Source organism: Ruditapes philippinarum, unplaced genomic scaffold, assembly GCF_026571515.1.
Source record: "Ruditapes philippinarum isolate M1 unplaced genomic scaffold, ASM2657151v2 ctg3600_1_1_1_1, whole genome shotgun sequence".
NCBI classification, from domain to species: domain Eukaryota; kingdom Metazoa; phylum Mollusca; class Bivalvia; order Venerida; family Veneridae; genus Ruditapes; species Ruditapes philippinarum.
In genome coordinates this window covers 71,020-189,183 of record NW_026860277.1, presented here as the reverse complement: position 1 = coordinate 189,183, position 118,164 = coordinate 71,020, and the positions used below count along the sequence as shown (strand labels likewise).

At 32.7% G+C, this 118,164-nt stretch overlaps 3 protein-coding genes and 1 long non-coding RNA gene across 8 annotated transcripts; 3 read left to right on the top strand and 1 right to left on the bottom strand.

Annotated features, from left to right (window-relative positions):
- Positions 1–49,355: 49,355 nt before the first annotated feature.
- LOC132759497 (uncharacterized) lies at positions 49,356–50,974 on the bottom strand. The gene is made up of 3 exons (XR_009629724.1): positions 50,930–50,974; positions 50,123–50,221; positions 49,356–49,446 (listed from the first exon to the last, which is right to left on the bottom strand). It is a non-coding gene; the product is annotated as an uncharacterized LOC132759497 (long non-coding RNA).
- Positions 50,975–56,117: 5,143 nt separating this feature from the next.
- On the top strand, positions 56,118–61,014 carry LOC132759496 (tomoregulin-2-like). The gene is made up of 4 exons (XM_060751279.1): positions 56,118–57,042; positions 57,719–57,845; positions 59,599–59,856; positions 60,302–61,014. Exons 1-4 carry the CDS (start codon positions 56,994–56,996, stop codon positions 60,414–60,416), a joined length of 549 nt encoding a protein of 182 aa, XP_060607262.1. The 5' UTR covers positions 56,118–56,993; the 3' UTR covers positions 60,417–61,014.
- Positions 61,015–66,476: 5,462 nt separating this feature from the next.
- LOC132759495 (uncharacterized) lies at positions 66,477–87,550 on the top strand. 4 transcript variants are annotated; one of them, XM_060751275.1, is made up of 8 exons: positions 66,477–66,693; positions 75,924–75,971; positions 78,180–78,239; positions 81,927–82,127; positions 82,468–82,647; positions 84,062–84,287; positions 85,865–85,891; positions 87,184–87,550. In XM_060751275.1, exons 1-8 carry the CDS (start codon positions 66,648–66,650, stop codon positions 87,218–87,220), a joined length of 825 nt encoding a protein of 274 aa, XP_060607258.1. In that variant the 5' UTR covers positions 66,477–66,647; the 3' UTR covers positions 87,221–87,550. The 4 variants fall into 4 exon arrangements, with proteins under 4 accessions (XP_060607258.1, XP_060607260.1, XP_060607259.1 ...); XM_060751276.1 differs by having other exon boundaries at positions 66,482–66,693; positions 78,180–78,215; XM_060751277.1 differs by lacking the exon at positions 75,924–75,971 and having other exon boundaries at positions 66,480–66,693.
- A 5,552-nt stretch (positions 87,551–93,102) lies between these two features.
- On the top strand, positions 93,103–113,027 carry LOC132759494 (upstream stimulatory factor 2-like). 2 transcript variants are annotated; one of them, XM_060751272.1, is made up of 9 exons: positions 93,103–93,263; positions 103,716–103,768; positions 104,376–104,465; positions 104,835–104,932; positions 105,416–105,569; positions 107,971–108,009; positions 109,588–109,725; positions 110,118–110,218; positions 110,846–113,027. In XM_060751272.1, exons 1-9 carry the CDS (start codon positions 93,232–93,234, stop codon positions 111,065–111,067), a joined length of 927 nt encoding a protein of 308 aa, XP_060607255.1. In that variant the 5' UTR covers positions 93,103–93,231; the 3' UTR covers positions 111,068–113,027. The 2 variants fall into 2 exon arrangements, with proteins under 2 accessions (XP_060607255.1, XP_060607256.1); XM_060751273.1 differs by lacking the exon at positions 107,971–108,009.
- The last annotated feature ends 5,137 nt before the right edge of the window (positions 113,028–118,164 follow it).

Below are 118,164 nucleotides of genomic sequence, written 5' to 3'. Positions count from 1 at the left end.
AATCAGTCTTCTTCTTTTAGAAATCACTTCCTGTGGAATTGTTCATACATTTGAAAATCTGTTCCTTGCAAATTTCTCCATTGCCTGCGTACCTGCTCCCGGTCTTTAAAATATGTAAACTTGGCCACAACTGTCCGTTTTTTTTTCCTGGTAATACATGACCGGGTGATCGTGAACACGTTCAAACGGAGTTCGTTTGACTACCTCCTTCGAAATCTTTAAGGCCTCATGAAGATGATTTCTCAACTTTTGCTCCGTAACTTCCTGAGATTCATTACCACTTGAATTATCTTCCGGTATGTTTGTAAATATTAGATTATGCGCATAGATTGCGACTTAAGATAAGTTACTTCATCACGGGCAGCGTCACGTGATTTCTCTAATTCGTCCACTTTGTTAGCAAAGCAAAGCTGCACTTTATGTCTGTATTTTCCATTTTATCTTCTAAATGTAACACACGTTCTTCAACTTTCTTCGCTCTTTCATCTATAGCTAACCAAATACTTTTTAGCTCTTTTTCAAATCCTGATACTTGTTTTTCGAGATGATCTAATGTACAAAGTTTTTTCTCCACTGAATCAAGTCTTTTGCAAATACCGTTTAAACACACCATGATATCACTGTTAGTAGGTTGCTTATCTGTTTTTTTCGCCATCGTGTCGATTACTTCCGGGCAATTTGTTTTCAATTCAAAAAACAGATATATCAAAAGTAGAAGTGTCACTAGGAATGTCATCATTAGTAGCATTTTCATCATATAGTACAGCATTTGTCTTGATTTAGAACATCACTAACTGAAACATTTAATTCTCCGGAAGGGCCTCTCTGTTTGAATATTTTTTCTATTGTTTACATTACTACTATCATTACCACTGCTGTTTCTGTCTTTTCTCTTCTTATTTTTCTTATCACCCATACTACGATTTTAACTCACATGTTTGTTATCCAATTAATCCATTTATATCCAAAATATTCTACTTATAAAACTTTTATTCACGATAAATCTTAAAAATATTTTCCCTCAGAAATTTCAAACCACCATTTTTCACGCATGCGCATTACCAAGAGACAGACATCAATCCATCCATTCCTATTCCTTTAAAACGCACAATTTGGTCTTGAGGTCATAAAGTTTATTTCTAACCCCTAATGCGCTTTTAAACAATGAAGATTACAAGTAAAAAATTGCTGGGAAATGCAGCAATATGATTGTCACGGCGAAAAAATAAATAAAAAAATTTAAAAAAACAACCCCCACACACAAAAGAAAAAAAAACAAAAAAAAAAACAGTTAAATATATTGATAAGGTATCTCCAAATAGCATTGTTTTGAATTGACATGTTAACTTGTCTATAGCACTCTTTTCATAAATAATAAATGTTCAAGAGTGCTTTACATAAATCCGATAAAACATAATCATATATATATAAGACATAATGAACAACATTAATTAAGTAATAATGATAATCTAAAACCAGTAAAGGATGGTAAGAAATACAGACACATTTAGTTTAAAATCAAGGCTCAATTAATAATAATTGAGATAAGCTCCGGACAAAAAGTATGAAAAATAACAAATGGCAATAACTATCAAAATATAAAGGGTATTATTCTTGCGCACAACATTCCTCCCCAATAAGATCTATCCACCTATAAAGTTTCATGTTGACATTTCAAAGACTTTTTCAGAGATATGCTCCACTCAGGTGAAAAATTTAGTATGGAAAATAACAAAGGGCAATAACTCAAAAATTATGAAGGGTAGAGTTATCACTCTTTTGCACTGTATACCTCCTGAGTAAGATCTATTCACCTATGAAGTTTCATGTTGAAATCTCAAATGCTTTTGTAGTTATACCCTGGACAAAAATAAAGTATGAAAAATAACAAAGTGCAATAACTGAAAAAACAATGCACGGTATGTTATCATTCTAGTGTGCTGCAATGCTCCCCAATAAGATCTATCCACCTATGAAGTTTCAAGTTGTTACCTCTAACATTTTTTTTTAGATAAGCTCCGGACAAAAAGTTTGAAAAATAACAAATGGCAATAACTCAAACATTATAAAGGATAGAGTTATCATTCTTGCTCACAACATTCCTCCTCAAAAAGATCTATCCACCTATGAAGTTTCATGTTGACATTTCAAAGACTTTTTCAGAGATATGCTCCACTGAGGTGAAAAAATTAGTTTGAAAAATAACAAAGGGCAATAACTAAAAATTATGAAGGGTAGAGTTATCACTCTTTTGCACTGCATATCTCCTGAGTGAGATCTGTCCACCTTTGAAGGTTCATGTAGATATCTCAAAGGCTTTTGTAGTTATACCCTGGACAAAATTAAGTATGAAAAATAACAAAGGGCAATAACTGAAAAATAATGCACGGTTAGTTATCATTCTAGTGTGCTGCACTTCTCATCAAAAAGAGCTATCCACCTATGAAGTTTCAAGTTGTTACCTCTACCACTTTTTTAGATATTCTCCGGACAAAAAGTAAAAAAATAACAAATGTCAATAACTCAAAAATTATAAAGGTTAGAGTTATCATTCTTTCGCACAACATTCATCCTCAAAAAGATCTATCTACCTATGAAGATTACATTGACATCTCAAAGTTTGTTTTTTTAGTTAATTTATGCTCCACTCAGGTGAAAAATTAAGTATGAAAAATAACAAAGAGCAATAACTCAAAATTTAGAAATGGTACAGTTATCACTCTTGCATTGCACACCTCCTGAGTGAGATCTATCCACATGAAGTTTCATGTTGATATCTCAAAGGCTTTTTGAGTTATGCTGTGGACAAAAATTGAGTTTGAAGAATAACAAAGGGCAACAATGAAATAAATATGCAGCGTAGAGTTGCACTGCACTTTTCCTAAATATGATTTATCCACAAATGAAGTTTCAAGTTGATACCTCCACCTATGAAGTTTCAAATTGATACTTTTTGAGATATGCTCCGGACAAAAATGTAGAGTGACGGACGGAAGGACAGACGGACGGATGGAGACTAATTCTATATCCGTCTTTTCGGCGGGGGGGGGGGAATAAACATTTTTTGCTCATATCTAAAGGAAACTCAGAATTTTGCTCACAATAACGTGACATGAATTCTGAATGAAGTTTGATGTTGTGGTAAAAACTGATTTAAGGACCAAATTAAGTTATTTTACAACCTGGTGTGGTGAATGTTAATTGTGAAACGCATATAGAAAAACCAAGTCTCATTTTAGAGAATTGCGCAAGAAAAATGAAATTATTAAACAAGAGGGCCATGATGGCCCTGAGTCGCTCATCAGAAACAACTGCTTTTCAGTGTTAGAAATTATTTTTCAAAAGAACTTGCTGAAAGGCAAGTCCAGCTCTTTCGGCAGTTCAGCTCGATCAACTTTAACTTGCCCCTTTAGTAATATACTTTCACAACACTGATTGTTTTAGCTTTTTTTCTTCATAATAAACAATAGGACCACTAAGATGGCCCTAGATGACTCATCTAACCCATCATTTCATTATACACTATAAAAATTGTAATATTTTGCCCTAATATTTTGGAAAGGATTTGTTAAAATATGTATGTTGCAAGTGTGTTCCTATGAGACTATGTAGAATAAATGCAGAACATCTGACCACTAGAGCAGGATTAATTTTGATTGGACAATTTTTTTAAAAACTTTTTTTGAATGAAAACACAAAATGTCACATGCAAAACATGTAAGGTGTAGATGTTTGAAGTTCACAGTTTGGGACAAAAGATTTTATGGTAACATAACTGTACCTCAAAAAAAGACAATAGGTCAAACATTGTAAAAAATATGAAAAGTAGGCCAGTTAATATCAAAATTCAATTCAGCATCAGAAATTACACCCCTAGTCCAAATTTCAAGTCTGTATGTCAAGAACACAAGAATGAAAGTCAAATTATATCAAAAATATCAAAAGTAGGTCAGTTGATATCAAAATTCATTTCGGCATCAGAATTTACAAACCTGGTCAACATTTAAAATCTGAATGTCAAAATACAAGACAGTAGGTCAAATGATGTCAGTAATACCTAAAGTAGCTCAGCTGGTATCAAAATTGAATTCAGCATCAAAAATTACACAAATTACACCCATAGTCCAAATTTCAAGTCTGTACATAAAAGACAAAAAAAGTAGGTAAAGCGATATCAAATATATCAAAAGTAAGCCAGTTCATATCAAAATTCAATTCAGGAACAGAAATTAAACCCCTTGTCCCTTGTTAATTCAACAAAAAAAAAATGAAAAAATTACAATTTTTTTTTTCAAAATTCAATAAGAGAATTGAGCAGATAAACTCATCTTTGATAGTAAAGTACAGGAGAAACAAATTTTATGTTTCTTTAGGCCTATTTTTTCCTGGTTAATGACCTACAACTGACCTTACAATGATGCAATAGTCCGAATTCCAGAGCTGAAATATATTTACACATCATAAACAGGTCATGACCCAAGCCAATGAAATTTATGAAATTCTTGCTGAAAATGTCTTATTTGGATAAAAGAATGAATATACTATGTACAGGAAACTGCATATGCTATTACAGGCAATGTAAAGATGGTCGTTTCTATAAAAAAAAAAAAAAGGTTTTTGTAATGACACTATCATTATATTTAATCTGTGACCACGAATAGTGTTAAGAGTTTAAAACATAACATATCTACTTTGTGTGAAGTCAAAACACGTATATTTCATATTTATATTTATAAGGAGACTGTGTATCCATTGTCAATATTTTTTTTATATTAAAATTAGAGCTTAGAATATCTTTAAACTTTAATTTAAAGAAATGCTAGTGCATTTAAGCTTTAGCTTTAACAGGACCAATCAAATTAATATGAGCAAACTTGATTAAAGACTACCTAAGAATGCTACTGACAAAGTTTAATGATCATCTATCAATTAGCTCTGCAGATGAAGATGTCTAAAGGTTTTTATTTTTTTAGCCCTAGAGACCCCTAAAAGTGGCCAATCAAGTTGAGATGAGCAAACTTGATAAAAGACTACCAAAGAAGGCTACAGACAAAGTTTGATGATCATTCATCTATTAGTTCTGTAGAAGCAGATGATTAAAGATATTTCTATTTTTAGCTTTAGCGGCCCCTACAAGGGGCCAATCAAATTAATATGAGCAAACTTGATAAAAGACTACTTAAGAATGCTACAGACAAAGTTTGGTGATCATCCATCAATTGGTTCTGTAGAAGAAACTGTCTGAAGGTTTTCTATTTTAAGCCCTAGTGACCCCTAAAAGGAGCCAATCAAATTAATATGAGCAAACTTGATAAAAGACTACCTAAGGATGCTACATACAAAGTTTGGTGATCATCCATCAATTAGTTCTGTAGAAGAAGACGTTTAAAGGTATTTCTATTTTTAGCTATAGCAGCCCCTACAAAGGGCCAATCAAATTAATATGAGCAAACTTGATAAAAGACTACCCAAGAATGCTACAGACAAAGTTTGGTGATCGTCCATCAATTGGTTCTGTAGAAGAAGATGTCTAAAGGTTTTTCTATTTTTAGCCCTAGTGACTCCTAAAAGGGGCCAATCAAATTAATATGAGCAAACTTGATAAAAGACTACCTAAGGATGCTACAGACAAAGTTTGGTGATCATCCGTCCATTAGTTCTGTAGTAGAAGATGTTTAAAGGTTTTTCTAGTTTTAGCTCTGCTGAACCCTAAAAGGGCCAATTGAAATGACATGAGCAAATTTAAGTGTGACTATCACAAGGATGCTACAGACCAAATTTTAGTTAAATCTGCCCAGCAGTTTCAGAGAAGAAGATGATTGTTGACGCATGACGACGGACGACGGACGCCGGAGTATCCCCCTTTGTTACTAATAGCTCACCCTGAGCCTTCGGCTCTGGTAGACAATTTAAGTTCTTAATTGCAAATATAGAAACTTAGGAATGTAATGTTCAAAGACATTTTACACGTGAAAAGATTCACTCCGAGAGAGCCATAGATCCGACATGAGAACACATTAGTCAAAATATGTCGTCCCTTCGTGTTTTCGCATTTTCGCATTTTGAGGCAAAGACGCAAAAATATTTGGATGGCGTTAATCAGCCACCATACATAATCCATTCAAGGCGAATTTCTCAAGCATGTCGAAAGGATGTCCGGAAATGTGTTAATATTAAACGCTGATATTTCGTGTGTTGATAAAAATACTGTTTAGATTCTATATGGTTTTGAAAAAAAAACTGTTTCTATGTAACTTTTCACGGAAATGGGCTGTACAATGATTACGTAAAAACAATAAAATGTCGGCTGTAGAAATCGAAAGGCATTTTGTCACGTGACTTTTGCCCATGCTACCGAAAACTACCCATCACAATATCACGGCGTTGAGACGCCGTGAAATAAGTGTGCTGGCAACCTTTCGGGAACGTCATTCTTCCTGATTCATCATCTTCTTGGAATATTTCTGTAGAGCACGTATATGTTATTTAAAGATAATTTCACTTTACATAAGTTTCAAACTAACATTTTTTTTTTAAAGTGATTTGATCAACAATGTGTACATTCTCAAGAAATATTTCAAATATTGAAGAAAAAAACAATAGAAACGTGTCGTTTGGATATTCTTAAAAAATATTTCTTAAACAAAAATGTTTGTCTAGTTCTACATGATTTAATATGACATATACATGTATATATGATGAACTACTAATATTTTGTTCAAAAACATTTTATTGTCAACATCCACATATAATGGACACAGTAATGTAAATGTCCTTTTTGTTTTCAATTCAAATATAACAAGAGCCACCGCCGGGCGGGGGCAACGCTCGACTTTTTACTTTCTCTAAAAGCAAACAAAGAAATGTTTTAACAAAATCTTTAAAGTTACGTTAAATAAATATGTAAAAAAATATTTTGCAGTCGGCCTAAAAACCAAGTATAATACAGTTTCATTAACCTTTTTAACAGAATTGTTGTAAATCTCATCAAACATTGTTCATAAATTAGGATTATAAACGGAAAACACCACGGTAACACTAAAGTTGGTATACGAATTTTAACATGCAAATGAAGACTATAATCAGTTCGTGTATGTGCTACGTCACGGTGTTATAGTTGCTTAACAGAACACAGCAAATATGAGATTTTCACGTGCAAACACACTTTAACCGTTTTAGTTTCACGGTGCACTTGTAATCATCTGATAAAAATATTAAATTTCTATGAAAACATTCGTTACAATGCGGAAATATACCGTTATATTAGGACTGCTACTTATCGCCTTGTTTGTTGATTTAATATTGATGTACGGATAATCCGAAGGCGGAGTTTCTTATGCAAACAGAAATTGTACTTCCGATTTTGCCACAATGAGGTCGCATATATGTATGCTTATAAAACTCATTTTGGTTGTCTTGACACCACAATAAGATCTGGAGTCGATATGAAACCCAATGTACTAATGAAATGTCGCTATTTCTGTTTTTATGAAATTTATTTAATGTGGCTTTAACGTTTCCTTTTTATAAAATTAATCAGTCTGTCTTGTCACATTAGTTTTGTCTATATATTTTAAATAGAAACACGCAATTCTATAAATAGAAAATTCTATAAATAGAAACACGCAATTCTATAAATAGAAACACACAATTCTATAAATCGAAAATTCTATAAATAGATACACGTGGTGGGGACACGTGGTGGAGTCACGTGGTGGTGTCATGTGGTGGTGTCACGTGGCGGTGTCACGTGATGGTAGAGTCACGTGGTGAAATCATGTGGTGAAATCACGTGGTGGAGTCACGTGGGGGTCACGTGTTAGAGTCATGTGGTGAAGTCACGTGGTAGACTCACGTGGAAGAGTCACGTGTGTGTAGAGTCACGTGGTGAAATCACGTGGTGAAATCACGTGGTAGAGTCACGTGGTGGAGTCACGTGGTGGAGTAATGTGGTGGTGGTGGTGACACGTGTTTGTTGTTGATGATGATGATATATATATAATTATATATATATATATATATATATATATATATATATATACACACACACACACCAATAAATATATATGGTCATTTAGTGCACAAATCTGAGAAAATTCAGTAATTTAACCTTCAAGGTCAAGGTTATTAAAGAGCCCAAGTGTTTGATAAACCACAACGGCTTGTCCTTAAGTATGTTCTGTTATAATATGAAGTTGATCCCTTCAATAATAGCAAAGTTACAGCCAGTTACAGCCAAAACAATGAACATTTCGATAATTTGAACTTCAAAGTCAAGGTCATTAATGAGTGAAGGTCAAGGTCTGTCTGGTTATTTTCAAGGGTTATCCTTGAACATTATTATGTTCAAGTTTGAAGACAATCCATTCAAAAATAACAAAGTTAAAGCCAATAACAGCATGAACAAGCAAAATTTGGACTTTTAACCTTGAAGGTCAAGGTCATTTATGGATGAAAGTCAATGTTAGTGGGGTCTACTGAAAGGTCTTGTCCCAAGGGTTGTTGTGCCAAGTTTGAAGACAATACACCAAGAAATAAAAAAGTTATGATCCAGGTACAAGTTTGCGGACGGCAACGGCAACGGCGCCGCGACTATAACAATACATATATTACTCTTTTTTTTTCAAAAAAAAAGTCGAGCTAAAAACCATTGATTTAAGTATAGTACGCAACTACACTATCATTTAATACTCATGTATATTGTTTTGCATACATTTGCAAATTGATACTGCCCATCTAATTATCCCTAGAATTCCGCCAGAGACTAGTAACAAAGCGTCTTCTACATAGGAAAATCAGAGTCCTACATAAGCTCTTTATTTAAAACGAAAAAGTTATTATCAGGCTTTTAAATCATGGTTCATGTATTTCGTGTTTAACAGATTTTAAAGAACATTAAGGTTTTGCACCAGACTACGTCATGGTCATGGTTCCATTTCATAATGTTCTATTAAAATTAAATCCTAATTAGGAGTGTATAGCTGCTATGTAGGAGATAGAAAGCCTAATTAGGAATTTAAAACTCTAAGTAGGACTTTAACTCCTTCGTAGGATAAAAAAGCCAAATTGGGACTTTTAAACCCCTACGTAAGAGATAAAAAAAACAAATAAGGACTTTTTAAAGTGCTATATAGGAAATTTAAAAGCCTAATTAGGAGTTAGTTTCGTACACCTAATTACGGTTATTTATCTCCTACGTAGGAGTTTAAAACTTCCTAATTGGGCTTTTTATCTCCTACCAAGGAGATAAAAACTTAATTAGGCTTTTGTTTATTTTACATAAGAGTGATCAACTCCTAATTAGGATTTAAATTTCGTTACAGAACATTATGAAAAGGCATTAGTATGCTTCCATTAAAACAAATTTTGGAAACGTTATCATTTTATTAGATATTTTCGATCATGCGACCACATACATGCATCGAGGACATTTTGTTAGGATAGTGACCGTGCGACCACATACACGCATCACTGGATTTCCCTTCTCTTACGAGAAAGGAACAAATAGTTGTCTGCCCTTGTATTGAAGGGCAGACTTTAAAAATATGCCTTTCCCTTATTGTTAATGATAAGGTGGCTAACATTCTCACGAATACATTTTGAATTGGTTTATATACAACAATAGTAACGCAAACAAAGCGGGTTATCAATTTACGTCCTTTTAAGTTCGCTTTGAAGTTTTAAAAAGATAATATATAATTTCATGGAAAATTTTGAGTTTACAGTTTTTTCTACTCATTATAACAGAATTATTTCAATTTTACATAACATTATCATTTCATTTTATATGCATTAAATATATGGGAGATAATTCACACTTTGTTTGCAAATATTAACCTTGGGGCATTTTAGTCAAAGCATGCAGTTAATTTCAATATCCGACTTATTCTACTCGTAACATAGAAAAGGTGTTGTGATGACCTGCAAGAAAAAATTGATTAAACTTATGCGGCTGACAATTCTGACACTAGTAAGACTGTTAATATTTGCAAGCTGCGAAATTTGTAAACTGATTTTTGTTATTTTCTTTTTTTTAGAATTGTCTATCAATCTGGGAATATCAAGTTAGTCAGTCGGAAGCACACATAGGTTCTGTCTGTAATTACATGTACGTACATGTATCTCTAAACTGGTATAATCATTTCGGTTCCAGCACTATAAAATACAACAGTGGTCATAATTACACAATTGCTTTTTATCATAGTTCATTCCAATTCTATTATACAGTTTTCAGTCTGTCTTATTTATGTTGAAATGTAGCATACCCCTTTAAATTTTTCTGTCTGGGTGCATCGACGAAACAAAAAAAAAAGAATTTCAAAATCAGACGGGCTAAATTCTTATTTCCTAAAAATGTCCCCTAGTCTATGTATAAAAATGCTGCTTAAAGTTTTCTTACAAAAACAGAAAAGGGCGTGGGGAAATTTGTTTTGTCCAAAATGGTGTCAAAAAAAACCCTTTTAAATTTAAAAATGCCCCTTTCGTTTTAAACTTTTTTCTGTACAAAAATTTTAAAAATATGTAATTGTTTGCCAAAATGGGTAAATATACAATAGAAAAAAAAAGCTTGATTTTCAGTTAAAATTTTTTGAAATTTTAGGGTTTTCCCCGTTTCTTTGGCGCCTCAAAAAAATGCTTTCTGTCTCGTTTTTTCAAGCATTTTCATTTTGGGCGCCTGTAACATTCTCAAGAAAAGACACACTTTGTATATGTGTGTTCTGGCCATATAATATATTATATAGTATAATACTTTTTATACAGGTAAAACCAAAGATAAACATGCTTAATCAAAGGCATAATGCCACCTAGTCTACATACAAATCATATACAAATACAATAGTAATTGGTAAAATTTAAAAGTGTTCATGTCCTGTATCTATTTCATTTGAACTGACCTTTGTCAAAATTAAAACATGACTTTATCATCTATTATACACACTTGTCTATAACATATATTTGAAGCCGTGTCACGACAAAACCAACATAAATGGGTTTGCGACCAGATGGATCCAGACCAGCCTGCGCATACCGCGCAGTCTGATCAGGATCCATGCTGTTCGCTATCAGGTTTCTTTCTACTTGTAATAGAGGTTGATGAGCGAACAGCATGGATCCTGATCAGACTGCACGGATGCGTAGGCTGGTCTGGACCCATGCTGGTCGCAAACCCATTATGTTGGTTTTGTCATGACACGGCTCATTTGTAATTTATTGTTCTACTTTGTCAACATCGCCAATATTAATTAAAACATTTCAAGCTTCGTTATAATAACCAACTTGAAACTGTTTGGTCTAAACAGCTGTCGATTCAAATATGATTGAGAATGGAATATCTTAAATTTAAAATACATAGAGGTGGCAAGCCACAAAGCCATATACGAAAACCCATTACCAGGGAAACAGGTAAATGAAAATCATCTGTCCTGATAGTGTAGTGGTTATGGTACTTGTTTTGCATGCTGAAGGTCGTAAGTTCAAATCCCATAAGGGGATTATATCTTTTGTATTTTATTATTTATTTTTTTACTTTCTATTTTATTTACTCTTTCTATTTTATTTACATGAATGCATGAATGAATGACTGAATGAATGAATGGATGAATGAATGGCGAGGTTTTCATCACATTGCTTAATCAAAAGCTAATTCCTAATCTTCCAGCACACACTGTCGTGGAAATGGACAATGCACCTAATAACACTTTTGCAATGACAAGTTTCTAACTAAATCAAGTACAAAAAGTGCGATGACTTTCCTTTGACAGCCCAATAACTTATACACCCCAACCAAACAGCACAGGAATCGTGTGTTGGCAATGAATAGATGATCTTCGTTGTAAGCCATTATGTCACTTGTAGCTGAATTCTGTTTAAACATGAAATTTCATAATCACGTATTTGGATTAAATGATTGATTCTTATTATAACGTTTACTTATAAGATACCTGTTATTTTCGTCTTTCGAGACAGTAATGGTTTCCGTAAAATGTCGAATGAATGTTTGTTTATCGTGTTATTTATATGCATGACACTCATTTAAACAAAATGGAAATGTTGGGACAAGTATAATTGATAGGCCAGCGTGCTACCACTACACTTCAATGACTGACTATAAATAGTATACAATACTATGCTTACCTTTTCTAAAGTGCACTGACCCATCTTATGTTTACAACGGTTCCGTCAATAGTATATCGTACCATCGATCAGCAGTGTTTTGATAAGGACATGGGCTACCGGAATGTTTATAAGTATTCAAGGTTACTGTAAAAGTACAACAGCTTAATAGTATCTGGTTAAATAAAATATTAACGAGGAAAAAGCGTTGTAAAGGCGTTAAAACCGCGAAAAAGGCCGTAACATAATTCAAAAGAAAGGTTACAACACGCAAGAAACAATTGACCTTGTAACGAAAGTCAAAGGCGTTTTAACGCAAATAAAGGTGGCATTACGATAAACAAAAGGTATTGTAACGCGAAAAAATGCATTATTACGCGAACAAATCGATGTAACGTTAAACCAAAGGCGTTTAATGCATTTTCACATTATTTATCTATTTGTGCTCCTCATTTACATGTATGTGGCGTAACTACACTTTTTCACGTTAAAACGCTTATAAATGTATATGTATTCGCGCTATGACGCCTTTTGTTTCGAGTTACTTTTCCTTTTTACTTTTCCTTCTTTGCTTATTAACGCTTTTTTTCGTGTAACTACGCTTTGTTTTATACGGTGGCACAAAGGTGACATGTGTGCGTTTTTATTTATCTCGTGGCTACGAGATACTATGTCATGGCCACGAGTTACTAAGTCGTGGGAACGAGATAGCTAAGTCGTGGCCACGAGATAGCTAAGTCGTGGCCACGAGATAGCTAAGTCGTGGCTACGAGATAAATAACTAATCAGATTACGCCATTTATATGAATTTCTTAGACATGTGCAGATGACAGATAAATAAAAACACACACATGTCACATTTGTGCCACCGTAGTTTTATACACAAATGGCGTTATGGCGCATTATTTCGTATTATTACCGCTTTCAAATATTGTATTCATTTAAACTGATACCATTAGTCTTTCATTCAAAGATAATTTTTTTTTTCAAATTACGGTTTGCAGTGAAAAAAAGGCCGACGTAGGGCATGTTATGTTAGGTCTCTTTATCTAGTTCGCTGACTTAAATAATGGTGTCAGTTTCCGTTATTTCATGTAACAAGATTCGTATGTATGATATGACCATGCCAGGTACGTGTATCATTATATGTCGACCTATTGACCTGGTTGCTGTACACCTGCCTGTCTATATGTATTTTCAGACAGACTTGCGGAATGCCAAGTATCTGACACATTTCTTACACAATATTCCGTATCATCACGCCAGCAATAAGAATGACAAAGGTAAGAAAATAACGTGGACCAGTAAAGCTATATAAAATTGGTGGGTTTTTGATACAGTATACAGTAGATTAATACTTAAATAATAAGTCACAAATACGACAAATACGATGATGACGTCATACACAAAAGTCCAACAAAAATGACTGTTTCATATACAAGGAGTCAAAGTTATCATAATATTTTTGGAAAGATAACTCAGTACTTGTGTCCATTATCTGGAACACGAATATGAAAATGTCCGCTGGATGTTCGATAAAAGCATCTTCGTCTTTTTTTCCGCCGGAACAGAACGACAAATATACAAACTTTCACTCTGAATTCTGACTTGGCGGCGCCGTACACCGGTGCTTATACGCTGACATTACACAGAGCGACTTTAATAAAAACCATCTTAATGTCGTTTTGGCGACCCTAATTTATCGTTCTGTCGTGGTACCTTGGTATCAAAAAGAAATAATATCGTGAAAAAAATGTCTTCCATATTAACGCGTAACTCATGTGGAGCTTAAATTTGTTAGTTTTTAAATTAATATACTTAAAGGTTACAAATAAGTTAGTGCAATTTTTGAAAGGGGCTTTAAAAGGCTTATAAAGTAGGATTGAAATGTAAAATAAATCTCCTTACGGTTTAATTTACCAAATATCGTTATGCCATGTATACAATACTACGTCCCGCGCTCTTCACCGCAAGGATTTAAGCCCACAAAGCATTTACAATTTTAATATCTCCTAATGCCGGAAAATGGGTGGCTTTCGGTTAAGGTCATATAATAATTGTGTCATACTTGGCAAAATAGCATATATAAAATTAATAGATTTTCATTCAAAGATTTGGTACGATTAAATAAGGTAAAAAAATAGTCTCCGCACATTTATAACCCAAAAATACGAGATACGCTATTTTAAACCATTCGGCGACTGATTTACCAAAACACAAAACAAGCAGTTATGCTAGCGCCACATACGATGCGGTACAATTGTACCATCTTCACTTCTCCAGTTTACCTCGAAAATTACCTGTATAAAGTAATTATAGCCCAGAAATGTGAAATTGGTTGTCATTCAATAACTTGATTCAGTACTAAGCCAGACAAATATACATTAGAGTTGATAATTTGATATTTTTGGTTGGTGCGACAGGGGGGTATGGGAAGGGGTTAAAAAGTTAAGAGACTTTCATAACCTCTCGCATTAACAGATCAAACCGAAAATAGGTATTTTCACGTATTTCACGTATTTATGTTATTTATTCATCTCCCCTCTTTCAGCTCTTGAGAAAAAAAACCACACACACAAAAAACAACAACAACATATTCCCAATAGTGATTATAATTACCTAATGGAAACTTGACTTTTTAAAGGCACATTATGCCGTCCCTCTGACCTCAGAAACAAATTATTTTTTCTTTAGAAAGGACGAACATGAAATGTTACATGTGTGTTACCTGAAGAAAGTAGCGTAATGTTAAATAATTTGTCCTAAAAGTAACAAAATGTAAACAAAGTAGTATTTTGACTTCCGTACAAAATACAAATTAACTATATATGTACACGTATTAATTGCAAAAAACAACAGTTGAAAAAAGATGGTTCAGGTAATTAGCCCATGGGTAACTTTTTGGAGACTATAAAAGTACACCAAATAAAAAGGTTTTTGAGAAATAAAAATAAAAGCATTTCTTGGGCATATTGGGCCTTTAAAGCTTCCTAACATTATATTTTATAAGTACATGTACATGTAACTTAAAATAAGCTTTTTAATGATTATTTTCAATAAAGAATTTGAAAATGAATTAAAAGTAAAATATTATAACTTTAGCCATATATCTGTTGCTGTATGATCGTCACATTACTTTCATTATGGTAAATCCGGTTATTGAAATTGACAATCCGGTCTAGTAAAATATAACAGATGATGTAATTAATATTTCTGTCTTTTTTCTTTCTTTCATTTATCTCTTTTTTCTTCAGATTTGATCCTCTTGTTTTCAAAGTTCTGTTATTTACATTTTAACACTCAATGAATAAAAAGAGAAATGCAAGACCGATATAAATTAATATTTCTGTCTTTTTTTATATTTATTTATTTATTCATTTATTTTATTTATTTATTTATTTATTTATTTATTTATTTATTTATTTATTTATTTATTTATTTATTTATTCAAAGTTTTCAACGAATCAGATCCGGTCATCGTTCTATTATTTACATTCAATGAGATTTTAGAAAATACACGACATATGGATCAGTTGGTCTATTGAATTCAAATTATAGAAGATGCTTTGATAATCGCTACAGTACAGAATTTATATATCACCTTTACCTGACAGTCAATCATTTATTATTAAAGCAAGGCCATCAACCTTTTGCGGTAATGGGAATTGAAACTGATTGTAAACATGAGGATATTAACCTTTGACCTTGACAATATGAGATGTATGACAATTATATCAAGTCTCTCAGTAAACTTAGGTATAAATTCATAGAGGAAGATGAATATGATCCTCTATAGTTATTTTCACCGTAGTTTATCGATTCAACACAAATAACATCTTCTTGTCTTCAGGATATAATTGAAATAATAATAGAGAAATAGGACATCGGGTTTTTAAATAAAGCTTGACGATATTTAACTGAAAAGAGAGAAATTGAGATATTTTTAGCAGAACCTATGCAACCATGGCCCTACCCCGGGAAAGGGTTGAAGATTTGGTATATTTTTACCTTTTGTCTGTTTCAACAGTCTTCGTTTGCGCCAATATAGCCCAAATCTTTCAGCGATGAATTTTACCATATGACTGTTTTTGTTGTTGTTTTTTGTAGGACGAGGCTATAAATAGAGGCTTGAAAGAACAAAAATAAAATTCCTGCCATTACCTTGGAGTTGGGGCGTGGTTTCAAATGGCTGGTGTATTTGCGAAACAAATGTCAAGAAACTGTTGTTGTTGGCTTTTTTTTTGCCTAATTTTATCATGACCGTACAAAAGTTTAGGACATTACCCCGTTTGTATTAAAATGTAAGAAAATATCTCTTCTCCAAAAAATGTCCTTTTCATTTTTTTTTTAAATCATCGCTGTAATTGTTTGGTTACCCTATAACATTATCTTCATAGTTTATACCTAAGTAAATATTTCTAAAGATATCCACGGACGTGAAAATTAAATGTTAAATTGTATAAATTAAATTTTTATTTCCATTCCCGTGTGTGAATTTAAAATTAATACTGAACAAATTTGAACATCTTGTAGATAAATGTCGCAAAACAATGACCCAAAATTACTATCTAGTGTAAAGACCTCGACCTATCTAATATTTTGTGGAACCTAATAAGATGTTTTATTGCAAAGTGGAAGTAAATCTATGAGTTTTAAAAAGACAAAATAAACCTATTTTTACTTCCCTTGATCTGAATATTTTAAAACGCAAAATGTTTTGCTTTTTCTTTCTTTTTTCTTTTCTTTTTCGTTCTGTATTTCGGTGGTGGCTCTAGAAATTTGGTGGTTTGTTCAAAAAATCTTTTCCAATTTTTAGTTAAAGTAAATAAGACAACATTAAAAGAATGAGATAAAACATTATCTATCCATTATCTATGAAATCGGTCAATTATCTATATATGTATGGTGTATATATGAAACAGATTGCTGTCAGAAGATTGACCCGCTATCAGTCAAACTAGTATATAGGAGACCGAGCTAGTCGGAACCAGAAAGAACCTGAGGTAATGAAGGGACCTTGACATGTCGCACTATCAAAGAAGGCATCACGGAGGGAGGTCAAAGAAGACATCTTTGAAGACGGAGACGGGGAATAAACCCCCTCCCCCAAGATCCACCAGATGACGTAACCGGTAAGTGTTCGCATGGCTGAGTCTGAAAACCGGAAGAAGTGAACTTGTCTGACCGAAACGCAGTTCCGAGGCGCAGATTCGAAGCACCCTTGCTTCTCCGTGAGTCTGTTCGCATGGCTAGTGTCTAGGTGAAGCTAGTGACTTGTAGGATGACGTTATTGGGATTTATACTGTAGTAATGACGCGGCTTTAGCTGACGTGACTTTAATAAGGATGACGTGACTTACATATCTTACTAATACTTAAAGTAGAAAATGATTTACGGTTTATACTTTAGCAGGCATTACGTAAATTTCCGTCTAAATGTGAGAATGACATGATATGACTTTTAAATTAGTGAGGATAACATTACTAACTGTCTAATTTAGCGAGGATGACATGCTTTTAATTTATTGAGGATGACATGAATAACTGCATACCCTATACTGTACTGAGGATGATGTGAATTACTGCATACTCTATTCTGTACTGAGGATGACATGAATTATTGCATACTCTATACTGTACTGAGGATGACATGATTTTACTTTATTGAGGATGACATGAATTACTGCATACTCTATACTGTACTGAGGATGACATGAATTACTGCATACTCTATACTGTACTGAGGATGACGTGAATTACTGCATACTCTATACTGTACTGAGGATGACTTGAATTACTGCATACTCTATATTGTACTGAGGATGACGTGAATTACTGCATAGTTTATACTGTACTGAGGATGACATGAATTAATGCATACTCTATACTGTATTGAGGATGGCGTGAATTAATGCATACTCTATACTGTACTGAGGATGATGTGAATTACTGCACACTGTACTGAGATGACGTGAATTACTGCATACTCTATACTGTACTGAGGATGATGTGAATTACTGCATACTCTATACTGTACTGAGGATGACATGAATTACTGCATACTCTATATTGTACTGAGGATGACGTGAATTACTGCATAGTTTATACTGTACTGAGGATGACATGAATTAATGCATACTCTATACTGTACTGAGAATGACTTGAATTACTGCATACTCTATATTGTACTGAGGATGACGTGAATTACTACATACTTTAAACTGTACTGAGGATGACATGAATTAATGCATACTCTATACTGTATTGAGGATGACGTGAATTACTGCATACTCTAAACTGTACTGAGGATGACATGAATTACTGCATACTCTATACTGTACTGAGGATGACATGAATTACTGCATACTCTATACTGTACTGAAGATGACTTGAATTACTGCATACTCTATATTGTACTGAGGATTATGTGAATTACTGCATAGTTTATACTGTACTGAGGATGACATGAATTAATGCATACTCTATACTGTATTGAGGATGGCGTGAATTAATGCATACTCTATACTGTACTGAGGATGATGTGAATTACTGCATACTCTATACTGTACTGAGGATGACGTGAATTACTGCATACTCTATACTGTACTGAGGATGACGTGAATTACTGCATACTCTATACTGTACTGAGTATGATGTGAATTACTGCATTCTCTATACTGTACTGAGGATGACGTGAATTACTGCATACTCTATACTGTACTGAGGATGATGTGAATTACTGCATACTTTATACTGTACTGAGGATGACTTGAATTACTGCATACTCTATACTGTACTGAGGATGACGTGAATTACACATGATACTTGGGTGAGAATTGCGTGACTTCCATTCCATACTTGAGACTGATGTAATCCCTTGATCCGGACACGACCACTTACGATTTTTTATAATTCAGTCCTACGCACAAGCCCAAGATTTCCAGTTTTCCCCAAAATTTCCTATCTCTGGCCAGTGATGAGCATTTAATTATAATTACACGGATTGTCACTGTATTACTGATAGCAGCACCATTGAATGTTTTATGATCCTATCATGTTTCAAGAATGTATAGTTTAAGCTGGAAGTCTAGAAAACATTTTAGATGTAACGAAAAACTAATATTTAACTTTTTAGTGTAAAGAAGACAAATACAAATTGGATTACAGTAAAAAAAAAAGGTTTTTAATCACTTACAACTCACAATGAAAATGATTTTGTAAATTACTTTCATATTAAAGGCATATCATACCTGCAGTGATTTACATTCTTTTTCTTTTTTTTTCAGAAGGAGCAAAATAATGTTTAATAATGATAATAATGGATTCAAAGCATTATTGAAGCTTATCATTCAATTTAGTAGGGAAAGAGATGAATAGATTTTTTTTTAAAAAAAAGGTACCAAAATGATACAAGCAAAAAGTAAATAAAGTTTTTAAAGTAAAATTCTAAGTTCAAAGAGGAAATGATGTGAGTAATGACAAAGGAAAATTATCTTAAGTCTAGAGTTGATGTCATTTATAATAACAAAGATAATTGTTAGAAATATATTAGTTTTCAATAAATCCCTAATTCAAAAATGAAATGGATATAATTCTAGAAATACAGGACTAATGAATAATTATAAATCTAATCCCATATAAGTGTTGATAAAAAAACATTTTTATGCCGCCGAAGGGAGGCATTTTAAAATCGCACCGTCCCTCTGTCTGTCTGGACGTCCGTCTGTCTGTGCGTCCCCACTTCATTCCTGTCCGGACTATAACTTTGTCATGCATGGAATGATATTTAAATAACTAGGCATTAATGTCTTCCACATCAAGACGATGTGTCGCATCCAAGAATTACGTCCCTACCTCAGAGGTCAAGGTCACACAAACATTTTGAAGTTTCACTTTATCACAATAAAAGTTTATAGGTTCACACATTTGTGTCCGGAATGTAACTTTGTCATGCATGGAAGAATTTTAAAATAACTTGGGATAAATGTCTTCCACATCAAGACGATGTGTTACGCGTCAACTTATCACGCCCCTACCTCAAAGGTCAAGGTCACACTACCATTTTGAAGTTCACTATATCAAAATTAGAGTTTATAGTTACACACATTCGTGTCCGGACTGTCATGCATCAAAGTATTACAAAATAACTAGGCATAAATATCTTCCACATCAAGACGACATGTCGCGACTAAGACCCCTATCCCTACCTTCAAGGTCAAGGTCATACTTATAGTTTGAAGGTATTCATTCATTCGAGAAGAGTTTGAAGATACACATTCATGCCCGGCATGCATGGAAAACTTTTATAATAACTTTTGCACAAATGCCTACCACATCAGGACAATGTATCGCAGCAAAGGGTTATGTCCGTCTGTCCGTTTGTGTGTCCCCACTTACACAACAATCATGTCCAGTATGTAACTTTATCATGCATTGAGGGATTTTGAAATAACTTGGCACAAATGTCTATCTCATGACAACATTCTGTCGTATCCAGGAACCATGTTCCTTCTTCAAAGGTCAGGGTTACACTGATACGCTATCACAATAAGAGATTATAGGTACAATAATACAAAGAAAAATATTAAGCAATTAGTTACGTTCATCCTCTTTTCTTTTCATACTACCAGTCCTGCATGCTTAAGAAACTTTTTCGGGGGCATTCGTCACTAATCTTGTGTGACAGCTCTTGTTGAAGTCCGAATTTAATAAGGAAAATTCTAAGTATAAAGGGATAATGATTCTGAAAATATTGATGCTAGAGTTATGAAGCTTGCCATGTTATTGTTTAAAGTTATAAAATATCAATTTTTATTTTAAAAGAAAGTTTAATGGGGGGAAAAATCCTGGAAATATTCATGCTACAGTTATGAATCTTGTCACACATGATAAGGAAATATATTTGAAGTTAGAAGTTGATACCTTAAGAAATAAAAAAGATTTTTTGAGAGGAAAAAAATTCATGGGGAGATAATCCTGGAAAAATTGGTGTTAGAGTAAAAAAAACATTGTCACATATGATGTAGTTGATGATAAGGAACACATGTTTGAAGTTTAAAAGTCAATACTTAATATGAAATGAAGATGTTAAAGTAAAATATAACATTATTTTAAGTTCAATGGGATATAGTTCTGGAAATGCTGGTTTTAGAGTTTTGCACCTTATCAAATGATGTGGATGATGATTAGGAATATACATGTATATTTGAAATTGATACCTTAAGAAATAAAGAAGTTATAGGCGCATAAACATTAATTTAAAGTATGGACTTGCAAACCGAGGTGAGTAGGACAACTCACCACATTCTAGTATAGTCGAGTCGAGCTTATACTTACCTGGTCATTTTAGTTAAGAGTCTTGCACTTTGCAGTAAAAGTTACATCTAAGAACAGTTTTTTTGTTTTTGTTTTTTAGCGAGCCGGGAGGGGGGTTCAGTCAGTAACATGAGTAACAGTGACACTTAACTATTGAACTTTATTTATTATTAATTTAAAAAATAATTATCATAATTTATGTTATAAAGTATATTTACAAATAATTGCTAAGTTTCACAATTCAATTGGGCCACAGACCCATTTACAAAAGAAAGGAGAAAAAAACATTGATAAATTAGTGAGTGTATCTTCTATAGAAATTTGATCCTTCAAAGTTGGGGCCATTAGATAAGAATACAGAGGGGCAATAAATAATGACAAAACTCTCAACTCAGTGGACGTGTTAATGGGAGATATACAGTTAATAGTGATTTACTAGCTGATAAGCCCTTACTGAGATTCAGCAGGCTGGAAGGGTTTATGCGTAGGACTGAATTCAGGAGAGGTGTTGAAGCGATTTCAGTATCTCCACAAGAATCACATTGATTCACGTTAAGGTCAATTCTACCGTAGTAACAGTAACTGTTAACAACGTCTGTAGATACCACTGGCTATTGTAAGTATAATAAGTTACAAGTTTTAAGTATTAAGTTTTGTCTACTTGAAGTAGACTTCAAAATTTCAACTGAGTTTAACTCAGGTGAGCGAATAAAATATTTAGGATCGTTAACTGTCCGTGCCATCAGCAGTTCCAAATTAGTTTATAAATTATTGTATATTGTGAAAAAGATATAATTAATAATTTAAATTGTTGTAAAGGATGCCATTGTATACCAGTCATTTCAATATATTTAATATTAATTTAACATAACTTTGCAAAAGATTATATCAACAGTTGACATTTGTCATAAATTTTAAAACTTTGTAAAGATAATGAATTATAAAGGGATGCAATTCGTTCGTCATGTTTTAATTACTTCCCTTTCTAATTATGTTAATGGAAAAGAGGGAAAATAAAAATATTTGAAACTACAGTTAGAAAGATTGAATAATCGTATATATGCAAACTTGTGTGAACGGGGGGGGGGGGGTAATATATATGTATATATTAAGTATAAGTTGTTGATATATTTTATGTATTGCGTTGTTTATTACCTTCACAGGTGGGAAAAAAAATTTTTTTTAGGTACCTAACCACTTAAGCCGTAGAGTGTGGAATTATTTTTTATGGTTTTGCAGGGGTCCAGGGGCAGATAGGGGTGGCAGTACCAGTGTTTGGACACCCACCACCAGCTGCACGCGATGGTATTATAGATATATCATACCTATAATTGTTTAATAAACTCTTACGACTACGATCACGACATTGGCCATGACTTAGACTAGTACGACTTAACTACGACCACGACGATCATCGACTGCGACCAAGATTATGATTTTTTACAACTTTTATGAGTAGTGTACTATTACGGCTACGACTTTTATGACATCGAGTACGGCTACGACTATTGTGACAATGAACACGAAAACAACTTCAACGACGACGACTTCTATGACTTCGACTTCGGCCACGACTTCGTCCATGACCCAAACTGCAAATTGTAACTACGAATACGACTTTTATGTCCACAAGTACAGCTATAACCACGACCATGACCTCGAGCACTTATAAGTAGGCCTATTCTACGACTAATTATACGACTTCGACGACGACAGCTAGAACGGCGACTTCTATGACTTCCATGGACATGTCGGTTGCCATCAAGTCTCAGAGTACTTTATTGAAACTTGATATGTAAAAATTGTTTGAAACCCTGTTTTATTGTTGTTTCCTGTTAAACATCTAAATATTTTTGATAGAGTGTTTACAAGGGCGTATCATGCTGGGGGGTGGGGGTGGGGACAGGATGAACATAATATTATGTAATCTGCAAATATTAGCTAATTACGTAATCACTCAGTCACGCTTACGGAGTTATCGGAGAAAGCCGAGTTATGACGATTGTATGCTCGCAAAGGGAGAAAATACAGTAAGTTTTACTTCCCTTTATAATTAATTTTTCATTAATTTGTTCAATTAGTATGTCTAAATTGCAAAATCTAATTCTTTAAGCCTTATAAAAACTATATTCATTATTTTACTAATAAGTACACAGTCATTTATTAACCAAAAATCCTAAATTTAAAATGTGTCTATTGTTTAATAAAAATATTTTATAAACAAAAGTTGGACCGAGTTACGTCACGGACATCATGCGATCACAAATATTATAATTCGCTCACCTGAGATCATCTCAGTGAAAATTTTGTAGTCTACGAATTACTGTAGACAAAATAATGAACAGGTCTACACACTAAGCTCAAATTAGATATTAGCAAATATTGATAATTGCTAGACAGTCTGCACAGTCTTTTTTTATAAATATAAGAAAAACATGTTTCGACTTCACACAGAATAGATATGGTTGTTTAAAATTCTACTCACAATATGTATGTGTACATTAAAAAATCTGGCATTTTTTAATACCAACTTCAGTTGACCTGTAACAGGGAACGCAGCTACCTATACAAAGTTTATTCGTTCTTTTTTCAAATTAGAAATATTTAATTAGAATTTCATAGATTTCAATCATTTTTTGTGATTACAGATGAGCAACGAATGAATGTTTAACTTCTTTAACTTCTTTAGAAAGGGCAAACATTAGTGTTATAGCTTTTAAGCATGTTAGATGTTTGTAACGTAAAGAATGTAGCGATGAATGTGAAATAATTTGGCATAAAAAGTGGCAAATTGTACAAAATACTAAATCACTATAACTCTTCAAATTGCCAAGTTGTAACAGGTGAAAAAAAAGTGGTTCAGGTAACTGGCCAATAATTTACTTTTTGAGAACCAAAATAATTACTTCAAAAATAAGAAATTAGAAAATAAAAGCATTACTGAGGCATAATGGGCCATTAATAACGAGTAAAATTACAATCGGAACAACTCTGGCGACATCTAGAAGGTATCTAAATATATGAAACGCTGAAATACATGTTCAGCAATGAAACATAGCACTTGATCGTGTAATAGGATTACATGGCCGAGAAGTGAAGATTGCGGTCAATCACTTGTCCAACATCTCTGTGCGTTCGAATCCCGGCAGGGACTTTTGGGTGCCCGATCGTGCATGAAATTCTGCACGAAGGGGCACATGTGGTCTTTCTTCACAAATCAAGCTGGATAGTCGCATGTGACCTTAATAGTGTCGGCGTAAAATTCATTCATTCATTCATTCATTCATTCATTCATTCAATCAAGTGTGTTATATAACAGACCGCACCGTACTAAAAGAAAATGAAAACAAACATGATGTTACATTGAAAGTTTGCAGCATATATATATATGCCTCCAGGTAAACAAAATAGTTACAAACAGGTGAACTCAAAGGAAGTTACTGATATTTTCTCAATCGATATCTATTTAAAACAGAAAAATCACCTTGATTGCTCAAGTTCTCGGTACTAAAGGGAAATTATTAGAATTGTTTTACGATAACCTCCCTTTCCATTTTGTTTTGTCTGAAAAAACCTATATTGTTGATTTGGTATTTCAGCTTTTAATGTGAGTATGCATCGAATGTATTATTTTGTATCTAGTTTTAATGACAAATTCATTTATATTGTAATACTTTATTTTCGAAAAATAAATCATTCGCTAAATAACAAAACATATATAAACAAATATCATACGTGTTGTAATCACGACGACCCAGCGATCATAATTATTTTAACGCTCGTCTGAGTTAAAGGGCTCAGTAAAACTTATTTTGTAGTCTGCTTTAAGTAGACAAAGCACAAACTAAAAACATGAGTTAAAGGGCTCAGTTAAACTTATTTTGTAGTCTAATTTAAGTAGACAAAACACAAACGAACAAAATGTGATAGCAAATGTTTAGGGAGGGCAGATTTAGAACTTAACCAGTTTTATCTTTTCTAAACAAAATACTTGTATTTACTATTACTAATTTTGGTCCCCTCTCTCTTTCCTTATTAGTAACATTTATATAAATGGTTTGAGTCTGATACAAAGATCTGAATAGGAAATGAAATCTAAAAAAAAATTCTCCTCAGAAACTACCATGCCCAGTGCTAAGATATTGGCATGTAGCATCTTCATGTGTTCTTTACAACATAAAATTAGAGCTGTCATTGATTCAGTGCAAAGCATATCAACGATATATCGATATCAAGTGACTAAAATCAACGATACACCGATATATATCGATAATATCCTATACTCACTTGTCTGTCATTCACTTTCATACCTGTTTCAATGATTTCAGTCAAAAACATGTTCTGTACAGTGTCTTGTCCACTGCATGATTTTTTCTAGAAAATATTTTTTGTCACCATTGCTATGAAATAATTCAACTATATAACAAAAGCATAACATTAGATATAAATAACTGCTTCTGTATATATTTTGGGTGAATTTTAGAATTTCTAGACATTTAATTTATTAGTCAAAAGTATCGATTTTTTAGAATGTGTATCGATTATTGATCGGCAAAAAAATATCAATGATACATCGATATTGTCGATATCGATGACAGCTCTACATAAAATACATGTATAAACCATGTCGCTGTGGTAAAAATTGGCCACGCCCAGGAGAGGGGGCTTGAGCTTAAGGGTTTATTAATTTAAAAAGACTTATATGGTAAAATACACATCTGTCTTCTTGTGAGCCAAAGCTAAGATATAGGCCTCTGGCATAATATTCGCCAAGTGTAGCTCTACTTATAGATCATGTCAGCACTGCTCATGTCCCTAGGCCTTTAATTTACACAATACTCTTTAGCTATTAGAAATAGTGCGCGTGCCGTCCGTAAAAATTACGATATATCTAGATGCAACAACATCCATCGCTGAGTGGTGAAAACCGTTGACTTCGAATCCCGCCAATGACTTTAGATCCCTTCATGTAAGGAGACTATCCAGCTATAGCTTAAGGAATGTTGGTTGTTCTACTCAGGTGCGAGCTCGTACCGTCGGATTTAGCCATTTCTGAAAACTTTTAGATAAATCCCTGTCTTTTAAATGATGCTATCAGCATACTTGCTGTACCACTTTCTTTTTCAGTTAACAAACTTCTTTCATTTTTATATTTTCGGACTGATGGAAAAAGGCACATGCAACCCCTGTCTACCCTTCTACTACCGCGAATTATACACCTTTATCACTTTCAAGCTGCCTAGCTCATCGGACGCAATTTTGTGACGTCAAACAATATTCTTTCTGAATTTCAACGTGCGCACGCGATTCTTTCTATATGCGCACGCGATTCTTACTATAAGCACACGCGATACTTACTATATGCGCACGCGATACTTACTATATGCGCACGCGATAGCTACTTCGTGCGCACAGGATAGCTACTATGTGCGCACGCGATAGCCCCTACGTTGGTCGATCATTACGTGCGAACATAATAGCTATCGCGTGCGCACGTGTAACCACCGTACAAACCTCTACACACTGACTTAATAATAAACGACGACACAATTAAAAATTTCGACGATGAGCGAAGGAAAATGGCACTCTTATATCTCGTCAGTTGTCACGTATTGGAATTTTAAAAGCATTCAAATTTACTTTAAAGATTTTGTATGTTGTTATGAAGGTTGTTACCACACATAAGTGAAATTTTATATATGTATAGAATTATGCTTATAAAACAATATGTACTGCAAATATTTGTCCACCTTATATGTAATCATTAAAATACATGCATTCATCTCTTATTGAAAAATTTGACTTTTTATAGGCAATGAATTTCTAATTTCCTCCTAGCTAAAGCGAACAGGTTTTACACTACTGCTAGACCTGTCGCAAAACGTCAAAATAAAAGCGACATATAAAGTTATGGAGGCCAGAACTAATTACCTCCCTTTGCTACCTCGGTGATATATTTACAAATACTGCTTTTTTGGAACAGATATAAAACCATAACAAATTATTTACATGATCTTTAAATAGAAACTGTCTTACAAAACTTTATTTCACTTTTATCCGGCTTCTTTTTGGATGTAGTGATGTCATGGATGTTGTCTGGGATATAACTGCAACAAAAGAGCTAAGTTACGGGTGCGACTAAAGTCTGTAATATTGAAAAACCTTAGCAAATCGCAGGAAAAATCAAAGCACTGAAAGTACTGAAGTATACATTGCTTGATAATATAATCCATTTTTGACATCAAAGCCATGTTGACTTTAATCTACTGACCTCGAAAACAATAGGGATCATCTTCTGATCAAGATCAATGTCCCTAACAAGTGATTCACATGCACCAAGGCTTTTTTCTTCAAAAGTTATTTATGAGTCAAGGAAGATGTAATGTTCCATCTGTGTATTGCTAGGACAAGCTGATAGATGAGCAATAAAGAAATCATTTTTTGAAACACCCGTTAAATGGACTGCAGTATAGAATATTGAAACAGTCATATTGAGTTTCCAGTGATGCTATCTGATAAAATACATGATCTGGCTTGAACTCTATACAAAGTCAATTAATTGAATCATCCTACAAGACCTAATTACCAAATTACAGTACATCTATGTACTGTACTTTGATGCATTAATAAATATATTCTGGTGTGTTGTATTAATCTCTACACATTAATTTTCAAATGCATTACTTTATCGTTAATTAATAAAAATGAAATCTATAATCACAACAATTCAAATGTACAGTAATATTTTCATTATTCAATAATTGTTACATATAGTCTTCATGAACAACCTTTCCAAGAAATCCATTTATATTGGACAGCAAGTTAACAAGGGTTTTTCCATAATCAGGTTGTGTTACCAACTTCTTAACTTTAGATGAACCATTGAGCTAAAACATTTTTTTTCTATTTTTTGACTACTGTGACATACTTCTGATTTTCAAACAAGGTGATCCATGTTCAAACTCGAGCAACACCTGTATCACACATTCTTACGATGTTGTTTGACATTTGGGACAAAGGGTGACCAGTAATGTGTTAACAAACTAAATGTCCAGCAGATTGTTAACAACTGTAATGTCAGCATCGGATACACGTGGTTGATACCTAACTGATAAATGTAAATGGTTCGGCCGTGGGTATCCGACGATGCTAAATGTGGACAGACCAGAGTTGACATAAGATGGATGGCCGACATTCAACAATCTAAAACCTCACCTAGCCTGGGATTCAGGCGTTGATAGCTTTTGCTTATTCATAACATTTTTTTGTTCATAACATTTGCGCTTAATATTCCGTATTCGTTCGTCGTTTTGATAGTGTCGATTTTGCCAAACAGAAACATAACAAAAAATCGACAGACTGGAAACCAGGCTAACCTCACCCTGAGCTAGCCAACCTATAAGTTTCACCACTGACTTTTTCATACTGTACTTATTACAAAAAATAACTGACATTTTACAAAGGTAATAAATTCTATGTCATAGTTATTCATTTAAACGATTGAAAATATATTTAGCAGCATTTTTTAAAAAATATATCTAGTATTTTATTGCAAGTAAAATGTGTTGTTTGTTTATTTATTTTTTCTATGTTTTTGACGCTAGGCAGTATCATAGCCGATAAACAATTTCATACAATGTTTATTACAAAAATATTACTGATATTTTACATTTCTTACACATAAATTATAATGTTATAATCATTCATTTAGACGGTTAAAATTTTATTTAATAGTTCTATTTTTGAAATGCCCATTTCATCGCAAGTAAAATGTGTTGTTTTTTTTTGTTTTGGGCTTTTCCATTTTTTTGACGCTAGACCGATACGTAGCCGAAAAACACTTTCATGCTGTATTTATAAAAATTTATTACATGTTTTGCAGTAGATTACTGAATTATAACGGTTAATTATATTCTGATAATTTCACAGTAATGATTACCAAATATAATTTCACAGTAGCCGAACTATATTTGGCGTAAAAATAAAATATTTATCATTAATGTTCAATGTTTTTTTTTCAGCGGAAATGTAGTCAATCATAATAACAAATGTACGTGATAACTGTAGTTCGTAAATATTTACGAACGTTGTGCTGAAAAACATCTAAAATCTATAAATAATCATGGAATTATATTTTGCATCAACATTGTGACGTCATTATTTGATGAAGTCATGAAGATAAGAGCATGACGTTACGCGGCAAAAATCAGTAAAATGGTGTAAAAATCGTTAATACACTTGTTACTATATATAGTAACAAAATCGCTATGATTTCATCTGATTATGAGTGTCACGTGACCTATTATGAGTTTGCGGCCCGGGGCCGAGAACTAGTTATCAGCCCGCAGAACATGTGCACGTGCACAAACTGAAACAATGACGTCATATTTTACGTCATCAAACAGTTAACTGTAAAAGTGAAAGTAGGTTGTCAGCACGAATCGCTTTATTTTTATTATGAGAGCTTCAGCGTATTTAGTACGAACACATTTTTGTTACTATTGAAATTTGAAGAAATAATACGACAAATTCATTCCGAAAAAAATGAAAATAAAACCTGCTTCTAGATTCTACTGCTTTGAACACACAAACAGTGAACATCTCTGTACAGAACAGTAGAAGAGTAGACAAGAATTTCAACGAAAGAACTTTGTTGTTTTTTTAATTGCTACTATTAGATCTACCAAGTGTATTAAAGACATTAATACACGTCAGAGTAGGGCCGGAAGGTGATAATCGGTCCTGAATGAATAATGGCCCTCGGGCTAAAGCCCTCGGGTCCATTATTCATTTTGCGGGCCGATTATCACCTTCCGGCCCTCTCCTGCCGTGTATTAACCTCTTATTAAAAAATCATGAAATAAACAGAAAATTTGTTTGTTTTACATGTAAGATCAAATAATATTTCACTCGTGAACCCCAGCTATTATATTTTCACTCGTGGCTACGCCACTCGTGGAAAATATTGCATCTGGTGTTCACTCGGTGAAATATTTTTCGATCTTACACTGAAATAAACAAATATCCTCTATATAAACATCACTGACATTTTACATTGGTAACAAAAGAAAGTAATAGTTATTCATTTAAAAGGTTGGAAAAAAATAGCGGCTCTTGTTTTAACAACGACTATTTTAATGCCCGTAAAAATGTGTTTTCCGGCTTTTCCATGTTTTTTTGACGCTAGACTGTAACTTTGCCGAAAAACACTTTCATATCGCATTTAATACAGAATAGAATCATTCTCTAATTTACACTGGTTGCAAAAGAAAGTAAATTTTAATCATTTAAAGGGTAGAAAAAAGTAGATAAAACTTATTTTGTTGGAATTATACCAATTGTATATATCATCGATTTAAAAACTGATATTATTGAACCCATTTCATCAAATAACCGACAAAAAACCAATTTCATCAAATAACCATCAAAAATGGTTTATATTGCTGAATTAATATTTCTTTGTATTTTAAGTGTTTTTCGGTATTTTTTTGGTGTTTTTCGGCAATTAATATAAGCAGATAAAAATAACATAATGTATTTATTTCTTAATGCTTACACTGATTTACAGTTTCAAATGATTATTTCTTCTCGTCTAATCTTGCCACATATGCCTATATTTAGCTCCATACATCAATATCCCAAGTTCGACGAATTGTAATGGGTCGAACGGTCGAGCGGCCGAATCTTTATTTTTACCCGTACTGAATCAGGCAATCTTCGCTGAATTTCGAAACATATTTCTTTTCAAAAATCTAAGGCATACAAAAGTGAAAGGAAAATCATGTGTAAAAAAGGTATTCAAAAGAATAGCTTACGTAATTTTTATTTTTCGAAGTCACGATAATTGCCAGTTTTAAAAAAAAAAAAAAAAACAAACATTTTCCGGTATACGCTGGTAAATTTTGTGACGGTGTTCCATACTTATTTTGTAAAACATTTTAACGCAATTTTATTGCATAAATGTAAATCGGGAATTTTATTTGATTTAATATCTATCTGAGATGTTTCGTCCCATTTATATAATACACCGATATACACTTTTAGAACTAGCAGACGACAGGCTATTCTTATAATTGCGTATCTCACTGTATAAATCGCATGTAAAATGGTCTGACATATGGTAGGTTTAACAGTTAATTTAAATACTTTGGAGTCAAAAGATGTATTGAAGTTTACATTGTGATGAAGCTAAGATCCAAAGCTTTCTATTGGTGTAATACATTTTAAAATCGGACATTTAATCACAACACACTAGCGGTTTAAAAAAAGCTTATTTTGTATTGTTTTAGCATAAGCGCTGACGACTTTACTATATTTACGATGTATTCATTCATGCTAGCAAGCGCATGCGTATATGCGAAGTTTAACGCGTAGGTATAAACTACGATTTTATCAATGAACTGTTATTTTTTGTTTTCTTTAAAGGAATGTAGAGTCTATTATTTCATGAAAATGAACGATTTGGAAATTTCAAAGCATTTAAACAACTTTGCAAAACACTATTATAATGATGTGTAGTCGGAATGTAACGCTACTGCAGAATGAAGAACTAGTTTCTATAGCGGTTTTTATCCGGGAGTGGATGTTGTTCGGTAATGCATTAAACCTGTATCTTTTCTGAGATATAGCTTATAACTCTGTATACATTGCAAGCAATGTATACAAACATAAACTGATAACATTAAAAATCTTTACAAACTTATCAACTACTTCCTCTCTTCGTACATTTACTTATATTACTTCCCTTTACAATCAGTTTTTTCACTTAAACCGCGATTTTTCATTTAATACTTTTTCATTTATACTGTTTTAATTAATTACCAATATAATACTTTATGATATTCTTCTACTAAAGACTAAAATAATTTATATCGTAATTATTCTTGTTTTAAAATAAATCTTTTGTTTACAACAAATTCAATATAAACAAATTGTTTGTCTGTTGCAGTACGGACGAATTGCGATCACAAATATTAAATTCGCTCACCTGAGTATATATTCTCAGTTGGAATTTTGAAGTCTACCGCTGGTAGATAAAACAATAATCATAGTGTGTAGCAATAACGTTTTCTCACAAAAACTAAACTATATAAGTTTTCAACGCAAAAAGAAGTGCCTGTAATTCGTGTCATCTAAAAAATCAAGTTCTCATTGAATACTTACCTATGAGTTTTAAAGGTCCATCCATTATTTATTAAGCATATCGGTAAAGTTATTTCTGGTAACACGGGTCTTCTACAATATACTTTATAACAAATATCACATATGTACCGCGTCACGACAACACCAACATAACGGGTTTGCGACCAGGATACATCCAGACCAGCCTTATTGCAGATCAGGCAAAACAATGCTAACATTCAATATCTGCAAAAGTGCGTCCTGTAATGCGTCCACTTTGTGATGTTTTCGCACCGTAGTTTGCCATGTAAAAACATGAAAATACGACAAAGTAACCATTTAATCGTACTTTCTCTCTGCTGGGCGCCAGTCTTTGTTGTGTTTTCGTCTGGTGCGCCCCAGAGAGAAAAGACGAAATGGTACAAATCAGTCACCATACTTAAATATATTATTCAAAATTACTTCCCTTTATAATCATTTTTTTACCAAAGTCTCAATAGTTCATTTAATACGTTTTAATATAATTTTTTGCTCATTACTACTCGTAAAGTAATTTATTTCATGCTTGTTAGTAAAGATAAAATTATTTATATTTTTTTATTCCTATTTTAAAGTATTTTCTAAGTCGATATTATACCAAATTGTGTGCTCATAATATTACGGACACATTGCGATCACAAATATATAATACGCTCACCGGAGATATTCTCAGTGAAAATCTTGAAATCTACTACTGGTAGATAGATCATTAAAATAAAATAATTACAACGTGATATATTGTAGAATCAATCAGAAAATTCGTAATAAAAATTAAACAAGTTAAAAACGAGCATCCAACTGCGAGATAAAGATTTTTAATTGGTAAGCCAACAGTATTTACAGCGTTTGGCCAAACTGCACGGATGTGGGAACTGGCCGGGCTCTAAAACTTGTAGCAATGGCTAATCACTTTTGGTCCTAGCAGGTACAGTGTCAAAATAGGTAAATATTGTTTGTACTTGCTATTAATTAGTATTTTAGTATCATTCTTTTGCCATTATAAATCAAGCATTTCTGGAAACATTTACATTATAAATGAGCCGCGTCACGACAAAACCAACTTAAAGGGTTTGCGACCAGCATGGATCCAGACCAGCCTACGCATCTGCGCAGTCTGATCAGGATCCATGCTGTTCGCTTACCAACCCTATTGCAAGTAGAGAAACTGATAGCTAACAGCATTGATCCTGATCAGACTGCGCGGATGCGCAGACTGTTCTGGATCCATGCTGGTCGCAAACTGTTCTGTCGTGACGCGGCTCAATTTTATAGTTTAAACGTCAACATGAGGGATGCCAGATGAGTCGCGTGTACGGATATTCCAATCTGAACCGCAACATATGACATATATCATTAATCCTTTCGCTGCTTGTTGTCAAGTATTATAATATTTTAATAATATATAATATAATATTGACTTCGAATCCCGCCAATGACTTTAGATCCCTTCATGTAAGGAGACTAACTGGCTATAGCTTAAGGAATATTGGTTGTTCTACTCAGGTGCGAGCTCGTACCGTCAGATCTAGCCAATTCTGAAAACTTTTAGATAAATCCCAGTCTTTTAAATGAAGCTATCAGCATACTTGCTGTACCACTTTCTTTTTCAGTTAACAAACTTCTTTCATCTTTATATTTTCGAACTGACTGGAAAAAGGCACATGCAACCCCTGTCTACCCTTCTACTACCGCGAATTATACACATTTATCACTTTCAAGCTGACTAGCTCATCGGACGCAATTTTGTGACGTTAAACAATATTCTTTCTGAATTTCAACGTGCGCACGCGATTCTTACTGTATGCACACGCGATACTTACTATATGCGCACGCGATACTTACTTTATGCGCACGCCATACTTGCTATATGCGCACGCGATACTTACTATATGTGTACGCGATACCTTCTTTATGCGCACGCGATTCTTGCTACATGCGCACACGATACTTACTATATGCGCACGCGATACTTACTATATGCGCACACGATACTTTCTATATGCGCACGCGATACTTACTATATGCGCACGCGATACTTACTATATGCGCACGCGATACTTACTATATGCGCACGCGATACTTACTATATGCGCACGCGATACTTACTATATGCGCACGCGATAGCTACTTCGTGCGTACACGATAGCTACTATGTGCGCGCGCGATAGCCCCTACGGCCGTTGGTCGATCATTACGTGCGAACAGTAAAGCTATCGCGTGCGCACGTGGTAGATTAAATAGTTCTAATGAACCCTTACTGCCACCGTGCAAACCTCTTCACTTGAACGCCGTCACAATAAAACATTTCGACGATGGCGTAACTTTTTCATGTTTTCAAAGCGAAGGAAAATGGCACTCTCATATCTCGTCAGTTGTCACGTATTGGAATTTTAAAAGCATTCAAGTAAAGATCCTGTATGTTGTAATGATGGTTGTTACCACACATATTATAAAGTGACATTTTATATATGTATAGAATTATGCTTCTAAAACAATATGTACTGCAAATATTTGTCCACCTTATACGTAATCATTAAAAAACATGCATTCATCTCTTATTGAAAATTTTGACTTAGACTTTATAGACAATAAATTTCTTATTTCCTCCTAGCTAAAGCACTACTGCTAGACCTGTCGCACAACGTCATATAAAGTTATGAAGGCCAGAGCTAATTACCTCCCTTTGTAAACTCGGTAATATATTTACAAATAATGCTTTTTGGAACTTACAATATGGATAAATCTTCATTTCAGATATAAGACCATGACAAATGAGTTACATGATCTTTAAATAGAAACTGTCTTACAAAACTTTATTTCACTTTTATCTGGCTTCTTTTTGAATGTAGTGATGTCATGGATGTTGTCTGGGATATAACTGCAACAAAAGAGCTCTGTTACGGGTGCGACTAAAGTCTGTAATATTGAAAAACCTTAGCAAATTGCAGTGAAAAACATAAACTGATAACATTAAAAATCTTTACAAACTTATCAATTACTTCCTCTCTTCGGGGCGTAATGGGGAGCTGATAAGCGGAAGTAGTAAATAAGAGGTATACAAACTACGGCCACTTGATCTAAACACAGAGATTAATAGAAAGTTTCAGAGTATTTTGACTGGTCTGTTGTTAAATTAAAGAAATAATTAATTACCAAAGGGGCTCCGGCAGCAGGTTATCATTCAATATAAAGCAATTATATTTAACAAATTGAATACATTACATTAAATCTTAAACATATAAACTGCTTTATTTTTCAATTTTACAATGTAGACAATGTAGATTGAACAACAGTATGAAAATGATCTTGGAGAAATAATCAACACTTTCCTGTTAAAAGTTCTTAAATATAATGCCTTTATATACATTTCATTTACGTAGAACTAATTAAAGTGAATTATACATATGTTTGATATAATCTATTTTGGTAAATTTGTAAATTTATGATAGAGTTTATTGCTTCAAATTTGTTATTTAGTAAACAATATGCATCTACATGTAGTTATATAATTTTTATAGATTGGAGAAGTATGACAGAAATTTAGACTTTAAGGGAGAACCCATTCTGCTACCGGGCCATTAGCTCAGTTTTACATACAAGGCAACATGTACTTGTATGTGCATTAAAACGTGACATAATGTGTGTCTGAAATAATAAAATCTTCACATTTATATATCTGTCTTTATTGTTAATGAATATCAGAACTACGTTTTGTATGATTCATGATATTCCTTTGTAGTATGTCAAACCACTTAAATATTTTCTACGATCAAGCTAGTTTATCAACAATATAGAATCGTGAAACAGACGTATAAAATATGTGACCCCGTTTTAATTATAGCTGCAGGAAGTTCTGATTTCAGAATTTTCAATTGCTTTGCAAATCCTATTACCCATTCCACATGTATCAGTTTTGATGCTATATAATGCACCTGTCTCTGACTACAGGCAACTACTATATAAAATATATTGTATATAGTAAATGGGTGCTGGATAGTAATTTTGTTCTTGATGATCAAGGGGTGATTATTTTTATCGATTATTATGACAATGTGGTCATTATTGGCATGGCAAATGTGATCATTTTCTTTACTGCTACTCTCCATTTATTCTATTCTGTCTTGTAGAAAAACCCATTACAAAGAGGAAAACAACATTAATTCACCATTTCTAAGACTGCAGTGTTAATCATTTTACTTTGAAATATAAACTTTAGCTTATTAATTAGATCAGCTGATTACATACTCTGCTAAACCTACAAAATACCCTCTTATTTGTCAGGGGCGCTGCAGAGATAACTCTGCTGGATTATCTAGAAACACTCCCATTTTTTACATACTTAAATTACTTCCCTTTACAATCATTTTTTTCACTTAAACCGCAATTTTTCATTAAATACATTTACATTTATACTTTAATAATTAATTATTGATATAATACTGTATGATATTCTTCTACTAAAGACTAAAACAATATATATTGTAATTATTTTTATTTTAAAATAAATCTTTTGTTTACAACAAATTATATATAAACAAATTGTTTGTCGGTTGCATTACGGACGAATTGCGATCACAAATATAAAATTCGCTCACCTGAGTATATAATCTCAGTTGTAATTTTGAAGTCTACCACTGGTAGATAAAACAATACAATAATAATCAATGTGTGTAGTGATAATGTTTTCTTGTAAAAACTATATAAGTTTTAGTTTTAAACGAGCACCTAACTGCTAGTAATTAGTGAAAATAGAAGTGCCTGTTATGGTGGCTGAATTGTGCCATTCGTGTCATCGGGCTATACGGAACTAAAAAATCGAGTTCTCATGGAATACTTACCTATGAGTTTTTAAGGTCCATCCATTATTTATTCAGCATGTCGGAAAAGTTATTTCTGGTACCACGGGTCTTGTACAATATACTTTATAACAAATATCACTTATATACCGCGTCACGACAACACCAACATAATGGGTTTGCGACCAGCATAGATCCAGGCCAGCCTGGCGCGCCTTCGGGGAGAAAATACGAAATGGTACAAATCAGCCACCATACTTATATATATTATTTAAAATTACTTCCCTTTATAATCATTTTTTTAACCAAAACCTCAATTGTTCATTTTATACGTTTTTATATAATTGTTTACTCATTACTACTCGTAAGATAATTTATTTCATGCTTGTTTATAAAGATAAAATGATTTATATTTTTTTTTGGATTCCTTTTTAAAAATATTTTCTTTTGTTTATAACAAAGTCTATATAATCAAATAGTGTGCACTATTAACTACGGACACATTGCGATCACAAATATTTTAATTCGCTCACCTGAGATATTCTCAGTGAAAATTTTGAAGTCTACTACTGGTAGATATAACATTAAAATAAAATAATTTAATCGTGATATATTGTAGAATCGATCAGAACAGTTCGTGATAAAAACTAAACAAGTTTCAAACGAGCATCCAACTGCGAGATTAGTTAGCCACAGTATTTACAGAGCTTGCCCACACTGCCCAGATGTGCGAACTGGCCGGGCTCTAAAACTAGTAACAATGGCTAATCACTTGGTTCTAGCAGGTGGAGTGTTAAATAGGTAAATATTGTTTGTACTTGCTATTAATCAGTATTTTAGTATCATTCTTTGCTATTATTGATCAAGCATTTCTGGAAACATTAACTTTATTTGTAGTTCAAACGGTAACATTAGGGGTGCCATAGGAGTCGCGTGTACGGATATTCCGATCCGAATTGCAACATGACAGATATCTGTGCATGATTAATCCGTCCGTTGTTTGTTTTCAAATATTATAATAAATACGTACTACCTTGCAATACAGAGTTTTCACGATATACTGTACATAGTCAGACATGAAAAAAATAATGATAATATAAAATAAAAAAATTAAACCAGTATCAAAACTTTCCACGTAAACTTTCTGCTAAAATGTATGAAGCAAAAGAAAAAAAAAGAAATATAATTATCTAAATAATGAATAAAACAATATCCCCCACATTTGCAACCTATGGCTTAATCTTGAGCGGGTATATTATAATTATTCTGGTCTGTACCGGCAGCCGGATAAGATCATTGTTTTTGTATACATTGCTTGCAATGTATACAGAGTTATAGCTGTATTTCAGATTTAGTACACCTAACCTGTTTTGCTGAACAACATCCACCTTTGGATGAAACCTCGATAAAAGTAGATCCTCATTTTGCAGGATTGTCACATTAAGATCACTTTTTATTAATATACTGTTTGCATAGTGGTCAATAAGCTTTGAAAGTTCAAAACTATGCACTTTCAGTTCAAATAAACATTTTCTAAACATGAAAGCAAAAAATATGAAAATTTCTATTTCATTCATAAAAGCATTGTGTAAACCTACGCTTCAAATTTCGTATCTACGCATGCGCGTGTAAGAATGAATGAAGGAGGAGGAGGAGTATGCAATTATTTGTTTCACACCTGCAGTGTGAAGTATTTCTGCCACTTTAGTGAAATATATCGTCCAAAAGCCATTTTCGGGAAAGGGAAGATTCGTACTCAATATTATTCGAACTAAGGATTTGTACTCAATATTATTCGAATTTAGCCTTCGTAATCGGTATTATTCGAACTGACAATCATGGCAGATATGTTTAGACCCCCTGGACATTTAGATGTTGAAAATGGTAACATATCACATAACTTTATCAAATGGAAGCGCCAATGGAAATTTACTTTACCAGTGTTGACTGCCAGTGGAAATGCTGAGAAAGATGAAAAGATACAAGAAAATATCCTATTACACTGTGCTGGACCTAAAGTTATCAATTTACACGGGCAAATGCAGAACATAAACTGAAAGTGAAAAAATTATTTGACAAAATCGAAAGCTATTGCAATCCTAGAAAAAATGAAGTGCTAGAATCACACAGATTTTCAGTAACAAATCCAGATGAATATTCATCATTTGACAGTTTTCTTAAAGAGTTTTGAAAGCATGTTGAGTCTAGAAATATATATTGAAATATGTAATTTACAATCAAATCACTCAGTCAGACTGAGCCACCCTTAACATTTTTTCCATAACTCCTTAGACTATTGATATATATAAGGTAAAATTATTAGCCATATATGAGCTTATGATTGCATGGGCAGTTAAATTAAAGCCATTAGTAAAAAAAAGGGTTGACCTGGGATAACCAAAGTGAAGAGTGAAATATGACACTCAACACAGGTACATTCTAAAGATTTAGATTGATGTTTATGATCAGATTTAGCACAAATAGTAATTTAATTTCCCCTGATACCACAAATATGAATTTATTTAGAGTCCTGAAGATCTTTTTATGATGAAATCTTAACTGAAAAACCAGGTTTAACTGAATAATTATAAAATGCCTTGCTACAATAGCTAGAAGGTTCATAAAGCCAGTCAAAAAAAAATATTTCTCTCCATATTCATCATTCCTGGACCTCCATCCATTTGATGAATTTCTCCAACTGGTAAATTTTTCATCTTATTATGTTCTGTTTGTTAATATAAAAGAATTTTATGTTTATATACAGCTAGAATAGTCTGTAATGGCTAAGATAGACAGATAAGAACAAACTATTTAGTAAACATGAGTTACATCCCTTCAAATGGAAATAAGGATGAAACCTATAAGAAATTGCCATGTCTGACAGACAGCAAAATTATAAAATTCTGCAGGCTCAGTTTAATTAGGCCCATTAGGAGGTAGTGGTAATAACTGTGGGTCAAAAATGAAATGATATCATTTTCAAGGGATGTTTCTGATATGATTTACTTTAAATAATGGGTCATTATCAATGAATGTTTCTTTGACTTCTATGCCCATGTGTAATAGATTATTGACATTGCCAGCTAGATAGCTCAGCTGAGTGAGTCAGTACAGCCCACATACATGTATAATATTCTGATTCAGGTTTGATTCCGGTCAAACTGCACATTTTTCTCACCCTGTGATATTTTCACCCTGTTACTTTTAGGGTCCAATATATGTTTATGATGGTACATAACTGAATCATAAGTCAATTCACTTTTTTACTTAAGTGTGCCAATGAAAAAGGAAAAATTTCAATATGCTGTGGTTTATGTCAATGCATAGAACTATGAGACTGAAAATATTCAAGCTGTAGAGCTGCTGTATGGTATTCCAAGGGTTCTGGGTTTTTTGGCTGGACTGCATATATTAATGATTTATTTGTATTAAATCAATATTGTTAAATATTTAGTTATTGTCTATATATGTGACTTTATTTTTGATAAGGCATTGTAACAGTAATACTTCTTAATTTGACCTGTTTTGTATTAGGGGGAGAAACCCTTAATTAACTCCTTACCAGTAAGTTTTATGGTACACGATGATGATAGCTTGAAAGGATTTAGCTAAAAAAGATACTACATGAATCTTTTTTTTTTCCTATTGGATTGTAAAATATTTATTGATTGTCAAAAAACTATATGGAGTTCTCCTCGGTGACATTAAACAGTCCCAGCTGGCCATACATGTAGGAACTTGCAGACCATGAGACAGGGTGGTCTGTACCAAGACAGACCCGATATCGAGACAGGGTGAACAGGACAGGTCCTGGTCTTCAATTACTTCATTTGCTTACTTGGAGTAAAGGTGCCGGAAACAATAGTATGTTATCACAAAAAGCACAGACTGTGATAAAAGTCAAACCAAAAAGATACTATAAACTGAATTCATAGATTATATAAAAGAAATTTATTAATTAGTTAACATAAAAAAAGATACTGAGTATTTAATTTTGATATATAGCATATTAACACACATAAAGTGCATTATGCCGTATAAATTTCAACTTAGTGCTTAAATACTTTCTGATGCACTCAGTAAGCAAACATGATTTACTAATCTTTGGATTCCCCACTCCTCTCCACCTAGCTCCAATGAGATCCACTTGGTTGACCATAACATGTACCATACCTCATATTGTTTGTTTACAGTTTGGAATGAAAAAATAAAAGTTTATTCTAGATATTATAAAGCTTTTATTAAATTTCACAAGGCTTTCAACACATCAACAATGTAATTGTCATTTTATTTTTTTAAAATGTGTTGGACTGCTGGTCTGATGCATGTAGATGCTGTGTTGGCATATAGCGATTCCCCTCTTTTGTGTGTGTGTGTGTGTGTGTGTGTGTGTGTGTGTGTGTGTGTGTGTGTGTGTGCATGCATGCGTGCATGTGTGTGTGTTTTATACATTATATACTGTAGTTAAAATCTTTTGAAAACATCTTGTCCAATTTCAACCAAACTTGACAGGGTTGTTCCATGAGTAAAGGGCTTCCAAAGTTGTTCAAAGACTTAAATGAGGCCTAGAGCATAGATATTTTGCAAAAGGCATTGTCTGGTAGACATTCACGAGATTTTCACATTATACCCTGGGGGTCAAATTAGCCCTGCACTAGGGTTCATAGATTTTCATGATATGTATGTAGTTAAAACCTAAAATCTTCTCCTCTGAATTGACAAAGACTAGAGGTTAGATATTTGTCATGAAACATTTGGCAGTTAACCTCTACCAAGATTATTCACGTTACAGCCCAAGGGTCAAAATTAGCCTCACCCCTGGGGTCATATATTAAGGTTTTCCTTATATGTATATAGCAAAAACTTTTTTAAAAATCTTTTTATCAGAAGGTTTAAGGCTTAGAGCTTAGATACTTGGTAAATAATATCATCAGTACGTCCTTTACCAAAGTTGTTCAAATGTTGCCCCTAGTGAAATAGCACCAGGGTGTCATAGGTTTTCCTTAAATGTATAAACATGTATAGAAAAAAAAACATAAAAAATATTCTCCTCTGGATTGACAAAGGCTAGATGTTTGATATTTGGCATGAAACCTTTACCTGTGTAGTAAACCTCTATCACTATTGTTCAAATTATAGCCCTGGGGTCAAAATGGCTCTGCCAAGGAGTCTTTTTAGGTTTTCATTATATGGTATGTATAAAGTAAAAAACTTTAAAAAAAATCTTGTCTGAAGGTACAAGGTTTACCAGGCACCATGGTGTCTTAGGATTTCCTTAAATGTATATACATGTATAGAAAAAAAACTTAAACAGTATTCTCCTCTGAATTGACAAAGACTAGAGGTAAGATATTTGGCATGAAACATTGTGTAGTCGACCTCTACCAAGATTGTTTTAATTTTAGCCCTGGGATAAAATTTGCCTTGTGGGAGGGTTGGGGGAGTCATTAATTTTCGTAATGTACTTGTAGTAAAAATTTAAGAATGTACAAGGCTAGAGCTTAGGGCTTTGATGCCTAAATTTTGTCAAGTACAAATGCTTTTATTTTGAATCAATAATTGCACTATGGAGTGCATTTTTTCCAGTGAATGCGTTTTGCATGTAAACAAAAATGTTCACCTAACTTTTAAGTCTTGCTGAATGATTCAATACCACATTTTTGTAGACTACAAACCCGCATGTTGTCTTGTTTTTAAAGTAATAGATAAAAGCACTGAAGACTCTATTTTACTATTTCAGCATTGTATACTGCAGATAAAAAACCGGTCTTTGCAAACTGATTTCTGTATTGCTCTTCAGTTTCGCAAACCATATAGTCTTGCCTGGAAAAACACAGCACTAGTCTGTAGGAACAACACCTCTTTCTTGTCCTATTAATAACTTGAGAAGAAATAAGCCTAGATTTGTGTTCGAAATTGACTGTAACCAGAAGATGACTTCTATTGAGTTCAGTAGATTAAAATCACATGGTCTTGATGTCAAGCAATGTATACCTCAGTGCTTGCAGTGCTTTGATTTTGTATACGAATGTATAGAAGAAAACACGCATCAACGGTTAAATCGCAAGAGCACGTTGTTGCAGGTTTTTGTTATGCGTCCTTAAACACTTCATCGCGTTTTCGCAACGTAGGGTACCAGGTAAAAACGCGACGAAAATACGACAAAGTAACCATTTTATCGTTCTTTCTCTCTGCGGGGCGCCAGTCGAAAAAAAAACGGTGAATTTGTCGTGTTTTCGTCTGGCGCTCCTCGGAGAGAAAATGCGGCATGGTACAAATCAGCCACCATACTTAAATATACTACAGTCCTGCGTATACATTAAGATTACTTCCCTTTATAATCTGTTTTTATGATAAAACCTTTTATTGTTCATTGAATACTTTTATATTTATTTTTACTCATTTATTACTCATAAAATACTTTATTTCATACTTGAAGTAAAGATTAAAATAATTTATATTTTTATGATTCCTATTTTTAAAATAAACCTTTTGTTTATGACAAAATGTATATAAACAGAATAGTGTGCTCATTACATCACGGACATAGTCCCATCACTATTAATTTAGATCGCTCACCTGAGTTCATCTCGGTGGAAATTTTGAAGTCTACCATTGGTAGATATATTATATATCTGATGTAGAAAATAAACACTTAAAATATCATAAAATCGGCCAGAACAGTTCGTAATATAAACTTAATAAGTTTTAAACGAGCGTCTAACTTCTAATAATTGTGAAAAAAGAAGTGTCTGTCCATTTCTAACTTCTTATTTGATAATAATACCTTTAGACCGATTTGCACTTTTACAGGTATTTTCTTTAAGCCCTCACCTCTGTTGTTAATCAGTCCAAAAGGGCACCAAATGGGAGTAACCAAAAAGTCACATAAATTATTATGTAAATTAGAAAATGAAAATAATTCATTTTTATTAATTGATATTTTAATGAAAATCATTCACTTATAACAAAAGAGATGTAAACACATTACCCAGTTTAATTTACGGACATCAGGCTATCACAAATATTTTAATTCGCTCACCTGAGTACATATCAGAGAAAATTTTATAGTCTACGATTTACTGTAGTCAGACGCGAAAACATATTTATATAAAATATTTAAATTAAACCAGTATCAAAACTTTCCACGTAAACTTTCTGCTTATATATATCTATCAATCAAAAAATATAATATTACCCACATTTGCAACCCACGACTTAATCTCGAGCGAGATACAATTATTCTGGTCTGTACCGGCAGCCGGATATAAGATCATTGTTTTTTACGGATAAATGAGCCGCGTCATGAAAAAATGAACATAATGGGTTTGCGACCAGCATGGATCTAGATCAGCCTGCGCATCCGCGCAGTCTGATCAGGATCCATGCTGTTCGCTATCAGTTTCTCTACTTGTTACAGGGTTTGCAAGCGAAAGCATGGATCCTGATCAGACTGCGCGGATGCGCAGGCTGGTCTGGATCCATGCTGGTCGAAAATCCATTATGTTGGTTTTGTCATGGCGCGGCTCAAATATATTCTTGCATACGAATGTATAAAGTAGCGGAGAAAGGAAACAAACATCAACGGTTAAATCGCGAGAGCTTGCGCCGATGTTGCAGGTTTTTGTAATGCGTCCTTAAACACTTTGCATTTTTGCACCGTAGGGTGCCAGGTAAAAACACAACAAAATTACGGAAAAGTAACCATTTTGTCGTTCTTTCTCTCTGCGGGGCGCCAATTGAAAAAAACCGGTGAATTTGTCGTGTTTTCATCTGGCGCCCCTCGGAGAGAAAATACGACATAGTATAAATCAGCCACCATACTTAAATAACATCGTGTAATAAGATTACTTCCCTTTATTATCTGTTCTTTCGATAAAACCTCTATTGTTCATTAAATACGTTTATATATACTTTTTTACTTATTTGTTAGTCATAAAGTTATTCATTTTATGCTTAAAGGTAAGATTAAAATAGTTTATATTTCCATGATTTATATATTAAAATAAATCTTTTGTTTATGACAAAGTCAATATAACCAAAATGGTACATTCATAGTTCGCATTTGGTTAGCCATCCTAGATATTAAATATCGCTCACCCTGAGTAAATCTCAGAGGAAATTTTGTAGTCTACCATCGGTAGATGTTATCACAAGTAGAAGACTAAATCGTGAATCTTCGAAGAATTTGCCGTAACAGTTCATAATATATACTAAATAAGTTTCAAGCGAGCGTCTGACTGCAAAATAAATAGTTCCTTCCCATTTCTAACTTCTTATTAGCTTTATAATAATACCTTTAGACCGATTTACACGTTTGCAGGTATTTTTTAACCCTTAACTTCATATTTACGCGAAACAACTCACTTTCGACCCCCCCTCGTTTAGGTCTCAAATAGTGAAAGAATAGTGAAAAAAATTCTATTCAAGCTAACAAAAACTTTGTTTTCGTTAGAAAAAGTGATCACCTTTTTTCGGCGCCGCCCCTATCAGAAAAATACATCAGGGAAAGTGCTTCCTTCTGTCTCGGAGTTTGAAGGGGGGCATTAGCACACCCCCTCCCCCACTCATCGCCAGGAATATTTTTAACTTGTAAGAGGCTAAAATTGGCCTCAGGTCTATCGGAAGGTAAGATGAAACCAATGCTGAAAAGCCTTTGACTCTTTCTCAATCCATTGAGAAGTTACAGCACTTTGAAATCGGTTTGGATGGAAAACATCTACGCAAAATAGTGTATTTCAGTAATTTTGAGTTGTCCCCTAGTTGTCATGGTAACAGTATATTTAAGATTATGCATGCCGTTACAAGGGCTATGGTCCAGTCAATATTTATGCCGAGTTTGATGAATATTGAAACATGTTTTATAGTTTAATAGCAATCTGAACTTGTAACAGGAGGATTTTCAATGACAACAGCCATTTTTCATAAAATGCTCGTGCAGTAATGGGTTAAAGCTAAAAAAATTAACCAACCAAAAACTAAACTAGAATGAAGAACGTGTACTTGATTTTGAGTTATGAGTTCCCGAAAGTATACTTAAAGAATAGAAAGGAAAATAAAATTTTAATGAGTAATCAAAACCGCTCAATTTCAGGGGCATTCTACCTTAGTATGTAATCTATATGGAATCTTAGGATGCCACCTTCGCGAATACGCCTTTACACCGTTGCCGTTAAAAGGATATCACTTAGCTACATGATATTTCATAATATCATTATTTTGTAAATAAACAAGAATCAACCTTATAAACATTTGTGGACATTGATGACAAGGTGATCAGAAGTAACATGTTGTTTTCTGTTGATTATGAACGATCAGCAGAAAATAGAATATTAACCTTTTATCTCATATAGACGTGTTTGATGACCCCCCGCCCTCCTCTTTTGAGGCCTCAAACAGTGAAAAAATGACCTATTTAGGCCCCAAATACTGTTTATCGATTGAGAAATGTTGTTAAAAAAGTAACCACATTTTTCGGCGTCGCCCCCATCAAATTCGCCAAGAAAATGTTGGACATGTGACAGGCTAAAATGGCCTCAGGTCGATCTAAAGGGTAACTAGTAACCGGCGCTGAAAAGCTTTTTACTTTACCTTTATTCATTGATAATTTGCAGCACTTTGAAATCAGTTTTGATGGAAAAAAACAATGCAAAATAGTGATTTTTCGCAATTTTGAGTCGCCCCCCGTTGCCATGGTAACTGGAAATTTACAATTGAGCATGCTGCCCCTGAGGATATGTTCCAGTCAACATTTTTGCCAAGTTTCATCAGTAATGAAGTATTTTTCATATCAGTTTGAACTTGTAACAGGAGGCATTTCGATGAAAATGGCCCTTTTTTACATGCTCATGGGGTAAAAGGTTAAAGTGACATCATGCCCATCCAAGGGTGTATAGTAAGTGAACGTGTGAAAGTCAAAATATGTTTTCATTTTGCCACAATTCCTTTTCATTTAATAATTAAGTTCACATACACAATAAATAACTCACAGATCCAAAAATATCCATAAGAATTTACCTATAACGGTTAGTTTATAAAAAGAGGGGGGCAGTCTTTTTAGATTTTTGACATATTTATAATTTTACCCTAAACATTTTCCAATAACAACTGTTGATCAATCACCATTTTGACAGTCAATCTTTTGAAATATAAAGTTAACTAAGCTCAGTTTGACCATGAAAATATGAGCATAATGTCACTTTAAAGGCGCATTATGCCACAGGCACGAGTATCGGACCTGGGATGAAAATATATGACCAGATTGATAATAAAACCTGTGTTCATCTTAAAAGTGTCAAAAACCAAAAACAAATTGTAAAAAATGACCCCCTTTAAAATATACTATAAGTAAAGAGAAGGCCGGAAACTCCAGATTCGAGCCTACGAGCAAGGGATTCATTTCCCGAGCCGTTGTTTTTTACATTTTTTTTTTGTTGGGTTTTTGACATTTTTAAGATGAACACAGGTTTGATTATCAATCTGGTCATATATTTTCATCCCAGGTCCGATACTCGTGCCTGTGCATTATGCCTCAGAAATGTTTTTCTCTCTCTCTCTCTCTCTCTCTCTCTCTCTCTCTCTCTCCCTCTCTCTCTCTCTCTCTCTCTCTCTCTCCATTTTTCAGATAGGGTAACCATGAGTTTTGTAATAGATATATCATTGGTGCGTTGACGATTTCTGGGTTTGCGTAAATTATACTTCGTCTCGTGAGGTTAAGGCATAAGAAAGGTCACGTGATTATGGTATAATTTACGCAAACCCTGAAATCGTCAGCGCACCAATGGTGTATCTGTTTTAACCTATAGCTCCGCCCAGAAACACTTACTCCTTCGATCTTCATAGTCTGGGTATGGTATAATTTACGGTTATTGGAAATTATACTTGGAAGAATTTTACCGCCTCCGTGGTCGAGGGGTTAGAGTCGATGACTTCTAATCCAGTTACCTCTCTGGCGTGGGTTCGATCCCCGGGAGATGCTTTGGTAGTTTAGCGCGGAGGAAGGTAGTCTAGTACTGGTTTAACTCTCCAGGAACGATGGTTAGGAAACTACCCGCCTATATGACTGAAATACTGTTGGATAAAGGCGTAAAATGAAACAAACAAACAAACAAACATAAGAAGCGCTGAAGAGCTATAGGTTAAATAACGTTTTGAACCGAGCGACAATGTGACATCACGACAACACGCCGCACAACAACGCGCCGTTTGGCGTGCATCGTTAGCGACAGGACGACAAGACAAAGTCCGACAACGTGCCGTAGTCTTCTTAGTTCGTAATTTAGGAGAATCGTGTTCGAATCCCGGCCAGGCCATAGCAAAGATCACAATAGACATATTACTATTATAGGACCTAAATACGCTGTTTTATTCGCACAGAGGCGTACCAAATCAGCCACCATAAGAAACAAACAACATTAAAATATGTACAAACCTAGACCAGATGGCTTATTGTGATCTGAGTGGGGGAGAAAATCAATGCTTGTTATGATCCATCTGCAACCTTTTAATATTTCATTTTGTTTTTCGTGGGATGAAGTGTAAAGCCCACTTTTGGGTGAAGAGTAAACCCCGCTAAAATACTATCTAGAACGTTTGTGCATTCAAGCCCCCATGCTGATCACAAAAAGTCACGTGGTTAAGACACCGTGCTAGAGACTAAAATGATTTCAACTGTTGTCGTCTTTCATTGTTAGAGAAGAATACTATTATAGCAGAATGTTTCAATTGCGAAAGACAAATAAGGTGTAAGGGTCCTGTCTAATTTTAACACGTAATTTTTAGTGGTGGCAGGTAATCCAGTCTGGCAAAGTTGGAGCAGGAAACCGCTGCAAATATTGACCATCCGACTACCATACTATTTATCATGTAATTTTGATGATGTCAAAACAAAACGATCATTGATGTAAATATTTTATTTGTAAAAATTTAATTGCAGAAGGTAAAAAGTACAATCTTTTGTAAAATGAGAAACGTAATTTCAGATGTGATACACGTTTGGCTTAGAACGGCTGGCATCATCTAGTTATAGATTCTACCTCTGAATGAACGCCGTACATGGGTTCCTGCAAAAGAAATTGAACAATTTGTGACATTCTATAAATAATTTTCACGTCCGAGGTAAAAAGGTAAAACGATTTTAATTATCTAATCAAAAACATTATTCAACTAGATGCTGGCATGCAGTGGTCTGGTGGCGATAAGATTGATCTCGCATACCGGGCGACGAAGGATCGATTCCCGACTCTAGCTATATCAAAACAATAATAAGTATAATATTTGTAGCAACTCGTCTTAAGACGTTCACCAGGCGTATCTTGTTCGAATCCCGGTCAGGCTATAGCAGAGACCATAATAGAGAAATATAACTAGTAGGACCTTGCTTGGCAATCTAAAACACGCTGTAATAAAGTTGGTTTAGGTACCGTCTTCCCTTTTTGTATTGCGGCCCTTGCTTTGCTTTGATTGCTATTGCCAATTCGCTGGCGACAAGACGCCGCACAATAACACGACACCACGCCACACGATAACCTGCCACACGATTAACTGACTGAGAATTTTAGAAGTATAGCAGTAGATCACCGTGGCTACTGTCGATGTTTAAGTCCCAGATACCTAGCTATATTATACCATGTAAGACAAATTGTATCTCCCTCTATCAGTTACAAGTAAGCTAAAGGGTAACATAGGAACCAAAACTGTGACATGTCTTTAAATATTTACATGAAAAGCAGTACACACCTATTGCTATATTGTATGAAGAAATGTTGTCAGGATTAAAGCTGATACCAGAAGCGGAATGCATAAAGAGGAATAACAGCCACTTGACACAATTGGACCCTGAAACAAATAATGTGTATGTTTGGTTACAATACAAGCTTTATTATTGCAATTGAAATTGAACCGAAATGTGCACATTAAAACCAAACTGATTTGTGACAGATACCAACAGCATTCTTCAGTAATATAAGATATGGTTTATAATACCAAACAATTAAAGTGCTCCATACTAAATATGCAAAACACTTCGTCCTAAACAACTAAGCAAAGCGCACAAAAACTAAGCAACTTAACATGGCGGCGCACTATACTAAACAACCAGACAAAGCACTCCATACTAAACAACTAAACAAAGTGCTCGATACTAAGCAATGTACTTCATACTAAACAACTAAATACAGTGCTGCATACTAAACAGCTTAGCAATGCGCTCCATACTTAATAGCTAGCTAAACAAAGTTCTCCATACTACATAACTAAGCAAAGCGTTCAATACTTAGCAAAACGTTCCATACTAAACAAAGCGTTCCAAACTAAGCAAAGTGCACCAAACTAAACAGCTGAACAAAGCGTTTCATACGAAACTACTTAACAAAGCGCGCCATACTAAACAATATAACTAAGTGCTGCATTCTAAACAGCAGCTTTTGAGTGAAGAAATTAACCCTCATATGTCAAGACAAAAAATCATATCTAACATACAAACATTGATTTAAATGGCATTGTCATATTAATTATATTCCATTATTAATTAACATGTATACATACCCAAGTTGTCCAGGTCTGGTGCGTAGTCCATGCAAAACATTGTACTGTGAAATAGAAAATAATTGAGATTGTCACGATGCATTCATTTTTTAAAAAAATATTTCAGCTCAATTGTATTAACCAAATTCAAGTCCACTTCATGAAGCAAACGTCGTGACCCGGGTAGGGCTCGAACCTGTGATCTTTTGGTTGCATGGCAGACATTTTAACCGCAATTCCATTGGTTGAACCACTTTGACTCAGCATCAATTATTGTGTTATATTATTCATAAAAAGTTTGAAAAATGACTGGAATTGTTCATTTTGTTGTTTTAGGGATTTCAATAATGAAATTCAAATACATATCTAAGCAGGTAAAAACATTTATGCCGCTGATGTTGGAAACCCAGGCTATTTACCGTATAGTATAATTATATACGTAACATGTACCGTGGGTTAGGATGTTTTTAATTTTATCGAAACGAATTTAACTACGATTAAAAGTGTTTAGATTTTTATTACAGTTGAAATAAAGTGACAAATACTGATACCATTGATAAACTTCAGAGGTATGTATTTTTGCAACTATGTCTGTTAATTTCTAATAGTTATCATATAGTATTCAAATACATGTATAATTCAACGTTTTGTTCGAGTAGCTAATTAAAAATATATGTGATAAAATAATTTATACGTCATTTTCAATCATAGTTATACTTACCAGACATATGTAGAATGACGAGCACCATACATAAAAATGACGTCATTTTCTCCTATGGTATGTTTCTTCTACTTTCAATAGAAATGATATTTGTTGCCTGGAATATGAAATAAATTGTATAATTATGTTGTCTGCAATTATAGTGATATATGCAGCCTTCAATGATAATGAAATACGCAGCCTTCAATGATAATGCTATATGCAGCCTTCAATAATAATGATATTTGCAGCCTGCAATAATAATGATATTTGCAACCTGCAATAATAATGATATATGCAGCCTTCAATAATAATGATATATGCAGCCTGCAACAATAATGATATATGCAGCCTGCAGCAATAATGATATATGCAGCCTTCAATAATAATGATATACGCAGCCTTCAATGATAATGCTATATGCAGCCTGCAACAATAATGATATATGCAGCCTGCAATAATAATGATATTTGCAGCCTGCAATAATAATGATATTTGCAGCCTGCAATAATAATGCTATATGCAGCCTGCAACAATAATGATATATGCAGCCTGCAATAATAATGATATTTGCAGCCTGCAATAATAATGATATATGCAGCCTGCAACAATAATGATATTTGCAGCCTGCAGCAATAATGATATATGCAGCCTGCAATAATAATGATATATGCAGCCTTCAATAATAATGATATATGCAGCCTTCAATAATAATGATATACGCAGCCTTCAATGATAATGCAGTATGCAGCCTTCAATAATAATGATATACGCAGCCTGCAATAATAATGATATATGCAGCCTTCAATAATAATGATATACGCAGCCTTCAATAATAATGATATATGCAGCCTGCAACAATAATGACGATATATGCATCCTGCAATAATAATGATATTTGCAGCCTGCAATAATAATGATATTTGCAGTCTGCAATAATAATGATATATGCAGCCTGCAACAATAATGATATTTGCAGCCTGCAGCAATAATGATATATGCAGCCTTCAATAATAATGATATACGCAGCCTTCAATGATAATGCAGTATGCAGCCTTCAATAATAATGATATACGCAGCCTGCAATAATAATGATATATGCAGCCTTCAATAATAATGATATACGCAGCCTTCAATAATAATGATATATGCAGCCTGCAACAATAATGACGATATATGCATCCTGCAATAATAATGATATTTGCAGCCTGCAATAATAATGATATTTGCAGTCTGCAATAATAATGCTATATGCAGCCTGCAACAATAATGATATTTGCAGCCTGCAGCAATAATGATATTTTCAGCCTGCAATAATAATGATATTTGCAGCCTGCAATAATAATGATATTTGCAGCCTGCAACAATAATGATATACGCAGCCTGCAATAATAATGATATTTGCAGCCTGCAATAATAATGATATATGCAGCCTGCAAAAATAATGATATATGCAGCCTGCAACAATAATAATATACGCAGCGTGCAATAATAATGATATATGCAGCCTGCAATAAAAATGATATACGCAGCCTTCAATAATAATGAATATATGCAGCCTGCAATAAAAATGATATATGCAGCCTTCAATAATAATGATATTTACAGCCTGCAATAATAATGATATACGCAGCCTGCAATAATAATGATATATGCAGCCTTCAATAATAATGATATATGCAGCCTGCAATAATAATGATATATGCAGCCTGCAATAATAATGATATATGCAGCCTGCAATAATAATGATATATGCAGCCTTCAATAAAAATGATATACGCAGCCTGCAATAATAATGATATACGCAGCCTGCAATAGTAATGATATACGCAGCCTGCAATAATAATGATATTTGCAGTCTGCAATAATAATGATATACGCAGCCTGCATAATAATGATATACGCAGCCTGCAATAATTATGATATTTGTAGCGTGCAATAATAATGATATTTGCAATCTGCAATAATAATGATATTTGCAGCGTGCAATAATAATGATATATGCAGCCTGCAACAATAATGATATATGCAGCCTGCAATAATAATGATATATGCAGCCTTCAATAATAATGATATATGCAGCCTGCAATAATAATGATATATGCAGCCTTCAATAATAATGATATATGCAGCCTGCAATAATAATGATATATCAAGCCTGCAATAATAATGATATTTGCAGCCTGCAACAATAATGATATATGCAGGCTGCAATAATAATGATATTTGCAGCCTGCAATAATAATGCTTTATGGGAGTATAGTAATATTATATAATTTCAATCACAAATCTAATGCAACCTGTATATCATTTATGTTATAAGCAGCATATAACATTTTATTATGCAAATATTCCTGAGTTTAAGTGTATTTAACCTATAGCTCTTCAGCGCTTCTTATGTAAAATTCTTCCAAGTATAATTTCCAATAACCGTAAATTATACCATACCCAGACTATGGTATAATTTTCAGTTTTGAAGATCGAAGGAGTAAGTGTTTCTGGGCGGAGCTATAGGTTAAAACAGATACACCATTGGTGCGTTGACGATTTCTGGGTTTGCGTAAATTATACCATAATCACGTGACCTTTCTTATGCAACCTCACTCGACTTCGTCTCGTGCGGTTAAGGCATAAGAAAGGTCACGTGATTATGGTATAATTTACGCAAACCCAGAAATCGTCAACGCAGCAATGGTATATCTATTACATATCTAGTAAAGTTCCAATGGTATGCATTTGTCCTATTCATCAACGCATGAAGTATTGTGTTTAACATAATTTATGACTTCTTTATGGATGAATCTAATTTCATATAAGAATGTTTTTTCAATAGATCTAGCTTAAAATTAGAAAAATAATACTTAAAACACTGACCTTTCAACACACCTTGTACAGTTCTAGTCCAATAGATGAATGTTTGAATGTACATACTTTTTCCAAATTTTGTACCTTATTTACGCGGATGCATATCATTTTGCCGTAGGGTCAACCTTCTTACAATCTAATAGTTCATCTTTGTTGTAGACTGATAATTTACCGTAAATCAAAATCGAACTTTGTAAGTTTCGGGTGACCAGAGATGGTAACGAACACCTGCAGCAAGTGTTATTATGTCAGTATCTATGGTGTCCCGTTAGGCCATTGTCGTATATTAAGATCTCCTAACTATCAAACAAAATGTAAGATGGTATAAGTCAAAATTACAACTATCGCGATGATATACAGTAATGTAAAAAGTGCGATAGTGAGAATCGACAATTAGACTATGGAAGAATAAGACAACGAAAGGTCGATAGTAAACTGTAAGTTGTGTATTTTCGCTCCGCGGGGCGCTTGGCGAAAAAAAAGTGGTTACGTTGTCGTGTTTTCGTGTTTTCGCCTTGCACCCCATGGAGAAAAGTACGACACAGTAGTCACTTTTTTATGAATACTAAATAGTACGACACAAATCAGCCACCATACTCAAGAGAAAAGCACCTTGGGGTGATACTGTTAAATTTGAAGCAAAGAAAAAGGTGCGTGGTGCAAATTTGCAGAAAAATGTCCACATTTCTATGATTATACAAACCTTTGGTCTGAGACCGGTGTCGTGTAATCATCATACGGGCGTAACCAGATCCAATGTTTATACATGCATTTTTAGAACTTGTCTATGACTTTGTTTACCGTCCAAGAGCTTTGGTAATAAGTACATATCTTCAACATAGGTGTATGTATTTGAATATTCTGAAAATATTTGTTTTCTTCTGAATATATGCGTATATTGAGCAAAATTGCCCAAATTTTGCATCTTTCGTAGGTCATTTTGAAGCATGTAGCATTCATACAAAAGTTCAATCTGATTAGAATAAGAGCCAATCAAAGCGAGCTTTCAATAATTTTGGAAACGATGTGGTTTCTAAGTTTAACCCTGGAAAAACTAATGTTATAAAGGTAATTTTCACGATTTCGAGAACAAACATGTAGTCCATTAAGCCGACAGATTAACTGGCAAAACAATCTTGCCCATTAAAAATTGACTCTTTTATTTCAAGTTCATTTGTTAAAAATTTCTTCAAACATTTTTTTTTCTTACAAAAAACAACAATTTGTTTAACTTCCACGGATAACGGTAATAAATACTTCTAATGCTTCGGTCGTCATCAGATCTACATGAAAGAAATAGGTAGATCTTTAGTCATATTATATAAAAGTTACACCATAAGATGCGTAATTCATTTGGGAAAAAAGGTAAATGATCCAAGTTTTTTGGAGTGCATTTAAGACCGCACGTGTGATTATCACGGCTTAACTCCCAACCGTGTGATTTTTACGCCACCGCGTGTGATAATTACGCGACAGGGGATTTCTTGTACCTACATATGAATTGTCACCGGATTTCTTGTACTTATATGAATTGTTACATTATGTTTTGTATTCGAAATGAGGCACTTCTTTTAGTTTGAATTACTATTTTCTTCCAATAATAAAATCTATATAATCTATCCTAAATAATGAGCTCACTAAAAATAAATTGCAAATTCGTACGCACTTTGTTTCAATGGTTAATACTGATAAGCCTGATAAATTGTCATCAACAGGGCGGATAAGATTCAACGTGTTAATATAACAGACTTTATCAATTTATCAAAAATGTAAATAACCCACCCACCCTTTAAGTACTCCGAGGATTAAGCTGTGAGCTTCCAGTAAACAGTTATAAACACAAAAAAACGTCAAACATTTCAACCCACAATCGACTGCATCGAAAAATGAAGAAGAAAAACTGTTGTACCTTTCGATACATTTTAATTTGATATCAAAGCACTTTTCGAACCCTCAAGCCATATGGTTTGCGTCCTGCATTTGGATTTTTATTTGAATAAACGCTTTGACTCTGGTACACACTTTTTAACTGGGCAAGATAAATCTGTTTAAGTGCATTGGTATTAGCCACTGACTTCTGTAAATAGCAAAGTTCCAGATAACTGAGAAAACTTGTTCGTAGCTTTAAGGTATTCAATCCACGTATTTATCTAATGTTCAATATTTATAGAGCGTTCAAATGACAATATATTCTAAATGCTCATATTGTGAATGGAAATGCTTATTTGCTCTTAAAATAGCATGGACATTTTGTGCAATAACATACTATAATGGACAAAGAACCTTAAAGATAACGTACAGCAAGTTTTAAAAATATCACTACGATTATGGTTTGTTTATTTTTTCTCTACTTCCATCGTTTATACGTAACTTGTACGTGACGTTTAAAGGTCTGTGATTATCGGTAAGTGGGTCGCAGATGACTTTCGGTGACCGCTTCGATAAAGTTCATTTCGAACTGGAATGTTTTAAAATAAATACGCTACCAAATTCATTCATTTACTGTGGGGAACATAGAAAATGGAATATAAACTCTTTGTTTTGCAGCTTATCATATTTATGCAAAGTAGTAAGTATATAGTTTTGCATTTCGTACAAAGGTGAAACTTATGTTATCGTACTGCCTTGGGTAAATTTTTGTAAGGTCAAACGTTACTTTGGTTTATCAAGTGAATTAGAAAAAAATAATTATAAAATTGTTTCGACAAAATGTATGTTTATCACAAACCAATTGTTGATTTGCATAGCACTGAAAAACAAAATTAATGTTTGTTTACATAATGATATGGTAAGCAGAACAGAGCAGCATAGTAATAATAGTAACTCTGCAGTAACTTAAGTTTTTTTCCCGAATTAAACTAACATAATGATCATAAATTTTCTGCAGAAAGAACTTTAATCAGGAATTTCCTTGCAAAATGATTTACTCCATTTCTTATTACTGTTTCATACTGTTTTCTTTCCATTTACAAACAAACAAAACAGAATATGAGCCGCGTCATGAAAAAACCAACATAATGGGTTTGCGACCAGCATGGATCCAGACCAGCCTGCGCTTCCGCGCAGTCTGATCAGGATCCATGCTGTTCGCTATCAGTTTCTCTACTTGTAATAGAGTTGGTAAGCGAACAGCATGGATCCTGATCAGACTGCGCGGATGCGCAGGCTGGTCTGGATCCATGCTGGTCGCAAACCCATTATTTTGGTTTTGTCATGACGCGGCTCATATCATTATTATCTTTCAGATGTTGATGGGACAGCTATTAGGAGTGACCAGTGCAAGCAAGTTGCGGCCATTGACTGTGAAAATAGTTACAAACCAGAAGGAAACGAAACCGTGTGTTGCTCAGATTTAAAAGTATACAACAATTTGTAAGTTCAATGCTTACTAAACTATCAAAATAATACTTCTTCTAACCAATTTGGCAATTTTTATCGTAATGTTTTTCTTTGTGAATATCACGATTTATTTTTACACGCATTGCAGAATTGTAGTCATCTTAAACGATATTAAATGTAGGTTAGTATTTGTAAGTCAACATTAATGAAATTAAATTTGTCAAAAGCGTTATTTAAAGAATAAATGATAACTTAACAGACTTCAAACCACTTGCCCCTAAACGCTGTGGGTTCGAATCCCGACAAGGTCTTTGGATTAGTTTATGTGCTAGCTTAGCTTAGGGAACCTTGGTGGTTCTACTCAGGTGCACTTTCGTTCAGGGCACTTAATGTTTTCTCCATCAGTAATGCTTGAAAGTCGCCAAATCACCTATACTGCGTTGGTGCGACGTGAAACTCAACAAAAAATACCAAACTCTAACCTGAGTGGTTGAAATTGTATTTTGAATCGTATGATTCGCTGATTTAACTGTATGGTGTTAAATGATAAGTAAGTACCGATCAAATGAATTTGATGTAGCACAGAATTTAAACATGGAACTATCTCATTGAAAACGTAAACACCAGTTAAGACCACACGTTAAGAATTATACCAGTTCACGTGCGACGTGTTGTGTTGTACTTTACATGTACATGTAATTTATTTCATTTCTATGCTTAATTAACAGCTACAATTAACACAACGGTAACATTTTGACATGTGAATTTGTTATTTTGCTCTAATAATTGGTTATATAATATTATATGACACCCTGTCATATATCCTCTTATCTTTATTAATTGACGTATACAAATAGTAGTAAGTGCGTCATGAAGTATACAAGTTTGGCAAATGCCTTACTTTCATTGACAAAGAATTGACCTTTTATCTGAAACTAGTATAATCTAAGATATATTTAAATACAAATAATTTATACAGGTTTCAACGCACTTATAATTCCCTTTAGCAATCATTATTTATGATGTTTTGATATATCAGTAACGAGTTTTTGATTACATTCAAAGTCAACGAAATCTTTCAAGTACATTGGTTTGACAGTTATATTGGAACAGGCCTAAAGATTGACGGTTTTTTGTGTGTATTTTCTATAATATGGTAGTCATGTTTTGTTTTAATCAAGTGAACTTAAGTACAAAATTGTTGATAAATATGTATATGCCATTTGATAAACATAAAAGGCATTATCTTACGCTTGGCTTAGCATTCTTTACTTTTAAGAGAAGTGCAGGAAAACAAAAAGCAATAGCATCGGGGGAGCCTAAGTGTTGTCTTACTAACTTTATTGATGGGGGAGTGGGGGAGCCTTAAATTCCTCTTCCTTTATCAAACGGGTGCCCGTGTAGAGCCATTAATCTTCCATAAGTTTGATGGACAGAGCACTAAAATGAAAAAATAAAATGTGAATAGGTACATTTACTAGAAACTTAATTAGCCCATTCATATATAACTTTTAAAAGCAGTTATGATTTAGAATTTGGAAAATGACAGAATAGAGAGAAACGGAATCCATATAGAATGCCCAAAACGTCAGATTTAAAAGTGTTTGATTAAGACTGTTTATGGACGGTAGCGGCAAATGCATGCTACGGTATACGCCCCCTAGCACCGGCTGATGCAGAATTCAACATTATCATGAAATAGCAAGATTTTGAACTTATAAACATCCGGGTATGACAGACGTTTTTTTTATCATCACCTTAATGTAAATGTTTTGTTTGCTTTCAGATGTTATTTCGCGCAGCAGAAATGCAAAGACCCGTCATTGACAGTGTTATACCCTGGTCACTGTGTCCAGTCGTCCCCAGCTCCTGGGTTAAACAATACTAGTACCTCGGACAATGCTTTTAACGATACTAAAGACATAGTAACGAATGTTACACCTGACCCAATCCTTGTGGCGTTCTGTGCAAATAAGGATGAAATTGTATGCCATGATGACCTTGACCCTGTGTGTGGTACGGACAACAAATTTTACAGAAACGGGTAAGTAGCAATTAAAAGAAGTTACCGTCTGCTCTAAAGATTTAACGTATAAAATCATCCTCACATATTTATTTTATGTCAGTCTTTTAGTATATGCCTATTTTACATACGAAATTTGATTTATACTATGCTCAGTTGGTGTATTGGCGAACCCGCATATCTATATACAAAAATGCTTCGGGCGCTTTCGGCAATAAAATGACAAATGGAACGCGTGAGCGTTTATGGTCGGACCAAATTGAACATCTGTGCAGCTAAACCAGCCGCTATACCGTTCTTGTTCAGAATATATATTTTGATATTGAAATATCTCATATTCTAAAGACTGTTCTGAATTCAAAAAGGGCAAATCTCTTATAAGACAAAGTCAGCAAAGTTTATAAATAATCTTTTTGAAAACAGAAGTTGTTATCTTATATTGAAAATATCTTTTATTCTGTTTCAGTTGCGAGTTTGCTCTTGCACGTTGTGATGATATGGCCCTTGGAACACAAAGTTTAGACGTATGTAAAACTGCAATACATAGGAGAATGCTTCATTTCTCAAAGAGCAAGAGATAATGACGTCATTGGTTGTTATAGGGTGGGCTATACGGAACATTACAATAGTCGAGAAACGGGGACACACACAAGGAATACCAACCAATGGGTTTTTAAAATCCGTCCATTATTTATTCAGCATGTCGTTTTGTTTATTCAGTGACAGGTGTAACATCACGACAGTCGACCGCATGAGATTATTTACAGTTTTGGACTCATTCCTTTGCAATTCTTGAGGTGTACTTTACCAGCTAAATTTCCGAATAAGTCTTCTCCTGCTTCCATTATTGGAACAGACAATTATCAATATTTGAGATATCAAGATAAAGATTTATTATAGAGTCTGGTCGGACCACAAGTCACCACATAGATATGTGGGCTGGCCTATCTCCTCTAAACATTTGCAAAAGCTTATCCATTTTGGTAAGCAAGTTGAGGGCTAAAATAAAATAACATTGTTTGTACTGGCTTTTTATCGGTGTTTTTAACTAAGCAAAAGCAATTCTGGAAACATTTACTTCATTTGTAGTTTAAACGTATACATAAAAAACATTTTGTGCGAATTATTAATGGGTGTTTTTTCGTAAAGTGGACAGGTCTTCAATGGACACATTTTGCAAAAGTTCGAATACTGGTATAAGCAAAAGCAATGTATTATTTGGATATTTTCATGAAATATCTGTAGAAAAAACAAAAGTTCATAAATGTCTAAAATGATTTAATTCACATTTTGATTCACATTTTATGATGAATAATAATATTTTGTTCTATACCACTATATTATCTGCTATATATTTATGTCATATCGGATCATGTATTTGACACTTACCAACAACATCCATATATATGCTTGCATATCAAACTGGTGTTCTCTTGGTTTTACCCATGCCGGAAATTTCATATGAAATGGGTGCGTACGAATATTCCGATCCGAACCGCAACATTTGACAGATATCATTGCATGTCATTTCTGGCAATACAGATCTTCCATTATAGACCAATTAAATTTAAAGAGCTTGTGAAATAATTATAGTTGTATCATAGTTTGGGGACGTTTCTCAGAGTTAATCAGTTTTATTGCGAAGCCTTATTCTGGGAATGTTGTAAATTGGTAATTGCACTACAGAGGGCAGTTTTGAAGAGGTTGCGCTGCTCATCATATTTATACGTTACAATAGTCTATTGCGTTAAACGTTAAATTTCAGAATAGCTGCGTGTGTTATAATTGAGAAATGCTTGTACAATAAATATAAGACACGAATTACGTGTGAAATTATTGAATTTTCTCCGCGTATATGTTTGATTACTGTTAAAAAATAATATGTATTTAAGAGATGTCTGCCTTATAAAATTAGAATTGGAATGCGTTTTGCTTGCAGCCAACTATTAGGAACAAACATCATGGGTTGTTTGTTTAAAATTTGTTATTTTTGGAAACTAATTAATTTGGACTTAAGATATGTCCTTAATTACACATCAAACGTGAATAGGTTTAAATAAACAGGTTTAATCCGGCGCAGGATGACAAGAAACTATTTATAAATGGATGACGAATGAACATGAACATAGCACGTTACACCATCCAATCGCAACTTTTCGGTCCTTTCCGTCAGTCTTCGGATAAGGATATTATAGATAATAGCCGAGGATGTTCCGATTGGCAGAACATTAGGCTAAAGGTATTGACCATACATAATGCAACATTAACTAACATGGTTTGACAGTAAGTGAGTCATTTAGTCGTGAATGTTATATGTGCATGATGGTTTTATCTTTCATTTCATGATAAAAGTATTTTAATAAAAATGCTAGGTATGATATTTTGTCATGGATTTGACAAAGAAGGTTAATGTGAATTGGCGGTGCAAACCCGTTTGTTCATTTTATATAAAAACGATCTTTTTGTATTGTTTAATTCAATGAGCACTTCAAATTGAACTGTATTTACATAAATATAACAAGACATATGGTATGCATAGGGAAAACGTAGATTATTTCGGTGATAAAAATCATAGAATTGAATTATCATTTTGTGCCATTTTGTGTGATATTTTCAACGGATATAGAGTCACGTTTTCAACGTCGTTAAAGTATCAAGTAAAAGGTCATGACTGCATTATTCAATTGAGTTTAGAATTATAGCACTAATATTTTTTTCCTTCAAGTGAAAAAGAAGAGAAAAGAAAGAATATGAGATACATGTATCTAGCTTAATTTACTTTAATTAAAATAGGACACAATCATTATAATGACGTTGTCTATATGTATAGGGAATCGTTAATGTAGATCTAATTAAGTTACATCTCTTTGTGAGTGATAAAATATGAAAGAAAAAAAGAAAGTCCGCGTTCTTTGTTGTTTTTTAATGTGATTAGTTCATACTTTTTCATTCAGACGCTTTTATCGTCTTCATGATTTGAAATACATCCACATCCTTATCATGACTTTTTTAAAAAGAAGTTATTGAGATACGGTTAATGATTTAAATCGATTTAACACCTTATTGACTTTTGTCTTGAATGAACATTGACTGCACTTTGAAGAAATTAGAAACTGGTATACTCGTATTTGGCATTGTTTGTGAAATATATTATATTCTGCTAATATATGCTGTTTCTTTTGCTCTTAATTGTGCTGTTTTGTTGTTATTGTTGATTGTTTGTTGTTATTTGCTTTTGTTGTTGTTGTTGTTTTCATTTGACATGAACGAGAGAGCCAATATTCCGGGGGGAATCTGCAAAAAGAATAAAAAAAAGAAGCTAGGAACTAGTTAGAATGAAGAAATTTTAGGTACATGTACTCATTTGTGAGTATACAGAAATAGGCATAAATCACCGCTTGTTCCTTTTGTTGTCCGGTACAAACAAGTATGAGACCAGTTTTAAGCAGTTATTCATTTAATTCATTACATTATGCTAATATTTTCGTTGTCAGGTTGAATTGAATCAACTTTATATTTCAAAAGATTGACTGTTAAACTGGTGATTGACCAACAGTTGATATTGAAAAATGCTTAGGCTAAAATATAAATCTATCTAAGCTATAATAAAAAGACTACCCAACTCTTTTTATAAAATTGAACGTTACATGTAGATTCCGATGGCTATTTATGGAAATTTCCTTTGGCCATATGAGTTATTTATCGTTATTAGAAATTAAATTATAAAATTGAAAGGAATTCTGGCAAAATGAAAACTTATTTTGACTGTCACCTCTTCTCTCACTTATATACCCTTGGATGGGAATATTGTTACTTTAACCATTGCAGGCGACAGACAAAGCGTGGAGTTATTGTTCTACTGAGGTCAATAAGCCACAATCATAAAATTAAAAGTTTTTAAACAGATCGAGTGAAGCACATAAAATTGAAAAGTCTGTGAAAAATGATAAAGGAATATACTGAGAATGAGACTTTTACAATTCATAGCTCGAGTTTAGTAAAAAGGGTTTTGTTCAATGAAAATGATTGAAGAAACGGAGTGAGGGAGTGATCTGAATTTTTTGCACACTATTATTAGTCCAAACTTGTAACATCAAATGTTACACACGTTTTGAAAATAAAAATTCCAGTCCCTTCATATCAATTAACCTCAGAAGAGTCCCTTTAACATAAAAAAACAAGATACAATGTATTATAAACGGTCATCTAATTAGCTGATTGGTCCACAGAGATCGAAGTTCATGTAATATATATTTTACGTGAGGACTTTTATAGAAAACTGTATCATCCCGAATCAAATATGATCGGCATGGTCGCTATGGAAACAATATCATTATAAGTACTATCTGAAAACTGTGTCATGTCGTCAATTTTCATCGTGAATTTGTTATTTGTCAACAGAATGCTAGTAAGCAACAAGGACAGTATTTTAAGATAAGAAATGTTGAAATACCTTTGTACAAAAAGTAGACTAGTTTGATGAAAACAGTAAAAATAGAGATATATTACCGTTCTGACATTATTCTCAATAATTTTTTTTTCTGAATGTAAAACAAGGTACATTGTATTTTACAACATCAAATCTATGTTTGAGAAGCAAATAGTGTACACCCAACCTGGTAGCCTTAGTCATAATTATGTGGGGTATCATAGGTCCGTATCATGCTCAAACCAGTTAGATTGCTTTATTTTCTTCTCTCTTTTTTGTCATCATCAAATTGCACGATTATTGTTGAGTAATTTAAATAATCTAATCAAGTTTCAAATATTTAAAGATCTTTAAAAGGAAACTGATAAATGAAATTTACAATAACATTCATAAGTGAAAGATCAGTTTAATCAACTTGATCTTTTCCTGCATCGAGGAGACTGACCTTTTACTTTATGCATATGAAATAAAGCTGTTCCAACCACTAGACCAATATGCCTTATATGACATGGAATCTGTTGAAAATCATGCAAGCATTAAAACAAATATAAATTGTAACAATTCATGGAAGATTCTCCGAGGCACGAAAAACTTCCCGAAGAATTCCCGAAGCACGGAAACGTTTCTGAAGAATTTCCGATGCACAGAAATGTTTCTGAAGAATTTCCGAAGCACAAAAATGTTTCTAAAGAATCCCCGAAGCACGGAAACGTTTCTGAAGAATTCCCGAAGCACGAAAACCTTCCCGAAAAATTCCCGAAGACGTCAAACTTCCCGAAGATACAGATACATCAGACACTGGTCAGTATTGTGAAACACTTCAATAGTTATATCTTAACAAAATGTCTAATTTGCTAGTACATACAATATACTGTCAATATCTCTTTATTTGTCGTTATGTTAATTGTATCGGTACGACCGAATATTGCATGAGGACATTTTTCAGATATATGCAAAAGAAATCGTAAGGTACACTTTATTTAAGCTGCGAAGGAAAACTTGTTTCGACATTTAGAACAGTCAGACAAACCCTATAACGAGCGGGAAATGAAACGATTATAAGAAATCATTACAGTGTTTGTAGAGTTGAAATTTTATCACATATAATGTTAAAAGCACACATTTATTGTACTCTTTGTATCAAGATGTTCTTTTGACCAGGATTGATTCAAAGCAAACCTGATTCAATTTACGTAAAGAGGCCCTAAGTCACATATTCAGTATTAAATTAATATTCTTTAGAATTTTTTTTCCAATGGAACGTTTAAAATGTGTCATTTTCTGTGCAAAGAATTTTTCCTGTTGTCAGATTGAATTTATTTACCGAGCAGTAAGTGTATGCGTGTTTCGTGTAGTAAAATGCGTGTATATATGTTCAGCAGTATAAATTAAAATGACGTTTTGTTAAAATGACTTTAGCTCATCTAATAGAACTTTATTTTCTCTTTTACCTTCATGTTTAATAGCAATATAAAGAAAAATAAATCGTTGTAAATTATAAACTATCTTAGGTTTAGTTAGATATATCATCTATTTCTTATACTGTGTCATTTTGTTTATCTCTTCATGTTCTGAATCAAGTTTCGTTGCGAGCTCTTTGACATACGATAATGTACCATTGGTGTGTGATGTTTTAATTTGGACGTGCGCGCGTGTGAGCCTCGACGTGATTAAAAAGATTGAACCTTTTTAAAAATTAATTATCAATTCAGATTTATTCATTAAAGCAAGACTGCCTGTCATGTGATTATGTCATATAGTTTCTACTGTCAGTTTGAATGACAGGCGGAGTTGTCGCCCGTCAGTTATTGCTTATCGTCAACAAAATCTGTGTAAAAAATAGCTTGTACAAATTGGAGAAATTTTCATGTCGTAAAAAAAACTGGAAAATGGTCCATCTAGCAAATCTGTATTAGTTGTATCTAATTTTGAATCAAAAACATATCTGTCAACATTTCATGTGTTTGAAAATATGCACATTTACTCTTCGCTTTGGTTAATTTTCCTTAAAAAATGTTGAAATAAACATATTACTAATAATATTTGTAACATGTGTTTATTCACATTTTATAAATTTGCAAAAGAGATTGTTAATTATATTGAAACACAACTGTCACTTTATAAGGCGCTTCAACCCATCTTAACGACACGGCAGTTTTATTCCTACGCGAGGGTACAGTGTAAATAGACACAATGTGTTATTGTGACGCGAAGTTGACGTAAAGTAGACAAAGCCGTTACTGTCTATATTTGACAGCTTAGCTGACATCCAGGCATAGACTATAGCAACGGTTACGGAAAACTTGAACGCAGTGAAGCAAAGAGGGAAAGCTCGGAGTAATACAAGGTGCCATTTTTGGATGTTAACTATTAAGGATCAGACATGGCCGTTTCCGTAGGATCCGTATTTGTTCTCTTGTTTTGTATTGGTAAGTCATGTATAGTACTAGTAACTAAAACATGTTAACTAACAACCAACCAAAATATATTAACACATTTGATTTATTTTTTCGTCATTGAGTTTTCTTTGTGCTTAACTTTCGTCGATGATAAAAATAATTTATTTTGTGTGTGTTTTTATCATTTTCACGTTAAGTATGGTTGATTTTCAATGTAGTATAGAAAAACATGATTTTAAATTGAAAAAAATTATATAATATAATATCTTTATAGATGATTTTGTCAATTTTGTTATTTATATTTATTTCTAATCAATACTTTCCTTACAGATACACAGATTATTTCATTTACAGATTTAGCTATTGGATATAATTAAAATTTTATGTGATTTTTCAAAAAAAAAATACGTCGGATATTTCCTTTTATGATGTGAACTTATACATTTGAATTTTCACGCACTCAATACAGGTCGTTTGAATGATTTTAGTTGTTTTAGATTTCACATATTTCTTATTCTTGTCGTAAGTGAGACTTGGTCAAACGAGAAATACGGGTATTTGTATCATGTCATCATAAGCTTTTGTTTTTAGAGCCAATTTTTTGTGTATGCATATATACATGAAGCCTAATATTTTGGAGCAAGTTATTGCGCCTACCTGTCTCAGTTGATGTATATATAGGTGTAAATGTCATTTTTATTCAATCATATACGTTATTTCGCCGTGAACTGTGTGTGTTTATACGAACGCATTGTTATGATAATTGACAAGGTCCTATCCACACAAATGACACCAAAATCGTTGGGGTTTATTTTAAACAAAGCTGCGCCATTTCATAGTAATTGAAAGTCAGTTCCATACTATTGTCCGGACAGTCAATGACACAAATAGGGACAGTCGATTAAAATCTGGATTAAAATGTAACATATTCAGACCTAATTGTAGAAACCTTGTTCTTGTTTTTTAATGAATATTGTGACTGTAAAAGGTCATGAACCACGTAGTAGTTATAGTTATATACGAAACATAATTAGTATAATGTGTTATCTTGCTATATTTTACATTTCTACAAACTGAACAAAATAGTAAAATGGCCCCCCAAAGAACGACACTTGTCCGTAGTGAATATAGAGTGTTTGCAAATTACAGAAATACTACATTAGAAAAACAAGGTTTGTACCAAAGTTTCAGACCTCCAAAATCGAAACCGATCGCACGTTATGTGCATGTAGTCTATGTTAAATTGCGCGTTTTGTTGTTCTTGACGTGTTTTTTGTCTAGGCACAATTTGAAGAAAGCCATGTTTTATTCAGTGAGCCATATTTATCAACATTTATTTACGTAGTTTACCTATATATTTTTACAATTGTTTCTTCTTTATTAATGTCAGATGGATTGTAAATGTCATCTTCACATATGTTTATTCATAGATTTAGTTGTTTCTGTGTTATTTGTCATTTTTTGCAATGAGTAATATGTTGTAAACAGCCTAGAGTGCGCACAAAATAAACATGAATCTTATCAAATGAAACTATAAACAAAAATAGTTTTATATCCTTATAAAAAAGTATATCTATTTTAAATTTTGAGATTTTTACAATAAAAATGCCACCTACTTTAGGACAAACCAATTTTATAGCAACCCTAGAAAATCTGTCATTTTATTATAATTGAGTTAGTTTATGTAGTGATTAAAAGCGAGTTGGTGGCAAATATTATTGTGTTTAATGTTAAATGCATTAATTTGTTCTTTTATTAGACAAAATTTCTAAAACCGTAAAAATCACCCTTCGACATGACGTTTTATATTAAACGTGTACATGTATAATATAAATAAACACGTATACAGCCAATTCTTTATAGTATTCTAAGTCTTAAGAAACAGTGTAAGTTAACGTATAGGCTTACAGTAGCAATTAAGGTACATGTAAAATTACTTTGAAATAATATATTTTCAACCCTGGCCGCGTTGCAGTCAGCGAAAACCCATTGTTTCCTTTTCACTCATTGCTTGGAACTGGTTGATTCCAGGAAATGATTCGGGTGTGTATCTAAAAGCTTTGGACAATACCGTTATTGTTAGTAAACTTCTATAAACTCTGAAAGTCATCCTTTTCGAAAGGTTCAGTGGTGTTAATTATTTTCTGGTTCAACACCCTAGCTATATCTGTAGGGTTGGTTACCTCACATGTTCGCTCTATATTGTGAAAGCTGGCATCAGACTATGAATGGCATCATGATACCGTGCCTTGTGCATTTAGTGTTTTCAATGAGATCATTTACGTTTCATAAAACTCATCAATATGATTATGAAATACATTTGTATTGTTCTAACATCTTGCCAGATACTATTATACAAATTTGGTACTTACTAGTTTATTTCTTGATGCGATGCTCTTTTTGATACAATTCTGAATTTGATTACCGACATACCTGTGTTGTTTACAATTATATTATATCTGTATAAATCCCAAACTATATTTTACCTGTTGTTCTTAAGAATAATTTGTCTGTATTTTACTTTCAAACACATTTAAAAGTAAACTGCATTATTGTTACAATTTACCATAAAAATCAACCAATAGATTACTATAGTATTTTGCAACATCAACATTTCCAAGAGAATGTACAAATATTAAGTATATTTCAGGCTGGTTGTTTCTTCTTTTTGGGAGATATCTTAAAATCTAACAATTTCTTGACAGTGCATCTCATTCGGCTTACATGTGTTTTTGTCATGGTTGTTTAACAATTTCATTACGAGTATAGGGGAAAGGAAAGAGTTTTGTAGAGAAGGAGATAAAACAATGTGAAATTTGCCAAGGGCAATATTTGACCAGCTTTGTCAATTCAACCATGGTAAAAAGAATATTTGCGACTTTACAGCTCCCAACATTTACGGATTTTACTTGTCAAAGCTGTGGCGTTTAAAGCATATGGTTCGGTTGTTTTAAACTATAAAAATGTAATGTAAGGCAAATACATCTAAAATAATGTAATTATTTCATTTAATGTAAAAAAGCCCGAATATTTAATTCATAATTATGACTTTTAGCAATTTAAAATTGCTAACCCCTGGTAAACATGTAACACATGTTATAAAAGCAAGAAAAATAGAAACATCTGTCTAATGTTGAAGACTTTTTATGGATTTTGCAGACCGATTATAGGGTACAGTAGTGTACAAACATGTCAAAATACCAAATTCCTGGCACCGTTTTATCAGATTTCAAAATTTATAGATTCTGGTAAAAACATATTCCATAGATTTATTCACATATCACTGTATGATACAGAAATTGTCACACCGTAAACATCTTTCAACATTAGGATCTTAGCTTTCATTATCTGACTTAATTTATCTGGACTTCAATTGATTTGGTACACAAAAAATTGCTTATAGTTGTTCTTGTAATTCTAGTTTATTTATTCTTATTTCCTAGCATCATTTACATGTCTTATATCTTACGTATAAACGTAAGCAGAAGGTTTATGATTTATGCCTTAACTGCTAAAATATATACAAATGCAGTTTCCTTATTTAGTAAATGTTAAAGTGATATCTGACAGTACCTGAGAGGTTTATGTCATCATCTCGACATCTGATATGAAGAAGAAAATTAACTATTTCCACTGAATATGTTATGCAAGATAAGACTATTATCCTATTTACTTATCCTAAAGTTTACGTTCTTCAATTAATTAATTGTTAGTGGAAAACATTTATTCAACTACGCCATGTTTTAGGTTTTTTATATGGCGAATAAATACTTTTTTCATATTTTAAGTATGAATTTAATGATACAGAAGAAAATTCTTTTTTCGTCCAGTCATAAGAAGATGTCTTCTCTTTTGATGTTAGTGAAACAAATTTATATAAAAATCGAACATGTAATTGTAAAGCCTCTTGTACCCTGTAATTCATTCCAATAGTGTCTTTCACCTGTGTTTGACCAAGCTTATGTTAATATCTATACTTTATTGCGTCCTTTTATGTGTACCTTTGCAAAGAGCCTCAAATATCGTCCACCGCATGACTAATAAATGTAAAATGTACGAAACGTGTTACTTAGGCAAACCACTACATATATCTAGGAAGAAAATGAGTAAAATCGAGACAATGTATATGCTATATCTAATTATTCATTTTATACGTATGACTATGACGAACTGTTGCTATTTTTTGTTCAAGTAAGGATATGGTCCTACTTTAGTGACATTATGCCCATCCAAGTGTAAATGGTTATTGAACAGCTAAAAATAAAAATTCATTTTCATTTTGTCATAACTTTGTCAAAAAATGAGCATTTGTATCTTTTGCATTATCATCTGAACAAAATACTGTAACAAGTGAATGTTTTTCCTACAAGTAGTGCATTTTTCTTGAATTGTACATCATTCTTTTTCTTAGGACAGATTATCTATTAACTTCTGTATGATTAAGCTTACTCTAGACTATTTTCTATCTTGTAAAATTAAGGTATTTTGTGTGAATAGTTTTGTTTCTGGATGCTATGTACGTAGAAAGAGGGAAATGTTGGTGAGGCAGATGCATATTTATTTGTGTCACTTATGTGCTCTTCATGTTATTTCCTCTCGTTCTAAGTTTGTAAGTTTCATCTCAATCTTTTTTTCTACTTTTTACTGCTGTTCACAAACACGCACAATGCTGGTTTGTCTTAATCATGATAATTTAATTGTGAAGTGAAGTCTTTAAAGTTACAGAGTTGACAACTCGAGCATGGATTACTCTTGTTTTGAAATAAGCTGAATTCGGATATTCATAAAATCATAAGCATGACAATTCTCATGTTCAAGAATGTAATGTCTAAGTCAGATGGCTACCACTTGAGACATTTAAGTAATGATTAGGGAAACTGTTGTTTATACCTTTTTGGTTGACAATGTGTCTTAGTTTTTTGTATTATATTTCAAACATGAGGTCAAACATGTTACCCTCAATTTGCTTTGATGATTCAATACATCATATAAAGCTTATGAAACTGACCTTTTATACGTCAAATTTCAACAAAAAAACCCGGGATGTATGTACAAAACACATGTATATTAATTTGTTTATTGCGTGAGTGAAACAAAAAAAATGTGACATCTATGTAAGAAATATAAAGCATAATGAAGTATGTTAATTTCTTAATTGTTGGCATTTAGTTTTTTTGCTGGCATGCAGTCAGACTAAAATATCTCGAAATAAACAAAACTGAAAGCATTCAATTTCAAAACTAAGATAATAAAATATATCTGACACATGATTTAGGCCTGCTTATTTAAGCAAAATAAGACAAAAACACAGAACTGTTAGGTGTAAACTAATTAAACATTTGTACATTCTCACTCAAACGTATTTCGTAAGAGTTAGACGGAAATGACGTGCTTGTTATACACGGAACTTTTTAATTCACGATAAATAATGTTTTCTTTATACCTGTATTGCTGTTTTTATTCATGAGTTTTGTCTTTAGTTTGATAATTACCTCAACAGAGTTTGATTTTTATCTACTCAGGGTTTGATTATTATCTCCCCCCGAGAATTTGTTTATTAACGCAGCGTAATTTGATTATTATCTCGTTTGTTTATTAACGCAGCAGAGTTTGATTATTATTTCATCCGAGTTCTGTTTTAACTCAGCAAAGTTTGATTCATTTTTCGCCTAAGCAAAGATTGATGATTATCTTGGCTTGAAAGTTATGTTAGAAGAGTTTGGTTATTATCTCCTCAGAGTTTGATCATTATCTCTTCAGAGTTTGATCATTATCTCCTCAGAGTTTGATTATTTACCTCAGTAGATTCGTATTCAATTCATCGGTTCTCAATAAAGTAACAAAAAGTTGTAGGAGGACAGAAAACCACCGAAATATAAATAACGAAGGAAACGCTTTACAAATAAAACAACGACAATAAAAACTTGAGACAGTTATTGCACATCAATGGTATGGTATCTTTGATATTACACCGTTCAGACATTTAGTATTGATTTTAGATGCCCGTATGAAAGTATTTATGGATAATCTTAACCAGTGTCCAAACAAAACATATCATTTTGTGTGGATTGTGAGTAAATGACAGACACAAAGAGTCAATATTGTCATTTATTTTTCATTGGTGCAGTTTTTATTGCTGTTAGTAATAATATGCAGAGGTGACAGAAATAAGATAAATGTATATATATATTTATATGACTGCACACCACAATATAAAAAGAACTCCATTGAGGTCCAACAGCCTTAACTCTTCAAATTTGAATTTCTTATCAGCTGGAACACTTAAAACAGAAAGATATGCAAAAGAGTATTAAGAACTCCGGAATAAAATAAAAATCCTATGTTTGTGCTATTCTTAGCCCAAGTTGAGTAAAGGGCCTTGCATCGCTTGCCAATTTTGGGTCATTGTTTTTAAATCAGTGTTATTATTTTGGAAAAATGTAGTGAGCGAGTGATCTGAAATTTGCTAACAAGTTTTTTGGCTAGACCTACATCAAATGTAACATTAATTAAAAAAAAAATAATTTCAATCCCGTCGTGTCAAAAGGCCTAAATGGAGTCCCTCTAATTAAATTTGCATATACACAGCTATTGTAATTTTGCTACCAATATATGCATTGTATTTACACTTATATCTTCATTTACAAAAAGATATTAAAACAAAAAAGTTTGGATTGAAGTTTTTCTCCATGCTATTACATACTATTGTATTTAAACTTGAATTGTCATTAGAATGAAAAATGTTTTAAAATCGTACTTTTATGTACACTCTATGCTAAAATCTGTTACGTCTTTCTAACATTTCTTTTAAAAAATAACATGAACTAAAGGAAGTGATAATTCGATCAGAACAATATACAGACGTGTTTATCTTCAATGTGAGATGACGTAAGTAAAGCAAATAATGAAAATGCATACACGAGCAAATGATAAACATATTCTACTTATTTTAATACTTTTTTTTATAAATAATTCAGAATAAGATTAAGAAAAGAGTATATATACATAATAAAAGACCATCAATATTACAAGGGCATGCTCTTAAATCATCGGTTATTTTAGACACATAGCTTTCAAGCCTTTTCCCAAGTAAGCTCCTCATTGGCCAAAGTCAGAATAACCACTAACTTGTCATGTTATATAATAGTACACCTACTTGCTTACATATTTACAGATTAAAACAAAGATTAATTCACAAACTGATCGTGAGCATTATGTCATAAAATTGTCTACTAAAATAGCAAAGGTATAAGAGGGTAATAAATAATATCTTTTTTGTCATAAACATGTCCTTTTTGTGTATCCTCTGCATTACTTTTTTCATCGTTATGTCTAGTTGTAAGGTTTGATAGTTTGCCAGTAGACGTATTTTCCTTCACAACGTTCATTTATATTGTATACTAATATTTATGAGTTTTCTATATTTTTGTCAACAGAAGAAAAAAAAAATTGTAAGCTTATCTCTCATATGTATTTCTCGCATCCTTTCGTTCAAAATATATAACATGATTTTCATTTATTTGTCAGATATCCATTTAACTGTTGTAACATCTTTCGTGTCGTTGAAGCTTTATGGTCATAACACATTATTGTTCACCTCAGTGAATCTCAAGATGTGTTCCGGAAATGTATAGGAGAACTATAACCTTGTAATGTTACTTTTTTTAATCTGAGAAACACTTTTCTCTCCGCTTGAGCACTCTTCTCTAAAAATGTAATATGGCTTTTAGGGAGAAGGAGTTTAATGTGCGGTAAAAGTTTTTACTAAACAAACAAAATTTATAAAACAAAAGTCCAGCATTTAATCAATATTTATCGGTTTGGTTTGTTTTTGCAAATTATTTTTGTTGTTGTTTTTTATTGTATCGTTTAACATTTCTTCAGACACGTTCAGCATCCTTTAAAAAATCACCATGCACGTAGAAGGCGATATTGCATTGTGACAGTATGTAACGGAAACATTTCAATCGCAACTAAAGGTTTTGTAGCAATTCTGATTGTTGAACTTGGGAAAGGACCACACGTCTTGTTCAAATGATTGCGATAACATTTGTGCATCTTTGGATAATGAATGTAGTTGGCTTTCTGACTCAATTATTCAGCTTCGGTCTTTTGATATGATTTATGTGCAATTTCGTCCGTAGTTAGACAGGAATTCTTCAGCTGTCAGTTTTACATTGGCATGTACGTTGATGAGGATATACAAATGTTGTTTTGATGTTTAAGCTTTCGTTATGAAGATATGAAATATTACTTTTGCAAAAATTGCAAGTGGACATTTCTGCACAAAATTGCCATATACATTTTCGTAACAATTAATGCGAAGGCTTTAAATTACATTTTGGTATTTGGATATGTGCCGAAATCTTTACATTTATAACTTCTTTAAAAAGCTTACGTCATTAAATGATAATAATAAACAGGTGTTTTTTTGTTTTAATCATTTATAAATTCAACAATGGCATTAGAAATGTTGATACTGTAAACTAATGTCAAAAATGCTTGAATAATCTAAAACTGTAATTAAATCACTTAAATTTACGGATCCATATATTGGTCAAATAGAAGAGAGCTACACATATATCATATTCTGAATAAAATGCATAGTACTTACACGTACTTTTTATCATTCCATTACATGGATTATTGAATGTGATTTGCCATTATTCTTATTTGCTCATTGTCAAGATGAGCTTAATTGACTATATATTTCAAAAGACTGACTGTCATTTTGGTGATTTAAAAACAGTTGATATTGGAAACATGTTCAGGGTCTGCCTAAAATATAAAAAGACTGCCCCCACCACTCTTTTTTATAAATTGAACGCTACAGGTACATTCCGTTAATAATTACAGAATATACCTTTGCCAAGACAGTTATACACTGTTAATTGTTCATGCAAGTAAATTAAAGAACAGACAGGAATTATGGCAAAATGTTTTAAATTACTTAATTTGACTTTCATCTGGTCACTCACTATACTCACTATATACTCTTTGATGGGCATAATGTCACTTCAATATGTTCTAAACCATCATCAATGCTGCTAAATCGGATTCTTTAGTTTTTCATCAGGTGATTGATGTTGGCAATGTTATATGTTTGAATCGGCTATGTACAATGCAATCAACTTGCAGAAATAACTAAAATCTTAAATCCGTGAATAGAAAACGAGGGGAGGTCAAAAGGTATTACAATTGTTGTTATGAATGTGCTGTTTATGTAGAAGTCTTATGATGATACTAGATCTTTATTTCAGCATTGACAGTGACTTATGTCCAAAGCCAGGCCGCTAAACAGGCATATGGTAAGCCAGAAGGTGATGGTCAAGAGAAAAAACATATTTCAAGAAAAAACATTTTTATTTGTTTCTGGATTTTATCTTTGTATGGCAAATCAAATTGTTGTGCCAAGGTCGTCTTAAGAGATTCCAGTGAATGCTTAAAAATCTCTCTTTGCTTCATTTAACGCTTTCTAAACGCTTTCAGAAGTACATCAAACTATTTGGAATCAAACGTGAATTCATTGATAATAGTTTGTTTTCAATTTACAGACGTACGGTTGTGGTGTGATTAAAAAATGTAAAAAGAATTGGTGATTTTTAAGTCCAAAGAAAAAGTGTTACTCGTTAGATGTCTTGTTCGGTGTCGGTATATTTTCGTTTAATGTGGCACATCCTGTCATTTTCTTTATATATATATCAACACACAAAAAATCATTCTATTGAAAATATCAGATCATCTATTCTGTGATTTCAATAAAGTTAAAGACAAATTTACATTTTACTATTTTAAGAATTTTTGTCAGTTTATTACGATGGTAAGTGGTAGATTTTCTTCTTTTGTTTTGTGACTAACATAGATTTGCGATAAGCATTTACTACCTTTCAGCCACATTAACCGGTACACATATTGCAGCTGGGCAATAAACAAGTGGTAAGATTTTGGTAGGCCTCCAGATGAACAACATGGACATGTTAAATTATTTGACTTTGCAAATACATTGGAAGATAAATATTTAAAACATGGTGATGATGGTGTTTTCGAGAGTTCATTTCCTTTCAGATCTGGTTTGGAATTTTGGAATGTCGAGATGTTTTGTGTTGCTCAACTTTTGCTTAAACATGATTCAAAGCTTATGTGTTGCTATCCTGTGTTTTCCAAATGTTATTTGTTTCATGTTACCTGTTACCTGTAATATTGCAAAATCGACATAAAACCGCTATATTATTTTGATACCATTGGTTCCTTAAATATTTTAAAGATATTAATCGCTTATATTTTACAGATGAATAATTGAAATTAGCAGGTATATTTCATTAAATGATTTACATCACTTGTAAATCAAAGTGTAATTAATATTACATAATAAAAGCATTATCATTTTAGAAAGTGTCGAACTCTCCTATCTCATTGATTGCTTTTGTTTGAACTTGACAAGAAATTAACAGTATAAGTAGGTAATTATTAACCTAATTAATGTTCATTGGAATAAATCATGCTTAAAACATAGTGTTAGAGAATATATTAAATTGTTTCTTGACGCCGTTGAGAGGCAAACAGAACAGCACAGCTAGAAAGAAATCTTTATCATGTATCGGAATTTAAAATGAAAAATATTGGAAAAATATCTAAAATATTAGTTATAGGTCAAAACTGATGTATTCATGTAATTTACATCATACGTTTGTATTGTAATTAAAATGTTATATTTTATATCAACAAACACGTATAAGTTCTTTTGAAGTAACACGAAGCAATTGAAATAAAAACATAACTACTGAAATACTTGAGTTTGTCAAATTGGAACGGGTAAAGATAAAAGGAAAAATTAAACATGTTATAACTTTCAAGTCCAATATGTCACCGATCGGCAATATGAGCAAATATAATTGTCAGATATATTTAACAAGTCAATTTACATATATAACGCCAAGATCTATACCCTAGCTTTGGAATATTGTATAATTAAAAATAATATGTCCAAAGGTGAACTTTAAGACATCTAATGCATTGATCCCGTCATACATAAATATGAGTAATTTTCTATCAAACAATGGACTTGAAACATTCTCATCTGCATCTGTGTATATTATACAATGGTGATGCAGGTGATGGTTGCAAGGATATAGACATATACAGAGGTGGTTGTTGCAAGGAATTGAGACGTGTTTGTTCTTAAATGTAATGTGTTTCCTATATGTATGTTCATGAGCTTTTCTTCTATTGGATTTGTTTGTTCGTTTTTATTAGATTTGTTTGTTTGTTTTATTGGATTTGTTTGTTCGTATGTTTTTATTGAATTTGTTTGTGTGTTTCTTGTTGTGGTTGTTGTGTGATTTCTTGTGTTTTATTTTATGCGCTTGTTTTGTAATTTGCCTTTTTGTAGAAGCTTTCAACCACCGACACTAGTGTTAGACAGGCTGACTCAAGGTAATAAATAGATATATATGAAAAAGAGGATACTCTAGAACTTCTTCAATATTTTACCAAGATTTCATGATTCTTTGTTTCAGCCGTGACAGTCGATCAGGGCCAGGCACAAACAACTGGTGAGCGAGAGAATGAGTGGGAAGGTAACGGGGCATCATGTTCAATCATACAAAGGAAAACCATCTTTATCTATTCATAAACCTGATTAAATGCATGTCTTTCATAAATGATAAGATGACATCTGACTATTTCATCTTTTTAAATTCTCTGTAAAAATGCTTAAGTTTGTATTATAGCATTTATTGGTTTTAAAATCAGTATGATTTCATTCAAATTTCTCTAAACATTGATAGTATACTCAATTTTTAAATGAAGTATATATTTCTAAAATCAAATTTGCATCAGTTAAAACAATCAGTTTTCCTTTGTTAACCAGCGTTGATTTGTATATTTTGAGTGGAAAGGCCGAACTCTTCAACATGGTCAGTAGAATCCAGTAAAGTTGAGACAAAACATAAGTAGTTATTGCTTGATCACGGTCCAACTTGAAAAGATATATATACATAATATGTTTGGTACACTCAGACAGCCTCTTGGATTACTTGCTTTTGTCAAAGAGCACTCGTAGTTGCAAATTTGAGTTTACAAAATTCCGATTTGGATTGAGTATAGCAATAACTACTTATAATGTCGTGTAACTGTTTTCTGACTTACCTCGCTGTATTTTGAACATGATCAGAAGTAGTCTAACACAAAACATATGTGTATCTTTAATATTAATATGTCAATGAGTTTGTGTTTGCACTTTCTGCGTAAATATTCTTTTTCTTCTTATTTTAAATAAGGTTCAAGGGTACAAGCTTTAGTTATTTCATCTTTTACAGGTGTCGTCCAATTTTCTTCACTTCCTTAAATATATCTTTTGATATTTATTTGACTCATTTCAAAATAGGAAACTGAGTTCAGTTCTACGAAAAATTAAGTACTGTATTCTAAGCACAAGGAATCAGGATGTCTGATTATATTATTTCCTGATCAGAATAAACATTGTATTAAGAAACTCTTACAACGAAATGAAAACGGAATTAGATTTCTTGTCATTTATTATGTTGGCTGTTTTACTTTTGACAATTTAATATGCCAACAAACCACACGATTATGAAAATGTATGCTTATTTTTTCTTATTTTCTTCACGCAAAGAGTGCATACATTCTCAAACCGGTGCTTGCTGTTTTAACTTTTGTCGTTTTAACTTAATATTTGGTAGATAGGTAATATTCACTGACATGTAGGTGTTTGTAAGTTATTTTATATTCTTAGCATTAGTTTGTTGTTTTTTTTTCTAGTCGAAAATGTTATGTTCTTGATACATAGAGTAAAACAGTTTGACAATGTAGTTTGCATTTATACAGTATAACCAAGAGTGGATTGGTAAAATGGTGATTAAGTTTTATCCGTGTTTAATTCAAAATGACAGCACAAAGCACCTAAAGAACCTACTGGTTTTGTACCAATCAATGATCCAGTAAAGGTTTTGCAAGCCATAGTTATCACCATAATTCAGACGCCGCTGTTGAAATATGATATTAAAAGATTTGTTCACACTAAATGACTGAATTGCAAATGATGATTTAGTGCATTGTTTACAAATAAGTAATTTTTAGAAACAGCCGACTACAATTGAATTCATATCTTCGATACTTAAGGCATACGACTGCTACTTCATGTAGGGGGATTGTGTCGTAATTGTACGCTCTAAGAACTTCTTTAAAGTGTGCTGAAACTTCATTACACACACTTTTTTCTATAAAGTAAAACTTCCTGTTATTCAAGGCGATGCATTATTTATTTTACTTAGTCTGCATTCAAACTGTGCAACGTTAGGCAATATCTAGAAATAATTCTCACTTTGAATTTCTGAAATAGACATTTTGATGGCCACTTGCGGTTTTCACATAGACATTTATGGAAGGGCATAAATGTTAAAATGGTAAATATATATACAGATTTATGGAAGGGCATAACTGTTAAAATGGTAAATATATATACAGTTGAGAAATTTATTACCATCCTCGTAAAGGTCATACATTCCTTGCAATATCCGCCCCAAACATTATTTGTATTACTCATAGAAATAAAATAAATTGACTTTTATATTATCATCAACAAATGATACATGCAAATTAGTAATATGCAGTTATTATATGTCTATTTCGGAAAAACAAGTGCCATGTTGGGACAAAAAACTGTGTATACATTTTAGTATTTAACAGACCTCTTAGTGTTTGAATAATTATTAATTGTAATCAGCAAGTTAAAATTGCTTTAGATGACAGTCCGTGTATTTTTGGCCAAACTTTTCTTACTTGATGCTGTAAACATATAAAACAGAATTTAATCGGGTCTTTTGTCTACATTTAACAAGTAAAATGGTGGTTATATTTGAAAATATGTATATGAATTTGTATAAAACAAACTGTAGGGTCTTATAGATACCCAAGAGAACTTGAAGGTATAACACTTACAAGTGAAAATTACACATGAAGTTAAATTGTTAGAAAACAGTCAATGGAATTGTAACTTTTGCATTCCTTGACATTATTTGGCAAGCATGTCTTCGTAAAAAGGTAGCTACAATAACTTTATACCAACTACAGTTATTATATATAATTTTCACAAAACCATGTTTATTTTACTGCAATGAGTGTTTTTCCACCACGTGTATTGTTAGATCAGTCAACAATTTTTAGCTCGACTATTCGATAAGAATAAGTAGAGCTATTGTAGTCACCCGAGCGTCGGCGTCGGCGTCTGCGTCGGCGTAACCACTTATGTTAAAGTTTTTGTAATAGTTCAAATATTTTCAAAGTCCATTGACATATGGCTTTGAAACTTTGCACACTTGTTCACCATCATTACCCCAACCTATAAACAGGAGGAGGTAACTGTATCAAGCATTTTGACAGAATAATGCCCCTTTTTCGACTTAGAATTTAAGTTAAAGTTTTTGTAATAGTTCATATATTTTCAAAGTCCATTGACATATGGCTTTGAAACTTTGCACACTTGTTCACCATCATTACCCCAACCTGTAAACAGGAGGAGGTAACTGTATCAAGCATTTTGACAGAATTATGCCCCTTTTTCGACTTTGAATTTACGTTAAAGTTTTTGTGATAGGTCAAATATTTTCAAAGTCCATTGACATATGGCTTTGAAACTTTACACACTTGTTCACCATCATTATCCCAACTTTTAAACAGGAGGAGATAACTGTATCAAGCATTTTGACAGAATTATGCCCCTTTTTTGACTTAGAATTTACGTTAAAGTTTTTGTAACAGTTCAAATATTTTCAAAGTCCATTGACATATGGCTTTGAAACTTTGCACACTTGTTCACCATTATTACCCCAACCTGTAAACAGGAGCAGGTAATTGTATCAAGCATTTTTTTTTACTATCAAGCACTAAGAATAGTCGAGCGTTGCTGTCCTACCGACAGCTCTTGTTCTTTAATTTGACAAACGTGTGGCACAATTTCCAACAGTCTATATTTTTATCTAAACTTTTTATACATTGTGTATATATATTTCATATTTATGTACTAGAATTCTTTCATTAATTCGGGCAACCAGTTAAATCAACAACTGAAGACAAAGATACTAGTAGACGCCACTTTCTCTCATAGAACTGAATTTAATATGGAAAACCTTTGCCCCATAAAGTATTCGTGCTTAAAAATACACGCCCATTTGCAATATTAACGTAATTTTACGTAAAGATGTGTAGATTAGGAAAGAGATATATAAAATGTACTGTTGCATAAGGTCCACCTGGTGGAGGTTATGGCACAACGGAAATGATGACAACTGCTATGGCTGGAGAAGTCGAGTTCGAAGCAGAAGAAGTCATAACGACAACTACCATGAAGCCCAAACCAACAAAGGCTAGACCACGAAAGCGACCAAAGTCGAGAAGAAGGCGACCGAAGAATTTAAAACCAAAACCCAAACCGAAAGTCACACCAGGTATTTCTTTCTGTCGCCACAAAACATGTTGTTACATATTCATACATACATCTTTAATGTCAAGGTGTTTTCACAAGTGACTTAATTTTATTTCTAGTGGTTTTACGTGTTTCAATTGGGTCAGTACTTTCATAAAAACACATTTTTTGTGATATTCAATTATCACAAATTCATTTAATTACTTTCAGTAAATTATTATGAAACCTGTATCTTAAAGATAAAAAAGTACCGAAAAGAAGTGATTTATATTCGTAAAAATGCCATAAGTAAATATATTTTTTGTTGTTAAAATCTTTTTTTTTTTTATTTACGGATTGATTACATTTGAGTCTTTTTGCAGCGCGAAAAAGACCACCGACGACACCTGCGCCTACATTAGCACCAACCGCAGCACCAACACCTGCACCAACCATGGCACCTACACAACCACCTACACCAGTACCAACCATGGCGCCAGTTAAAAAATCAACACGAGCAAAAACACGAACAAAGGTTTCCAAAGCAGCTGGGCGGGCTCAAGGTACAAGGAGTGTGGATATTTTATAAAGCCGATGTCACTCTGCCACCATATGCGCATTAATCTTTGGTGCCCATCTGGAACTACTTTAGCACTTAATTTTAATAATATAATTAGATTAATAGAATTATACAAAGGCAGCTTAATTTGCATTGATTCAAATGTGTCTTTGTACGGAGTCAATGTAATGGTAGCCGCACCTCTTCTTTTATGTTTATATCGCACGTGGTGTTGATCAAATCCGTGCATGTAATTAGAATTAGTATATTTCAAACAGGATTTGCCACATTAAACTTCCATTTAGACACCATGTTTTGTGTTTGCTGTCAGTTTAAATATCATTTTCCACTGAATTGTTTCTGTAATGTTTATCTATGTTAACAAACATGTTTTTACGCAAATTGAGCGTTTGTGTTACTGCAAAAGATAACTCAGTATGACTCGAGGTAAACAGTTTGAAAGGAAATATCTCAATGACAAATGAATGTATGCATTCCATTCTATCAAAAAATGTATGAGTGTGCCAATAAATATTTCACATCCCTCTATTCTTTTAGGGGCTGGAATTATTCAAAAGATTCTATACTATACACACATATATAGGACTTACTAACACATCTAGAGTAGCAATATTCTTATTTTAAAATAACATACCTATGTATTGTTATTAAGATTTAGAATAAAGTTTCTTTCAAAAACGTGTTAAAGTCTGGAATGTTTATTTTCACTTGATACAGTGAGAGCTTTCTTTTTGAACAGTATTTGCGAACGTATTTGGGCCAGTGTATCTTATTTACACTTAGACAAGCTAGTTGTGTATGAATTCGAACAAACTGACAGTATAAAGGAACAAGACATTAAACTTTCCGTAAAAAAGTCTGATCAAAAACGTACAATGCTAAACCATAAAATGAAAATGTTTGATGAATAAACAATATTATTAGATATTTACAGTCAAACAGCACAGTGGGAAATCTTACTATGTGTTTAACATTTTTGCTTTTTATTGCTTTTAATTAGCACCGCTCTTTGTGTATTAACATGTTTGTTAACATTCGTTTATTCTTAGAAATATATCACATATCATACTAGAAATCTTAGATACATATAAAACTTTGTTTTGAACTATTTTTTTCTATACGTCAAGTTTGAAGTATCTTTTAATCGTTGTTTTTAACTATTATATATCCGTTAAAGTAAACGTATTTATTTATGGGTTAAATTCAAGCAGTTATTCTGACGATCATATAAAGGTGTAAGGCGTCTAATAGACTTTTTATGTTACAAAAAAAATTCATTTAAATTCCACTTAATAAATTTGTTAATAAGTTATTGAGAAATATCATAAAAATTGCGTACCTGAATTTTATGTCTTAAAATTTATAGAGCTACATTGCTTATTTCTTTTATGTTACAGGAGGGAAGGGCAATGCCGGATATGCGACAGGTGGCGGCGGTGCCGCACCGGCTCCTATGCCAATTGTTCACCAACAGGTATACCCCCAACCCGTGCCTACAACAACGCCCGCGCCTACCACCAAGTCACCTCAGCAGTATCTGTACGAGCCTCATTCTTGCCCTAAAATGGACGTGGCAACCTGGGAAAATGAAGTGGTGATTTATGACAACAAAAATTGTGCAATGTAAGTGGTTAACTATATGACTTTTAGGCTTAAACGGACAAGCAACTGTCATGCCATGTCATAAGTCAAGGGTGATATAATGTACTTGTTTTTGTATGTTGATTATACGACATGATATACCTCTTATTTAAGGGAAATGTTAAGGGTTATCACAAATCCTAGTTCTCTTACTATTGCCACACTAATTGCTGTGTCAAGGTATCATAAGCAAGACAATTTAATTAAAGGCGTAATGAAAAGGAGCGGATAAATTGCCTTTCCGGCCCTTTACCTCAGCAAGGTTTCAATTGGCTGTTGGGGTCAGTATATGATAAGAGAAAATTCGTATTAATACTAAAGTAAATGATTTACTGAAAAAGGTAAAACATGTTCATTATGTCATACACCCAAACAAATGTATGGACCAATACAGATGAGTAAATCCGTGACTTGTACAAAGAAGTGATTTCCTTGTTTATCTGTTCGAGAAAGCAACCTACGTTCATGTGGGAAAATAAATGCTTCTTTACCTTCATATTGGCACGGCAAATTCATAAACATTAGGAAAATTCTAGAATTTACCAAGCGAATAGTGTTATAAATTATCACTCTAACATACTGTGGCGATGAGTTGACTATTTTAACAGTACATTGTCTTACTTTGCAATAATTTGTTTGTGGAATGCTGCCAATTCGGGCATGCCATAAGTTAATTGCGATGTATGACATGGTTTTTAAACAAGACAGAATACTAGTTATTAAAAGCACATTAAGAAAACATACCTGTATCTTATTGTTCTTAAAATCTAATGTGGCCTCTGGGGCCGAATGGTCACAGATTTTGCAATGACTCTCCTCTCAAATATGTGCGTTCGAATCCGCCGGTGGAACATTGGATGCACAAACCGTTAGCTTACGGAAAGATGCATTATGGGGCACCTAAGACATTCTTCTACCATTTGAGCTTGATATTTGTACTTTATTTTGATAGTCTGACAGACAAAAAATATCTTTAAGGAGGTGTGACCTATATCTTTAATACCTTAATTCCTTTCAATGAATTTTCAACGAATAATGAGTAAAATTTTTTGCTTTTTAGAGTAATAAATTTTCAAACATCGCTTTCCGTGTAGCTTTTGAAAAAGGTCAAGGGTCACCTTGAGTACAACTGGATTTGGCAAAGCCATTAGCATATCGATCTTGTTGACTTACATGTATCTAGCCCTTTCTCTGTCAATTTTCTCACATTCTACTGATTCATTATCAGCCACTACAAACTTTCATTTCTGTGTCAACATTTTGCACGATTGAAAATTAGCGTTAACATTTTAAGGGTTCTTCTTAAAATAAAGACTGCAATATGCTATGATAAATCCTTTGATTTATGACATCGGCGTACCGATTCCCGGCCATTTCGTAATTCATTTCTAAGCACCTAAAATTTAAAATTTGTAATTAATTGACGCAAGGATTATTTGACCCATGAAAATATAGTAAAAACTAGATATTTAGTTTTTTTACAGAATCTTAATAATATTGTTGTTTTATCATTATTTATCTTAAATAACATATGTTATGTTTTTTTTTTCAATTTTCAGAATTGTCCGTATGAACCCCAGACTTAAGTAAGTAAATTTCATCGACAATATTACTCTATTTGTTAAAGAAAATTCAATAGATTCTTTTTATTATTTGTTTCAACACTACATTAATATGTTTTAGTAAGTAATACTGGTGGAGACCAAAAAACAACACTTGTTTCCGTTGTGCTAAAATTGTGGATGAATACGTAATTTAACAAAGTTTTATTTATGCCGACAGTAATTAATGCATGCTTTCCACATATGTCACATTAAAACAAAGTAACTTTTGTCCAAAACAGTATTTCATTAGACAAAGTTACGAAATTATTCTTTAAATACACGAACCGCTGAACAATCTATTAATAATAACAGCCTTACCGTCTGTTTTCGCATTTAACATTCCGTACATAAAACTTTATGTTATTGTACATGTGTGTTAATATAAACAAAAATGAAATGAAAATAAAATGTAAAATTTTAATTAGTCTAATTTAGCTACTAGCACTTTTTATACAGTCTTTGTTAGATAGTGTTTTGTGTACTCCAGACCTAGTCCAACATTTAAAACAGATAAAGAGATAATTGGTTAGACCTAATTTTCAACATAACAACGAGTGAAAATAGCATTTACACCGACAAAGTAATACAATAGGATTAACACTATAACACAGTAATGCAATAGAATTAAAACTAATACAGTAAAACAGTTTTTACATCAACACAGTAATGCAATGTAGCATTTACAAAAACACAATAATGCAATAGCATTTACACTATCACGGTAATGCCATAGCATTAACGCTAACACGCAATGCAATATAGCATTTACACCAACACAGTAACACAGTATTGCAATATAGCATTTACACCAACACAGTAATGCTATGTATCATTTACACTAACACAGTAATGCAACGTAGCATTTACACCAACACAGTAATGCAATGTAGCATTTACACTAACACGGTAATGCAATGTAGCATTTACACCAACACAGTATTGCTATATAGCATTTACACCAACACAGTAATGCAATAGCATTTACACCAACACAGTAATGCAATAGCATTTACACTAACACATTAATGCAATATAGCAATTACACCAACACCATAATGCAATAGCATTAACACCAACACAGTAATGCAATATTAAAAATGTAGCTTTTATTTCGCTATGTAAAATATGATGCAATTGAGAAGTTGTCGTTTGGTGCACTAGTTTTTTGGACAAATGGATGACTGTAAACAAATATGTATTTGTTTGGTTCTCTTTTGTTCTTTATCATATTGTATATTTATACTTTATCTTCTGAATATATTTTATTTTTGCAGAAGACCCACAGTTTCAATGCAGGCGCCATATTGGTGACCGTCGGTCATTCTTTCGTTGTTGGTCACGTCCTTGGTCTTCTTTGTTATTTCGGACTCAATGTTTTGGCTGTACAAACTCATTTGCAATTGTACTGGTCCCATAGAAATCCCCATGAACCAGATTTCAACTACTGATTTAGTCATTCGAGTGTACTCCGCACGAATACCACGTGACACAAAGAACAATATGGTCACCAGAATGTCACGTGGTCTTTTTACAAAAAATGGAGATGGTGAATTTAAAATCATAAATGTGTATACGTGTTATTAATAATTATGGCAATATCGGTTGTTAGTGTTATTTTAAATAAATTGTATGTGGAGAGAATTGTGTCTTTATTCTGTTCAGTCCCCCTTCTCCCAAAAGCAAAACAAAAAGACCCGCACAAATTGTAAAAGGTTTTTAAAGTATATAAAGCTATATTTCTGCTGCAGAAATTATTGTTTGAATTCTAAAAAACAAAGAATTTCCAAAATTCTAAAATGCTTCTATTTGAGGCCATAAATCATTGCTAAGCTGTTAAAATCCTACTTAAAATGGCAACATAATATTTTGATATTTTGTTCCGGAACATTTTATTCTTTTTTACGTACAGTAGTCATAAGTGTTAAATAAAAATACAATTTGTGTTTTAACTTTTTCGAGAATCGATCATAAGGTTATTGAATCAATACAATAATATTTTACTGTTGATATATTATTTGAAAACATTTCATTAGATATAGATTTATACCCTTTAAGTTCCTTTAAGGGCAACCAGAAGAGAGCATAAAGTTTCGGAAAATGAAATTGGTTAAGAAATGTATACAAATATATACTCACGTGTTGTGCAATGGTTTACATGAAGACTACAAAGAATGGCTCACTATATATTTTTCCATCATTCGTATTTGTACCAAATAACGAACGGTGTGGGGGCTTATTCTGCCGATTTTGACGCAATTTGGTAATAATTTAACTGCATTGTAAAATGTCTTGTTTGGATTTTCATAGATACCTTACCGTTCACTTAACAATAAAATAACTAATTAGTACCCTCTCTGAAATTTCATAAAAAAAGCCAGAAGTGATATTCTGGATTCCCAAGTTCTGCGAAAAAGGAGAAGCAATCTTAGTCATGAACAGCGGTTGAAAGAAAAGAAAACACCTATGCCAAAAGTCAGTATATAAGTATGTATAACCGAGAACTTGAAAAAATATCTTGTTCCAAGAGTAAGTTTCAGAGGCATTCACGGATTGATTCTGTTAGATTTCGAGCCATTTTGGTCCCAACACGTTTCGGCTTTAAATTACGAAAGACGTTTCGGTCTCTGACTTATCGGTCCTTTGCCAATGCCGCTTAAGGAAACCAGATAGGGTGTGCACAGTAGTGGTTCATTTTCAACATTTCTGTCTTTCTTGCATTTATTGGTATAACTTAAGGGTTTGAAAATACACAAATGTAGTAAGTAAGCCAGCGCTCCATTTATATGCTCCCCGAAGGGTGAGCATATAGTCGCCGCTTTGTCCGTCCGTCCGTCTGTCCGTCCGTCCGCTATTCTTGTCCGGGACATACCTTTAAAACAACAAGAGGTATCAACATGAAACTTTGTAGGTAGATACATCTCATTGAGTAGATGTGCCGTGCACAAGAACCGTAACTCTGACTTGCCTATTTTTTTTTTATTATAGCCCTTTGTTTATTTCTAAAATTTGAACTTTGTCCGGGACATAACTCCAAAACTATAAGAGATATCAAAATGAAACTTTGTAGGTAGATAGATCTCATTGAGAAGATGTGCCGTGCACAAGAAGCTTAACTCTGCCTTGCCTATTTTTTAATCATTGCCTTTTGTTTGTTTTTACAATTTGAACTTTGTCCGGTAAATAACTCTAAAATATAAGAGACATCAACAAGAAACTTTGTAGGTAGATAGATCTCATTGAGTAGATGTGCAGTGCTCAAAAATCGTAACTCTGCCTTGTCTTATTTTGAATTATTTCCCTTTGTTTATTTTTACACTTTGAACTTTTTCCGGGACATAACTCTAAAACTATAAGAGATATCAACATGAAACTTTGTAGGTAGGTAGATCTCATTGAGTAGTAGTGCAGTGCTAAAGAACCATAACTCTGTTTTGTCTAATTTTGCAGTTATTGCTCTTTGTTCATTTTTACACTTTGAACTTTGTCCGGGACATTTCTCTAAATCTATAAGAGATAACAACATGAAACTTTGTAGGTAGATAGATCTCATTGTGTTGAAGTGCACTGTTAAAGAACCATTACTTTGTCTTGCCTTATTTTGGAGTTTTTGCCCTTTGTTCATTTTTATACTTGAACTTTGTCCGGGACATTACTCTAAAACTATAAGAGATATCAACATACAAATTTGTATGTAGATGGATCTCATTGTGTAGAAGTGCAGTGCTAGAGAATCATATCTCTGTCTTACCATTATTTTGGAGTTATTGCCCTTTGTTTATTTTTATACTTGAACTTTGTTAGGGACATAACTCTAAAACTTCAAGAGATATCAACATAGAACTTTGAAGGTAAATAGATCTCATTGGATAGAAGTGCAGTGCTTAAGACCCTAAACACAGCATTGTCTATTTTTTGAGTTATTGCCCTTTGTTCATTTTTAAACTTTGAACTTTACCTGGGACATTTCTCTGAAACTATAAGAGATATCAACACAATACTTTATAGGTAGATAGATCTCATTGAATAGAAAGTGCAGTGCAAAGAACCATAACTCTGTTTTGCCTAATTTTGGAGTTTTTGACCTTTGTTCATTGTTTCATACTTTTCTGGGTCCAAAACCTACTCGGGGAGCATCACCCGGTTCAACCGGTTCTTGTTTACTAGTATCCAAAGAAATAACAATTATCATGTTACTTCATTTATTGCATTTTTATTCAATCCTTCAATGCTAATTAAATTTGCTATCTAGATATGACATTGACCATATGTCACACTTCAGATGTTGTTAGGCAAATGTTCTCCTTTTCAAAGTTAAGGACTTTTAACCATAAACCGCAGATACCAAAAGTTATCAACCTTTGCTAGGAGCATAGAGCTAGGCCAGTCTGCACATTCGTGTAGTATGGCCAGGCCCTATACTGTCGGCAAGGATTAAAATCTCTTGGTTCTGTTCTAAATCCGTTTGAAAAACAGCAGGTTAAGGGTTAAAATTCAGTTGGATTACTTTACATACTTTAAGAATAAAATGTACCACAAAAACTTGTAGACTTATAATGAATTCAGTGACATTCAACTTACATATATTATATAATATTGTTACTCATCCTGAGGCAGTTGGGAAATGCTGCTTATAGAGATTGACTCAAACATTGCGTTCATAAAAATCGAGATTTCAATTCTTACTATATTTTAAAAAATCTTACAAAATCATACATTAACGATATGCAGGCAACGCCTTTTGTAATAGTATCACTCAAAATGAGCATGTGCTAGAATCGTGAATAATTGACAAATACTTATTCCAGTATATTGATATGAGATGCCTTTTCTGTAAACCACCAAATAATAAGGAACACAGGAGGACCCCAAACAAAAACAGGACATGGCACAAGGCAGAGCACGGACAGGCTAATCACTAAAATGACACATAGGAAGAAATAATTTGTAACTGATTAGGAATTCAATGTAACTGATAAGGAATTCAATGAACGCAACCACCACACGACCCAGCAGTAAGTGGCAAGGAGCCTAGGAGTATCCTAAACAAAAACAGGACAGGGCGCAAGGGAGAGCACCGTCAAGCTTACCTCTGTCTTCTGGATTACGAAAAAGTTGCAACAACGTGATTTTCAATAAACGCATTATCTTTGTCTGCCTTGTATTCATCTGGGACATATTTTATGACCGGGTCATATATTATGTCCCTGTTTTAATAAAGAGAAAGAAGTAAACGCTAATATATCGAGACTAAAATTAATACATTTTATGGGTTGTTTTTGCGTTGCCGTCATTTAACATTTGTTATATAGAACAATATACATGCCTCATGAAATATAACACACCTTGCTTTAGATTAACCGTGGAAAGGCTATTTATTAAATTGCAAAAAGAATTTCAGTATAGTAAACTCGTTTGTCTTTTAAATAAGAGGGCATTTACCTTGGGAATAAATGGTTATTTTATATAAAATTATGAAAATAGTTTCGGCTAAGTTTTAACAAGTAAAAAGGAAAATAACAGAATTACAAATTCAATTACATAGCATTTTTGTTTTTCCATTAAGGAACAAAAATATTTCCCAAAACAAATGGAATATTTTCGCGATGTTTACCAATTGAAAATATAAATCGGGGTTCACGATAAAAAAATTATTTAATTTTAAATTTAAAAAAATCAAATTTGTTTTAATTTCATAATGTAAACAAAAAAATTTTTAACCATTTTATATTCCCGCGTAAACCTTAGTTTTCTATGAATAAAAAATCAAAAAAAAAACCCGTAACAATGGGAAGAAATATTTCCAAATTGATTATGTTTTAGATTTAAAATTTTTTCGCCAAGTCGTTTTCTTATCAGGACTATTTTACCTTTCAAATTGTCTAAATAAGTAAGATTACTGTGCGCCGAAGGACTCATTCGTCACAGCACAATGACCTCCTCTTCCAATAAAAAATTCTAAATTATGATCTCAACTAGAAAAGCAAATAAAGCAAATCAATTTCATTACTACTAGTCTAATGAGGACATTCAGGCTGTTTGGACTTTGATTTATGTTTAATTTAGAATATTAGAATATACAGAGATAATTCAAGACTGCAGGAATTCTGGTTAAAAACTGTGAATGAAGTGAATATAAATTATTTGAAAAGTTTTTTGAAAAACCTCCGATAAAATCATGACATTGCTAATGCTGTAAAGCAATCTGACATTAATTCCTGTTGGAATGCAGTACTGCTGTAGTTTCTTGTTACTTTATGTATGTCGAGATTCGAAAAATGAATAAAAAATTTTATAATTCGCTTACTGTATTAGACTTAGTATGTGGTCTTCTACAGTTAATGGTCTGTAAAATAACCCAGTTAATTCAGTTACAACTAATCTACCTATATTCTAAATTTCATCAAAATATCTCAATTATAGTATTTTAAGTGTGAAATTTGTCACAAACGTTGTCATTTCGGTTCCGTCAACGCGAGAACATTTCTTATTGATTGTATATAAAAGGCGCCATTTCCATCATTAATTAAATGCCACAACTTTTTTATTTGTAAATATATTTTGAAAAGGAAAACTGTTCTGAAATTTGTTAGAAACCAGACTATAAAAAATATTGCTTCAAACATGCGGATTTTGTTTATTCAGGAATTTTTCTTCACGTAACTTTTAGGCTATGATTACCGAAAGTGACTGCAATAAAATGATTTTCCTTTATAATTAATGGTTATCATTCATTTAATTACCATTCAATTTTCAAATTAATTTAGAGATTCTACATTCAAATATAAATCCTATAATAGTAATTAAGATCCGTGATAAATAATTGTAACAATTATTAATTTATAAAAATACTTGCAATCTTGGGATAGACAGAGTCAGTCTATTATATAAGGGAAGTAACTGCTGCAGACTGGTCCGATACCTTGATTTGATACTTCGCGGACTTTGATTTTCTTTATGACTTCATTGGTTTATATTTTTAGACAACATCATGACGGCGAATTACACAAAATAAATTAGATTCGTTCGCTTAGTAAAATAGGTCAATATAAATACATGATTTGCAAGTATTAATTTATTCTTTCCATGGAAATAATATATTTATAGAAAATTACATGTTTTTATAAGTTGAGCGTTCTGTACTCATAATATATAAGCTTGTAAAAACCAAACTTAGTTTGCGAACTATATTCATTCTCGACAAGTAGCAGGACCTCCGCCATCTTTGTCACATGTCCATGATATTCCTCTCACATGACCTGTTGTTTGGCCCCGTGATCAAGCTGAAATAATCCTGGTAAATTCAAAACAGCGCAAACGTCCACATGGATATACTGGACGAGGCTTTAGATGGAAGGTATGACTGTAACCAAGTTTTAAAACAGTTTAATACGTTTGCAATTATTTATTTTGTAAAGTGTGTCAAGTTATTTTTCTAGATTTGACTTGAAAAATAACACGGATCTGAACGGCATGGCTCGTTCTCTTCACTTTCACTTTGGACATGCGACAAGGGACTTACTGAAATACGTGCATAAGAATAATAATGATACTGATGAAGTTTTCTTGATAAAACTACCAATACTGCAATAGTGGGCATGCAGTTGGTCATTTAGCCTTTTATTAGGTATACACTGATATATAGTCAAAATATATTGACGTGCCAAAGCTTGATTCTGAGATATTTTCGTTCTGGGGCAGAATCTCGCTTTAACGTCAAAACCAAAAGGAGACCTTTCTGTGGTGAAACGTGGATTTCGATGTAAATGTGAAAATGCAGACAATTTAAACTAAGAATTTATTCAACAATACAATTTTAAGGAATTAACAGCACAAAAAGTGCCAGACTATCAACTTAAAATAAAGTAAACCACGTTAGTTTCATTTCACCGTCTCGTTTGTGTACCAACGCCGCCATATTGTGATGTTGCTACAGTAATGTAACATGTACGCTAAAAATCGATATTGTTCGGTACCTTGCGTGAATGTTGTCATTTTTTTTTGCGTGGCTAAAAAATATGTAAAACTATTAAAAAGTGGAATTTTATCTTAAATGATGTTATTATTAATTATATTTATTGCCACAATAAAATAAATCGCCAGAAAATTATCTTTAAATATTTTTGTAATTCATGATAGAAATCTTTAAAATGATGCGGGGTAACTTTTAATTTAGTCCTCTTTTTTATAAATATGTTTATTAAAGGTTAAGGATAAACAAAATACTGTATTTCATTAAAATGTATATTGTCATCAATCTATGTTAGTATAGTTATGTTAGTCACAACTTGCTGTGTATTAAAAACAGCAACTCCTTGCCTATAGGAAAGTTTTGTTTTTGAAAGAATTCAAATGGTAAATTCTTGCGTTAACTTTTCATTCCTCAACTGTTTTCAGAAAAATAAAACTCGTTACTCCGAGCACCCATTTTTCGTTTGTCTGTATCTGAAAGAACCTGTGTACATGTACCATTTATCCGTGTAATAAAAGTCTGTTATCATAGCATGCCGTAATGTCCTGGATATTTCGTGTTGTTTAAGCGATGTTCCAGAAAAGTTTTGCAGAAAAGTTTTGTCCCGGTATAGAAAATATATTCAACCTAATATTTATTTTTAAAATGTGTCAACTACATGTATTCCACAACGCCGACACCGGTACGCTGGCCAATATACACTTCGGAAATGTTTACACTATTAATCATTGATGCGCAGTCCTGTTTCTTCCTTACTTAATTTCTTTGTGTCAACTATAAATTTATAAGATTAAATTTTAAATAAATAAATTTGATTTTTTAAATTCGAGCCGTGATTCCTTTCCGGAATCAGTTAAACAATTTCCATGCTGACACGGTCCAAATTGAGAAGTTATTTTTAGATTGTATTACATGTATTTATTTTTCAATTTATAATTATAAATATACTTGATGATTTATTTCAAAGACGACAGTTTTATGCTTACATTTCTTTCTATAATACATTTATGAAAGTTGTTTAAACGATGTTAAGAATTTAAATGTGTTACGGTCCCGAGTTTCCTCAGTACATTTTCCCGGCTTACCAATACGCTTTGAATTTACGCAAGATTTGCCAACTTTTTAAGTTTTGAGTTGTGGCATTTAATTATTAGGAACTTTTTTTCTGTTTTTCTTTCTAAATTTACTGATAGGTTATAATCTTAATTTTCGTTCTTTATCAAAAATTCAAAAAAAAATATTATAGAAAAAAGAACTGAGGAGGCGCCGTGATTTATTACCGATTTTATAAGTTCGTTTTCCAAAGCAACACCTTTTATATTTGGGCAGTAACAATCTGTATCTATTATTGTTTAAAATGATAATAGTGTTGAATAACACTTAAATCTTATAAGATTGGACGAGAATTAAAGAAATCACAGACGCTTTGGGTGTGAAGCTCAAAACGCCTTTAAAATCCAAATAAAATGTATATGGAGCCACGTTTGAATTTGTCGAAAGATTTTGTAAATGGAGTAAAACGGCGATAATCTCGATGTTTATTTTGCCAGTTGCATTGTTTATATTACCGTTGAAGTTTAAAATTGACCATCATCTTGAAGATTTATATCTTTTGTGTCAAAGGATTTTGTGAAAATATTGGAAACAGAATAAAACACATGGTGTTTTTGACGGCAGGTGTGCGGATTTTTTCCGGCGAACATTTTTATCTTGTGTATAGACGTTAAAATATATTTTTTTTTTCAAAACGGCTTATATTTAGTTTTTTATACATATATGATCAGTACATGTGCTGGTATTGACAAATATACATTTTATTTGGATTTTAAAGCTCCACACCCACAGTGCCTGTGAAAGAAATTAGCGGAGCAGCGTTTTGTTTATGTAACATTGTAAAATAATCGCGTTGATTCTTCAAATCTCACCTCGCCATGCATGTATTTTATAAAAGAAAATAATTTCTTAGCATAAGTCAATTGTATGGGATAAATATTTACTGTATACCAACATTATGAAAGTCTTTTGCAAAACAAAACAAAAACAATAACAACAGCAAAATAAGGCGGGGCACCTGTTTCATGAAATAAATTTCCGAGTATTTTTTCTCTGCTACCCCGGTCATTTTAAAACAATTTTCATACCTTCGTTTGTGCACGGATTAATATAAATCCATGGTTTGTGTGTGTCTGTTTCTTTCTAAAAAACATCTTCAGAAAGCTTTTTGGAGAAAACTATCCAGAATTATAGGCCTGCGTGAATATATTTAAAAAAAGAAATTTACGTGGAATTTTGTTTTCGCACATACATGTATAATGTCGAGGCACCGCGTTTGACGCTTATTCGTTTTATTATTGATAAAAATTATTTTGAACATTGAAAGTATCGTTTAATAGTTAATCAACCTGATTATAAATAACAGACTGTTAAATTCCTTAGAATGGTGTTTTCTCGTAGTCGCAAAGGCACTAGGAATCCGTACGTTGCTCTTTAAACATATAAACCTCATGTTTCTGCTCTTATCATATCCCTATTTCCATCATAATCGTGGGAAAAAAATTCTATAGATACCAATAGGTCACATGTCTTATATTTCCTTGGAAAGCTGACCAAAATATTTTTTTTTTATAAACAAGAAACGGTTTAGTAAGGAGTCCAATTACAGAGTATAGCTTTTCTATAAACGATAATAATGATTTTGATATTTCTAAGAACGCTCTGACAATAACGAATAAGTTGTGCATCTGCTCCAATAAAATAATATTTTCATCCTATCATAATTATTAATTTTTACATAAATAAATGTCTTAAATATAACATTAAACTTGATAATTTACTGAGAGTGTTTCGTCGTTTCTCAGTAACGCAGTACCGCATACACACCAGTGTAGTTATCAACAGTGTATTTGTCACGTGACATTAGCGGCGATGTCATTATTTTGATGGTGCATGTGTTTACTTTTCTATCAAAATCTTTATGTTAGGAAGATTTTCACAAATAAAACATGAAATTGATGTAGAAATGAATAATCTTTAAAGGTATCGTAACAAATTTATTCAAATATGAATTCTAATACGATTTTACACGGTCCAAAGCTTGCGCTCAAAATCCCGGCGCAAATTTCACCACAAAAAAGGTACTTTTTATGTTGTACGTAGAGGCGAGATATTGCCCAGACACGAAAATAGCACAATATCTCGTCGCGCAGTACAATTAGTTGGACTACACTGATATATAGCCATTAGGCCTACATATTTATCATGAATTCCTTTATGAACAGTGAGAAAATATTTTGGTCTTCAGTAAATATTAGCAGAACCGCTTAGACCATATAACTACACCATAACACAACAGTAGAAGGTGGCGCGATAGCTCAGTTGGTTAGACCGGTTTACAGACACTTCCAGGGTTCTCACTAGGACTTTAAAACATGGAGTCCATGGACTCCCAACCCTGAAAAAGTTGGAGTCCAAAAGCGCGTCGCAATTAATATGTTTACAGATTAGTTATTTAATGCTCACAATAGAATTGCTGATATTTTGAATCTTCAAGAGACTTTCAAAGTTTATAGTTATTCACAACAAACTCTGAACTACATAGTAAATTTATTGTTTTGTTGTTAATATTTATTCTAAAATTATTTCATTATAATGCATCAACACATGGAACTCGTTTTTTATTTTTCACTTTCATACCAAATCAAATTTTATTCTGGTAAAATAAGTCCACTCTAAAGACAAAAAGTTTATATTTGTAAAAAAAACGTAAATGTATATAGGAAGGGTTTAGCGGAATGAATAGGAAAATCGCGTACAGCTTCACACAGTGTGTAAGAGATTCATCTGATCGATAATTATTTTAGCAAATATCTTCAAAAGGGGGCAAATTGAAGATCGATATTTAAAGATTTAATGTTGATTGAATAATAAAGGAACAATTCATTCACATGTTTGGCTTGGAAACTGAGAATTTTTGCGAAATTTTAGGGTTTCTGGCGAAGTGAAATTGCCGATGTTCGGGATAAATTTTCTGATAAAATCTAAATATCAAAGAAAAGCGTATGTGTATTTTGGTTTGTTGCCCTGGAATTTCGGCACAAATCTCAAATTCTTAATACTCTTATAGAACGTTTTTGCAGGCATGAAACGAAAGCAAAATTTTGCCTAGAAAATGCTGAAAATATTAGACAATAATTCAAAATTACACTCATTTGTAATTTGAGAAAAAAGTCTTTAAACTTGCGGCGTAAATAGTCAATATTTTTATCCTTTTGTCGGTAAAATTTGCTAATTTCCAATTAACTGTTGATCAAATATATCTCGCGTTATATCTTTTAATTACACCTACAGCGCGTGTACATACATTAGTCTGATCTCTATTGCGTGATAATGATTGAAAGCGTAATCGCTTCAGGGGTCGATGTGCATAGGACCGCCTACCTATAGACTGACACGCGCCGACGAATTTGTGTATTAGTGGTTGTAAACAATCGGCAATGTTTATGCGTCCCCAGGCAAAATTAAGCGTACGTGGAATCCTTGCTCTGAAATATTTGCGTCCAGCTGTAATAAACATGCGTACCGGGACGCCGAAATAAGCGTCCCCGAGAACCCTGACTTCACCCCCAGACACTTCACCCTAGGCCCTTTTTTGCAGACACTTCACCCCTCAGACACTTCACCCCTCATTTTAAGAAATTTGATTGAGACACTTCACCCCCTATTTTTTATTTTGTGTTAAACAACTATTTATGCAGAAAATGTTAAATGTATTCAATAGTGATTGAGTATGTTTATTGTTTAACATATTTTATTATTATTTTATCATGTAATTGACCAAAGACAATGGATATATATCAGAGACATAAACAACATGTTATCTATGTCTCTGTATATATATTGTTGTTTTTGCCCTTAAAAAGGCTCATATCACAAAGTTATTAGTAAGTAAGTTTATTTTTTATTTATTTTATTTTTATATCTTTTATACTAATTTCAATTTAAGTGAAAGTGATATAACTAATTGTAGCATAATCCTTCTATTAAAGTGTGTGAACCTTTTCGTGAATTTTCCTTTGATATAGGGCCTATATTGAACACAAACTGAATACAAACTGAACTGGCAACACATAGCATGTGATACCAGTAAGTTAACTTGATAATTTGTTAGCAACATTTTTTAAGTATATAAGGAAATACAAATTGTTCTTTTTTATTTATTACATTTATTACATTAATGGATAAATAAATAATTAATTCATTCATTTATATTGTTTTATATTTATATTATTCATTTAGTTATTTTCAAACAATATTGTTTATTCATTTATTTTTCATACAATATTATTTATTTATTTATTTTACATACTCTATTATTTATTTATTCATTTATTTCATTTTCATACAATTATACCTTTTAATCCAATTATCTAGTCAATTATGACATAACTGTAGAATAAACAACCAATGAACAAGTTGAATAAACAAGGTGACATGCAATAAACACTTAATAATGGATGTGCTTTGTATAACAGTGGGCAATACGGTGATAAGGACTGAGGAGTTCTTGGAGAAAGTGGACATTTATAAGAATGTGGTTTTTAGAAACAGTAAATTGTTATGTTTTATTGCATGTTATATGTAAATGATTTAAAAAAATTATTACATGTGTAATAACATGTGTTATTTGTTTCTGAATTATTTACTAAACAAATATTTACTCTTAGAAATGTCTGTAAATTGTCCTTTAATTAAAAAGTTATAAATCAAATTATACTAAAATAATTACAAGAGGGCCATGATGGCCCTGAGGTCGCTCACCTGTATATAGCCCCAAGGGCTTTTATTGGAACAAACTCGGTAGACACTCACTAGAAGATGTTTAATGCCAAATATCTAAGTTCTAGCTCATTGGGTTTTTTAAAAGAAGATTTTTTAAGTTTTTACTATACACATATAGTTAAAAACAATGACACCCCTGGGGCAGGGCCAGTTTTGACCCCCGGGCTTTGTAGAAATTTACTAAAAGATGTTTCATGCTTAATATCTAAACTCTAGCTATATGGGTTTTTTCAAAGAAGATTTTTAAGTTTTTGCTATACACAAAAAAGGAAAATCAATGACCCCGGGGCAGGGCCAATTTTGACCCCGGGGCTTTTATTTGAACAAACTTTGTAGACACTGATTGGAAGATGTTTCATGCTTAATATCTAAACTCTAGCTATATGGGTTTTTTCAAAGAAGATTTTTAAGTTTTTGCCATACACATATAAGAAAAATCAATGACCCCCGGGGCGGGGCCAATTTTGACCCCAGGGCTTTTATTTGAACAAATTTGGTAGACACCCATTAGAACATGTTTCATGCTAAATTATTAGCTCTAGCTCTTTGGGTTCTTTAAAAGAAGATTTTTTAAAGTTTTTTACTATATGCATATAGGGAAAATCAATGACCTTCTGGGGCGGGGCCAATTTTGACCCCAGGGCTTTTATTTGAACAAACTTGGTAGACACTCACTAGAAGATGTTTAATGCCAAATATCTTAGCTCTAGCTCTTTGGGTTCTTTAAAAGAAGATTTTTTTATGTTTTTACTATATGCATATAGGGAAAATCAATGACCCCCTGGGGCGGGGCCAATTTTGACCCAAGGGCTTTTATTGGAACAAACTCGGTAGACACTCACTAGAAGATGTTTAATGCCAAATATCTTAGCTCTAGCTCTTTGGGTTCTTTAAAAGAAGATTTTTTAAGTTTTTACTATATGCATATAGGGAAAATCTATGACCCCCTGGGGCGGGGCCAATTTTGACCCCAGGGCTTTTATTTGAACAAACTTGGTAGACACTCACTAGAAGATGTTTCATGCCAAATATCTTAGCTCTAGCTCTTTGGGTTCTTTAAAAGAAGATTTTTTAAGTTTTTACTATATGCATATAGGGAAAATCAATGACCCCCTGGGGCGGGACCAATTTTGACCCCAGGGCTTTTATTTGAACAAACTTGGTAGACACTCACTAGAAGATGTTTCATGCCAAATATCTAAGCTCTAGCTCTTAGGGTTGTTTAAAAGAAGATATTTAAAGATTTTTCTTTCGGTTGCCATGGCAACCAGAGTTCTGCATGGAATTAAATTCTTTGAACAATTTTTAAAGGTGACCACCAAAGGAACATTCTTGTGAAGTTTGGATGAAATTGGCTCATTGGTTTATGAGGAGATGTCATTTAAAGCAAAAGTTTACGGACGGACGGACGCCGGACGGACGCCGGACGAAAAGCGATCACAAAAGCTCACCCTGTCACTTTGTGACAGGTGAGCTAAAAATAAACACATGATATAAAAGCATTTTTATGGCTTATTTTAGAAAAATTGGATGAGGGGTGAACTGTCTTACTGATTTTGGGGGGTGAAGTGTCTTGAGGGGTGAAGTGTCTGGAGGGTGAAGTGTCTTGCTACCGTTAGACCTAGTGCTGACTGAGTGACTGTCACTCCTGTGTAGTCCTGAGGTCCCGGGTTTAATTATGGGTAACACTCTGGGTTTTTCAGAGACACTTTAAGTGTTTCCCACCTACCTAGAGGTGTACTGGCAAGAAATTCAGGTAATCCTCGCATGTATCAGTGCTATACACTGGGCATGTAAAAGAACCATGGGGTCTATTCAATAAGAGCTAGGGACTGGTTCCCAGATGCCCTTGTATCTCATATTTGTCTAAAGTCCAGAGTCATGTCATGCAAGGGGTTTGACATTAATAGAAGATAGATAGTAGTTTTAACAATTCATAAGAAAAGATAAGAATTAGTTCTGAAGCAATGAAAAATGTGTGTTTCCAGCTCAAATACCCAACAAACAACAACCATGAGGATTTGAAGAGCACTGGTTCACTGAAAAGGACAATGTAATTAAAGTGCAGAGTCACCCACAGTGGCTGCAACACTATTAGTCTGTCAATATTTTTTTTGCATGATTATGCCTTATTCTCATCGATTTGTTATTTTGTAACTTCCCATCAATTTGTGATCTAGTAAATAAGTATGTGGTATAAATATTCCTGCAAGGACATACACCATTCTAAAACTACACAAGTTTTAGCCAACACTTAATCCGACAATTTTATCCAATCAAAATCAAGATTGATATATTATTATTATATTTATATGAGTGCAAGAAATACATACTTTAAACTTAGTATCATATTCATAACATTGATTCTCCACTAAACGTGCAAATTAGAGAATATTCTGTCCCTCAAGTATATTTTGTTGCACTGCAGTTGAAATATACTTTTTGGGCATTCTATTGCTTCATTACATGGTCATGTATGTAAAGCAATCAAATTAATGACTTAGTCTGTTGGATTTATACGAAAATATTATCATGCTAAGGTGCTGTATAACCCATTATGTAATGTCCCCAGGCTTGGGTCCCATATTACTGTTGGTTTTACATAATAACCCCTGAAACATGTGTTGAAGAAAAACCTCTTAAGTATTAAGTTTTAGTTTAAATGTCCAAGTGAGCGATTTTTATTGTTTTCTATAGTCAATTTGGAAAAAAGTTACAAGCTGAAATACATGTCCCTCATATATTGAACAGATACGTGAAAGTACTGGTTCAGACATATTATTTATTGGCCAGTTGTTTAAAAAACTTTATGAATATCTATGTACGTGTTCAGGGCTTTTCATAATTTTGTTCATAGTAGAACGGTGAAACAGATACGTTACTATGATTTAATATTCGTTTCCATTTAGCGGAATAAATTTATTCTGTTAAGTAAATCCTAGCTTCATTGTGTCAATAGATGAGTATGGAACATCAGTATTTTTATTGGCATAAAATACTTTTATAAGTTCATCATGTGTTTGGATTGAACAAGTCTGATTAATAAGTAACATTTTCATCAGCTTCAGTTCACAAGCTGTTCATAGACGTAGATTTTATTAAAATGGATATTAATGCATAATATTTTGTAGTATATACTGGAACTATATTGCTGAAAGAATGATAATAAATTTCTAAATCGTGTATATCCATGCTAATTATTTTTGTCTGGTCTCTGAAAGCAATTTGAAAAATGGTAACGTATCTGTTTTTGCACAAATCTTGAATTCTTGGTAACTTAATTTCAGGAAATATTACAAGTTTTTTGGTGAAATGTTAAAAGAACCAGTATGTGTTCAATGTTATACATGAGTTAAACCAACAAAAAAAGGTGTCTTGGTAACTATTCGCAAATGTCAATTATTCACTATTTCTTACAGCCTATTTTGAATGTTTAGTGGAGAATCAATGATAAACACTTATAATATTGGCTATAATATTGGCTATTTGGTTGACAACAGACAGGTCATTGTAATGTTTGTTTTTGACATGCTTCATTGACATTCACTGTTCTTAGTGAAGGATATCCCAACTATCATGTGATGCAGTTTGAGAACAATAACGGTATAGGCTAAAGTAAAGCTCTATGACAATTGCTGTGATGCAATAAGCAATTAAGTTATTTTAAAAAACAATAGTTATATGATTGCTTTGATGAGTCACTGAAAAATATTTGGCATAGATAAGATGTGCGTTTTTACATACAATATAAAATCTAATAAATGCCTCTCTCCTGTAAAATGCATCCCCCTTAACAAAATATTAAATATGAAAATAAAATGTCTTTCAATATGCTAGTAACATGCAGCTCCAACAAAGTCATCATTTTGAAATGAGCTAAAGATGACAAATGGCATTACAAGAGTAATCATCCTCTTAACCATCAAGTTTACTTATTTCAAAGTAACTTTTCACTGAGTGATTGTTTTATTCAAATTTTAAATTTTTGTAAATTTTAAGCCAAGGGAAGGATGATTCTGCTGCCTCAGATGAAGTACAGATTACACAAGCAGGTATTACCTATATGTCTATGACTCAGCCACACATTGTGTTGTAATCTATATAGATATTATAATCAGTCTCCGTATTTCAAACTATGAATTGCTTAAATACGTCGTGATGAATGTTGAATTTTTCATATTCTAGAATGCATGAAAGAAATATAGTAGTAAATTGCCTGAAAAGTTTATGACGCATGATCAATATCATAACTTTACATAAATTGCAAAGTAATATTTTGTTCTGAAACATTTTCTTCTGCTTACTGTTTACTACTGTTTATTCTGCTTATCATTATATCTAAGAGTAGTGTCTCATATGAGATGTTTGAAAGTCTTTATAATATTAATTATTATAATTTATGATTGTCAAAGAAATCTGGTTTATGAAGAAGTTATTTTAATTTTATTGTCTAAGAAGCTGATTGTTCCTGGAACCAACCAGTACTGCGCAATGAGTGTGAAGTTTCTTCCTCAAGGAAACAACGCCTTGCCCCTGACAGGGTTTGAACCCATGCAGATAGTGATCCTCAGATAACTAGTCTGATCCATGAACCATTCAGTCATGGCACCATATTTTACTGATTTGCATACGTCAATGGTTAAATTTTTCTATGTACAGATGATGATCAGTCTGGGTTGACACAAGGTGGACAGTTAACTATAGATCCAACTAACTTACAGTACCAGTTTAGAGCTGATACAGGGCAAGGTTAGTATGATCTTTTTCATTATTTTGGACATGGGTCAGCAGGTCTGCAAAATCTGTTTTTTATTGAGTTGTAAGCTGTAACAAAACAGCCTTATTGTAATTTTGGTTAATTATTAATATTGACCTCAGTTTAGGAAAAATAGGAATTCTTTATGAATGGGAACATGTTGCTATATGGATCAGACATCCAGGGGGATAAATTTGAAGTAAATCAGCAGAAACACAAAGTCTATGAATAAGTTTCTGCTTCATGTGCAGAATATATTATATTTTGATATTGAACCAGAAAGAGTAGGACACATGCTTCATAAAGAATCAAAAGGACTTTTGTCTACTTTTGATATTAAAAGTTAATGTGTTATATTTCAGGGGCGGTAACATACAGAGTGGTACAGGTTGCTACCCAGGATGGGACAGAGCATCAAGCCCAGGTTGTCTCCACCACAGGGTTCCCAGCTGGTGCACAGGTAATACACAGTAATGGCAAATATGTAGGGTGCTACATGTCTCTTATATAATGATTTGAAATTGATCTTTAGAAAAACATACACTTTGGAAATTATCTTTTATCTTGTTTTTGTGTTTATTGACTTGTTTGAAAAGCAATGTAAAAGTAGTGTGATCCTTAAAATTTAAATTCATAAGCATAGATATGTTTTATAGGCTAATGTTATAGAAGGTGACCACTTAAATTCAAGGCATTTTACTTTGTTTTATAGAGAGATGTGCTTTTGATACCCATAGGTACTTGGACTGTTTTATGTTTAAAAAGTATCTAGTGAAAGTTAGATTGTTTTGTTATGCTTACTTGTGAATGTGCCTAAGATGTAGCTTTTACATAAATGAATACTCATGCTATTGCATGAAATAAATTTGTCATAGAAATGAAACCTGGAAATTCACCATATGACTGTTTCTATGTTAGAGGATTTGTTTGTTATACATTCTAGGCAGTGATACAGAGTCCATTTAACAACGGCAGCCCTACAGGTGATGCCCAACCAGACACAAGGTTTACATATTTCCCGGCATCAGTGGCTGGCGGGGCTGGGGACGTGGTCACCACACAGGCAGATGGTGCCGTTGCTCTGGCAGGACAAGGGGGTTGGTGATCTTAGATTAGTTTATAATAGAGTTGATTTCATTGATACATCTGAGTTGAAATGTTTTCTTTGAGCTATGTAGTTGTTCTGCATGCAAGCTGTGTGCATTTGACTGTACGGCACTTTTCTGTTTTACAATTTTATAATTCCTAGGTCTGAACGTTTTCTGTCAAGGAATAACTAACATGCCATTGGCCAATTTGGCTTATATATATTTTTATGTATCACAAAGGTTATTTTTAGCTCTTGGTCACTTGATGTTTCTATGATCATTTCTTGTCGTAAACATGGTTAATTTTCAAGAAATATATGATATAAATACAGGGATTTCCCAAGAAGTCTTTCAAATTCAAAATTTGGATGCACTTAAAAAACTGATACTGCCTTGATATTGGGACTGGTATTTGTTTCATTTGTAGCAGTTGATTAGCCAAATCAAACTTGTCTGTAAGTGTATTCATTGACTGTAATGAATATCATCCGAGGGGATACATTGCTTACCATGTAAATATGTGATGACACAGTGGTATACATGTGTATTCACTTTAAAAATCACTGTCTTCAAGAACTTGATGTTGTTTTTTTTGTCATGAAAAAAAAAAGTTTTTCCAAAGTTGAAAGGACCTTTAGTCTTGACAATAAGGTCATAATAACATATAATACCCAATTGAAATAGAACTCTGTTTTTGTCTAAAAATAGTAACATAGATATGATTTATTATCATTTAGCATGACATTTATCTATATCTTTGCACGATAAAACTTGACAGTTCTAAAAACGTCCTTCCATATTTAATATCAATTCTTTAGCCAAAGGGCATCTTTCTTTCTGAGGAATCACCCTTTTCTAGATTTGACACAAACTCTGACAAACATTTGACAATTTCTGAAATTTAACATTTTAACTTATTTATAGAGAATGTTAATGATGAATAGTAATATTTTGTTCTAGAACATTTTATTATCCACTATATAAATAAACATAAGATATCCTATCATGTATCTCACACTTGCTCACAACTTCCATGTGTAAATAATTTTGGTTTATTATCGTGTCTAATACTAAATACTGTCAAAGTAATTAATCATTGCATTTCAGACTTTTCGTTATAGACACAGCCTGTAAATATTTAAGCTGTTTGACAAGATATTTAATGACCCAAAGTAAACAAGATCTTTTTTTGTTTGTTTAAAGGTAAAATTGATAGAAAATAAGGACATACTCTTAATATAATATCTATATTAATGATAACTTAGTACTCTAATTGGAAAGGGTGCTATTGAAAAATGTATGCAATTTGTTTATTTTGTAACAAATTAAGTTTTGAATTGTTTTGACAGTGCTTAAAGACATAAGCCCTTAAGGACTTATTGATGCTCCAAAAATGAAGTTTTGCTCTCATAAAAGATTCCTTCTCTAACATGTGGTCTAGATTGTTTTAAAAAATAATGTTGTTGTTTTTTATATCTTTAAAAATCCAATTGACCTTGGCTTTATTCAACTTATGCTCTGAATCATAAAAAATGTTAGCATTAGATATGAATAAAGTAAAGATCGCTAAACCCATAAGTACCCTGTATGGATGTTAAGGTATACATGTATATTTAATAGATTAAGAATAAAGACTGCTAAACCGTTATACAAGTACCTTTTATGGATGTTGAGCTATACATGTGTATTCAAGAGAATTATGGCCTGGAATAATATGAAAATATGAAGCATGCTAAATGCTGCATGTTTAACTTTTACTACAAGTTTTGCATGGTGTTATTTAGGTACATTTATAGGAACTTGTTATATATTGACAGATTTATATAATGATCCTGCAATCATGTTAATTATTTTTGATTGTGCATTTAGTTAGTAGGTGTTGACTTTGAGTGCATTATGTCTTGTTATTGCATAGTTCTAACTCAGATACACAGTAATTTATATTTTGTTAGGCCGTTGGCATAAGAGCTAATTAACAAAGCATCAGAGTGATAAAACATGTAATATTTAATAAATTAAATAATAGATAAATAATGCAGGAAAAGTTTATGCTGTTTTCCATTCTTAACTGCACGTTGAATAGGAATGAATGGAAATGTATTATAATATCATTCTTTTGCAAATTCTGTTTATCTCACTTTCTGTAGTGCAACGATTTTGAGGTGAAACTTCAAAACATTGTTAAAATGTTGATTTTTATACACCCATATACAGTTAGTTTTGGGAAAGTTGTGTTTTTATGTGTGATTTTAGAAAAAAAAATTGATCAGATTGACCAATCCATTTGTCTTTTGGTGTTGTACACACATGGACATAGGGTATTTTCAGTGTGTGTCAATACTAAAATATAATGTTGGTTGGCCTTTCTGATGGTATAACAATAGATATATGTGAGATACCTATGTTCCAGGTCTACCGGCAGGAGCCTGGCAACAAGAGAATGCTCAAGGTCAGTGTGACAAAATTTACCCCACCCACTTTCCCCAAAACACTTCCGCCACTCTTTTTCTTGTACTACATGTACAGTCTATAACATTCACACTGATACACTCTGTACTGTGCAAAATTGTTAAAGAAGTTCACTTTTTCAATATCAATTTTGTAATACAATTTTAACATATTGCCTAGTTGTTACCCTTACCAGACTGGTGGTTATTGTGGCAGACATTTTTGTTTGGGTATATTTTAATTTGTCAAGGCATGTTGCATATTTTTTTGCCATTTATTATGCTGTTTTAGATAAATAGATAAGAAATACATTTCAGTGTAAAATTCAGTCATTAGTGGTATATAGTAGCATACTAGGATGATAGTGTAATATGTACATTTTAAAAGAAAGTCTGTATCTGAAGTTAAAGTAGTGTAAACGAAGTGAACAGTTGATATATTATTCATATTAACATGTATATAGTTAGTTATATGCTTTTAGGTGGCAAAATATTTTAACTTTGTCTTTTCAATTTGATCAACATTTGCATGCATTTAAATTGTTGGAATGATAAATTTGATATCCCTATTTCTTCTGCATGAGAGCCTAAAATCCTTCTTTACATACCAGATGAGACTTTGACTTTAAATATGTCTTGATTATGAGCATGTATGTTTTCCTTGATTTCTGATTTACTGCATGGTGTTACATGGATATAAAGAAAAATAAAAACTAATAGCTGGTTTTTAGCTTGACTATTTAAAGAATAATTAGAGCTATAATTGTACTAACCGAGGCGTAGATATCACACTTTGGTACAGTTTTTGCATGCAAGTTGGTTTCTCCAAAACTAATAAAGATAATGGGTTCAAACTTCAGGCACTTATTTGAGATTATGATAGATCACTGTTCAAGGCCTTTTACTCCAATAAGGATTTTGACAGACTTATGGCCCTTTTTGAACTTGGAAAATTCTACATTATCCAGGCTCTTGTTTACTATATAGCACTGGGAATAGTTGAGCACGCTGCTTTACTGACAGCTCTTGTTAAAACATAGCATCTAAGTCATTGATTGGTGAATTTTGTGCACTTTGAAAATGTTGTACCAATATTTTTCTTTTTCAAAGATGTTGTGCCAATATTTTTTACTTTTAATATGTAATATGCATTGTTTAAACAGTGACAAGTACTAATGCAGAATGTTTCAAATTTATGAAATTAGTAAACAAAAGGTGCTTGGATAATCCTGTTATTTGCACTATCACATTAGAAAATTATCCACAATTTGCACATAGGTCACAACTGGCACCAGATAATGTTTCCTTACCGGTACTAAGAATCATTAACAATTCCATATTATGAAAAACCATAATGTTTTATCAAGTCCCATTTAAATGTACCATTTTTTTCCAACCAAACCCAGAGATGGTTGTTTAAACAAATTAAGGGTAATTTACCCTTATAAAATATTTCTTATTTAGGTTCCAAAATAAATGGAATGATATCCAATACTTTTATGTTACCAGTTTAATATATATGGCTGCGTACTATGTTTAGTTGATTATTACAGTTTAAGGTATCATTTGTATTTATTCAGGGCAGTTTTATGTGATGATGTCACCACAGGATGTTTTACAAGGGCAGAGAAATATTGCCCCTAGAACGAATTTCCAGCCAAAAATAGAAGGTGGTCGTACATCCAGGGACGACAGGAGAAGGGCAACGCATAATGAAGGTAAGAAAACTTTTAAATGGAGATACAAGTCTGGAAACAATTCCAATAAGATTCACCCCCCCCCCCCCCTAACCACCATAAGAAAATAGATTTAAAAAAAATACAGTTAATTATACTATACTTTGGTAGCCTAGTCCATACACTGAGTAAATTCTTGTGATGTTATGCTGTAAATAAAACTAAACATAAACAAAGTGTCCTTATCAATAATAACCATCTTTGGCACAAGTTATTTTTATTTACATTTTTTTACCAAGATGTGACAATTGACTGCATCATATATAAAACTATAAAAAATGCTTTTTGAAAGCATTTTCAAATTTTCATGGTCCATGTTATTGCACACTGGGGTTTGAATACTGGATTAGGAAAAGTTTTGTTTTTGTTTTCAGTTGAGAGAAGAAGGCGAGATAAAATCAACAATTGGATTGTACAGCTGTCTAAGTTAGTACCTGATTGTTCTGCAGAGCAATCTAAAGCTGGACAACTTGGGGTAATTATATTTTGATTAATATACAAGTCAACATGCAAGTTTTAGATTAAAAAAATGGCATTTGATTTCTCTTCAGTTAATGTTGATATAAAGTTCTTAACACATTGGTGTACTTTTTGTGTAGAACACTAAGGAAAGTGTGTGTTTTTATATAATGTTTTGCCACTAAATATAGTACAGTTATGTAGTGGATACTGCCATCAAATAGAGGTGTCTGTGGCTGAGTGGTTAAGGTTATATTCTTCAAACCACTTGCCTCTCACCGGGATAGAGCCAGGCTGTCTGAACAGTCTTACAGGCTCAGAACTGTTGGCTGAATATCATGATTTCCATAAAATTAATTGAGTCTGTATATGACAGATAATGAAAAAGTGCAACATCCTTCACGCCTCCTAGCACTGACTTGAGCGTTTCTCAATTTTCAACACTTAAAATTGCTTGAATCAATGATCCCAAAGGACCAGAAAAATATAACAACACTGAAGTGTAGTATGGGACAACTTTTAACAGCTGCCACATGGCCCTTGACACCTGCTGTACTTGAAGCTAGTTTAAAAAATTCCGCAGGTTATGGGTTAATCCAATCAAGTCTATATTTCATGTAGCATTCATATGATTAATTTTCAGAGTAAAGGAGGAATCTTATCAAAAGCGTGTGACTATATAACTGATCTGCGTCAAGCTAACGGTAGATTGAACGAAACTGTGAAAGAAACTGAACGTCTCAATGTCGACAACGAATTGTTGCGTCAGCAAATCGAAGAACTTAAAAATGAGAATATGTTATTACGGACTACTTTACAACAACATGGAATTGTTCCTCCCGACACAGCTGTTGGAAATTCATGAGCTTCTAGAATAGAATGTGTACATTCCTTGGAAATTGTTTAATATACTGCAGTACAGTGATGTATTGGTTACTGCAAAATCAAATTTTATTACTCTGTCTGTTATATGAAAGACCCCTTTGTTATAATATATGAGGTCTTTGTGTTGAAAAGGGGTCATTTGCTAGAAAAATCAACATTTTTAATGGCAAAAATGTATTTTTGTTCTGGCGATTTTTGCTATGGTTTGGTAAAGTAATGCAGCATCATTTTGACTTGAATTTGCGATAAAAACAAAACATTTGACACAAGATATTTGTGATTCAACAATTTTATCTTTTGTCTGATTTATGAAGTAAAGGATAAGATGTAACAAAATTGCTTTCTTTACCTGTTTTGTACTCCAATGAAAAATGTCAGTATGAGCAGAATAATTAAGTTAGTTTTTAAACATTAAAATGTTATGTTCTTTTCTGAAATCAGTAACAATTTAATATATATGTCTTGTTAATGAATGTAGAGAATACAAGATATGTATTCATACAGTATTGATGGTCCATTTTGAACACAAAGACCCCTATATGTTCAGCCAATTTTTAAAAAAAAAATCAGAAATATGCAATTTAAAATCAAATTTTAACTTACTCATATATTATAATATGAATATCATATAACCAGCAAAGTGTTTCAAAGGCAGCTTTGTAAAGAAATAATATTTTGCATTAAGCATAAAGATAGTAAGTCACAACAGAGTGTTACACAAATTACTTTCATTTTTTTTACCATGTTAATAATGCGTTAATTCAATGAAATGATATAATTTATTTATCAGTTACTGTTACTGTAAAGTTATTTTTCATTTAATACTGAAAAAAAATTGCATGAATCGGGAGACATGCTGCTTTAATTGATAGATTTTTTAGCTTGTCTATTTTGAAGAAAAAATCCAGCTATTATAATCACTTCGAAAGTCGTTGTTGAGATGCAAAAACTTTAATGTAGTAATGTAGCCCATTATTCGAACATTTTAAAAGTTATTAATATAAAATTAAAATTACTTGCTTATCATGACAAGGTGCAGTTGGGCATAATTTTGAAAGCTTTAATTTTGGACTTAAGCCCTTTTTAAACTTTGAATTTTTGTCAAAACTTTTTTTTAGCAGTCGAGCATTAACATTGCATGCGATGCTCTTGTTTTTAAGTTTAGACTAAAAAATGAATTGTATATTTCTAGAAGATGAAATCTAGATTTGAATACGGGCATTTTATCCATGCCAGATATTTTACTCTTGTTATCTTACAGGAACTATTTTATGTTATACTGTTTATGTAATGTAAGCTTTAAAATAATTATTCATATTTTGTTGTCAGTAAATATATGTTTTTAAGTTTTGTTATGATGTCCTTGATTTTATAAATATATGTCTGAAAAGTCAATCTTAAATATATATACTACAGTAGTTTTGAGGTAAATTTCTCAGACAAGAAAAATGTAGGGATGTACATTTTAGCCTCATTTTAATAAGACTATAATAGTTATTATAGATTGATAGGAATACAAAAAAAATCTGTGAATATGATTGAGGGAAGCAACTTTATTTTAATTTTAAAGTATTTGGAAATGTCTCGGGCATTAAATTCTATATCTAAACAATTCATTTGAAATACTTTTGTTTGTAACCAGGTTTTACATATTGATTTAATTAAAATTTTGACTCTTGAAATGACTCTTTGACCCATCAAATTTCCTTATCGCCTGATTTGACCTTCAGGATTTAAAATGGAGGGTCAAATTTTGTTAAAATCAAGGTGACTTGGCCTTGTAATTGGCTAAACTTACACCATACTGGTCAAAATGACCCTCAGGATTCCATGGATTGCGGAACTCCTATTAAAAGAAGTTTAGTGAAAGTTCATTATGATGAAATTGTTTTACTTCTAACTTTCTTCTATTGTTTGTGTTCAGTGTAGTGGTCAATTTCTTGTCTTTGAAATAAAATGTATGGATTTTTATGTTCAGGAGAAGTCTGAATACTAGTTACAAAATATACATGGCCATTTTAAAACAGTTCTTATTAAAGTATGATGCTATTTTTATCCTTTAATACAGGTGGTGAGAGTGATCTGCTTTTGTCATTAGTAAAGAGACTTGCTGCTTCCTCATTCATGCAATCTGACCAAACCCAGCACTGTTGCCTACTTAATTCATAGTATGCTGACTGCTTCTACCCATGCAACCAGTGCAGACTTATATCAGCCTGCACATCCATGTCATCTGATCATGGTCTGCACTGTTCACTATTCAATCAGTACTTACTTTGAAATTTTCCCTTTAAATGATAAATGGTTTGGTCAAGATAGAAAAACGGACCAGTCCATGTAAGGTATTAATGGTGTAAGGTTTTGATATTAATCCCTCACAGTTACAGTGCACTGTTAAAAATTTAAAGCAAGATCATTATGCAAATTTAACATAGATTTCGAGTTTTTGTAACAATTTATGTTAGTAGTTGACAGTTTTATAATTTTGAACTGTTCTAAACAAGTGCTACATGTATAAGTAATTTTGAATAATGGCAATCTACTTAGCAAATTTAAAAAAGATATAGTTATGTGCATTATGTCTTGATGTTGAATATTTCTTTTTATACAATGCTAAAATATTGACAGTTGAGCAAGTGAGCACACTGTTTTTTTAATGTCATACTGAATTATGTTGCCGGTATATAGAATCGTTTGCATTCATAATGCTTGACCACCAAAATATACTTAATTTATTGTAATTTTAACTTGTTAACATTGTATATCTTTATTTGAGCCGTGTCACGACAAAACCAACATAATGGGTTTGCGACCAGCATGGATCCAGACCAGCCTGCGTATCCGCGCAGTCTGATCAGGATCCATGCTGTTCGCTTACAAACCCTATTTGAAGAAGAGAAACTGATAGCGAACAGCATGGATCCTGATCAGACTGCGCGGATGTGCAGGCTGGTCTGGATCCATGCTGGTCGCAAACGCACTATGTTGGTTTTGTCGTGACAAAGCTCATTTGACCTTCAATCATTCATGTATAACTTGTACAACATTCATTAAATACATTTCCTTCGGTTTAAAACTTCAAGGTGTTCATAATGTATCTTGTCATTTGTCAATGTTTTTTCTTCTCATGCCTTGGGTCTTTAAGGCTTTTATATATATATCTCCTCATTTGATTTCATGCTATCATTCTTAATCAAACCTTCTTATTCAACTTTTTATTTATTTTACTGTATACTGTTGACACATTGTACTTTGCTCCATTGAAATGAAGTTGGATTCCTATTAAGAAATTAGGACCCAGGAAATTTTTTTTAGACGGCTGCTTGCTTTAAAGGGAATAGCTTAGTAACAATGCCTATAATTTTATAGATGAAATACATGGTTTCTAGACTGATTTTGTCTGCACGCTTTAAAATGAGTCTTTTTAGCACGAATGAAAATTTATTTTATAAAGTGTATGCACAAAATTTAAATAATATCTATGTAGTAAAATAAACTAACAATGAGGCTTTTTATACATCAATTTCCTAGCATTATTCTTACACAAATATAGAATATAAAATATTGAAATTGCTGGACTACATTCGGTGGAAAAGTTATTTACCTGGCATCATACAGTCTATAGTGGTCATGCCCGACATCATTTTACATGCCAGTTTTCTTTATTCTTACAATGTGTATTACATATATAATATATATGGGAAAGAAATTGTGGGAACTACATGTGTGTTTGAATCATAATTTCACTTAACCTACTGATTTTTGTGCAATAGATTTGCCAGGTTTTTTATTTGGGACAGTAAATCCAGTGTTTCAGAGATTTGAGCTACCAACAATTTAAGAGCCAAGCCAGACTGTATGAAGTGCAGGCTGGTTTAGCTCTATTCTGGGGGCAAAACAAATCACAGGTTACGAGGTTTAATCGAATAGGAAAAAAAATAAGATGTAATCATGACATTGCTAGATAGATCTGATGAAATATATCTCACATTGTTTCACGAAAAATATATTTCACTTAGGAATGATATCATTAGCTCGACTTTTCTATGAAAAGGGGAGCTATCCTACTCGCCCCGGCGTCGGCGTCGGCGTCACACCTTGGTTAAGTTTTTCGTACCACCCCACTTTATTTCAGAAGTATTACAAGTATGGCTTTGAAACTTACCATACTTGTTCACCATCATAACCTCCATCTACAGACAAGAGTACATAACTCTGTCAAGGTTTTTGACAGAATTATGGCCCTTTTTTGACTTAGAAAGTGTATTGAGCTTGGTTAAGTTTTTTGTACCACCTCACTTTATTTCAAAACCATTGCAGGTATTGCTTTGAAACTGACCATACTTGTTTACCATCACGACCTTCATCAACAGACAAGAGGACATAACTCTGTCAAGGTTTTTGACAGAATTATGCCCCTTTTTGACTTAGAAAATACATTGAATATGGGTAAAATCCACTTATTGCCTTAACCCTTTGAGATATTGCTTTGAAACTTTTAATGCTATTTCACATCATTACCCCCATCTGTACGCAAGAGAAGGTAACTCTGTCAAGGATTTGTTTTAAAAATTAAGGCCTTTTATCGACTTAGAATCTTGGTTAAGTTTTTAGTACCAGTCCACTTTTTGACTGAACTGTTTGAGATATTAATTTGAAAGTTGGAATACTTGTTTACAATCATGATTCCCAAACATGTCCAGGAGAAGGTAATTCTGTCAAAGATTTTATTTGAATTATGGCCCTTAACTGTCAATGTTTTGTATTATAGGCAAGCACTTTGCTGCAGTGTTCAAGGGTATCACACAATTCAGTAAAATAATTCTTCACTAAATATCTTAATGCTCATGGCCATTGTTCACTTTAAAAATACAGAGATTCTTGTATTGCCTTTTACTGCAAAAACTTTTTTTATTGGCAAGCAATAAAAAAGTCGAGCGCGCTGTCTTACGGACAGCTCTTGTTTTAATTTAACATTCTTGCTTTGGATTAACTTGTTAAATTTTATAAGTCAAATAATAATTATGATCCTTAATAAATTAAAGTTCTAAAGTAATAATTTTTATTTGTATAAGCAAAAAGAGGGACACCATTAAAGCTATGTAGTGCACATTTCTTGATGTGTCATTAAAACTGTTTTTCTATATATTATGGATTACTTTTTTCTTAAGCATATAGAATTGTCATATAATGAGGCTTAAAGTTAAGAAAGTAATATTTTAATATTCTTTTAGTTTGTATTGAGATATGCATTTGATGTTTCCATTTTATTTATTAAAATTAGAAATAATAGATAGGGGTTAATGATGTACAGTTAGATATTACTTCTAAAGGGGGTTCTTCTGAAGAGGTTGTACTGTAACTTACTTTATGCCAAATTGGTCTTAAGTTATCTTACATAAAAAATTTGTTACTTAATAAGAAATATATCTCTGGTATAAACATGTATATATGTGTTTGTATATTTGAATGTTTGATCCAACTATTTGTGGGACTTGAACGGTTATTGATTCTGTAAATTTGTATGGTGTCATATTATGTCATTAAAGAAAAAAAGAGAAAGATTTTAACTTGATTCTGTTGTTGTTGTTGTTTTTGAGAGACCTTATCTTAAGGTAATCCTGGTTGGATAAGCTTCAATAAACTAAAAAAAACATGCAGTTATTAAACTTAACTATTAGTAATTTTACTTCTGGAATTTTTTACACAGTAGATTATATTGTGATGGACATGCACTTTGACCCTTTAGCTTGTGTATAATTTTCCAAGTATGAGAAGTTCTTTTTCACAAGATATAAATAATGATGTCCTTGATATTTTTGTCTAAAGCACACTTACCCATTTTCATTACAAAAGATATCTTATGTGTACATTTTATATCTAAATAGATTGTTTCATCAGTCTGATTAAAATGAGGCTTTAATCAGCAACTAAAAATGCTTTGTGTGAAAGGTGAAGATTTTCTATAATTTGAAGCTGGAAAAGGATATTTCCAATGGTAGTTAAAGCTACATTAAATAAAAATATGTAAACATATTTTTCCATCTGCTTACAAACCAAGCATTCTATAGTTTCGTTAACATTTTTAACAGTATTGTTGTAAATCTCATAAAAAATTGTTCTAAAGTTATGATTTTAAAAGGAAAATCTAACGGCAACACTTAAGTTTGTATATGAATTTTAACATGCAAATGAAGACTGCATGTATAATGAGCTTGTGTATGCGTTTTGTCACAATAATAAAATCAATTGTAACCATGAGGATCACAGCAAATAGGAGATATTCTTGTGCATACAAACTTTTACCGTTTAAGTTTCACAGAGTAATCATCTCATAAAGATTGAATTTGTATGAAAACATCCTTAATATAATATGGAAAATATACCGTTAAATTCAGACTGCTACTTAAAAGTGTTTGTTGATTTTCTATTGATGTACGGATGACCCAAAGGCGGAGTTTCTCATGCAAATAGAAATCGTACTTCTGATTTCGCCACAATGAGGTTGTAGAATTATGTTTGTAGAAAAATGTAGCTATTTCTTTTTTAATGAAATTTATTTAATGTAGCATTCATTTTTGCAATATTTCTGAACAGGGACAGTTGATTCGGATTGAAAACAAGGGCCACCGCCGGGCGGTGGCAACGCTCGACTTTTTACATTTTCTAAAAGCAAACAAAGAAAGGTTTGAACAAATCTTAACGTTTCCTTTTTATAAATTTAATCGTCTGTTTTTATAAATTTAATCGGTCTGTCTTGTCACATTAGTTTTGTCTATATATTTTGTACATTTATATATATATAGAAACACGCAATTCTATAAATAGAAACACACAATTCTATAAATAGAAACACGCAATTCTAAAAATAATAACAGGCAATTCTAAAAATAGAAACATGCAATTCTATAAATAGAAAGACGCAATTCTTAAAATAGAAAGACGCAATTCTTAAAAAAGAAAGACGCAATTCTAAAAATGTTGACGACGATGATGATGATAGATATCTATTTTTATATATATACATGTATATATATATATATATATATACACACACCAATAAATATATATGGTCAT

Excerpts from the sequence above, each read along its gene's own strand:
- LOC132759496 (XM_060751279.1), top strand. The coding sequence starts at position 56,994 with ATGGAATATAAACTCTTTGTTTTGCAGCTTATCATATTTATGCAAAGT. Across the intron at positions 57,043-57,718 it reads TATCATATTTATGCAAAGTA|ATGTTGATGGGACAGCTATT; the intron begins GTAAGTATATAG and ends ATTATCTTTCAG. Across the intron at positions 57,846-59,598 it reads TTAAAAGTATACAACAATTT|ATGTTATTTCGCGCAGCAGA; the intron begins GTAAGTTCAATG and ends GTTTGCTTTCAG.
- LOC132759495 (XM_060751275.1), top strand. The coding sequence starts at position 66,648 with ATGGCCGTTTCCGTAGGATCCGTATTTGTTCTCTTGTTTTGTATTG. Across the intron at positions 66,694-75,923 it reads TGTTCTCTTGTTTTGTATTG|CATTGACAGTGACTTATGTC; the intron begins GTAAGTCATGTA and ends TCTTTATTTCAG. Across the intron at positions 78,240-81,926 it reads GCGAGAGAATGAGTGGGAAG|GTCCACCTGGTGGAGGTTAT; the intron begins GTAACGGGGCAT and ends CTGTTGCATAAG.
- LOC132759494 (XM_060751272.1), top strand. The coding sequence starts at position 93,232 with ATGGATATACTGGACGAGGCTTTAGATGGAAG. Across the intron at positions 104,466-104,834 it reads TAGAGCTGATACAGGGCAAG|GGGCGGTAACATACAGAGTG; the intron begins GTTAGTATGATC and ends GTTATATTTCAG. Across the intron at positions 105,570-107,970 it reads TGCTCTGGCAGGACAAGGGG|GTCTACCGGCAGGAGCCTGG; the intron begins GTTGGTGATCTT and ends CCTATGTTCCAG.